The 144,179-nt window shown below is 40.6% G+C and overlaps 1 protein-coding gene across 1 annotated transcript; it reads left to right on the forward strand.

Moving 5' to 3' along the window:
- Positions 1-31,450: 31,450 nt before the first annotated feature.
- MFSD14B (major facilitator superfamily domain containing 14B) lies at positions 31,451-84,822 on the forward strand. Its single transcript, XM_074953124.1, has 12 exons — positions 31,451-31,795; positions 44,337-44,432; positions 56,448-56,510; positions 61,272-61,399; positions 62,497-62,611; positions 69,617-69,835; positions 71,092-71,205; positions 74,505-74,576; positions 76,202-76,314; positions 78,220-78,317; positions 80,342-80,496; positions 83,180-84,822. Exons 1-12 carry the CDS (start codon positions 31,649-31,651, stop codon positions 83,375-83,377), a joined length of 1,518 nt encoding a protein of 505 aa, XP_074809225.1. The 5' UTR covers positions 31,451-31,648; the 3' UTR covers positions 83,378-84,822.
- The last annotated feature ends 59,357 nt before the right edge of the window (positions 84,823-144,179 follow it).

Raw genomic sequence — 144,179 nt, forward strand, 5'->3', positions numbered from 1 at the left:
AATTCTCCTCAGCACAGCGGCTCTATGAAAAAAAACCCATCAGATCTGTCAACGTTTTTCACACGAGTGGCACACATGTCCTTGAGTCTCTGCAGGACTCTAGCTCTTTTTAAAATATAAGTTTTTTGGATTTTTTTTCCATTTCCACTCCCTGGATCTGGTGACTTGTGTGTGTGTCAATAGCCTAATTCATCTAGGAACAAAACCTCTGCTTCCCAAAGAATGGAATATTTGGAATTTTTTATCCACTTTCTCCATGCAGGTTCAACATCACTGGCTGGCACATTGGTCGGTAGCTAATGCTCTGTCCACTTTCTGTGCACCTGCTTTGGAGACAGAGTAGCAGCTGTGCAGTGCACACTCATTCCTGCATGGCTGGTACCAAGGTTTGTGAAGACTATGCAGGTGTGTGTAGGGTGGGAGTCTTGCTCTCTACAATCAAACACTTAGTGAATTATTGTTTCAAACTCTAAAATAGGTAAATATTCAGATGATATATCTGCCTTTTAAAAATATGGCAAGATTATGTTTTGGCAAAGAGACTATTTGTGGAGGTAGATGTCTAGTCCTAAAACTAGGGAAGAAACAGAACTTTGCTTCTGCAAATATCAGCAGGAGGGGAGGAGATATTTGAGGATTCTGAGATGAACACTTGTCCTTATCCTGATCAGAATTCATGCAGGTGAAAGGAGACACTGCTCAGGTGCTGGGATCCAGCCATATGGATCTGATTGCAGGATCAGGGCCTGAGAAGACAAGTGATACAGACAGACCGGAAGGGGGTGGGGAGGGAGAAGGAGACAGATAATATATTTAAGTTCTCTGACCATATTTACATCTCATTAGGGGATGAATCACAGAACATAAAATTACCACCTTTCAGCCAACCTATTCCTAATTCAAAATAAAGTACAGAGCAAATTATATTGGAGACTAGCAAACCGCAGACAGAAAACGTCACAGATTGTTCAGTCTGCTGGAGGTCTGACCATTTTCCTGTTTCACTATCACACAGACAAGTTGAAAGTCTATAGTCATACTAAGGCGGGGAGAGTGTGTGTTGAAGATAAAAGGAGAAAAAAACAGAGTGACCTCATGTAGAGGTCCTATTACAGAGCACAAAATCACTAGAAGGAGGTTAATGAGGCATTTTTAGAATAACTAACAGAAATATCCAAAACTTAAGACCTGGTAGTAATTGGGGACTTTAACTAACCAGGCATCTGTTGGAAAAGTAGTTCAGCAAAACGCAAAATGTCCAGTAAGTTATTGGAATGTGTTGGGGAAAATTTCTTGTTTCAGAAGGTGGAGGAATTACTGAGGGAGGGCAGCCATTTTAGATTGATTCTGACTAACAGGGAGGAATTGGTTGTGAATCTGGAGGAGTTGTGGGTGAAAGTGATCGTGAAGTGATAGATTTTATGATTCTAAGGAAAGGAAGGAGCAGCAGAATAAGGCTTCAAAAAAGGAGACTTTTACAAACTCAGAGAACTAGTAGGTAGTATTACATGGAAAAAAAATCTAAGGGAAACAAAGAAGTTCAGGAGAAATCAGTTTCTCAGAGACAATATTTAAGACACAACAGCTTACAATCCTGATGCAAAGGAAGGAGAGAAAAAATAGTTAGAGGCCAATATGGCTGCATCAAGAGCCCTTTAATTATTGGAAAATAAAAAAAATTCTATAAAAAGTGGAAACATGGACAAATTGCTAAGGATGAGCACAAAAGAGGCGCACAAGCACGTGGGGATAAAATCAAAAAGGCTAAGTCACAAAATGAGTTACATCTAGCAAGGAACATAAAAGGCAAGAAGAGGTTCTATAAATACATTAGGAGCAAGAGAAAGATTAAATCAAGTATAAGTCCACTACTTAGTGGGAAAGGAGAGCTAATAATGTATGACATCAAGAAGGCTGAAGGGTTTAAGGCCTGTTTTGCTTTAGTGTTCACTAAATAGGTTAATGGTGACACACAATTCATATTAACAACAAAGGAGAAGGAACATAAGCCAAAGTAGGGAAAGAACAGGTTAAAGAATATTTAGATGAGTTAAATGGATTCAAGTCAGCAAGGCTTGATGAATTTCATCCTAGGGTACTAAAGGAACTAGCAGAATCAATTTTGGAACCATTAGAGATTATCTCTGAAAATTCATGGAGGACAGGTGAGATCCCAAAGGACTGGAGAAAGGCACTATGTTTGCCTATCTTTAAAAAGGAGAACAAAGAGGACCTGGGGAATGATAACCCAGTCAGTCTAACTTTGATACCTAGAAAGATACTGGGATAAATTATTAAACAATTAATCTGTAAGCACCTAGAGAATAATAGGGTGATGACAAATCCATGTTGGCTATTACTTAAGAACAAATCATGCCAAACAAAACTAATTTGCTTCTTTGGCATGGTTACTGGCCTAGTGGATGGGGGAAGCAGTAACATGATAAATAATATCTTGATATTTAGTAAGGCTTTTGACATAGTCCCACTGTGGGGTCAACAAGGGGTCTGTTGTAGGTCTGGTATTATTCAATATTTTCATAAATGACTTGGATAATGTAGTGGAGAGTATTATAAAATTTGCAGATGACACCAAGATGGGATGGGTTTAAAGCACTTTGAAGGACAGGATTAGAATTCAAAATGAGCTTGATAATTTGGAGAAATGGTCTGAAATCAATAAGATAAAATTTGATAAAGACAAGTGCAAAGTAGTGCACTTAGGAAGAAAAAAATCAATGCACAGCTATGAAATGGGGAATAACTAGTTGGGCAGTAATACTGCAGAAAAGGATCTGGGGATTATAGTGGATCACAAATTGCATATAAGTCAACAATGTGATACAGTTGCAAAAAAGGCGAATATAATTCTGGGGTGTACTAACAGGAGTGTTGTATGTAGGACATGAAAGGTAATTGTCCCACCCTACTTAGCACTCGGCCAAAGCTGGAATGTCCAGTTTTGGGCGTCACATTTTAAGAAAGATGTGGATAAACTGGAAAGAGTCCAGAGGAAAGCAACAAAAATGACAAAAGGTTAAGAAAACCTGACCTATGAGGAAAGGTGAAAAAACTAGGCACGCTTAGTCAAGTGAACAGAAGAGTGAGAGGGGAATTGATTAGTCTTAAAATATGTTAAGGTTCTTATCAAGAGGACAGTGATCAATTGCTCTCCATGTCCACCGAAGGTAAGAGAAGAAGTAATGGGCTTAATCTGCTCCAAGGGAGAGTTAGGTTAGATATTAGGAAAAAATTTCTAACTATAAAAATAATTAAATATTGGAATAGGCTTCCAAGAGACATGGTGGAATCTCTGTCATTGGAGGTTTTTAAAAGCAGATGAGAAACTTCTGTCAGGGATGGTCTAGGTTTATTTAATCCTGCCTTAGCGCAAGGGGATGAACTTAATGACCTCTCCATGTGCCCTCCAGCCTTAAATTTATATGATTCTTTGCCAAAAAATTCCTTGACCTGGACAACCTTCTGCATAAGCTCTAAACTATTCCACCAGCTCCACTCCACATTGTTGTCTTCTTGGCATTGGTGAGCACAGTGCCATGTTACTGTACCTGAAAAATTTGTTCTCACACTTCTTACTTTATATGCAATAATCAGCTGTAGCTATTGGAAAGATTTTAATGCTACTTTTTTAGGGTACATCTACACCACAAATTTAGGTCGATTTTATAGAAATCTATTTTTAGAAATCGATTTTATACAGTCAATTGTGTATGTCCACACTAAGCGCATTAAGTCGGTGGAGTGCATCCTCACTACTGTGGCTAGTATCGACTTACGGAGCGGTGCACTGTGGGTAGCTATCTCACAGTTTCCACAGTCTCCGCCACCCGTTGGAATTCTGGGTTAAGCTCCCAATGCCTGATGGTTGTTGCAGGTGGTTTTGGGTACATGTCGTCAATCGCCCTTCCCTCCGTGAAAGCAATGGCAGACAATCGTTTCACGCCTTTTTTCCGTGCAGACACCATACCATGGCAAGCATGGAGCCCGCTCAGCTCAGCTCACCATCACTGCTGCTGTTGTGTCCTGGGTGCTGCTGTCAGCAGATGGTGCAGTATGACTGCTAACCGTCATCATCCACCACTTCCGCTGCAACTCTCCTATCCTGCTCTTGTAAATGAGCTCAGTCTCAATAGCAAATTTCTCCATGTTCTCGTCATCCACCGCTTCCGCTGCAACTCTGCTCTCCTGGTGCCATGAATCCACCTCGCATGTCCTCTCGTCATTCTGTATAAATATCTATTCTCGTGGCATCCGTCGTCATCCTCCGCTTCCACTGCAACTCTGCTCTCCTGCAGACGCCATACCACGGCAAGCATGGAGCCCACTCAGCTCACCACTGCTGTTGTGAGCATTGTAAACACCTCGTGCATTATCCTGGAGTATATGCAGAACTGGGCTAAGAGAAGCCAGCACGAGGACGATTTTGATGAGGACATGGACACAGACGTTCCTGAAAGCATGGGCTGTGGCAACTGGGACATCATGGAGGCGGTGGGGCTGGTTGATACAGTGGAACACCAATTCTGGGCCCGGCAAACAAGCACAGAGTGATGGGACCACATAGTCTTGCAGGTATGGGATGATTCACAGTGGCTGCAAAACTTTTGCATGCGTAAGGGCACTTTCATGGAACTCTGAGTAGCTTTCCCCTGCCCTGAAGCACAGGAATACCAAGACCAGAGCTGACCTGACAGCTGAGAAGCGAGTGGTGATAGCCCTGTGGAAGCTTGCTACGCCTGACTGCTACCGGTCAGTCAGGAATCAGTTTGGAGTGGGCAAATCTACTGTGGGGGCTGCTGTGATCCAAGTAGCCAATGCAATCATTGACGTTCTGTTATCAAGGGTAGTGAGTCTGGGAAACGTGCAGGTCATAATCGATGGCTTTGCTCCAATGGGTTTCCCTAACTGTGGTGGGGCAAGAGACGGAACGCATATCCCTAGCTTGGCACTGGACCACCTTGCCAACCAGTACGGAAATCACAAGGGGTACTTCTCAATGGTGCTGCAAGCACTGGTGGATCACAAGGGATGTTTCACAGACATTAACATGGGATGGCCGGGAAAGGTGCAGGACGCTCGCATCTTTAGGAACTCTGGGCTGTTTGAGCAGCTGCAAGAAGGGACTTACTTCCCAGACCAGAAAATTACCGTTGGGGATGTTGAAATGCCAATAGTTATCCTTGGGGACCCAGCCTACCCCTTGCTCCCATGGCTCATGAAGCTGTACACAGGCAGCCTGGACAGTAGTAAGGAGCAATTCAACTGTAGGCTGAGCAAGTGCAGAATGGTGGTAGAATGTGCCTTTGAACATTTAAAAGCTCGCTGGCGCTGTTTGCTGACTAGGTCAGACCTCAGCGCAACCAATATTCCCATTGTGATTGCTGCTTGTTGTGTGCTCTGTGAAAGTAAGGGGGAGACATTTATGGCGGGGTGGGAGGTTGAGGCAAATCGCCTGGTTTCCGATTTTGAGCAGCCAGACACCAGGAAGATTAGAAGAGCACAGCAAGGCACACTGCGCATCAGAGAGGCTTTGAAAACCAGTTTCATGACTGTCCAGGCTTTGGTGTGACAGTTGTGTGTATTTCTCCTTGCTGCAAACCTGCCCCCTTTGTTGATTTTAATTCCCTGTAAGCTAACCACCCTCCCCACTTAGAAATAAAGTAACTATTGTTTTGAAACCATGCATTCTTTCTTTATTAATTAAAAAAAAAAGGGGAGATAACTGACAAGGTAGCCCAGGTGGGGTGGGAGAGGAGGGAAGAACAAGGCCACATTGCTTATTGCAGCCACACTACAAATCAAACTGTTTGAATGACAGCCTTCTGTTGCTTGGGCCATTCTCTGGAGTGGAGTGGCTGGGTGCCCTGAGCCTTCCCTCCCCCACATTCTAGGGCATCTGGGTGGAGGAGGATATGGAACTTGGGGAGGAGGTCAGGCGGTTGTACAATGGATGCAGCGGGGGGCTGTGCTCTTGTTGGCTTTCCTGCAGCTGCACCAGATGCTTCATCACATCCGTTTGCTCCCCCATTAGCCTTAGCATCACCTCCTGCCTCTGCTCTTCGCGCTCCTGCCTCTGCTCTTCACATTCACTTAATGCTTTCCTCGCCTCTAACACTGAATGCCTCCATGCATTCAGCTCTGCCCTATCAGTGCGGGAGGACTGCATGAGCTCGGAAAACATGTCATTGCGAGGGCTTTTTTTTCGCCTTCTAATCTGCAATAACCTCAGCGACGGAGATGATAGGGGGAGGCTAGAAATATTTTCACCTGGGGAAGACAAAAAGGGAGAGTAAAATTTAAGATGATACATTTCTGAGAACAAAAGGGAGACTGTTTCACAGCGAATCAAGCAATTCACAGCAGACAGCACATGTGCTTTAGGTACAAGGTCGCATTTTGCCTTTTATATTGAGTGCCTGCCGGTATGGTGACACATCACACATGGCTGGGCAACAGAATTCGGTTTCCAGACAGCCATGGTAAGGCAAAGGGTAAGCGGGGTTTGCTTCTTATGCATAACGTATGGGAATGGTTTCAAATTGCAGCGCCATCCTTTCCCATAGCAAGCAATGGGTTGGGTTTCACATTTAAAAGGAGGGGCTGCGGTTTTTGGGTGGATGTGCAGCACACACCTCCCCCCACCCCACCGTATGGCTATTCTTCAGGATGAACGCTTTTAGCCAAGCACAAACAGCCCAGCATGAATGGGGTCCTTTTACTGTTCCCTTACAAAAATTCCCCTATTTCAACCAGGTGACCATATCACTCTCCTGAGGCTAACACAGAAAAATATAGACCGAATGTTGCTTGAATGAGGCCAAAACCCAGGACCAGTCGCTGCCATGCTTTGTGCTACAATGATTCCAGAATACCTTCAGAGTACCTCCAGGAGAGCTTCATGGAGATGTCCCTGGAGGATTCCCGCTCCATCCACAGACATGTGAACAGACTTTTCCAGTAGCTGTACTGACCGCGAATGCATCCCAATTCTTCAGGGCAAATCGAACATTAAACACTATTGCTTTTTAACCCTGTACTGTAGTTACAAATGCGCACTCACCAGAGGTGTATTCTCCAGCTTCAGGGTTGGGGATCCCGCCTGGGGCGGGTATTGGCTCCAGTGTGATGAAAAGGTCCTGGCTGCCAGGGAGCACAGATTCACTGCTTGCCTGTTGCGCATTCTCCTCCTCCTCCTCATCCACAAAATCCTCCTCCCTGTTGCGTGAGATTCCCCCCCTTGCAGGTGTCCACAGACAGTGGTGGGGTAGTGGTAGGGTCAAGGCTCAATCCAAAGCCCACTGAAGTCATTGTAAAGAATCCCATTGACTTCAATGAGACTTATATCAGGCCTTTAACTCACATATTAAACATTAGCATAAAGTGTACTTCCATGATCATGAGATGGTATACTCATCTTTTCAAATAATGATAAACTGTCTGAGACTGCACTTTTTATTTTCATTGTTTTGTATATTTACATCATGAATTTGGTTGGTACACACTTGTCTGTTACTTGTTCCTTTATTTCTGTTGCTACTTACTTGAAAAAAATAATAAAAAAGCTTATTTATCAAAAAAGCTAAAGCCTTTAAAAAATGTGTTATTTTTGCAGAATAGCAAAACAAAGCAAAATGAATAACAAGAGGGGTTGGTAAAAGTTTACCTCATTTATACGTCAGAAGCCGTACAGCATGTCTGCTGTGTTAAATCATTTGTATAGAGAGTACATATATCATAGGTCACATCTCTGTTACCAGCAACTTTTTATAGTATTACCAAACAATCTTAAACAGGTTTATTGTAATAATGTTTTTATAGACCAACTCAATAATATATTTTTGTAATTACTGAATTCTGCTCTTGATTTTTGAGGCAAATTACATAGTAATCACCTTCAGAAAGCTTTCCAAAATCTTGTGCAAATCTCCTAATGTGTGCAGGCAAATTAGGGTCACATACAAAGCAAACTGTGTGTGTTGCCCTAATGCGTATTCTGAAGTCAGGGATATCAGTATAGGCGAGGTGCTCGTGCACTTTTGTGTATAATATTTTGAAAATTTGGCCCTTACTTTTGACTATTATTTAATGTTTTTTACTTTCCAAAATAAATAAATCCAATGATCATACAGTACAAAGTGATATAGATCGTGTTTATATTCATGGCCTCTCCCTAAGCAATGTGAATATACACTGAAAACATGCATTAATCTTTGGGGGAAAATCCACTTCCCCCCCAAACCAAATATATAATGTACATTATGCAACATGTCTGGGAAAGTGACTTGTACATAAAACTTTAATGGCTACATTTTGCAAAGTTAATTTTTTTTTATGTATGAATGCTTAAAATTATAACTTTTAGAGGGTCTTGCCCCAGGTCTAGCTCAGTGCTTAAAAGTATGTTCCTTTGTGGAACTAGTTAGTCTGACTTGAAATGTAGTGCATCATGAACTAACATTTGGTATAGAATTAACCTTTCACTTGGAAAGCTTACGGCAGGGAATCTCACCCACTAATAACATTGCCTCAGAGGCTGAGGTAAGACGACATATGTCAATGAAGACCTGAAGAAGAGTTCTGTGTAAACTCATCTCTCTCAGAAGTTGGTCCAATAAAAGATATTTACTCACCCACCTCACCTCTCTAATACCTCAAAGAGGCATTCTTAAATGAGCTGTATTCTTTTTATTTCTCTACAGGGCATGGAAAAGTAAGCTCTGGAATTAGAGTAACAGCTACATAGCAATAAACAGAGTTAATCCATTGCCAACCATCTTTATTTAGTTAACTGACTATGAAACAACATCTATACAGAATTAGCTCAATTTTTGTGTGGGATTAGGTCTAATAAATATTTCTGCCAATAAAAAAAAGCCCAACAGATGCACTATAAATGCAGATTCTAAAGCAGATTTTGTTTTGGTTTCATCTTCTAAAACCTCTCATTCTAAGATAATTACAGCTCTCAATCTGCAGAAAGCATAGTCTTTTCCATACAAAAAGATAAGGATGCCATTTTTGAAGAAGGGTAAAGGTGTTAGGAGTTATATGTGGGGCGATCTTGATTATTAATACATTAAAATAATCATTGCAAGTTTTCATAATGAAAGCAGCATATTGTTTTAATTTGAATAATGGTCCCTTAGACTTGTCATTTCCTTAGTGAACGATAAATAGTACAAAATGTAATCTTATATTTCTACTCACTAAGGTTAAAGCTGTAGACTCCTGGAAGACATTCTTTAGCATCCTGGGTTGAACACCCTCCAAATAAATATATCTTCCCTCTTACTACACTGTAATGAAAAATAATGATTTTACAATTGGTTCATAAAACATATCCTGAATTATTAAAAGTGATTTATATAGAAAACCCATTACATTTCTTGATTCATTCCTGTTAGCAATGCACATATATAAACTGTATTTTGTATCCAGCTGCAATAAAATTTCATCTGGATTCCGGTTAAAGTTTTTACCTTCCCACTAATAGTATCTACGCTGTTTGTTTAGATTTACTAAAAGGTACAATGTCAAGTTGTTTAGGTCCACAGACTTTAAAACTATTATAGAAAAAGATGTCCTCCGATTCCAAGAATATAGTAAAAAGTTCTCCCCACTCCATCACTGAGTAACTAAAATATTCAGTGTTGTTTTGGCTTCATGATACATCTAAAAACGAAGTGTGTATATACCCCCTGCTATTCTGCAAAAGCTGTCCATTAGCAAATATTTCTAGAGCTTTGCACATTCCTGCTGATGCCATGACAAATAAGGAAATACATTTTATTTTCAAGTTTCTAAGAAAGCATTACAAAAATGAATTGTATTTTAACTGAGGAAAATACTTGGCAGTACCCTTTTACCCAAAAATGGAAACATGTCTATGTATTTAAACCAAATTCATCTATAAAATTAAAAACCAGGAAAGCAAAAGCACATTGTTGCAATAATTTGAAATTTAATTCATCATCACTGTTAAAATGGTATCTTTTAAAATGGTCTCTTTCTCAAATTTGCCTAATGTGAGCTTTTGTATTCTAGCCACAATTTCCTTCTATTTTTTTTTACATTGTATTAATATTAATGGAGAACTGAAAGTGGCAGCAAATAAATATCATATATCATCTTATTGACACCAGTGCTTCATAGCTAATGTTTTGAAGTGCTTTTGAGATATAATGCTTTGATAAAAGATGCTAATAAAGTGCAAATTATTTCTTTTTAGTCAGTGGTTATTTCTGCAGTGTTGGTTTTGCTAAAGAAGGATTTTGTGCTGCACTTTTTTCTACCTATTGCATACGCCCAACTGTTCTATGTAGGTTGTTCCAACTAAGCAGCACTTTTTGTAGACATACATGTCACTTATTGGCTTAAAGTATGGATACAACCTTATTATAATGATTCATTATCATTCCTGGAAAACAAGGCAGTATTTAACATCTAATGCATTCCAGTATCCCTAACAAATTTCACTTACATGAAGATGAATTAATGGATGTTATTATGAAAATCTAGATTTCTTGAGCCAAGAAGCTGGATAATTACAGTATTTCAGAACAGCAGGCTTAATTAACGTAAGCCAAATCACAAGTCTTTTGTATCTTGGACATCAGTGTCTATTTACCTTGCAGGAGCAGGCAAACTTAAAGAGTCCACTGTTATGGCCCACCTGGGGCCATGTTATGGAAGTTAGAGATTATAAATGTAAGCCTCAAGTAGAGACCATTTTAAAATAAAGTGAAGTCAGTTATTTTCTTCACAGCCAGACTCCCACTTGTCTCTTATCACTGAGGACTCCTTGCTATACAACTGTTTGTCTCTCAGGAATTCTGTCTGTTTGTAGTACTGTACGTGTCACATTAAGTGAGTTCTAACCAACAAAATAAAACATTTCTGAAAAGGCAAATTGTACTTGTTTACTACAAACTCCCAAATTGCAAGTATATTGTGATGACAAATAAATAAATACACCTAGACTGAAAGAATAAAGGAGGGAATGTGGTTCAAAAGAAGGTGCTCAGAGGCAAGTCTCCTAAACCCTATTCCTGACTCAGTCACAGATTTATCAAAACATTTAACAAGAGTGAGGCACAAGGACTCTTATCTGTAAAAAGGGGGATAATACTGATCTACTCCATCTGGACACTATGGTGCTAATAAGTGATGGTAACATAAACACCACCCTATACTGGAAAACTACTGACCGCTATTCCTACCTACATGCCTCCAGCTTTCACCCAGACCACACCACACGATCCATTGTCTACAGCCAAGCTCTACGATACAACCGCATTTGCTCCAACCCCTCAGACAGAGACAAACACCTACAAGATCTCTATCAAGCATTCTTACAACTACAATACCCACCTGCTGAAGTGACGAAACAGACTGACAGAGCCAGAAGAGTACCCAGAAGTCACCTACTACAGGACAGGCCCAACAAAGAAAATAACGAATGCCACTAGCCGTCACCTTCAGCCCCCAACTAAAACCTCTCCAACGCATCATCAAGGATCTACAACCTAACCTGAAGGACGACCCATCGCTCTCACAAATCTTGGGAGACAGGCCAGTCCTTGCCTACAGACAGTCCCCCAACCTGAAGCAAATACTCACCAGCAACCACACACCACATAACAGAACCACTAACCCAGGAACCTATCCTTGCAACAAAGCCCGTTGCCAACTGTGTCCATATATCTATTCAGGGGACACCGTCATAGGGCCTAATCACATCAGCCACACTATCAGAGGCTCGTTCACCTGCACATCTACCAATGTGATATATGCCATCATGTGCCAGCAATGCCCCTCTGCCATGTACATTGGTCAAACTGGACAGTCGCTACGTAAAAGAATAAATGGACACAAATGAGATGTCAAGAATTATAACATTCATAAACCAGTCGGAGAACACTTCAATCTCTCTGGTCACTCGATTTCTGACCTAAAAGTGGCAATTCTTCAACAAAAAGACTTCAGAAACAGACTCCAACGAGACGCTGCTGAATTGGAATTAATTTGCAAATTGGATACAATTAACTTAGCCTTGAATAGAGACTGGGAGTGGTTGAGTCATTACACAAAGTAAAATTATTTCCCCTTGTTTATTCCCTCCCCCCCCACACCACCGTTCCTCAGACGTTCTTGTTAACTGCTGGAAATGGCCCACCTTGATTATCACTACAAAGGGTTTTCTCCCTCCCCCCCCCACTCCTGCTGGTAATAGCTCATCTTAAGTGATCACTCTCCTTACAGTGTGCATGATAAACACCCATTTTTTCATGTTCTGTGTGTATATAAATCTCCTCACCGTATTTTCCACTGAATGCATCCGATGAAGTGAGCTGTAGCTCACAAAAGCTTATGCTCAAATAAATTGGTTAATCTCTAAGGTGCCACAAGTACTCCTTTTCTTTTTATGAATACAGACTAACACGGCTGCTACTCTGAAACCAATAAAAACAGTGTTCTGGATATCCGTCCCTTATTTTACAGAGATACTGTGTCCAAAATTTTTAAACTTGGTGCCTAAAACTAGGCTAAAAACAAAGGCCTTATCTTGAGCACCTACAGCTTTTCTTAAAGTCAAGGGAAGTGCAGATCACTTAAAAACCATTTTTTCCTGGGAACACAAGTGATGTCAATGGGAGCTGCAGTTGCTCAGCACCTCTGAAAATCAGGCCACTCTTATCAAGGAGCCTACCTTTAGGCACGCATGTTTGAAATTTTTTGCCTGTGTGTTAATTATTAAAGAAATATGGAATTCATAGTGTCTTGGTCAGTGCCTGCACTGAATGATTTCTCCTGTTGGGTGACCGGAGTATAGAGCTAGAAATAATGCTGCTCCCAGCAACATTCAATACACAGAATGAACTAAAGAGGTTGAGGTAAAGATGGAATTGCCGTATAAAGTGGTTTCCTAAAATGGTCATGTAGTGGCTGCTGCTGGCTACCCTGTAGGAGAAAATGCTACTATGCAATTGCCTTTCCCATAGCCTCTTTCTCAACCACATGAGATTTCTGCGGTTTGCTCCCATTCACACCAAATAGCAGAGGAGTACACTGGAACCCAAGTGATTGTTACCATTTAAAATTTATGATCTCAAAAAAATAATCTTTAAAAATGTCTGTATGCTACAAAATCTTTCATGCCTTTCTTCTCTAAGAACTCAACAGTAAGTCTGGCTATTCGTTAGCAATGGCACCTTTACAGGTTTTTAAAATGGCATTTATCTGTGATCAAATGAATCATCTACCAAAATCTCTTACATACTATTTAGGCTAAGATACTTGTGGCAGTGTGTAGCCACATGCCACAGTGAAAAGATGGATTGTCCATGTTGCGGTGTATAGCTACATGCAGTGAAGAAAGGCTCTGGCAGGAAGGAGGCATACTTACTTTCTAATTTGATAGTTATCAAATAGGAATGTGAAACACACATTTCTATGGGTGAATCTTGGGCACAACCATAAACTTGTGAATATCAAGGAATTTTTTGATGAACCTCTGAAGAAAAGCTACAGTCCAATCAAGCTGAAATTTGCCACAACAACTGCTAATCAAGCGTGGGAAATCTTTCACATCCTGCAGCTGTGGAATGCAGAATTAAGCAAACTTTCGTCTAAATAGGCTGGCCTGCAATAGTTGCAATCCACAACTTTTAGGCACTTGAACAATCCAGAATGTTACCGATATATTTACTTATGAGTAAATTCTTCTGTTGCCACTACTAGCTTTTATTATTTATTTTCATTTCTTTAATGGTGTATCCTTATTTAATTCTTCATGATTTTTTGCATCGCTTGATGCTATATCCAGTTTTGAATTCTGGGAGCTTTGTCTACAGAAAAAGACAGATGCTATAACAACCCATTTAGTTTTTTATTCTAATAATTGTTGAATGTGATCTCCAATTTTTAAGTTACCACCAGAATTCAGGCTTTTTAGTAATTCTCCTGAAATGGAAAGATTTGATTTTTCCTTACGTGATTTAATTTTTCAAAAGTTGCTGATTAGCATGTGGAGTAATACTACAAGGGTTCACTACTTAAATGAACAAAATGTTGTCCAAATAACAATGAGGAAGTGTGAGAGAATGACCTAAAGATTTATCAAACTATGGCAGGAAACGTTCTGAATTCTTTGCTTACCAAAGTGTATGACCTTCTCTGGCACAGGGAATATGTCCATCATGAGGTATCCTCTCCCAAGTCAAATCAGTAAGAGTAACTGTTGATAAATAAGGATATGTTGGATTATTAAAATCAGTATCATTCTATAAAACATAGTTAGATAAACACACTGGAAAATAAGTTTGAAAAGGAGTGTTATGCTTCAAATTCTTAATAAGATTCTCTCATAATGTGCATTTAGAACTAGTACACTTTTAAAAATAACTTCATAGACTTTCCTTATTCTTCCTGCAATCTTTTTATTTTTGTTTGAGAAAAAGATTGTACTGCTTCCTGTGAAACTGGTTCCCATTGTGAGTCATGGAGTGTCAACCAGCTGCAAGAAGAAAACTTTGACCTACTAGTCCCTTGCCCTTCCTCTTTGTCCTTCCAAGACAAACTCATTACCTTTGCAATATGTCTGGCTGCAAGAAGTATGTGTCTCAAGCTGAGAAACTTCACTCATGAATTTGGGCATTCTGTGCGCTAGTAATTTGGCAGCAGCATATTATACTAATATCACTGCTCCAGAAATACAAAGAAATAATTAATCACAACAGATCAGCAAATAGATTGTAAAATATATCTAAACAAGATATCTTGGTAACACTCTAAGTGAGGAGACGTTGGTTGATCATATTAAGTACATTCAAATCCGTGGAGAATTATGATTATGCAGCTTTTGTTTCAGTACATCTATTCAAACCTAGCAGAACAGGAAGAAAACCTGAAATAATTTGTAAACTATTGTTTAGCAATTTTAGTCTTGGTCTCACTGCTTTTTTCAGTAACCCTTCACTATTTCTATGGTGATAACACGTTATATGTATAACAAATAATCATCCTATCACAGTGAAATACGTGCAAAGCCAAAAAAGAGGAATAAACCTATGAGTATTTTGCCTGCCATAAAAGATGAATAATCTCTCACTTGTCAACATGTAGAAGTCATTGAAATATGTTTGCTGATCATCCTGGGGGAGAGAGACAGAGAGAGAAATTGAAGTTGATATATTTATTTTCAGGACATTAATAATGCCACCAAAGTAGGGAAAACCCTTTTAATTAAACAGTGACTGGTACAAGAATAATACACAGATTGTTACCAGGGAGCAGTGGGTGTAGTACTGAAATACATCACAGCACACAATAGATGGAATGCTTCTGCAACGATTCTTAAGTAAACATTTCTGAACTCAGAACGACAAACAGTAAAACTAGATTTGAAATAAAAATGTTGTCATTGAATACAGTTCTACCGCAAATTGCTCAGTGTTAACAGTTCAATAAATTATGGCAAGGATACCCAGCTATACTTACAAAGGTATTATAAATGGAACAGCCTCCAAATACAAATGCTATGTTGCCTGCCATTGTCAATGCATGTCCATGCCTAAAAATGAAACAGAACAATGGTGAATAACCTGAGTCGTTGACATGACTGTGCAATATTTTTTTCTTCTCTCAAGGCTGTTCATTATGACTATTTGCCATTTATATTGTGGTAACAACAAGAAATCTCAGCCATGTCAGGGCTTGATTGTGCTAGACACTGTACAAGAATCAGTGTCCCAAAGTGTTTATTGCCTAAATTACATACATGTCAGGGAAGGGAAGAGGAAGAGGATGGGCTATCAAATATTAGGATGGCAGTTCAGATAAGCACACGGCACAATTCATAGAGGATCAGTAGCAGGAATCACAGCTTGCCACCTGCCTACCCATTATCCAGTGCTAGTTTTCTGTATGCATAGCAGCAGAGGTGAGTTTTAAGGAGCAACCTGAAGGTGGAGGCTTTTCCTACACACAAGTAACAGTAAGGGAGAGAGCCTGAAATTGATTCTGGGAGATGCAAACTACTGAGGCTGTCCTCATTGGCAGAGTGAGGGCAGGGGTCAACCTCACAACAAAATAGTAGGATGGATAGGTGGAGTAAACTGCAGATGCCTTTGAAGTTTAGGGCAAAAAGTTTGTGCTAGATCAGTGGTGGGCAGCCTGTGGGCCACATGCAGCCTATCAGGGTAATTTGATTTCAGGCTGTGAGAAATTTTGCTGACGTTGACCGTCTGAAGGCACCACCCCCCGCAGCACCCAGTGGCCAGGAACAGAGAACCGCGGCTCCTGGGAGCTGTGGGGGGCTGTGCCTGCAGGCGGTCAACGTTAGTAAAATGTCTCATGGCCCATAATCAGATTACCCTGATGGGCCGCATGCAGCCTCTGCGCTGCAGGTTGCCCACCTCTGAGCTAGATGTTTAGAAACAAATACTGTGTGATTCTTTTAATAGTTTGAAGCCCACATCCCCAAGGTCTTCTGATACTCCTATGATTCTCTCATTTCTTGTCAGAAATGATTCTTTAGACACCTAGAGATTTCCTAATTTGGTAGCTCTCAAGGGAAGACAAAAGCCCTTCTCACACAGAAGCAGCATGTCTTCCATCCCCCTCTCCATCTCCACTTTAGGGGAGCATTGGTGTTCAATCTACCTCTTTCTTTTCTCCCCCATTGCAGATAATACTAGTGGTTGGCTTAGCACTTCCAGAAATATCTCCACAGGGCTTTGCTAGTGACATGAGAAGCTCTTTGTAATTTTTTCAGTCTTATTTAGTCACACCTAGATACAGCTTGCTCTTAGGACTGTTTTATTCCATGGGCTGTCTAATGTCAAGGAATAACTGAAACTAATACAAGCAAAGTTTCTCTGGTACTAAGCAATCCAGGAGAGAGCACTGTAAACAGAGAACCTGATTGTCAAAAATAGAAGAAAGCACATTCTGCTGCGTGACTGAAATATTGGCACTTCAAACACATGAAGCAGCACGGGCCACTGTAGCAGATGAGAAGTGGAAATAAAAAAATCCTTTAGATTATTATCACCAGTGTGTCCTTCTAGTTACCAAGCCCTGGGACATAGTTGTTTTCCAGAGATGAATTGTTCAAATATAAAGAATGTTCCAGCACAGCTTCAGCTGTGATTAAGTATCCAAGTACAAAGGTTAGAAAATTAATGACCAAACAAAAATATTTACAGAATTTCAGTAAATTAAAAAAAAAAAAAAATCACCAAGTGCCTGTGTGGTTAGGTTTATTAAATCAATAAATGACGTGACGGACCATTAGCGTCAAGAAAAGAATTAATTTTATATATTCTGTCCATAAACTCTTTCCCCGCCCCTCATTAAAGAAGCTCCTTTTTACAACACCCCTACTCATCTCCTACTTTTATCTAGACTTGATATAACCCATTAATATTTTTTCAAACAAATTAATGGTTGGTAGGGAGTGGTTCCCTCCCCAGTTTCTGCTGGAATAGCACTTGCCACTTTAAAAACTATAGGCCTACTCCTGTAAACACATTTGCACACACAGATCCTAAGGTGCATATGGATGTTTAAACTACTAAAATATACGCAAATTTTCAAATATATTAAGCACATCTGCTTAACACCATGAACTTTTTTAAATTTTAGGAGGTAAATAAAGTACTCTGATATCTATAATAGCAAAAAAAAAAAAAAGTTGAGAGTTTTCTTCAGTGAGTGATGGATAACTAAGGCACTCTGTCATAATGAGTGAAGTGAAATAATAATAATCAATCATCATCATCAGAATTACCTTGTGTATACAACCCTTATTTGGCAAGATCCCAAAGCACTTTACAAACCGCTTTTATAATACTTTTATAATACTAGCGCGGGGCGGGGCGGGGCGGGGGGGCGGGCAGGCAAACTACTGCCTGCAGACCGGATTCAACCTGCAAGCTGTTTTAAGGCAGCCCATGAGCTCCCGCTGTGGAGCGGGGTCAGGAGCCGGACCACATGGCTCGGCCCCACTCTGGCACTCTGGCTGGGGCGCTGGGTTGGGGGCCGCACCATGTGGCTTGGCCCCCCTCCAGCCAGGGCGCAGGGTCAGGGGCCATAGCATTGCCCCACTCTGGCGCTCTAGCTGGGGCGCAGGGTTGGGGGCCACACCATTCCGCTCCCAGAAGCCATGGCATGGCCCCGATTCGGCTCCTATGCGCTCCAATGGCCCCCTCCAGTGCACCAATGGGAGTTGCAGGGGCAGTGCCTGTGGATGGGACAGTGTGCAGAGCCGCCTGGCTGCGCCTCCGCGTAGGAGCCAGAGAAGGAACATGCCACTGCTTCCAGGAGCCGCTTGAGGTAAGCGCCGCTCAGAGCCTGCACCCCTGAGCCTTTCCTCATGCCCCAACCCCCTGTCCCAGCCTGGAGCACCCTCCTGCACCCCAAACCTCTCATCCGCAGCCCCACCCCAGAGCCTGCACCCCAAGCCAGAACCTGCACCCTTTCCCGCACCCCTGCCCCAGCCCTGACCCCCCTCCTTCCCTCTGAACCCTTCAGTCCCAGCCCAGAGCACAATCCTACAGCCCAAACTCCTCATCCCCAGCCCCACCTCAGAGCCCACACCCCCAACCAGAGCTTTCACCCCTCCCATACCTTAACCCCAATTTTGTGAGCATTCATGACCCGCCATACAATTTCTATTCCCCAATGTGGCCCTCGAGCCAAGAAGTTTGACAACCGCGCAAAAAATTTATTATGGGATCTTATGTAATCACAAGTGATCAGAATCTCAGTTTTATATTTCATCTGAAAGATATGTGATTTTTAATTAATGTTAAGCTATAAGGGCAGACAGACAATGTAAAACACTGTTTGAATAACAGCTGATTTTCTTATTCATAGGCCAAATTAGGTGCAACAACATGAACTAAATTCAACTCACACTTTTACTGTATAAAAGTAAAACAGAAAACACACTATTTGAAGGAGACTGGTAGACAATAGTACGTTATTACTTATGACATACCTAGGGCTTGGAGAGTCTCCAATTACCTCTTTTCTAATCCAATGTCCACTTGCTAATGCCATCTTTGAACTATTCAGAAAAATATATATAGTCAGCAAGAAAATTCCAAAATCTATGAATGTTCTTGATTTTGTACAGGTGTTTAAAAAGAACAGATTTAAAAGAAAACCAATAGCCAGTATTTCTTTATTAATCAGTTGTACGTAATATTTTGTGATACAGCATGGCCAGAGGGCAGCACGAGAGTGTTAGAAGGGAGCCTTATTCCCTGTAGACGGAAGAAAGTTTGCTATAGATTAATTAAAGCACCTGAAGCCAGTCACCTGATAAAACCCCCCTGCTTCAATCAGACAAGGGAAGGAGTTGAAGCAGAGTGGATTGGTGTTGGAGCAGAGAGCAGTTTGGAGAGAAGCAGAGGAGAGTTTGGAGAAGTGCTGTGGTGGGCTAAGAAAACCAAGACCCTAGGTAAAGTGACACCTGGTTTGTGCAGAGGGAGGGCAGGAAGCCCCACAAGCTGAAGGGCAGGAGAGGGAAGTAGCCTAGGGGAAGGAACAGGTTCAAGCAGTTTACCGCTATCCCTAGGGCTCCTGAGCTGGGACCTGGAGTAGAGTAGGACCTGGAGTAGGGCCTGGATCCCTCCTGCTCCACTTGCCCCACTAGTGTCCTAGAAGAGGGAGTTAATACCCCAGTTCAAAGGGGTGAGAAACGGTGCCCTGAACCCTCCCCAAAAAGAGAAAGAGCAAGACAAATCGAAGTAGTGCCGGCAATTTGCCACAATTTGTTAATGGTATTTCATATACTGCATAGCAGTTCTGATAGGTTTTCCAAGCTAAAAAGCTCTACTTGGCATGAGAAAAAGTTTAAATACTGACCATGAATGAGTCAGAAGTATACTCCTCTTTTGTTGTTCTTCTACTGATCAGCAGCTCCATATTTCACTCACCTGTTGTGCGTGTTTCTTGCACTCTTGCAGGAGATAATGACTGTTTCTGTAGGTTAAGTACGCTGCCAGAAATTAATCTCTGGTCTCATTTATTCAGCTCCAGTTCATTCTTTACCTACATTGATAGCAGTTGCTATGACACAAAGGTACACAGAGAGAGGTGCACACCTTACGTTATTTCTCTGATGCAGCATTATTTCCAGGTGACTGAAACACACTGCAGGTTAAAAAGATACTTTACAGGTGCTGCATTCATGAACCATCAGAGTTGCAGTCAGCAGCTGATTTTTTTAAATATTTGGTTAATTTAACAAAGACTATGCTTTTTGTTTATTATTAGAGTAATTAGTCTGAGGTACCTTATAAAACAGTGGACACCTGTCATGGTAAAATAAGTCTACTACCACCAAATCTTGAACTCCTGAAGAAAAGAGAAAAGATCTGGGCCTGTAAACAGAATTTCAGTATAAATGAAATTGTAATACATTGAAACTTTGAGACTTTCATTCTACTAAATTAGAAGCAGTTTCACTCGGTCCATGTTCATTGAAAATGAAGTGCACGGTACATTGGTTGCTGTTTTGATATGTGATTATGATTTTCACTGAAGTCATTCCAGACCACAAAATTAAAAATAAAATCCTGTTTCATTGTTCCTGTAGAAATTAATTCTCCAATATACACAACCATTCCATTGCTTTTCTATATGAAGGAGATTGGCAATTTGGGAGTTCTTTGATCGTTAAGCATGTTAGATAAATAATGATAATGGTAGAGAGACATCTCAGCTATGATAGATGTATTTAGAGATCAGAAAATGCAGGTAATTTGCATTGTTAAGGCTGCATACTGCTCTTGTTTCCCACAATTCATACTGAATTAGAGTTGTATGCACTGACTGCAGACGGAATGCTTAAGTGTCTTGCTGAAAATGGAGCTTTGACATTTCTCAGGTGGTATTAAATAAAATTATTTCTTTTTCCAGTGGGTCATCTTATTGGTAAAAATCACTACATTATAATCTTAGTGGGGGGTAGTTTTAATTCTCATGCATTTTTTTTTTTTTTACCTGTTTGCAGTTCTCTGTGTGAAAGATAAGACTTTCAGTTGTTTTCTTTTTTAAATATGTAAATAGACTAGTGATTTATCCCCAATTTAATTTAATTTCACTAAATTTAGGTGAGATAATGAACCTATTTTTTCATTATTCTTAAACACAAAAAAAGAGGAAATGACATTATTTATTATTTAGACTTAGTGGGCTCAGCATTTAAATATCAAAAACAACCTCCCTTATGTTCACATAATATCAAGATTATAATTTTAAACAATCACAAGTCAGGAAATACAAAAGTAAAGTTTCTCATAACAATCTTAATGCACCTACAATAGCTATTTTGCTTATCTTACTTTCCTATTTTATAGTGTTAGATGTTTATCTAAATTCCATCAACTAACATCCAGGCCATGCTCCAGTGAGATTCAACCAGCAGAGGAGGCCAAAGAACATACACATTTTTTCCTATTGTTGTTATTACTTGCATTGTGGTCCCCCCAATAATGGATCAGAATGTGTTAGGCGCTATATTACATACAATCAGTACTGGCTATGTACATAAATTGATCATTTTTGCTTTATGAGCACGTTCATCAGCACAGGGAGAAGGAAACAAATATTTCTTGCCCTGTGGAAGCAACTAAGATCACAGACCTCCTGCATTATATACTCAGATTACATAAATTTTGTTAAGCCCTAGGTGAGCAGATTTACATGAGGGTAGCATATATGTTTTCCTTGTTGAAGAAAAAAATGTATCCATTGCCTATGTTCACCTTGTTCTTCTTCTTGCAAGGTGGAAGAGAAAAGATGGATCTCTAATTCCAACTTCATTTTGCCGGGAGACTTTGTCCATTCCTTTTGGGTGAAGATGGGCCACAGCGATCCACATGTTCATCAGGTCCAGGCTGGATTATTGTAACTTGTTGCAGCTGGGTCTGAATACAGAAGCTGAGTACATCACTGCTTTGTTTCACTTCCTCTGTGGATTCTCAATCTGTGTTTTTTGCCAGTTCAGTACATCAGTGATATCATCTCCATCCATGGCCTGCCAAGACAGCTGTGCTCTAAGGCCGAACTGGGGGGAAATGGAGCTAGTGCTGTCCCAAGCGCCACCCACTTGGGACATTAAAGCAAGACATCACTTGCAGAAGATTGTATAGATTGTCTTAGTACTATTCTTTGCTTTTCTTGTGCACTTTGCTAAGCAACAATAGGAGTGAGACTGAGGGTGAAGGTGGGCTTTATGGCACCATAGTAAAAACTGAAAAATGTTTCATGACCATTTTATTAGATTTAACTCCTGTTTTAAAATCATCACACAAACGAAAGTTGGCTACTCAAGCCTTCTATGATGCACTACGTCTACATCCTTCTTGGTTTCTTGTTATAATTTTGCACAACTCTGTTAATGAACTTCTTGAATGCAATGCGTTCATCTTTAGAGGCTTCTCGTGTGTCCGGTACTTCCATTCCTTCAACTTATATGCTCATTAGTTCATTCACATGATCACGCAGAAGGAGTCTTCTTTCAGAACACAAAATTCTATTCAATGATGAAAAACAACACTGAACTGTAGCTGTTTTGGCTGGGAGTAGCAAGAGATGAATTCCTACTTCTTTCATCCCAGGAAACATAGCACAAAGATCGGGTCAAGCCACTAGTCAAATCTTCATTCATTCATTGTATGATATTCCACTCTGTGTTCAAATTCTCTAATGTGTCCTGATCACATGGCAGCCCCATCGCTGGTAGTGCCTCACTCCACTCAACTGTTAGTGTTTTATAGGACAGGCATCTGTAAAAGCTACGTAGAGGTTGAGTAGAATCTAGACGTCGCTGTTGTAGATTTTTAAGAATCAAGTCTGTGTACTTCTTCAGATGGCTTAACAACCACTTCTTGTCCTCTTCACTTAAGGATTCAATACAAATGCCTTCATTAGTCAACTTCTGGACTGAAGTCTTTGTTTCTTCCAGTACTTTTTCAGTGGATAGCTCTCTGATCCAAATGTAGCTTCTATTGCTGGACAAAGATCTACTACTGTTGTAGCAGATGCCTAGATGCCATTGTTTAATGACCCAAGTGGTTTCAACAGTAGACTTACGAGAGAGAGAATGGCAATAGTCTTCTCTGAACGTAGTAGCAAAAGTAATCCACCAGCCTCACTACTTAGACCCATCCCATGTTGGTAGATACTTTCCAAAGCCAGTAATAATGGCTGGAGTAATTTTAAGACAATAGCCAAGGATCGCTCATGAGAAAGCCAGAGGGTTTTCCCAGGTTAGATTAATATGAACTTCAGTCCCAGTGTATCTTTTACATTTTCCAAGATATACAGTCTTTTTGGACTCTTGCTGAAAGAAGAATATAATGAAGACATTAAATTTATAGCTTTAATGTCTTTTGAAGATTCTGCAGCTCATACTAGTGATAGTTGGAGTAGATGGCCTCTGCCGTGTGTATAGGAGAGATTAGGGTTACACTTTCCTCTGAGCAAAGCTTGTACTCTACCATGTCTTCCAGAGAAGTTCGCAGCTCCATCAAAATGCACAAGCAGCCATCTGTTTGGGGTTCAATTGACAAGCATTTAACTCTTCTAAGATGTGGGTTCTCACAGATGCAGCCGATGTGTCTTCTATAACTTGAACATCTAGAAATGCATCTAGTGGCCTACAACTGACATCAAAATAATGTACACAATGACTTAATACTTGATGCCCATTTGCATCGATGCATTCATCAGCCATGTGTGCAATTTTTTTGAATGTGGTAAGAGTTCTTTGTTGGATCATATTAAAGAAGTTCTGTATTAAAATCACAAATGAGTTTGATTCCCCATAGTTTAAATTCCAGGGTATTACTAATTAAGATGTCTCTTGGTTTTTGGTCTTTTATTTTTACTGTTTCTCTCCCTCTGTGTGAAACTTGCAAGCTGCTAATTGTGTTAGTACATTCTAAGACAGAGTCTGTTCTCAAAGCGACACTTTGTAACTGGAATCTACCCAACAGACTCAAGGATGGGAGAACCAAAGAACAAGATAACATCTGGCAGCATGGAGCCATCAGGAATGTGCCATCTGCGGATTGATTCAGCAACAGCATGATGAAGTAATTCCCATAGACTGGCATAGGAAGAAATTCCTAAAAAAAATGGACTCCAGAAACTGAGAACTTTGGGGTCTGATTCTGCAAACCAACTTCCAGGAGCATCAGATGAGCATCTGATGGGCCCTGCTCCCTCCTCATGTCCAGGCCACCTGGCCAGTGGCTTGGCACGAGCAACTCTAAGACTGGTAACTATGATAACAACCTTGCAGAACCTGTGTGTGTGTGTGTGTGTGTGTGTGAATGAGTGAATAAATATGAAATTGAACGGAATGTTATAGCGATAACTAACTGCTTACTATGATTCTTTCCGTATTCACAATAAATGTGGTATTTTGCCTTATTCCCTTTAATAAGATCCTGCTGGTTTTTATTTTATTGGTATAACACCTTCACTTTTTCAACTGTTGAGTCTTTCACTGTTGCACCACATGCTTCTAGCCAGTCAGTTAAGTTTCTTTCAGAAAGATAGTGAGCATTTGCTGGTCTTGTTCGGAACCAGTGTTCAACTACAGGATGAACAAGTGACAATGCACTTAACATTGGCCTCCAGTTTGTAGGGTGTGGTATCTCTTGCTTAAACAGAAAGTATGATGCCACGGCCATGTCTGTTCGCATGAACTGTATTGTGTCTCCAGCATTCCTAACAGCCACATTAAGTACTTCTAAAATGGGCTTGGAAAGTGGGCTTATAAGGCTTTCTGCATGTTGATGCAGTCCAGAGGCCTGGTGTTTTGCTGCCTTTTCACTTAGTTTGTCAGCATTGGCTTTGCTGAGCGGTCTGACAAACCAAGCTCCTCCACTTTTACCAATTATAGCATTGGAAAGCTTTCCTTTAAGTTTTTTTTTTTTTTTTTTTTTTGCAAGAGGTGCACCAGTAGCCATCTTTTGTAACTTCAATAAATAGGAACACTCTGACCGCCAAACATTGGGAACTGCCTTTAGATTTTGGAGACACTGTTTCTTCAGTTAGTAGCTGTATTTGTGCTTCGGGCTGGTCAGATGTAGATACGCCACTTGAACCTTCAGATGACATGTTGATATATTCTTGGTTCTTGATGTGTTCCTCACCTTAGTTAGTTTTAGAGGCTTTTGAGTGGAAAAATTGTATTGTTTTTTGTCTTTTCATTTTCACTTTGACCTGCAACATATAAAAGAGATATGAATAAATGTTTTGTTAGGATAATGCAAATTTAACATAAGGATAATGTAAAATACACCAACACAACAGTTTAGATTTCTAAAAAAATATAAATTTAATTTAAACTGACTTCTGAAAAGTAAGCCATCCTGGGATAAGAGGGAAGTCCTCTCATGGATCAGTAACTGGTTAAAAGATAGGAAACAAAGAGTAGGAATAAATTATCGTATTTCAGAATGGAGAGAGATAAATAGTGGTATCCCTGAAGGGTCAGTACTGGGACCATTACTATTCAACATATTCATAAATGACCTGGAAAAAATGGGTAAACAGTGAGGTGGCAAAATTTGCAGATGATACAAAACTATTCAAGATAGTTAAGTACAAAGCAGACTGCGAAGAGTTACAAAGGGATCTCACAAAACTGGGTGACTGGGCAACAAAATGGCAGATAAAATTCGATGTTGATAAATGCAAAGTAATGCACGTTGGAAAACATAATCTCAACTATACATACAAAATGATGGGGTCTAAATTAGCTGTTAACACTCAAGAAAGATGTTGGAGTCATTGTGAATGGTTCTCTGAAAATATCCACTCAATCAGCAGCAGCAGTCAACAAAGCAAACAGAACGTTGGGAATCATTAAGAAAGGGATAGATAATAAGACAGAAAATATCATATTGCCTTATATAAATCCATGGTCGAATCGTGGAAGTCAACGAATGGCTACGCAGGTGGTGTCGGAGAGAAGGCTTTGGATTCTTTGACCATGGGATGGTGTTCCATGAAGGAGGAGTGCTGGGCAGAGACGGGCTCCATCTTACGAAGAGAAGGAAGAGCATCTTTGCCAGCAGGCTGGCTAACCTAGTGAGGAGGGCTTTAAACTAGGTTCACCGGGGGAAGGAGACCAAAGCCCTGAGGTAAGTGGGAAAGCGGGATACCGGGAGGAAGCACAGGCAGGAATGTCTGCGAGGGGAGGGCTCCTGCCTCATACTGGGAATGAGGGGCGATCAACAGGTTATCTCAAGTGCTTATATACAAATGCACAAAGCCTTGGAAACAAGCAGGGAGAACTGGAGGTCCTGGTGATGTCAAGGAACTATGACGTGATTGGAATAACAGAGACTTGGTGGGATAACTCACATGACTGGAGTACAGTCATGGATGGTTATAAACTGTTCAGGAAGGACAGGCAGGGCAGAAAAGGTGGGGGAGTAGCACTGTATGTAAGGGAGCAGTATGACTGCTCAGAGCTCCGGTACGAAACTGTGGAAAAACCTGAGTGTCTCTGGATTAAGTTTAGAAGTGTGTGCAACAAGAGTGATGTAGTGGTGGGAGTCTGCTATAGACCACCGGACCAGGGGGATGAGGTGGATGAGGCTTTCTTCCGGCAACTCACGGAAGCTACTAGATCGCATGCCCTGATTCTCATGGGTGACTTTAATTTTCCTGATATCTGCTGGGAGAGCAATACAGCGGTGCATAGACAATCCAGGAAGTTTTTGGAAAGCGTAGGGGACAATTTCCTGGCGCAAGTGCTAGGGGAGCCAACTAGGGGGGGCGCTTTTCTTGACCTGCTGCTCACAAACCGGGTAGAATTAGTGGGGGAAGCAAAAGTGGATGGGAATCTGGGAGGCAGTGACCATGAGTTGGTTGAGTTCAGGATCCTGACGCAGGGAAGAAAGGTAAGCAGCAGGATACGGACCCTGGACTTCAGGAAAGCAGACTTCGACTCCCTCAGGGAACGGATGGCCAGGATCCCCTGGGGGACTAACATGAAGGGGAAGGGAGTCCAGGAGAGCTGGCTGTATTTCAAGGAATCCCTGTTGAGGTTACAGGGACAAACCATCCCGATGAGTCGAAAGAATAGTAAACATGGCAGGCGACCAGCTTGGTTTAATGGTGAAATCCTAGCGGATCTTAAACATAAAAAAGAAGCTTACAAGAAGTGGAAGGTTGGACATATGACCAGGGAAGAGTATAAAAATATTGCTCGGGCATGTAGGAAAGATATCAGGAGGGCCAAATCGCACCTGGAGCTGCAGCTAGCAAGAGATGTCAAGAGTAACAAAAAGGGTTTCTTCAGGTATGTTGGCAACAAGAAGAAAGCCAAGGAAAGTGTGGGCCCCTTACTGAATGAGGGAGGCAACCTAGTGACAGAGGATGTGGAAAAAGCTAATGTACTCAATGCTTTTTTTGCTTCTGTTTTCACTAACAAGGTCAGCTCCCAGACTGCTGCGCTGGGCATCACAAAATGGGGAAGAGATGGCCAGCCCTCTGTGGAGATAGAGGTGGTTAGGGACTATTTAGAAAAGCTGGACGTGCACAAGTCCATGGGGCCGGACGAGTTGCATCCGAGAGTGCTGAAGGAATTGGCGGCTGTGATTGCAGAGCCCTTGGCCATTATCTTTGAAAACACATGGCGAACGGGGGAAGTCCCGGATGACTGGAAAAAGGCTAATGTAGTGCCCATCTTTAAAAAAGGGAAGGAGGAGGATCCTGGGAACTACAGGCCAGTCAGCCTCACCTCAGTCCCTGGAAAAATCATGGAGCAGGTCCTCAAAGAATCAATCCTGAAGCACTTACATGAGAGGAAAGTGATCAGGAACAGTCAGCATGGATTCACCAAGGGAAGGTCATGCCTGACTAATCTAATCGCCTTTTATGATGAGATTACTGGTTCTGTGGATGAAGGGAAAGCAGTGGATGTATTGTTTCTTGACTTTAGCAAAGCTTTTGACACGGTCTCCCACAGTATTCTTGTCAGCAAGTTAAGGAAGTATGGGCTGGATGAATGCACTATAAGGTGGGTAGAAAGCTGGCTAGATTGTCGGGCTCAACGGGTAGTGATCAATGGCTCCATGTCTAGTTGGCAGCCGGTGTCAAGTGGAGTGCCCCAGGGGTCGGTCCTAGGGCCGGTTTTGTTCAATATCTTCATAAATGATCTGGAGGATGGTGTGGATTGCACTCTCAGCAAATTTGCGGATGATACTAAACTGGGAGGAGTGGTAGATACGCTGGAGGGGAGGGATAGGATACAGAAGGACCTAGACAGATTGGAGGATTGGGCCAAAAGAAATCTGATGAGGTTCAATAAGGATAAGTGCAGGGTCCTACACTTAGGACGGAAGAATCCAATGCACCGCTACAGGCTAGGGACCGAATGGCTAGGCAGCAGTTCTGCGGAAAAAGACCTAGGGGTGACAGTGGATGAGAAGCTGGATATGAGTCAGCAGTGTGCCCTTGTTGCCAAGAAGGCCAATGGCATTTTGGGATGTATAAGTAGGGGCATAGCGAGCAGATCGAGGGACGTGATCGTTCCCCTCTATTCGACACTGGTGAGGCCTCATCTGGAGTACTGTGTCCAGTTTTGGGCCCCACACTACAAGAAGGATGTGGATAAATTGGAGAGAGTCCAGCGAAGGGCAACAAAAATGATTAGGGGTCTAGAGCACATGACTTATGAGGAGAGGCGGAGGGAGCTGGGATTGTTTAGTCTGCAGAAGAGAAGAATGAGGGGGGATTTGATAGCTGCTTTCAACTACCTGAAAGGGGGTTCCAAAGAGGATGGCTCTAGACTGTTCTCAATGGTAGCAGATGACAGAACGAGGAGTAATGGTCTCAAGTTGCAATGGGGGAGGTTTAGATTGGATATTAGGAAAAACTTTTTCACTAAGAGGGTGGTGAAACACTGGAATGCGTTACCTAGGGAGGTGGTAGAATCTCCTTCCTTAGAGGTTTTTAAGGTCAGGCTTGACAAAGCCCTGGCTGGGATGATTTAACTGGGAATTGGTCCTGCTTCGAGCAGGGGGTTGGACTAGATGACCTTCTGGGGTCCCTTCCAACCCTGATATTCTATGATTCTATGGTACGTGCACACCTTGAATACTGTGTGCAGATCTGATCACCCCATCCCCAAAAAGGTATATTGGAATTGGAAAAGATACAGAGATGGGCAACTAAAATGATTAGGGGTATGAAACAGGAGGCGAGATTAAAATGACTGGGAATTTTCATCTTAGGAAAGAGACGACTAAGAGGGTATATGATAGAGGTCTATAAAAATCTTGACTAGTGTGAAAAAAGTGAATAAAGGAAATGTTATTTAATCCTTCACATAACACAAGAACTAGCAGTCACCCAATGAAATTAATAGGCAGCAGGTTTTAAAAAAAACAAAAAAAAGTACTTCTTCACACAACATAAAGTCAACCTGTGGAACTCTTTGCCAGGGGATGCTGCGAAGACCAAAACTATAACAGGATTAAAAAAAGAACTAGATAAAATTCCTGGAGAATAGGTCCATCAATGGCTATTAGCCAGGATGGGGAGAGATGCAACACCATGCTCTGCGTGTCCCTAGCCAGTTTGACAGAAGTTGGGAATGGGCAAAAGGGTTGGATCACTTGATGATTACCTGTTCTGTTCATTCCCTCTGAAGCACCTGGCCTTGACCACTGTCGGAAGACAGGATACTGGGCTAGATGGGCCATTGGTCTGACTCAGTATGGCCATTCTTATATAAAAACTAATTATAATAATAAAAATGTTTAGTGCAGAAACTCCCCAACATAATGGCCTCTCGAGATAGCAAAGATGTGAGATAATAACCTTGGCAAATAATGCATTTTAAAAATCTTGGCCTACTAGGAAACAAATGTATATCAGTTTCCATTCCCAGTCACAAATCTAGCATTCTGGAGCGAAGTCACTAAAATATAGTCCAACAAACAAATGTTTATTTAACGTGCCCCTCACTTTTCCCTCCACCACACTCCACTCACGGGTCTTGTCCTTGGTCAGTGGAGACTCAGAGGTCCTTTCACATGAGTTCACCTCCCAGGTGGGGGGCAAGAAGGCACCTTGCTTGTTCGTCCCACTGCTCACTGTTCGCTCTGCCCACTGTTGTTTGTTGTGCCACCGTTCACTCCACTGCTCTGTTGCCAATAGCCCTGCACAGTCACCTTCTGCTGCCACCTGCCACAGTGACCTTTGTGAGTAGGTCTCTTGAGGTTCCACTGGCTCTCAGTGATTGCAGCTGAGCTCTCAATGGGGGAACCTCACTGCTAGTGCAGGCTGGGCTGTATCTTCTACAGAAACACTGTGCCACAGCCCGTCTAAGCACTTAGACCTGATTATCAGTGATTTCAGCTGTAGTGGTCACTTAACAAAACAAAAGACTCTCTATGGAGCCTAATCAGCTCTGTCTTTAAACAGTGGCGAGGGGCAGATCAAATCGTACTTGTGACTCAGGCAGACCATCAAGCAAAACACCTGTCCCCACCCTCTCTCTTGATGCCCTCAATCAACATAGGCTAAGTACAGTTCTACTGTCCCTTACTCATACAATAAGAATAACAACATTCCATTAACCCCTCCGCCCCCCTCCACATTCAAGTGATTTGTAACCCAACCCGGGCCAAAATCTATCACTTGGGCAACACAGCTGTTTGCTGGATACCTAGGTAGAGTAAGTGTGAATGTAAATACAATCTGGTCCTGAAGCCTTTCCCCCAGCCCATCACTAGCTGTCAGGGAGGGCTCATTTAGACTTTGCTTACAAATCACAATTTGACATTATTAGGTTGGCCAACATCACCGAAACGAATGCACTGACATTGTCATAAAAAACCACAGCTGTATAAGGAAGCTGAGTCTATGTTCATACTTTTCAAATCTATTACACTTTTTCAGATGCACGTATTTTATCATACACTGCATATGCTTTTAAAGTGTGTATTAATGTTTCAATTTCAATTCAAATGTCCAAACAGTCACTAAACTGGCATGTAACTAGTTCACAAAACTGGGGGGGTTGGGGAAATCCGAGGAGGGGGAGGGAAAACACTGCCTGGGTCCTATTCCCGGCTCCGCTGCTGGCTGGGTGACCTTGGGCAATGGATGCTCCCCATCCTCAGGTGCCACCGCGAGCGGGCTGCCCGGCGCGGAGCTGGCTGGGCGCCCCGCTCTACGGCAACGCGAGGGTTAAACACTAACCATAAGGCGGGGGAGAGGAAAAGGCGCCGGCATCACGTGACCGGGCGGCTCTCTCACGCTGAGGATAGACCGGTGCTAGGACCCACCCACACGCCCCGCTCCGCTGCTTCGGCCCCGCCCTCCTCTGCCGCAGGCGGGAAGCGTAGCGGAGCGGGTCCGTGACGTAGTTTCCGGTGGGAGGGGCTCGGAGCGAAGCGGCTGTAGTCACGTGGTGGCGGGGGGCAGTCACTGTGGCCGGGGGCTACTGCTCCCTCCCTCTCCGCGGCTGAGCGGGAGCCCAGAGGCTGCAGATGAAGGTGCCGGTGGGAGGACGCCCCGAGCCTGCTCTGCCCCCGCCGCTCTGCCGTCCCGGCTGCACGGGGAGGATGGGAGCGAAATGAGCCCCGAGCCGGAGCCGCCGCCAGCCCCGGCCGGGGAGGCGGAGGCGCCAGCAGCGGCAGCAGCGGGGGAAGGCGGCGAGAAGCGGGGCATCTGCGTCATGCTGGTGAGGAGGATCGGCCTGAAAGCGGGCGGCGGCAGCGCGGTGAGTGCGGGGCGGGGGCGCTTGTGCTTGGGGCAGGTGGGTGAGACCCTGGCCGCTGCCCAGCCCGGCGCCGGCTCAGTTTCTCGAAGGCGGGCGAGGGAGGGGTGGTGCTCGCTGGCCGGGGGCTCGCGCCGCCTCTCCCGGGCCCGGGGACGCCGCCCTGGCTGCGGCCACTCCGGCGGTGACCCTGTGCCAGGGCGGCGGGACCGGGCGGCTGCTTGTGCCCCTGGCCGATCCGTTCTCCCCATAAGCGGGGCAGCCCTGTAGCGCGGAGGTTTCCAGCCTTACGTTGTTCATTGTGTTTCTGTTGTCTGCAGCCTGGGGGGATAAATAGCCGGTCCCTGCTTGGAGCCAGGGCAGGAGCCTGCTTGCTTCTCTTCGTGAGAACAGCAAATTGTCACTCGGGGCAACTTTCTATGTCTCTTACTCTTAGAAGTTGACTTTGGGAGGGACACAAAGGCGCTAACCGGAAACGATTTCAGTTTAATTTCTGTTCCGAAGTCCTAGAAGCTATCATCGGCAGTGGTACTGGTTAATTGCTCACCGCATGCGTAATTAAATAGCCCCCTGACCCACCGTGCATGGGGAAAATCCCGTTTGTGTTTAGGGTGTATTGGATAAACTCTTCTGAAGTTGGGAGTGTCTTTAACAGCTTCTTTTATAGTAGTTTCACTTCACTGTGAATGAACTTCCACATACCAAATGTAGGTTAAAATGTTCAGTTGGTTGGAGTAAAAACTCTGCTGAACTTGCTAATAACTTGTAGTGGGTTTTGCAGCTTCTTTTGTCAAGTGGACCATAATGTTATAAATAATTGGTGGTGAGTGAATTTGGTTTCAAACCTAATCTGTTGTACTGGCTGAAAAGTTGTAGGGAAGGCTTCTGCAGTTGTTCTGCTGCTCACCCCTAACGTCGGGTCACAGAACGTTGGTATGAGTTTCTATTACTGTGTTTCATATAAAGGAAGTTGCAGTTTGTGTGAGCCCTGGGTGGATGGTATATAAGGAATATTTTGTTTAAGTATATTTTGCCCTTAAAATTACTTCCTGTGTTTATCCGCCTATTCTTGGCATTTCTAATTGGTGGTAACTTCTCTCTGCCTCCTAGCAAGCTGAAGCCATAGGGCTATTATCTACTTTAAAGGATAGTGTCAACTTGAAATCCAGTCTATTTAAAAGTAGCTTCAGGTAATAGATCTGTTTCAAAAAAAATCTCCCAGCCCATTGTTGTTTCAGCCCTTGCCTGTTGTCTGTCTTTCTGAAACTGATTCAGCCTATGGCTATGTCTACATTAGAAATGCTACAGAGGCACCTCTGTAGTGTAGACACTTATTACAGGGATGGAAACGTTCTTCTGTTGATGTAATAGCTGCCACTGGAGAAGTTGATTTAAGTCATAGAAGAGTACTTCCATTGATCTAGTGGTGTCTGATCTGGTGCTTAGCTCAATTTAACTGCATTGTACAGGGTGTGAAATTTTTCCACACAGCTCATTTGGAATGGGAAGTAAACAATCAGGCAGCAGCAGAAACAAAAATAAAGCAAATACAGTACAGTACTGTGTTAAATGTAAACTACCAAAAAAAAAAAAAAAAAAGGAATGCTTGTTTAAAAAAATTGACAAAGTAAGGAAACTGTTTCTGTGCTTGTTTCATTTAAATTAAGATGGTTAAAAGCAGCATTAAGTCAATGTTGTTTGTAAACTTGAAAAAACAACCGAAACGTTTTGTTCAGAGTTATGAAGATTTCAGAGTTACGAGCAACCTCCATTACAGAGGCATTCATAACTCTGAGCTTCTACTGTATTTTGTTATGTCAGTTTAGCTCATCTCAGCTGAAAGCCATGTGATTGTCATATTGCTAGACCTCTGTATGATGAGAGTTTATTGAATGGGGTTATTCAAGCTAAAATAATAAGGACCAAGTCTTGTCTTTGTGGGTGTGTTTGCAAAGCTCCCTTTGAAGTTAGCAGGGATAGAGAATAAGATGGAGAATGTCTTATTGCCCTTATATAAATCTATGGTACGCTCACATCTTGAATACTGCATACAGATGTGGTCTCCTCATCTCAAAAAAGATATACTGGCATTAGGAAAGGTTCAGAGAAGGGCAACTAAAATGATTAGGGGTTTGGAATGGGTCCCATATGAGGAGAGATTAGAGACTAGGACTTTTCAGCTTGGAAAAGAGGAGACTAAGGGGGGATAAGATAGAGCAGTGGTTCCCAAACTTGTTCTGCCGAGGGATGTACTGGCCGCCACTTCCAGCAGCTCCCATTGGCCTGAAGCAGTGAACCGCGGCCACTGGGAGCCGCGATCAGCTGAACCTGTGGATGTGGCAGGTAAACACACCAGCCTGGCTCGCCAGGGGCTTTCCCCGCACAAGCAGCGGAACAAGTTTGGGAACCACTGTGATAGAGGTATATAAAATCATGGGTGGTGTGGAGAAAGTGAATAAGGAAAAGTTATTTACTTGTTCTCATAATATAAGAACTAGGGGCCACCAAATGGAATTAATAGGCAACAGGTTTAAAACAAATAAAAGGAAGTTCCTCTTCACACAGTCAACCTGTGGAACTCCTTGTCTGAGGAGGTTGTGAAGGCTAGGACTATAAGAGGGTTTAAAAGAGAACTGGATAAATTCATGGAGGTTAAGTCCATTAATGGCTATTAGCAAGGATGGGTAAGGAATGGTGTCCCTAGCCTCTGTTTGTCAGAGGGTGGAGATGGATGGCGGGAGAGAGATCACTTGATCATTAACTGTTAGGTTCACTCCCTCTGGGGCACCTGGCATTGGCCACTGTTGGTAGACAGGATACTGGGCTGGATGGACCTTTGGTCTGACCCAGTATGGCCGTTATGTTCTAAATACCTGAAAAAATCATTATTCATTTCAAGAATGTGCATATTTACACACGATGTAGAAGTTGCTTGTTTAAAGTACAGCATGGTTTCCTGATTTCTTACAGATTAATGCTCAGAGTGTCTGTTGCACTTTCAATTTTAAATTCAGTCTGGCAAATGAAAAATTGATCAGGATTTATTATTTGCTGAACAAATTGATGCTTTTTCACTTCATTCCCATTCCATAAAGCTCAGTGATGAGACATTACAAAACTGAAAGTGGATTTATTTAAAAAAAATTTTATGCTACTCATTCTCATTAGTAACTACTGAATTGTGGGAATCTCTACAGTTTTCACCATAGGTTGCTGTTTGTACGTGTGGAAGAACAGTGTTGTAGGTGGTGGTGTACTAAACCTGATCAGAATCATAGGCCAGTGCTGTCTAATATACAAGGTGACCAGTGGTGTGAAGACCGTCCCATTATTCCCTGCACATGTAGAATTGAGGACAAAGAAGTCAGGAAGATGGGATTTGGGGAGAGAGGGAATGAAGAGCAAAAAGACATTCTGACTGATCTCTTAAAGACAAAATACTTATTGCGTTAAAGAGAGCTGAATGTAAGTAAATGCTTTTGTAGTATTACTTCCATGTAAGCAACTGCTGTAGTTGCTACAAAGATGGATTGCAAAAGGGTGGGGAATCAGTCCATGTACACGAGGGAAGGTGGTCCAAGACTCATTTCTGTTAGGATATAGTTTTCACTATGAAAAGTTTGGGAATCTAAGCTCCTTGAAGATTTGATTAAATGTCTTAAAACAAGTGTTACCGAACATTGGAATTAAATTTTCTTTATTTCTACAGAATGAAACTTGTTACAAAACTTCTGTGTGAGTAAACCCAGCAAACTGATTTAACAGTTGTCTTTAATTTTGTCATTTTGTCATTGGTTAAAGATAAACTGTGAAGAATAACCAATCTTTTTGTACTGTTTTTGGTTCCTGTATGTTGTATATGGACTACTTCAAAAATGATCTTTAAGATCAGTCAGTATCTAATCTCTTTAACTTTTGTCTGTTGGTTATAGATTGACAGTTACTATACAGCTGGGTTCTTAAACTTGGTTCGCGGCTTATTCAGGGTAAATCCATGGCAGGCAGCAAGGTGCTTTGTTTACCTGAGCGTCCCCAGGTATAGCCGCTCGCAGCTCCCATTGGCCGCGGTTCGCTGTTCCTGGCCAAGGGGAGCTGTGGGAAGCGGCGTGGGCCGGGCCATCACTTCCCGCAGATCCAGTTGACTGGGAACGGCGAACCATTGCCAGTGGGAGCTGTGAGCGGCTGTACCTGTGGACGCTCAGGTGAACAAAGCGTCTCACGGCCCGCCCCGGGCTTACCCTGAGCAAGCCGCAAACCAAGTTTGGGAACCCTTGCTATACAGTAACTGGGTGTGAATTTTACTATACAACAATAATAAAAATTAACTGTGCACTCTGTTTTTTGTCATTCAGCTGTTCAGACTTGTTTTCTTTCTTCGCACCATTCTCTGTTCTTCAAAGGCTTTGGTGGAAAGGTAGATTTCATATTGGGCTCTGAAAATGTACAGACAGGGTCATTTTGAGCTCTTAGTGTTCTACAGTCTAGGACCCAACATCAGAAATGATGTTCCTCCAGTTCATGAAAGTTTTACTTTGGACACTTTTTCTGTGGTCCCACTCAGTGCAACTGTCTTAACGGGTGGCCTCTGAGGTAGTCTGGTCCAAAATCATTGATTATTAGTACTAGCACTGTGAATTGGACAACAAAGCGAATGGAGAATGTGGACAACTGGTGTGATGTGCGCTCTGTAGCTTGCTTCACCCTAGACAAACTGCCACATGTTGTACAAGCTGGAGTTTATTTATGCCAGCTGACCACCCTGTGAATAAAGCAATAAACGTCATAAAGCAGCACTCTGGGGTCATCTTTGTTTTGCTCTGCGGTTCTGTCCAAGTTTCTTATGTTGTGCATATTACAATGGTACTCAAGTTACTTTAAATTGCTTTCTGTCCAGTGGGAACGTCTATATCAATATGCCATTTAATTTGCAGTAATGACTACTCAGTACTTCACTACTGTTCATGAAAACAAACAGAGCATTTGATATCTGAGACTTCAGACTTGAGTTGCCACCTACCCACAATGTTTGTGGTATGCTGCCTAGGAACTATGTATGCTGAACAAGAGTTCCATTATATCTTAAGTCATTGGCAAAATAATTTGCCTGGAATAATTGAAACAACTCATGACTTGAAAAAGCATAATGTTATGATAGTGTGTAAATTACTAAATTTGATGTACTTTGTGTGATTTACAAATAATAGACATGAACCAATACCAACATGGAAAATTTACTTTCTAATGATAACGCAAAATAGATAAGTTCAGTGTAATTTGAAATACTGAATTAAAGGGGACTGGATGTCTTGCAGGTTCAGTAGCAGAACAGAGAGACTTTGATCTCTGGGTGGCTCGTAGACTACATGAAATCAGTGCCTCGTTGTCTCACTTGGGTTCTAAAATGCCTAAAGTGAAGAAACTGTCATCACAAGTTTTTCCCTTTCTGACAGTTTTCCAGAGATGTTGATGATTTGAAGAAGCATGGAAAAGTACTGTGTGCATCCCTACAGATAGTCCCTGGAAGTTAAGGTTGAGGCTTTTTAGGAGGGTCACATGGGGAAGCTTACATAGTTGTTGCCCATACTGTACCTGTTGTGGCTATGGAGCATCAGGACTAGTATCTTTTCGGGAGCAGAAAATTTTATTAAAATAATCCAGAAAAATCATCAGGATTTGAATTGTTATGACTGTGGCATTATCAGGCCATTGTAATATGTATTCAAGATCTTTTGACTGGCAGATTATACATCAGTAAATAAGGAGACAGAAAAACAATGTAATGTATTTTTTTAAGAGTAGAGAAAATGGCACTTGGGCACAAAAATAGACGTTACTGAAACAAAATATCATTTCACCTCATTTATTGTATTTCCTCTCTGATCATCCTACAAAATGACTTACTGCAAAGCTTAGCTTCTGAGGAAGCAAAAAGACTCAATGCAAATTATCTAATGCACACGTCACCAAATATATAGCAAGACTCAACTTTTTTTACCATCACTCTTCAGCCTCTTCTGTGTTCTGCATTTCAGAAGTGTCGAGTGGTAGGACATGTACAAACTTTTACGAAGGTATTGTCCCTTCCTTACAAAGTTTATAATCTAAAAAGATAAGTGCTCTACAAAGAATGGGGAAGAGAAATGCAGTTAATGTAGATTGAAATAGTATATATTTTTTCTTTTAATTAGCAGATTAAATTATTACCAGCCCTTCTTCCTAGCTGTGGATAATTGGCTGAATCCTTATAGGCATTTTAGTAGAAGTGGGCCTTCATCTCGATTTTAAATTAGGATATGTTAGTTTCTTTGTGGAACATAATCCCTTTTCTGATCCACATGTAAGGGCAGAGTGGAATAAGAAAATTCTGTTAAACTGAATCTCTCAGCTGAGAGAGATGCATTCATCGGTAATTAACTTCACAGCTATTTGGTTAGCTGAATCTACAAGTTCATCTCTTGAAACAGAAATAAATTGTAAGCTGAAGAGACGTAATAGCCATGGAGCAAGGGATGCTGGGGTTCGAAAGTGCAGCCAAACTGCTTGGCTCTGGGCTTAAGGAGCTTTTGGCAACTTTGCAGAAGCCTGGACTCCACTGGAGAAATCTGCAGAGGTTGTAAAGAGTACTGGATATTTCCTTTATTAAAATAAACTTTAAAAAAAGTAAGGGAATTTTAAGGTTGACAAGCCCCCCCCCCCTTTCTTTCTTGTTAGGGATGCAGAACTAAATATTCAAGAAATTTTCTCCTGTAGTATACACAGACGAGCTACAAATGTATCTTCTGTTTTGTTAAATGTGAACTAATGTTGTGTATGCTATGAAACAGGTAGTGTAACATGGCCGTTAGCCTGGGAGATCTCGACTTTAGGAATTTTGGTAATATTGCATTCATTCTAGTCTCTCTTCTTTTTAAAGCAACTGCATAGATAACTGTTGGTTCTGTACCATAATAGGTACATAGAAGTGTTAATAAAGCTTAGTTAGCTGAATAAACTGGATAAAGGCACATAAAATTAAAATCTTTAAAATGGTAGTATTTAGTGACACAAGCACAAGCTGGGGTGTTTTGATTTGTAAAAAAAAAAAAAAAGAAAGCATCTTGAAACTAAATACAGAGTAGGTGATTAGAGTGTTTGAAGTAGTGCTGTGAGTTGCTACTCTGCTGATTTGCAGCAGTATGAATACAGGAGAGGTGAGAGATCATTCATAAAGGTAAAAAGCTACACCTTAAAAATCCCTTAACTGTCAAATTTCTCACTTTATTTTCTTAACAGCACATTATCAGGTCACTTAATATAGACAAAAAGAAAAGGAGTACTAGTGGCACCTTAGAGACTAACCAGTTTATTTGAGCATAAGCTTTCGTGAGCTACAGCTTACTTCATCAGATGCATTGAGCTGTAGCTCACCAAAGCTTATGCTCAAATAAATTGGTTAGTCTCTAAGGTGCCATTAGTACTCCTTTTCTTTTTGCGAATACAGACTAACATGGCTGCTACTCTGAAACCTGTCATTAATATAGACAATGTGTTCTTTTGAAAGACATAACAAATAGTGCATGAATATAATGTCTACATCAATGGAAATATGTAACCATGCTTAGCTGGTACCAAATGTCTCAATACGTTCTATTATTGTTTGGGAAAGAATTCCCAGGAGAGGGAGGAAAAATACTAAAGTTCATGCAAATGTCAATTAAGATTCATAGACTAAACTCAGTTAATGTTTTTTCACTATTTAGTGGATTTGAGCGGCCAGTGTGGTGAAAATAAAATGGTTCTGGTTGAACTAAAAGCATCCAACATGGGGAAGGTGCACTGAAGGGGTACAGCACCTAGTACTCTGTGGTCATGATGGAACCCTTTTGCACTAACATAATACAAATGAAATATCTTTGGAAAGGGATATTTAAGGCTTTTGGCATGGGAAACATGAGAGACAGTTTTTTTTTCTTAGCTAGACAATTAGTTAAAATGTTTTTATTAGCTAGACAATTCAATTAAGATTAGTAAAATGGTTAACAATATTGTTGCTGAAATTTGCATTATTATTTTGCAAAGTTAAATTTAATGTGTGAAAATTGGTTGGAAAAGAGTTAATGGGTAAATGACAGGTTTCAGAGTAGCAGCCGTGTTAGTCTGTATTCATAAAGAAAAGGAGTACTTGTGGCACCTTAGAGACGAACCAATTTATTTGTGCATAAGCTTTTGTGATCTACAGCTCACTTCATCGGATACATTCAGTGGAAAATACAGCGAGGAGATTTATATACATAGAGAACATGAAACAATGGGTGTTACCATATGCACTGTAACCAGAGTGATCACTTAAGGTGAGCTATTACCAGCAGGAGGGGGGTGGGGGTTCTTGCCAACTGCTGGAAATGGCCCACCTTTTGTAGTGATGATCAAGGTGGGCCATTTCCAGCAGTTGACAAGAACGTCTGAGGAACAGTGGGGGAGGATTAAAGATGGGGAAATAGTTTTACTTTGTGTAATGACTCAACCACTCCCAGTCTCTATTCAAGCCTAAGTTAATTGTATCCAGTTTGCAAATTAATACCAATTCAGCAGTCTCTCGTTGGAGTCTGTTTTTGAAGTTTTTTTGTTGAAGAATTGCCACTTTTAGGTCTGTAATCGAGTGACCAGAGAGATTGTAGTGCTCTTCAACTGCTTTTTGAATGTTATAATTCTTGACGTCTGTTTTGTGTCTATTCTTTTGACCAATGTACATGGCAGAGGGGCATTGCTGGCACATGATGGCATATATCACATTGGTAGATGTGCAGGTGAATGAGCCTCTGATATTGTGGCTGATGTAATGGGTAAATGGTTGCTATGAAGCTGTCTGAGGAACAAATGCTGCCAAAAGGGGAGTCTGACACCAGTCTGTAACTTTGATCAGAGGAGTTAAATAAAGTGAAGCAGGTTATCACACTTATCCTGCTATAGTACTTTTTCAGGGAAATACTAAAAACGTAACCCTCAATAAAGGCTAAAAGTATGGTATTTGAAACACTAATAAAATGAGCTTTATCTTTTTCTTCTCCTACCTGTTCTTGTAATTACAAGTTGTGCTCTTCCTCTTATATTGTAGAAGTCTTAAGAAGCTAGATTTATCCTCTGTAAGAGTTCATTGGGAGTCTAGGGAACAGGTTTGTTCATGTTGAACGGCTATGTTCTGGTTGAAAATGTTTTTGAATGGCATTCTTGGAATGCAGTACTCAAGTCACAGGCAACACGTTAAAATGAATGTTTTGTGAATTTACTGTTCTGTCTTTCACAGAAATTTAACTTTGGGGAGGAGAGGGGGGAAGAACATAGAGAGGAAGAGATGTGTGGTGGAATGGAACTTTGTTTTTGTTTGATATTTTTAATATCTTGGTTAAGTTAGGATTTTTTAATTTTGCCCAACAATGCTGACTGGCTAATAAGTTTGGTCATTGGTTCATTGTTTGGTATTAATGAGAGAGGGGGATTTTGTGTGTTCATGTACTTTTCTTCTTCACTGATTTTGCAGCTGGGTGTTGAAAGATGGTTTGGTTTCTCTTTATCATAGCACTTGCCATACACTTTCTTAGTATATAAATTCCAGTAACTTATACAAGAAATATGAATTGTGGTATGGCAGGAAAATACTTTCTGAAATTTCTTCATGTCACTAGGAGCATTAAACTTGTTAACTCTTCAAAATGTTGTGACGGAGACAAGGAAAATAATCTACTCTATTATTTTCCATTAAGTATGGTTCAGGTGATTATCCAGATCACTTTGATTCTTCCAATGCCACACTTAAGTTCATGTGTTCTTCCTTATCTGCTGCTATAACTCCATGTTATGGTTTTCCTTTAAGATTTGGCGGTGAGGAGCCTATCCTTTATCTTCCAGTTTCAAGAATTCTGAAGCTGTTACATTTTAAACTGGTATCCATTTGTATTACTTACATTTGTCTCAGCCTACTTCTCATTTTTTAAACTGGGTTACACAAATTGTCTCATTGTGTTACAAGATACCAGAGCTGTATGTTTCACTTTTTTGAGTACTACTACGGTGCTTCTCCTTTCTGGGGAAGCTCTCCTTTTAGAGGTCATGTTAAACTCAATGTTCAGGGAAGTTCCTCTGAAGTATTGCAATTTTGAGTCCTGTAGGGAATTTCCAAGACACAGGGCTTGGAAGTATCTTGATTGTGACAAGAAAGAGCTGAAAACTTTCTCTTTTTGTGTAATGAAAATGCTTTGTGATGTGGCCTATTCTTTAAATATTTACAACTACTGTGTAAATTTTCAGTATAACCACTTGAATACCCTGTCCTGAAAACACCTGAGGCACGTGCTTAACTTTTCTACCATGAGTAGCCCTACTGATTTAAATGGAAAGGCTCATGGTGGTAAAGTTAAGCATATGCAGTAGTAATTGCAGGATTGGCGTTTAAGAGACGCTGGCTGTGAGTATAATGTTGTGGATTATGTATATAATCTATCAGTGTACCTTATTTCAAAGTTAGATGTCTGATTTTTGCCTGCATTAACCTGCTTTGACAGATACAGAACTTAATTTGTTGTGTATGTGTGCTTTTGGGAGAAGAGGTATGCAACAGCAAACAAATATTTAATAACATCTGATGGTCAGGTTAGCAATTACTGTAGATTTATACACTTGATGTCTACTCTAGGGAATTCTTTTAAAATCCCACTCATGACATGGTTCATCTGAACAGCATGTTTAAGTGAACTAACATGGTAATAAAAATGCCTTGTCATAGGCCCTGATTAAAGCACATTTACAATCAGATGGTTCCCCTGGTATATCAAAGCCATTGAGCAGAGGAGGAACAGCAAATCCATAACTATATTATGTGTTTTCATCATAAGTGCTCTGTAAACATGAGTTAATGAAGCCTTAAAACACCCCCTCTGTGGTAGGTACTTGAACTGTTTTACAGATGTTGTAGTTAAGGCAGGGGGCTACAGAGGGGAGGGAGTCCGTATCGGAGCCAGTAGAGCAACAAGTTCCTGGGTCTCTCATCCTTTGACATCTATTTCTCTCGACAGAGTTGTAAACCTTTTTATGGCCATATGATTAAAATTGGAGAACGTCTTAGTTGGAGCTTATTTAAAGATATGAGGTAAATTGTTCCAAGTTGAAAAATATATTGAAATAGTGAGCCAGGAAAAAACTCAAATCACATGTTCAAATCTGTTGAGATTGAGAACTTCAATGCAGTTATTCAAGATGGAATATACAGTAGTCTTTCTAATATGTAGCAAAGCACAGGTTGTAATTTAGTGCCTTTAATACCATGGAGCTAAATATACCAAACGGAAAACAATAGAGAAATTTAAAGGTCTACATACACCATGTCACGTTGGTGTTTATGATGAAATCAAATCAGCTGATAAAGATCGGTGTTGCTCATTTCTATGAACATATGCAGGACTTGAAAATCACCTACTTGCTATTCGTGGATGGACAGCTGTGCCTGTTGATTTAGGGTGCTGAAGCCATCAACTTCTGCAGAACTTAAGCTTTCATTTATTTTTGTCATGTTTCTGTCCATTAGGCATGTGATACTCTGCAGTGTTGCCTTTCTGATACTGAAGATAGACTACTGTAGTGCCTCTGCTGTTCAAACTAAGTAGCTTGTAAGAATGATTAGTTTCACTTGGGCAGAACACAAACTTCTGGACAGTGGTGAAACCGAAGGGAAAAATAAATTTAATTCTGCTGTTGCTTGGTAATCTACAAGCAGCAGAAGAGATGGGAGCTGGAGTTATTCACAGGAAGGACCCTCCAAAAAAGGAGACTGGAGGTGGGATAGAGTAGTAGAAACTTTTCTCCTGACACAGAGGAGGGTTAAGAGTGGGGAGATGTTTCTCCTAATCAGCTGGAGGTTGGGGAAGCAGGTCTTCAGATATGCTAGAGTAACTCCTGAGGAAGGTTCATGGGCAGTACTCTTAGACCAGTGGTTCTCAAACTATTTACCACTGTGGGTCACGTATACGGCCTACAATGTGTTATGTGGGCCGCATCCAATACTACCTGTATGGCCCTGATGATGTCATATGGGCTGCAGCCGTGCTGACTGGGCCACAAGTGGCCCATGGGCCGCAGGTTGAGAACCACTGTCTTAAGACAAATCTAAGAAGCCTCCCCCTTCTCTGAGTGCGGAAGCTTAGCTTCTTCCTAGGGCATTGCCCCTAGACCTCATTGTTGGATCTGCTCACTCCCCTCCACAAATCATTCATACTGTCTATAGCTGTTAGGTTTAGAAAGCTAAAGCAACATATCAAATGGGGAATGGCTGGTGGCTTCAGGTTAGGGCTTTAGTGGTCCTTTAGAGTGGTTGGAAGGGAAGGTTTTTTATGCTGATGTGATCAATTTCTCTTACCTTGGTTACTTGGCTCATTCAGATCACCTTTAAAGTGTTCGGGTATTTTAAATTGTAGGTCACCTTGAAAGCTTATTACTGTTTCAAAATGTTATGTAAATTGGGAAGTCACTTCAAAAGATATGCATTATTCATATTTAAATATCCTTTTATTTTTAGCAGCAAGGTATTGGTCGACCAAGTGTGTACCACGCTGTGGTGGTCATATTCCTGGAATTCTTTGCTTGGGGACTATTGACAACTCCCATGCTAAAAGTAAGTATTGACAATCTGTTTCTCTTTCCCTGTGGTAATGTCACAGCTCAGTTTGTTTACTTTGGACATACTGTTCATACTCTCTGGGGGCTCTGGTTTTAAATGAGTTTTTTTTATTCCCCAGTGTCTTAATAAAGCAATTTGAGGTCTCTGACTCTTTTTGCTTATATCAAGCCATTACAATTTGTACAGTTGGCATTCTGCTAAATGGGACCACAGCTGGATTGTGAGAGGGACTGCAAGTCCGATCTGCAATTCATTGGTAGAGCACCTACGGTGCTGTATCTTAAGTCAGTGTTGTCAAATCCTCATTTTTATAAGAACAAAAAGTATTTAAAAGAAAAAATTAACTGCAGAGGTTTTGTTTTATAATATAAAGACTATAACTAATTATGGGCAGTGAATATTATAATTTTTACTGAAATGTGGGTTGCTATATCAACATAAAATTAGCAGTAAAATTTATTAAAGGTCTTCATGTTAGAGTAGATTTTTACAGCTGCTTAAACCATTATAGAAGGCAGCTACGCTCCAGATGACTAGATCATTTAAAGGATTGGCAATAGGATATGGAGCCTTCTATCTTCAGGTTAGAGGTGTAAATTCTTTTCAAATCAAGACTGCCTAAGGGCTGGTCTACACTGAGGACTTATATTGGCATAACTACTGTCTCTGAGGGGTCTGAAAAACCCACACGCTGAGGTATGTGTTGTGGCTATTGTGACTTAACCCCTGCTGTAGACAGAGCTATGTTGATAGAACATTTCTTCCTGTGATCTAGCAACTGCCTCTCCTGGGGGTGGATTAATGACAGTGATTGGAGAACCCTTCTGTGACTGTAATGAGTGTCTACACTAAAGTGCTACAGCAGTGCAGCTGCAGCTCTGCTGCTGTAGTGTTTTAAGTGTAGACACGCTCTGAGTTATCAAACGGCGTCTTAATGATAAAGATATGCTAGTATCTCAGGCCATGGCTACACTTGCAGCTGTGAATTAAACCCGCCTTAGTAGAGCGCAGTCGGGAAAGCGCTGCAGTCTGTCCACACTGACAGCTGCAAGCACAGTGGCGTGGCCACATTTGCAGCACGTGCAGCGGTATTGGGAGCGGTGCATTGTGGGCAGCTATCCCACAGAGCACCTCTTCCCATTCTGGCGCTGTGGCTTCTGGGAAGGGGGTGGGGAGTGCGTGGCATTCTGGGTCCTGTCCCAATGCCCCATGATGCGTCTGTTCGCATCCCAGCAATTCCTTTGCTTCCATCCACATTTGGCGCCATCTTCCAACAGTTTTTGTACTGCGTGCTCTGTCTTCCCTTTCGGTCTGTGGGAATGGAGCCCGAACTGCTGAGGAGTATGCTGACGAGTCTCGCCAGCGCGTCACGTTTGGCAGTTGAGTTATTGCTTATGATCCAAAGTGAGAGTGAGGGCTCCGACGATGATATCAACTCAAGTAACTGAAACGATATGAGTTTGCTTGTGGCATTCACAGACATTCTCACCACTGTGGAATGCCGTTTTTGGGCTCGGGAAACAAGCACTGAGTGGTGGGATCACATTGTCATGCAAGTATGGGATGACGAGCAGTGGCTGCAGAACTTTCGGATGAGAAAAGCCACATGCATGGGACTGTGAGGAGCTCGCCCCCACCCTGCGGCGCAAGGACGTGAGATTGAGAGCTGCCCTGATGGTGGAGAAGCGAGTGGCTATTGCAATCTGGAAGCTGGCAACTCCAGACAGCTACCGATCTGTCGCTAACCAGTTTGGAGTGGGGAAGTCTGCCGTTGGAATCGTGTTGATGCAAGTTTGCAGAGCCATTAATCGCATCCTGCTCAGAAGAACCGTTGACTCCAGGTAACATGCATGACATTGTGGCTGGCTTTGCACAAATGGGTTTCCCTAACTGCGGAGGGGCGATAGATGGGACACATTTTCCAATTCTGGCACCAGCCCACCTAGCCTCCGAGTACGTTAATCGGAAGGGCTGTTTCTCTATGGTTCTCCAGGCGCTTGTGGATCATCATGAGCATTTCATTGACGTTAACACAGGCTGGCCTGGAAAGGTGCATGATGCACCATCTTTTGGAACACTGGCCTGTTCGGGAAGCTGCAAGCCGGGACTTTTTTCCCAGACCAGAAGATCACCGTAGGGGAAGTCGAAATATGTATTGTGATCGTTGGAGACCCCGCTTACCCTTATGCCGTGGCTCATGAAACCCTACACAGGAAGCCTTGACAGCAGCAAGGAGCGATTCAGCAACAGGCTATGCCGGTGCGGAATGACTGTGGAGTGCTTTTGGCCATTTAAAGGGTCGCTGGCTCTCTCTGTATGGGAAGCTGGACCTGGCCAATAACAGTACCCTAGCGGTTATATCAGCGTGCTGTAGCCTCCATAATGTTTGTGAAGGGAAGGGTGAAAGATTCACTCAGGCATGGAACTCGGAGGTTCAACACCTGGAGGCTGAATTTGAACAGCCAGAGAGCAGGGCTATTAAAGGGGTCCAGTGCGGGGCTGCAAGGATTAGGGATGCCTTGAGGGAGCAATTTGAGGCTGAAAGACAACAGTAATGTCTGGTGTGGTGCCCTGCATGGGAGTGAAGTGCAGTAGGAATCTGTGTTTGCTACGTACGATACACTAACGTGCAGTGCATGTTGCTTTCCTGGGCTAAGGTTTTTTTTATGTTATGCAGTAATAAAGAATGTTTTCAAAGCAAAAAATCAATTTATTGAAAAGAAACAACACAACTGCTTGGGAAACACAAAGGGCAAGGGGTTGGGGTGGGGTGGGGAAAGGTACAATCACAGATTTGCGTATGTCCTGTCTCGAGTGCTGTGCAATGCGTGCTGCACTTCAGGATGGCTATAGTGTATGGTGATGGGGGTTGAGTGCAGTGGGTAAGGGTCGTAGTTTTCAGGGCTGGGTGTTGAAGCTACAGGTGTTGGAGGCAGCTGGTGGCGGTAAGAACCCAGATGTTGGGGAAAGTGGTTTGGCGGTGACATGGTGGCACAAGGGAAAGAGTTTTGGGGCAAGGACTGTAGTGGGGGGCGGGCACGGTAGTGCTCTGCCTGCATGGCTATGAGTGCCTAGATCGAGTCCGCTTGGCGTTCCATGATGCTTATCAGCCTCTCTGTGCTTTGGTGCTGGCGATCCGCATTCTGCTGGCATACCCTCCTTTCACTCTCCTGCCACTCCTGCACTTTTTGATTTTTCATTAGTTGAATGCTGCATGACTTCTTTGCTTCTACATGGCACTTCCTGATTCTTTGCAGCCTCTCGGCCACTGATAACACAGATGGCTGAGATCTTAAGGTTGCATCTGTAAAGCAAAATGCAACACTTAACAGAGGCAGAATTGTTCACACCAGACAGAGCAATGATTCCCCCATACTCAAGGGCAAGCACAGTCTACACAATAGCATAATTTGCCTGTCCCAAAGCGAGCGTACGTAACCCATGGGAGCCCCAAAATGGTGAGTAAGCACAGGGTTAAGCGTGACTGATCGTTTCATGGCTGTACTGTCCTCTGGGTGTGTGTGCCTTGGAGAGAGCCAACAGCAGCACGGGGCCCCTAGAGAATCATAGAATATCGGTGTTGGAAGGGACCTCAGGAGGTCATCTAGTCCAACCCCCTGCTCAAAGCAGGACCAATCCCCAAATAAATCATCCGAGCCAGGGCTTTGTCAAGCCTGACCTTAAAAATATCTAAGGAAGGAGATTCCACCACCTCCCTAGGTAACGCATTCCAGTGTTTCACCACCCTTCAAGTGAAAAAGGTTTCCCTAATATCCAACCTAAACCTCCCCCACTGCAACTTGAGACCATTACTCCTCATTCTGTCATCAGCTACCATTGAGAACAGTCTAGATCCATCCTCTTTGGAAGCCCCTTTCAGGCAGTTGAAAGCAGCTATCAAATCCCCCCTCATTCTTCTCTTCCGCAGACTAAACAATCGCAGTTCCTTCAGCCTCTCCTCATAAGTCATGTGTTCCAGTCCCCTAATCATTTTTGTTGCCCTTCGCTGGACTCTCTCCAATTTTTCCACATCCTTCTTGTAGCGTGGGGCCCAAAACTGGACACAGTATTCCAGGTGAGGCCTCACCAATGTGTAATAGAGGGGAACGATCACGTCCCTCGATCTGCTGGCAATGCCCTTACTTATACATCCCAAAATGCCATTGGCCTTCTTGCCAACAAGGGCACACTGTTGACTCATATCCAGCTTCTCGTCCACTGTAACCCCTAGGTCCTTTTCTGCAGAACTGCTGCCTAGCCATTCGGTCCCTAGTCTGTAGCGGTGCATGGGATTCTTCCATCCTAAGCGCAGGACTCTGCACTTGTCCTTGTTGAACCTCATCAGATTTCTTTTGGCCCAATCCTCTAATTTGTCTAGGGCCCTTTGTATCCTGTTCCTACCCTCTCCTCCCAGTTTAGTGTCATCTGCAAACTTGCTGAGGGTGCAATCCACACCATCCTCCAGATCATTTATGAAGATATTGAACAAAACCGGCTCCAGGACCGACCCTCGGGGCACTCCACTTGTTACCGGCTGCCAACTAGACATGGAGCCATTGATCACTAACCGTTGATCCCGACAATCTAGCCAGCTTTCTATCCACCTTATAGTCCATTCATCCAGCCCATACTTCTTTAACTTGCTGGCAAGAATACTGGGGCAGACCGTGTCAAAAGCTTTGCTAAAGTCAGGGAACAACACGTCCACTGCTTTCTCCTCATCCACAGAACCAGTTATCTCGTCATAGAAGGCAATTAGATTAGTCAGGCATGACTTGCCCTTGGTGAATCCATGCTGACTGTTCCTGATCACTTTCCTCTTCTCTAAATGCTTCAGAATTGATTCCTTGAGGACCTGCTCCATGATTTTTCCAGGGACTGAGGTGAGGCTGACTGGCCTGTAGTTCCCAGGATCTTCCTCCTTCCCTTTTTTAAAGATGGGCACTACATTAGCCTTTTTCCAGTTGTCCGGGACCTCCCCCGATCGTGTTGGATCATATTAAAGAAGTTCTGTATTAAAATCACAAATGATTTTGATTCCCCATAGTTTAAATTCCAAGGTATTACTAATTAAGAGGTCTCTTGGTTTCTGGTACTGTTTCTCTCCCTCTATGTGTTAAACTTGCAAGCTGCTAATTGTGTTAGTACATTCTAAGACAGAGTCTGTTCGCAAAGCAATTCACAGAGAGAGAGACTCAAAGCAATACTCTAACAACAGAAACAGCACCCAGAGACTCCCCGCCCTTTTGTTGTATTAACAATTGTGATTAAAATAGAGATAGAGGATGTATGTGGACGGATGCTTGGTGTGGATAATAACTGAATGATCAGGGAGGTGCTAGCCTAAGAATCCAGTGTCCATCGGCTGAAGAAGGCGTCAAGTGGAAATAAACAGAGGACCCCCGGAGGGCAGACTGGAATCTACCCAACAGCCTCAAGAATGGGAGAACCAAAGAACAAGATAACGTCTGGCAGCATGGAGCCGTCAGGTATGTGCTATCTGCTGACTGATTCAGCAACAGCATGATGAAGCAATTCCCATAGACTGGCATAGGAAGAAATTCCTATAAAAATGGACTCTGGAAAGTGAGAACTTTGGGGTCTGATTCTGCAAACCAACTTCCAGGAGCATCAGATGAGCATCTGACAAGGCTCTGCTCCCTCCTCATGTCCAGGCCACCTGGCCAGTGGCTTGGCATGAGCAACTCTAAGGCTGGTAACTATGATAACCTTGCAGAACCTGTGCGTGTGTGTATGAATGAATGAATGTGTGAATAAATATGAGATTGAATGGAATGTTATAGCTATAACTGCTTACTGTGATTCTTTCTGTATTCACAATAAATGTGGTATTTTGCCTTTTCCTCTTTAATAAGATCCTGCTGGTTTTTATTTTATTGGTATAACAATGGCCATGAGTTTTCAAAGATAATGACCAATGGCTCTGCAATCACATCTGCCAACTCCTTTAGCACTCTCGGATGCAACGCATCCGGCCCCATGGACTTGTGCTCATCCAGCTTTTCTCAATAGTCCCGAACCACTTCTTTCTCCACAGAGGGCTGGTCACCTCCTCCCCATGCTGTGCTGCCCAGTGCAGCCATCTGGGAGCTGACCTTGTTTGTGAAGACAGAGGCAAAAAAAGCATTGAGTACATTAGCTTTTTCCACATCCTCTGTCACTAGGTTGCCTCCCTCATTCAGTCAGGGGCCCACCCTTTCCTTGACTTTCTTCTTGTTGCTAACATACCTGAAGAAACCCTTCTTGTTACTCTTAACATCTCTTGCTAGCTGCAACTCCAGGTGTGATTTGGCCTTCCTGATTTCACTCCTGCATGCCCGAGCAATATTTTTATACTCTTCTCTGGTCATTTGTCCAATCTTCCACTTCTTGTAAACTTCTCTTTTTTGTCTTTAAGATCAGCAAGGATTTCACTGTTAAGCCAAACTGGTCGCCTGCCATATTTATTATTCTTTCTACACATCGGGATGGTTTGTCCCTGTAATCTCAATAAGGATTCTTTAAAATACAGCCAGCTCTCTTGGACTCCTTTCCCCGTCATGTTGTTCTCCCAGGGGATCCTGCCCATCAGTTTCCTGAGCTTGTCAAAGTCTGCTTTTCTGAAGTCCAGTGTCTGTATTCTGCTGCTCTCCTTTCTTCCCTGCATCAGGATCCTGAACTCGACCATCTCATGGTCACTGTCTCCCAGGTTCCCATCCACTTTTGCTTCCCCTACTAATTCTTCCTGGTTTGTGAGCAGCAGGTCAAGAAGAGCTCTGCCCCTAGTTGGTTCCTCCAGCACTTGCGCCAGGAAATTGTCCCCTATACTTTCCAAAAACTTCGTGGATTGTCTGTGCACTGCTGTATTGCTCTCCCAGCAGATATCAGGGTGATTGAAGTCTCCCATAAGAACCAGAGCCTGCGATCTAGTAACTTCCGTTAGTTGCCAGAAGAAAGCCTCGTCCACCTTATCCCCCTGATCTGGTGGTCTATAGCAGACCCTTACCACGACATCACCCTTGTTGCTCACGCTTCTAAACTTAATCCAGAGACACTCAGGTTTTTTTGCAGTTTCATACTGGAGCTCTGAGCAGAGCTCAGAGCGGAGCTCTGCTCTTACATACAATGCAACTCCCCCACCTTTTCTGCCCTGCCTGTCCTTCCTGAATAGTTTATAATCATCCATGACAGTACTCCAGTCATGTGAGTTATCCCACCAAGTCTCTGTTCTTCCAGTCACATCATAATTCCTTGACTGTGCCAGGACTTTCAGTTCTCCCTGCTTCTTTCCCAGGCTTCTTGCATTTGTGTATAGGCACTTGAGATAACTTGCTGTTTGTCCTTCTTTCTTAGTATGAGGCAGGAGCCCTCCCCTTTCACGCTCTCCTGCTCGTGATTCCTCCCGATATCCCACGTCCCCACTTACCTTAGGGCTTTGGTCTCCTTCCCCCGGTGAACCTAATTTAAAGCCCTCCCCACATTAGACTGAACACTGTCCCCACATTTTCCACAGGAGGTTCGTCCTGGAAGATATCTCGCTGCAGAGGGTGACCTGGGAAGCAAGGGAGGGTCTTCTGCTGCAATGTGGCTTCCACCCTGGCCCATATGCAGCTTGCGTGTGTGCAGCACTGGTCCTCCCGCCCCTCACGCACAGTGGCGCGGACAAGTTAGCCTTACTGGGACAAGGAACACAGTGGCTCTACTGAAAAACCTGCGCAAGCACATTGCCCAAGTTCTGGCTGAGACCTTTGAAGAGATCACTGAAGCCGATTACTGCGATATGAGAGAGCACATCAACGCCCTATTCCGCATCTAGGCATGCATGCAGCCCTAACCCTCCTCGCCCCAAGAGCCTGCATGAAATAACTTCCTTCCCAAAATAAAAGCCGCTTACTGGGAACCTCCTCTGGTGTTTGTCCTTCCCCAAGCGCTGGCCGCCACGACTGGCTGCCTTCCTCCTGGCTTGAGAACAGCTCCTGGCTGCATGCATCTAGGGGTTCCGGGGTGTCATCCTCTGCCGGAGCACCCTTGCTCCCGCTTTGCTGCTGCTCCTCCTCCTGCCTTGTTGAACTGGGCTCTGAAATGTCCATGGTGGTACTCGGCATGGAGGTGGGGTCGCCCCCAAGTATCGCGTCCAGCTCTTTGTAAAAACGGCAGGTCAAGGGGGCAGCACCGGAGCGGCGGTTTGCCTCTCGGGCTTTGCGGTAGGCATTCCGCAGCTCCTTCACTTTAAGCCTGTACTGCAGTGCATCCCGGTCATGGCCCCTTTCCATCATGTCCCTTGATATCTGCTCGAAGGTAACGTAATTCCTGCAGCTGGAGCGCAGTTGGGACTGGACAGCTTCCTCGCCCCAAACACTGATGAGGTCCAGCACCTCGCCATTGCTCCATACTGGGGATCGCTTGGTGCATGGAGGCCTGGTCACCTGGGAAGATTTGCTGAGAGCACTCCATGCCTGGCTGAGCAAATAGGAAGGGGATTTTCAAAATTCCCAGAGAATTTAAAGGGTGGGTGTGACAGTTGGTCACTTGAGGGCAGGGCAGTAGAGTTCAAAGTGATGACCAGAGTGGCTAAAACAAGCATTGTGGGACACTTCTGGAGGCTGATCACAGTGCAATAACAGACCAGGGCATCCAGCGGTGGTGCCACAAATGTTATTCCACTCAGCGAGATGGAGTACAGCAGTGCTGTAGCCGTGGAGACAGAGCGCTCTACGTACCTTGCCAGTGTGGACGGGTAGTGAGGTAGTGTGCCCAGGGCTCCTTTATTGCAATGTAACTCGCAAGTGTACCAAGCCCTCAGTCTTGTTTCTCATTTAAGTGTCCATATAACATCTTGGTCATCTTTCAACAGATTCAAGAGTCAAAGAGGCATGAAAACCAACACTACTTTATTCCCTAGGAGTGTCCCCTCCAGAATGGTGGTGTATATTGTCATGACAATGAAGTTAAGCTTTTTATCTGATACCTTTTGCTACATAGGCTCTTTAGATAGAGGGCTTAGGTTTCCAGTCCTGTTAGGCTCAATGCTGTTCACCAGCACTAAATTCACCTTTAATGGTATTAACAACAAAAAGCTACCTACGTCTGGAAGGGACATCAAGTCCAGCCCCCTGTGCTGAGGTGGGACCAAGTAAACCTAGACCATCCCTAACACCTGTTTGTCTTGTCACTTTTTAAAAACCTCCAATGATGGGGATTCCACAACCTCCTTTGGAACCCTATTCCAGAGTTTAACTCCCTTTGTAGTTAGTTTTTTCCTAATAGCTAACCTAAAATTCCCTTGCTGTAGATAAAGCCCATTACTTCTTGTCCTTCCTTCAGTGCACATGGATAATAATTGATCACAGTCCTCTTTATAACAGCCCTTAACATATTTAAAGACTGTTATCATGGCCCCCCTCAGTTTTCTTTTCTCAAGGCTAAACATGTCCAGTTTTTTAATCCTCTTCTCATGGTTCAGGTTTTCTAAGTCTTTTCTTATGTTTGTTGCTCTCCACTGGACTCTCTCCAGTTTGTCCACATCTTTCCTAAAGTGTGGTGCCCAGAACTGGACTCCAGCTGAGGCCTGATTGAGGCTGAGTAGAGTGGGACAGTTACCTCCCATGTTTTGCAACACTCCTATTAATACATCCCAGAATGTTATCCTTTTTCCCAATTGCGCATTGTTGACTCCTATTGTGATCCACTACAACCCCCAGATCCCTTTTTGCAGTACAACTAACTGGTGATCCCCCATTTTGTAGCTGTGCATTTGATGTTTCTTTCCGAGTTACAGACAAATGCAAGCATTATATCAAATTTCATCTTGTTAAAGTCAGACCAATTCTCCAATTTTTCAAGGTCAGTTTGAATTCTAATTCTGTACTCCAAAGTGCTTGCAACCCCTCCCAATTTGAGGTCATCTGCAGATTTTATAAGAATACTCTCCACTCCATTATTCAAGTCATTTATGAAAATATTGAATATTCCAGACCCAGGACAGACCCCTACAGGATGGCATTAGGTATGCCCTCCCAATGTTGCAGCAAACCATAACTGCTTGTTGAGTGTGGTCTTTCAACTGGTTGTGCACCCACCTTTTAGTAATTTCATCTAGATCGCATTTCCCTAGTTTGTTTTCTAGAATGTCATGTGGGTCTGTCAGAAGCCTTACTAGAATGAAGATAAATCATGTCTACAACCTCCCCACTAGGCCAATAATTCTGTCAGTGAAAGAGATTGGTTTGGCATGATTTGTTCCTGACAGATCTATGCTAGCTACTCTTTATAATCTTATTCTCCTCTAGATACCTATGAATTGATTGTTTAATAATTTCTTCCAGTATCTTTCCAGATATCGGAGTTAGGCTGACTAGTTATAATTCTCTGGGTCCTCTTTTTTCTTTTTTTTCCTAAAGATAGCTACTTTGTACCTCCAGTCCCCTCAGACCTCAACCATCGTCCATGAGTTGTTAGAAAGAATCACATAGATTTAGTAAAATCAGAGTGTTTTTTAAACATCTAATTTACTTTCTACGGTTTTCTACCAAAACCAACTAAATATAAGAAAGAAAAAAGTAGTTGATACCGAAGTCTGGGACTTCCATCGGAGTGGTGATTGCTTCACAGGAAAAAAAAAACTTGAGATACTCTGTTTAAAGATAATTGATTTCTACTTTTGCTGGGCTTCTTCCTTTATTTTTATGACGAGAGACATGCAAGAAGTTAGGATCTTTTTAAAAGCTGCTCTGCTGTCCCTCTTCTCCACCTGGAGTCCTAATTTTCTGTTTGTGATTTAAAAGATTAATTAAAAGCAGAAGCTGATGAAAAGTTGATTTAAATAGCCCCTGGTAATAAAAGAGGATGACACATGAAAAACATAATCCTATCAGCAGAATTATCTCTAGAAAGAAAGCTATTAATGTGGCATAAACTGTGGCATAATGCTGTTTTTTGGTATGTGTTCAATATACATATAAATAACTTTTATGGATGTTGCCAACCCTGGTATAGAAATATACGGATGCATTTTATTTGAGATTTTGTGAAGAGCTTTGAAAATTATGCCGGTTTAAACAAGTGACATCCAGTTCTCTTCCTAACACTAATCCATAAAACTTTTGTATGCACTTGTCCCCTTCTAATAGACAAAGCTAAGTTATAGAAATTGATAAAATGCCTCATGGGTAATATTCTAGCAAGTTTGTTTACATCTAATTAGAGTTTACTGGACTAGTTCAAGAGCATGCATATGATTGATCAATGTGCTTTAATCAGGGCCTGTAACAAAAATCCACTTGGTATGTAAAGAATGATTGATTTATGCATAATTGTATTAGTAACCTTAGATGTCCCCCACCTTCCCCCCCCGAGCAACAGCTTCTATCTGCATAACTGTTAGAGACCCAACAGGCTCTTTACTCATCGCTGTATAGTTGGCTGTACAAATTGTAGATCTTTTTTTTTCCACTAAGTTACTAACTTTTCAACATCCTTTCAAATAGTTTGTCATCCTGCTAATAATAATTATAATCAAATTAGACTGAAAATGGTGTTTACCTAATATAGCAGTGCTTGAACCAGTTATTCGGGTATAATTGTACTACAGTATCTTGGTGTAACTATACTGGTATACTAGTATGAACCCCTACTGGACACAATGATTCCAGGATAAGAGTGGCTTTTTTCCTCTGGTGTAGTTTAAATCTCTTCCCATGAGCTAAATAGAAGAAAAACACTTTTATCCTGGAATAAGTGTCTGCTCAAGGATTATATTAGTATAAATATATTAGCTTAAATTCATCTTATCTTAAATCAGTATAATTTACTCCTGTACACAAACCCTAAGAGTTCTGCTGTGAGTCTGATAGGTGAACTTTTAACAAGGCTTGGTGAAGTTGTGTTTGTATTTGTACCCTCCTTATCAGTGAGAAGAAAAATGATGACAAAAATGTAATCAATCCTCTTTTCCCTTCTTTTGTTTCTTAATTCACACAACCTAAATTTTAACATGTTCTTTCTCTTTAGGTCTTACATGAAACATTTCCTCAGCATACATTTCTAATGAATGGTCTTATTCAGGGTGTTAAGGTAAGACTCTTAGACAGTTGAACATAATCTTTTTGTGCTCATGAGTTACAAAGATGTCCATGTTTCAGTCACCTTTTTCACTTCATTTTTAATCGTAACGTCTAGAATGCTTGGAATTGAAATAGTGTTATACCAATAAATTAAAAACCAGCAGGATCTTATTAAAGGGAAAAAGGCAAAATACCACATTTATTGTGAATACAGAAAGAATCACAGTAAGCAGTTAGTTATAGTTATAACATTCCATTCAATCTCATATTTATTCACACATTCATTCATACACACACTCACACACACACACACAGGTTCTGCAAGGTTCTTAGCATAGCTACCAGCCTTAGAGTTGCTCATGCCAAGCCACTGGCCAGGTGGCCTGGACATGAGGAGGGAGCAGGGCCTTGTCAGATGCTCATCTGATGCTCCTGGAAGTTGGTTTGCAGAATCAGACCCCAAAGTTCTCACTTTTTAAGAGTCTATTTTTATAGGAATTTCTTCCTATGCCAGTCTATGGGAATTGCTTCATCATGCTGTTGCTGAATCAATCAGCAGATAGCACATTCCTGACGGCTCCAAGAAGTTATCTTGTTCTTTGGTTCTCCCATTCTTGAGGCTGTTGGGTGGATTCCAGTCTGCCCTCCGGGGGTCCTCTGGTTATTTCCACTTGACGCCTTCTTCAGCCGATGGACACTGGATTCTTAGGCTGGCACCTCCCTGATCATTCAGTTGTTATCCACACCAAGCATCCGTCCACATACATCCTCTATCTCTATTTTAATCACAATTGTTAATACAACAAAAGGGCGGGGAGTCTCTGGGTGCTGTTTCTGTTGTTAGAGTATTGCTTTGAGTCTCTGTGAATTGCTTTGAGAACAGACTCTGTCTTAGAATGTACTAACACAATTAGCAGCTTGCAAGTTTCACACACAGAGGGAGAGAAACAGTACCAAAACCCAAGAGACCTCTTAGTAATACCCTGGAATTTAAACTATGGGGAATCAAACTCATTTGTGATTTTAATACAGAACTTCTTTAATATGATCCAACAATAGATGTCTAAACCAGTTTTTTTCCTCATCCATAAGTATTTTTTACAAGCTTATGCATCAGTTCGAAGGCGTTGGCGTTTGTTTTCGATTAACATTTGAAGCATTTTCTGGAAACTTAAATACCTTTATTTTGCAAACAGAGGTCATATGTTGAACAACTGTGACAAGATCCATTTTCTTAATATTTACAATCTTCGTATCTATGCTCTTATTTTTCAAATCCTGAATTAGTAAACAGTGCTAGTACGTGACTGATATTCCCATTTCTCCCCCCTAATTCTCCCTCTTTCTCAGGTATACCAGCATCTCATTTTTTTTTTTAAAGAAATGTACATAAGAATGGCCATACTGGGTCAGACCAATGGTCCATCTAGCCCAATATCCTGTTTTCTGACAAAAAGAAAGGGAGTATTTGTGGCACCTTAGAGACTAAGGTGGCTCACGAAAGCTTATGCTCAAATAAATTGGTTAGTCTCTAAGGTGCCACAAGTACTCCCTTTCTTTTTGCGAATACAGACTAACACGGCTGTTACTCTGAAACCTGTTTTCTGAGAGTGGCCAATGCCAGATGATTCCGAGGGAATGAACAGAACAGGGCAATTGAGTGATCTGTCCCTTCTTGTACACTCCGAGCTTCTGGTAGTCAGAGGCTTAGGGATACCCAAAGCATGGGGTTGAGTCCCTGGCCATCTTGGGTAATAGCCAGGGCCCTACCAAATTCATGGTCCATTTTGATCAATTTCACAGTCCTAGGATTTTTAAAATTTTAAATTTTCTTGATTTCAGATATTTAAATCTGAAATATCAGTGTTGTAACTGTAGGAGTCCTGAACCAAAAAGGGGCTCTGTGTGGGGTGTTGCAAGGTTATTGTAAGGGGGTGGTGGTATTGTCACCCTTACTTCTGCGCTTTCGTCCCGTCCCCCGCCCACCCATGAAATCTGTGTAGTATAGTTTAAAAGTACACAAGACCAGATTTCACAGGGAAGACCAGATTTCACGGTCCATGACGTGTTTTTCACGCCCATGAATTTGGTAGGGCCCTACTAATAGCCATTGATGGACCTGTCGTTCATGGATGAATCTAATTCTTGATGTAGAAGGCGGCAATAGGACTTTCTGTCTCTAGATTTGAGCATGCAATTTTTTGCTTGTTCTTTTCGAAGGCTGAAATTTTTAGTTTTCTATTTGTAAACACTGACTTCTCACATCCCATGTTTTTGAATTGATGGAATTCGGTCTTGGGATGCATCAGGAGAGGTATTTCCAGTAGAGATAAGGAGGTTTTAGTACCGTTATACAAGGCACTGGTGAGACCTCACCTGGAATACTGTGTGCAGTTCTGGTCTCCCATGTTTAAGAAGGATGAATTCAAACTGGAACAGGTACAGAGAGGGCTACTAGGGAGATCTGAGGAATGGAAAACTTGTTTTATGAAAGGAGACTCAAGGAGCTTGGCTTGTTTAGCCTAACTAAAAGAAGGTTGAGGGGAGATATGATTGCTCTCTATAAATATATCGGAGGGATAAATACCAGAGAGGGAGAGGAATTATTTAAGCTCAATACCAATGTGGACACAAGAACAAATGCATATAAACTGGTCATTGGGAAGTTTAGACTTGAAATTAGACGAAGGTTTCTAACCATCAGAGGAATGAAGTTTTGGAATAGCCTTCCAAGGGAAGCAGTGGGGGCAAAAGACCTATCTGGCTTCAAGATTAGACTTGATAAGTTTATGGAGGAGATGGTATGATGGGATAACATGATTTTGGCAATTAATTGATCTTTAAATATTCATGGTAAATAGGCCTAATGGCCCGTGATGGGATGTTAGTTGGGGTGGGATCTGAGTTACCCAGGAAAGAATTTTCTGTAGTATCTGACTGGTGAATCTTGCCCATATGCTCAGGGTTTAGCTGATCGCCATATTTGGGGTCGGGAAGGAATTTTCCTCCAGAGCAGATTGGAAGAGGCCCTGGAGGTTTTTCGCCCTCCTCTGTACAATGGGTCACTTGCTGGAGGATTCTGTGCTCCTTGAAGTCTTTAATTTGAGGACTTCAATAGCTCAGACAAAGGTGAGAGGTTTTTCGCAGGAGTGGGTGGGTAAGATTCTGTGGCCTGCATTGTGCAGGAGGTCGGACTAGATGATTGTAATGGTCCCTTCTGACCTTAATATCTGTGAATTGTAGACTTATTAAAGCATTATCCGAGTGCATTAGGCTTTCTGCCATTAAGATATAATTAATTGAATCACGCTTGGACCTGAAAGCACTGACATTCTACCCTTTGTTTAAAAAAGACCCGGAAAAACAATACAAACATAATTCTGTAAATAACACACACTACTACAGAAAACATCAAGGAGCAAAATACAAATTGGCCATGATTCAAAAAGTAAACCCACCACCTCTGTCCTGTGACATCTCAAAGAAACCAAAAGAAGAAATTCGTCCTGTGTGGTTTTTATAGTGAAATGAAACTCTTTTGAATAAGAACTAAATGAAAACTGACAGGTTTCAGAGTGGTAGCCGTGTTAGTCTGTATCAGCAAAAACAATGAGGAGTCCTTGTGGCACCTTAGAGACTAACAAATTTATTTGGGCATAAGTTTTCATGGGCTAAAACCCACTTCATCAGATGCATGGAGTGGAACATATACAGTAGGGAGGTATAAATTAATTTGCAAACTGGACACAATCAAATTAGGCTTGAATAAAGCCTATGAAAACTAATTTCCCCCTGCTGATACTCTCACCTTCTTGTCAACTGTTTGAAATGGGCCACCTTATTTACATTGGCCTCATTAGCACTACAAAAGTGATTTCCACCCCTTCTTGTCAACTGTTGAGAATAGCCCACTTCCACCTTAATTGAATTGGCTTGTTAGCACTGACCCCCCACTTGGTAAGGCAACTCCCATCTTTTCATATGCTGTGTATTTTTATACTTTCCTACTCTGTTCTACTCCATAAATCTGATGAAGTGGGTTTTAGCCCACGAAAACTTATGCCCAGATAAATTAGTTAATCTCTAAGGTGTCCTCGTTTTTAAACGAAAACTGTTGTTCTTAGTTCCTGTGCTTTCTCTCTACTCCAGAATCTTTCCCCCAAATTAAATAACATTAGAAGAAGAAAATGAACCATTTTAAGTACTGTAGTTTTTTTTGTATAGCACATCAAGAGTTTATTGATGCAAAGCTGCTAGTCCTGTGACTGTACATTTGAAGCCTTTGTCAAGAATTTGATGATTTATCCAATTGTGGATAAAATGAAGGAATCCTAGCTAGAATATCAGTTAATCTGAAATAGCTGAGGGGTTTAAGCACATAGCAAATAATAAACGTTGGTACAAAACCAGGGGAAGGGTTGTTCCATTGCCTAACCAGTTCCATGCAATAGAAAAGGAAACCTAGGCCAACCTTGTTATAGTGGCACAAAGAATTGAATAATTGAATTGGGTAGAAAGTTAGTGGAAGAATATAGTTTTATAAGTGTCTTGTAGCTTTATTTTTATGTAGGTTTTTAGTTGAAGGTTTTTATCCCTGTCTTATAAATTAAATAAAACCTAAAACACTTGATCATTAGCTCTGAAGTTTCCTTATCCTACAACAACTATGAATCAAATCACACATTAAATCAGTTCAATTTAAATTGTAGTTTAAAAAAAAACTTTTTATGCCTCAAAATGCATTTACAAATCACCTTTTCTTCTCTTACAGGGTTTTTTATCCTTTATGAGTGCTCCATTAATAGGTGCTCTATCTGATGTGTGGGGAAGAAAGTCTTTTCTTCTTGTTACAGTTTTCTTCACTTGTGTCCCAATTCCATTAATGAGGATAAGTCCATGGTAAGTGGTACAGCAGGGGGCCGGCAATTGAGTTTGCCACAGCAGATTGGTGTTTGAAAAGTAAGGATAATTAGGCAAGAAGAAAATGATTTACTTCTCAAGATGTGATTAAATCATCCTGACACTTCTTTGTTCATGTTCTAAACATTGATTTTGTGTGTAGGGGTGTTAAAGAAGCAATGTTTCCTGTAAACTGATTTAGTGACTCTGTTCACACAAACAAAAGTCTAGCAGTAATTGCTAAAAATGCTTAGAATGCATTAAATGACTGCACTACACAATTTTCAACACTAAGCTCTACTACATTTTTTCTTTCTGAAATCTTTACAGGGATGCACTAATAACCAATATACTAAATATACTTTACAAGCCAAATGAATGTCTCATGGTAGCAATTCTAAATGGGTGAATAACAGTGTGAAGTATAAAATCTTTGGCGTTTGATTGTAGAGCTCTGAAATTTTAACTGTATTGCCTTGTTTTCCCTTTCCCTTTACTTATTTCCCTTTACCTTTATTTGCTGTATTTTGGGGAGGCAAAGCTATTAAGGGAACTTTCTACACCTGCTGACTTAGAGCCTGTAATCATGCTCTTGATTTTGATTTTTTAATACATGGGGATTAACTACCAGTAACGCACTGAAAGGTGACTCCAGAGTAACATTTTTTTGCAGAAAAACTTTTCCACTTTAGAGCAACTGTGGATTAAGTTTTCACAGTTCTACTTGACAACTGAAATTCATCATAGCCTATATTGCTTTTTTCCTTGACAGTTTTATAATTTTATGGGAATCATTATCCTTCATTAGTGGTCAGTGAGAAATTGGGAATTTCTTTTCATAATTCTCTAGAAAAAGAAAATGCTGCTGTTTTCATTAGATCAATGTACTTTGATGTTTGACAGCTTCATTGATACAGATTTTACTATATATATTGTTAATCTACAGGCTGGTTAACATTATGTATACCTGTATTTTAAATTATATATAAAGTTGTTCTAGACTAAATATTAACAAATATTTTCATGGCATAAACAGTGTGTTTTTGTAGTAGAAGATAAATTGGGGGTATTTTCTAATTCTCCTTTTGACTTTTTAGGTGGTACTTTGCTATGATTTCAGTATCTGGAATCTTTTCAGTTACCTTCTCTGTAATATTTGCCTATGTAGCTGACATAACACAAGAACATGAGAGAAGTACTGCCTATGGACTGGTAAGATGTATATAAAAAATGTAAATTCTTGTACACTAAAGCATTATCAGTAGAGCTGTTTAGGGCACAGTTTTCTAACCTGTGGCCCTTGAGGCTCTAAATTCTGGCCCTTGAGGGAGATTGTATCAAGAAGAAAACTTGTTTAATTATATGTTAAAATGTGTTTCTTGATCCATATCGTCTGACGTTAAAATTGAAATATTTGAATCAGCCTTTTTACTACAGGTAGAAGAGTGGTACAGTGGTTAGACTAGCGTAGACTTGGAAGATCTCTGTTCAAGTCCTTGCGACTTCCTTAGTGGCTTTGGGCAAGTCAATTAGCCTCTTTGCCCCTTTTGTAGAAAGAGGATAATACTTGTCTCACAGGGGTGTTGTGAGGATGAATCTATTAAAGGTTGTGAGGCGCTCAGATACTACAGTAAAGGGGTTATGTATGTATATGACTTGTAGGTAAATAGTCGATAGGAAGCACTGCTTCTCCTAGGAGCATCTCTAAACAATTTTTGTCCCTTCTCTGATGCTCAGCAACACATCTGCTAGCTGCCTGCTACACTGTGGGGGCGGGATGGGTTGGTAGCTCTGATTTCCATTGCTTGTTTTATCTGCCAGCGGAGATACCTCATAGAAGAGCAGGATCAGAGCTTTCTTGGCTTTGCCTGAACCTAGGGATTGCCTAGCAAAGGGTGGCTCCTCACATGGTCATGTTGGAACTGGCAACCCAGGAGAGGGGCAAAAGAAGATGAGAACCAACACAGCTTTGTAGTAATCTGTCCTAGACCAGGTTAGAGCAGCTCTCTCTACTCTTAACCTTAAACTGCACTAACTTGCAACAAATGGCTTTGGACCCAGCTCTGTGAAATACTGAGGACGTGATTGGTCCCCTGTGACTTTAAGTGTATTTAGACATACAGACCACCTAGGTACAGCTCATGAAACCAGAACACCTGAATGGAAAGAGTTTTAAGTCTTACACAAAGCTAACGCTTGAAAGGTTAACATTGACTCTGAATTTCTTGGCAATTGTTTTTACTAAGTACAACATTCTTAGAAGGATTTTTACCCTTTAAGTACTGACGTGACTGCTCAAACTTAACTTTGCCTTAATGAAGCTTTTTCTGGGAACTGTACAAAAAGAATTTAATGCATGCACTTGCTGTGTAAAAATTATCTAAGCCACATGTCTGCAGTGAACTTTGCAAGTTAACATAACCATGGGGTATCTGTATTAATTCTGTAAAATAAGTTGATTTTTTTTGTTTCTGTAAACTTAATTCTTACTGTTTGCATCGTGTAGTGACATAATTGTCTTTTCTATTTTTAACCTGGACTAACCATGTTTATCCTCTTCCCTGGTGTAAAGGGAGCTTTAGCATCCAAGTGTAGGTTTCCTCTTATGCATTTAGGCAAGTGCCTATGCCAAGCATCTTCAGCCTGATCCAGCTTTCAGTGGGCCCGTTCCTAGTGGCTTGGGCAGGAACATGACCAATTTCCTCCCCTCATTTCTTTGTGGTGCTGCCAGTGTCTTTCATTGAGATTCCCAATAAGTATTTTGCTCAGGATAACATCATGTGCCACTTGAGCCAATGGGTGAGTTTTGCCTTTTTGGGAAGGAAGGAAGGAAAGGTGCTTTGATTCAGTCCCCCTTGTGAAATGAGACCTGTTTATTTTGGAGTTGGACAAGAGTATAGATCAAGAGCTTAATGACATGACACTGCTACAGCTGCAGTCAACGGATGGACTCAAGTCAAATCTCCTCTCTTTTTTTAAAAAAGAGAGAGCGAATGCTGACCAGGTGATCTTTCTGAGGGTCCTCTGATTCTGGAACTTGCTCCTGCCTTGGTCTTAAATAGCCTGAGTTTGATTACTTTCTTTAAATGCTGTAAAAGCTACTTGTTTGAGGTTTTGTTGGAGGATAGGTGGCTCCTCTAGAGTTTTACCATTTTTGTCTGCTGGTTGTGGTAAATTTTCGCTTATGTTTGATTGCTGTCTGGCAAAGCCACAGATTTATCAGAAATGTTCTAGTCATTTTAGCTATTAGCATAACCTTAATGATTAAATGAAGAAAATTCCCCTGTCGTCCTCCACATTTGTTCAGGAAAAACTGCATGTATTTAAAAAAAAAAAAAAGTTTTGGAATGGAGGTGGTGCAGGGTAAGTTCAGAGTCTTTTTTGACTAATTGAGCTGACATGGAATTCAAGAGTATAAGTAGATACAGAAATGCCACTTCCATAGACAGCATAATTGTTTTCCCTATCAATTAGCTGCTTCGAGCTATTGAGTCTGTTTTTGGAGGCAGCACTGCCCTTTCTCCCAGACAATGCTAGTATGAAGCCTACAAGAAGTAGAAGATTGACCAAATGACTAGGGAAGAGTATAAAAGCAGGAGTGAAATCAGGAAGGCCAAATCACACTTGGAGTTGCAGCTAGCAAGAGATGTTAAGAGTAACAAAAAGGGTTTCTTCAGGTATGTTAGCAACAAGAAGAAAGTCAAGGAAAGGGTGGGCCCCTTACTGAATGAGGGAGGCAACCTAGTGACAGAGGATGTGGAAAAAGCTAATGTACTCAATGCTTTTTTTGCCTCTCTTCACAAACAAGGTCAGCTCCCAGATGGCTGCACTGGGCAGCACAGCATGGGGAGGAGGTGACCAGCCCTCTGTGAAGAAAGAAGTGGTTCGGGACTATTTAGAAAAGCTGGATGAGCACAAGTCCATGGGGCCGGATGCGCTGCATCCGAGAGTGCTAAAGGAGTTGGCAGATGTGATTGCAGAGCCATTGGTCATTATCTTTGAAAACTCATGGCGATCGGGGGAAGTCCCGGACAACTGGAAAAAGGCTACTGTAGTGCTCATCTTTAAAAAAGGGAAGGAGGAGGATCCTGGGAACTACAGGCCGGTCAGCCTCACCTCAGTCCCTGGAAAAATCATGGAGCGGGTCCTCAAGGAATCAATCCTGAAGCACTTAGAGGAGAGGAAAATGATCAGGAACAGTCAGCATGGATTCACCAAGGGCAAGTCATGCCTGACTAATCTAGTTGGCTTCTATGACGAGAACTGGCTCTGTGGATGAGGGGAAATCAGTGGACGTGTTGTACCTTGACTTCAGCAAAGCTTTTGACACGGTCTCCCGCAGTATTCTTGCCAGCAAGTTAAAGAAGTATGGGCTGGATGAATGGACTATAAGGTGGATAGAAAGTTGGCTAGATTGTCGGGCTCAACGGGTAGTGATCAATGGCTCCATGTCTAGTTGGCAGCCGGTATCAAGTGGAGTGCCCCGAGGGTCGGTCCTGGGACCGGTTTTGTTCAATATCTTCATAAATGATCTGGAGGATGGTGTGGATTGCACCCTCAGCAAGTTTGCAGATGACACTAAACTGGGAGGAGGGGGTAGGGATAGGATACAGAGGGCCCTAGACAAATTAGAGGATTGGGCCAAAAGAAATCTGATGAGGTTCAACAAGGACAAGTGCAGAGTCCTGCGCTTAGGACGGAAGAATCCCATGCACCGCTACAGACTAGGGACCGAATGGCTCGGCAGCAGTTCTGCAGAAAAGGACCTAGGGGTTACAGTGGACGAGAAGCTGGATATGAGTCAACAGTGTGCCCTTGTTGGCAAGAAGGCCAATGGCATTTTGGGATGTATAAGTAAGGGCATTGCCAGCAGATCGAGGGACGTGATCGTTCCCCTCTATTACACATTTGTGAGGCCTCACCTGGAATACTGTGTCCAGTTTGGGGCCCCACGCTACAAGAAGGATGTGGAAAAATTGGAAAGCATCCAGTGGAGGGCAACAAAATGATTTATGAGGAGAGGCTGAGGGAACTGGGATTGTTTAGTCTGCGGAAGAGAAGAATGAGGGGGGATTTGATAGCTGCTTTCAACTGCCTGAAAGGGGCTTCCAAAGAGGATGGATCTAGACTGTTCTCAATAGTAGCTGATGACAGAACAAGGAGTAAAGATCTCAAGTTGCAGTGGGGGAGGTTTAGGTTGGATATTAGGAAAAACTTTTTCACTAGGAGGGTGGTGAAACACTGGAATGCGCTACCTATGGAGGTGGTGGAATCTCCTTTCTTAGATATTTTTAACGTCAGGCTTGACAAAGCCCTGGCTTTGATTTATTTGGGGATTGGTCCTGCTTTGAGCAGGGGGTTGGACTAGATGACCTCCTGAGGTCTCTTCCAACCCTGATATTCTATGATGATCAGTTAAAAAAAAAATCCACATTGATGTGATGCAGCACCTTGTAACATGTCTGTCTGTGACCAAATGGAATGGTTTGACTGGGAGACTGACATTTTATCCCCCAAAATAATGGATGTTTCCTTAATCTTTTCAAACGAATCATTTCCCTATTCTCTTTCTTTTGATAGGGAACCTCTTCTGAGGGCACATCATCAAACAATCCCTCTCTTGTCTGACTAACAATGTATAACTCTTTTAAAATTGAAAGTGAACATCAGCTGCTGCATAATGACAGGTTTCAGAGTAACAGCCGTGTTAGTCTGTATTCGCAAAAAGAAAAGGAGTACTTGTGGCACCTTAGAGACTAACCAATTTATTTGAGCATGAGCTTTCGTGAGCTACAGCTCATGCTCAGATAAATTGGTTAGTCTCTAAGGTGCCACAAGTACTCCTTTTCTATCAGCTGCTGCTTAACTCTTTGACAACAGTAACTCATCGGAGCAGAGATGTACAGGTGCTAAGCACCTATTTCCTGTTGCTTCATTAATGCATTGGCATTAGGAAACTCTCTTGAATAATAATAGTATACTTCTGCTTCTGAAAAATAGTAACTTCCTTAAAAATGTCACAAGTACTTTGGCACACAGTTTGAAGAAAGTAGGAGTCATAGCAAAGTAAGTTCTGATGTTCATTAGTTTGGACATTGAGTCAGTGACTGACTTGAGCAGAAAATTCAACTGTATAGATAAATTGTTAGTTTCGTGAATTGAATGCAAACAGTTGGAGCTTGATATATTTGGCAAGTAGACACCTATTTTCAATTATTTACGTCTCTGAATTATATGTGCTCTTAAAGATGGGTTTAGGTCTTGTAGCTGTTGGCCACAAGTGTGGTCATCATCTTTCTCAAATAACAAGGAGCCTCCTAGTACTTCATTTGTGATAGCCTTCTCTAGTCAACTAGAATTTGAACTATTTTAGTACTTGGAAGCAGATACTTTGTACCAGTTGAATCTGAGTAGAGAAAATTTGTCTGATTTCCTTCAAAGCTACACCAATGTACGTAGATACTTGCATAGCTGAAGATCAGAGGTGTGGAGTAATGGGCCTTCAAACGTAATCATTTCTCCCTTTATCCCTACACTAAAAGGGTCTGTTTCAGGGTTAATATTAGTTCAGGACTCTAGTTCATGGCATGTTGTACCATATTCTCTTACTTTTCAGCTGTTAAAAGATCAGCTAGAAAGACCAGATGGGAAGTCCCCAGGAATAAAAATGGTCAAGTGTCCATCTGGCAGTGATGGGAAGAGGAGACTTAGCTGTAAAGTCAGCACAGGTGTAGTGAAAGACAGAAAATAATAGATTAGAAAGTTGATGGTTCTTTCCTGGCTCATTTTATTAATCATAGTTGAAAAGGACTACTACTGTTAAATTGTGCAAATGTATGTGACATAGCTAAAAGTCAGGGATCATTTCCCTTTCTTAGGCCTTCAAAAAAATAAAATAAAATAAAACCTTCTTAGAATTCCTCAATACAAATTTCTAGAAAGGAATAGAATCTAAGATGTGATCAGTTGTTCCAGTAAGGATCATGCCTTTTCCTAATCAATCTTATTACTGTACATAAGTGTGGTAAGTTCTGTTTTTTATGGTTCTGTGGCCTCAGAATATGTAAAATTAAGTTTCTAGCCTTATGGTTATAACTATAACAATTCTAAATATAACGACTATGCGTTGTCTTCCTGAGTGCCCAGCTCTCAAAACTTCCAGCTCTTCATCTTCCCTCTCCACCAGCTATTACAGTTATGTTAAATTCAGTTATACAGTGCCTCATTTTCAGTATGCTCTAGAATTTGTATTAACCCAACACAAGGTATTAGTTGTATTCATTTTCATATTTTATTGAAGGAAAACGTCAATTTTTGAGCTTTCTTGTACCTGCCAAAGAACTACCAGTTTGCCACTGAAATAAAGGGGTTTTGCTGTGAGTTCAGCTTGCCGCAGAGTAAGCAGCATGGTGTTAAATACCATAACTTGTAACTTTTAATCAGAAGAAATCCCTTAATTGGCATAAGAAAAATACAACTTTTATTGTAATCATAGTGTAAGCCTAAAATCATGAACTTGGTTAATTGAGGATTTGAATCAGATATATACGCTACTGCGTGTTTAAGTTAGGATGTGCCTGCACGAGAGAAATTGGTACCCATATTTTAGCACTTCATGGTTCAGATGCACCAGCGCTATCAGCCATGAACAGATTTTCATAAAACGATGAAAGTACCTGAGCCCTGTTTGTAGTAGTGCTCACAGTGATGCACTTGTAGTCCTGCTGCACAAAGACAAGTGTATACAAGTAGTATACTTGAGTGTAGACAAGGCGTTGTTGCATAACATATTCTGGTATCACAATTATCCCAAAATGTGGGTGCTTGATTTCAAAAAGTTTAAAGCAGTTGAAGTTGTGCATATTGACTAGGGCTGGCTGAATTTTTTTCCATTGGGAAATTGGGTTTTCAGTTAAATTTGAACTTTTGTGGAAACTGTCTGCCTTCCTTGAAACTTTTTTTGTTTTTGTTTGTCCATTGGAAAACTGAATTTTTGGATGAAAATCAAAGTTTTTTCAACTGAAAACTTACCAGGTTTTGGTTGTAGAAAATGGAGATTTTCTTTTTTTTTTTCTATCCATTTTCTGGGCCAGCTGTAATCTTTTTTTTAAATGGAGTACCTGTATTTTCAAAACCATTTAAAATAGCTATATTAATCTTAATTGTATGCTGTAGTAGTGAAACCAATTTAACTTATAAAATTGTTTTTATGCTTAGGTTTCTGCCACCTTTGCAGCAAGTTTGGTAACTAGTCCTGCCATTGGAGCATACCTGTCCGCGAGCAAAGGAGATAACCTTGTAGTACTAGTGGCCACAGTGGTAGCTGTCCTGGATATCTGTTTCATTCTATTAGCTGTACCAGAATCTCTGCCTGAAAAAATGAGACCTGCTTCATGGGGAGCCCCTATATCCTGGGAACAAGCAGATCCCTTTGCAGTAAGATATACATTTTTATAAATACTTTAAATTATTCCTGATGTTTAAAAATACTTAATAATTACTTTAATTTTATTGGTAAATTAGTCATTTAACTAATACACATTTAATCTTACAATTGCAAAAGAGTTCTAACTATAATGAAAATAACCATGTTGGATATTTATGCATTTGGAAGCTGTTACATATACTTGTAGTATGGTAGAGGTCTGGAGGTAGAAAATCTTAGGGAAACACTCCACCCCCTCGACTCATTTAACACATTGTTATGGAAAGGAAAGTGTTTGAATTCTTATGTTGCTGTGTACTCACTTTAAAAAATTGAGGTAAGCTTTTTACACAAATTGTATGCTTTTTGCTTTCATAAGGATGCTGACTTCTGTAGGTGAATGCATTCCCAGATGTTTTAAAAAGTGAATTGTTCTTAATGAAATCATCCTGGTGGGAGTTGCTCTAAAGAAACTGCATTATAAATGTTGGGAGATGAGTGATATGCTTGGAAAAACTGCAGCAAGGGGACTTGATTTTCACAATTTATTAATAGTTTTTCAAAATATGATACAGTATTATCAGAAATGAGCAAGTATAAGAAATATACAAGAAATAAAAATACTTTTGTGATATGGCAAGCTGAACCTACAGAATAGTAAAAGTAGGATTTGTGCAGCTCACCAGCAGTAGTTCCTTTAATAGGGTTCGAGTAATTAATACAGCGAGTCATTGTGTGTGTGTGTGTGTGTGTGTGTATGTTTAACTGGCTTTAAGGTTTGACAGTCTGACTTGGCATCGAAATTTAATGGACAACATGGATGGATAAGACTATTTATATTAGGCTATATGAAAAGCTAATAATGGAAATATCTTAATATTTTAATTTAAGGAAAATCTTTTTAATTTACATTAACTATTTCCTTGCCAATCCCTTCCCCAGCCATTGCAATATTATACTAGTGCAGGAGGACAAAGTGACTCTAACTAGCCTGCTCCTGTTGTCCATGGTGAATAAAGTGTAAAGTAAGCAAACAATGAGAATCAAGTTAAAATTCTTTCGTGAGATGTTAGACAAGTAAGGAAACTTGCTTTTAAATAACTTTTACTGTAATAGTGACCCTTTCACTGTTCCATAGAATTAATCTCAAGTGAATGAAGTAATGGAAAATTTAATGGAACTACTGTTTTTATCCCTTTTTACAAGGAGCTTTCAGAGTAGTTCAGTTTGGCTCATGTTTTGTTTTCTTCTCTTCTCTTTGTAATAGTCCTTGAAGAAAGTTGGGAAAGATTCTACAGTCCTCCTGATCTGTATCACAGTATTTCTGTCCTACTTGCCGGAGGCTGGCCAGTATTCTAGCTTTTTTCTCTATTTGCGACAGGTGAGTAGCTGTTGGTCACTGAAGAATGCATGTAATGTTTTCAGAGTCTGTCAAGCTACACTTCAATCAGGATTGCCAGAGTCCTATTTCTAAATTTATATTCCATTTGGGGAACTATGCCTTTCAAGTACCATATGTACATGAAGTATGAAACCATTGTACTTCGTATACAACAATTACAAGGTTTCCTTGAGGGAACGTATTATTGTAAAACTATTGCTAAAACTTTTTGTAGGTTTTAATGATCTAAAGACTTTTTTTCCCCCTTCTCAAGTGCATGACTTAATTCTGAAGTGGTTCTGGAAAGGTCTTATTGAAGTCTAGTTTTAATTAAATATTGAACCAGTGCTTACAATCCAGTATATTTAATAGCATTATATGTATTGCTTCTAGAATAGCACTGGTTTTAATGAAAACAAGCTAAATTTGTGCTAGAATTGCTCCTCCTTCATTGCTTTTCCCCTCCCCTCTGAGTAATAAAAGATCCTCTTCTTAAAGTGCATTTATGTTCCTAATGTTTTGCATAGCTGCTAGAGGATGGCTGAATATTCTAGCCTGCCTTTCAGTATAAGTTTACTTTTCAGTAGAGAAACAGCAAGAACAGAGATTTTCTTTTAAAGCTGAAAGCACTGAAAATATGAGATCATCATCGTTGGACTAGGTGAGGCAGGGAAATGGTGATTAATAACCTTTTTGTAGCACAATGACTTTTTATAGTGCATTACAGATAAGAGTTCACAACTCAATTATATGCTTAAGAATCATCAGTCTGTTTCTTTCGAGTGTGCTTTCTTCCATAAATCTGAAATCTTAAACATGCAACATCAATTCCATGGGTTTTCCTAATCATGTCCATTTATATGAATGCGAAGCACCATTTCTGTAAAGTGAATGTACTTGTGTGCATTTATAAGCAGTTTGTTAAATGTTCTTGCATTTGATAGACAACAGGGTAGAGAAATTACTGATACTTCTATGCTGAGTGGAGGACTAAATAGCATTGAAGTGGTGGTCAGTGATGGAAAGTGAGGTAAAATGAAATTTTAAGTCAGAGAGGTGTGAGAGAGTGTGTGTAATACATAGGAAGAAAGGTGGAGGAAGTGGTATTAAATGGAGATGACAAAGGGAGTAATTAAGTGAGAATGGTGGGCAGATGATGGGTAAGGCTGCGATTTAGTCAAGGAGGTCATGGAATCCATGACTTCCAAAGACCTCTGTGACTTCAGCCAACGCCGGCTGGGAGCTGCAGGGTCCCCTGGCGCCTGCGGAGGCAGGGAGTTGCAGGGTACCCCAGCAGCTCCCGGCCACTGCGGGTGGCAGGGGAGAGTGCCGTAGCTCCCCCGCCGCTCCCGGTCACCACGGGTGGCAAGGGGGACCCTCACCGTTCCTCATTGCTGCTTGTGGTGGGGGGACCCTGCAGCAGAGGGAATTCCTGCTGCTCCCTGCCCCTACTGGCAGAAAGGGGGACCTGGCAGCAGCGGGGAATCCCTGCTGCCGTGAGTGCCAGCGGCTTGGGGGAATCCCCGCTACTCATGGCTGCCCCAGGTGGCAGGGGGGATTCCCACTGCTCCCGTGCACTGCTGGTGGCAGGGGGACTCTGCAGCTCCCAGCCGCAGCGGGGGGACCGTGGAGCTCCCCCAGGTTCCCAGCCTACCCATTTTGTCTTGGTTATTTTTAGTAAAAGTCAGGGACAGCTCACAGCTTCTGTGAATTTTTCATTATTTCCCATGACCTGTCCCTGACTTTTAGTAAAAATATCCGTGACAAAAACTTAGCCTTCATGATGGGGCAAGGTGTGGAGGCAACACAAAATGCCCTAGAGGACAGAACTGTACAGAGGCGGAGGAAGCAGCAAGAGGATCCATTCAGGGTAACAGAGGAGCAGTTGGCAAATTAGGAAGAGAATCAAGTCACAGAAATCATGGAAAAGATCGTCTCAAGACGTGCTTCACTCATTATCTTAAATGAACTAAGTGACTCTTGAAACTTGGAGAAGTCATTATTGCCTTTCAGTGGGGGAATTGCCATGGTGGGAAGGATAAAGCCAGATTTGATTGAAGACGGAGCTGGAGGAGAAATTGGTAAGGAAGTGGAAATAGTCTGCTCAGGAGCTTGGATATAGAGGGACTGAAATGGAGATGATAGAAGTGGGGTCAAGTGAGGATTTCTTTAAGATAAGAGGAAGCAGCAGTACTTGGAGGCAGAGGGGAAGCAGACTGAGGACAGGTAATAAGAGTCAGAGGTGGTAAGGATTTTAGGAGGCAGGATGGATGGAGTTGAGTTGGTAATAGGGTTTTGCCACAGGTTTAAAATTCTGCCCAGGATTGTGGTGACCAAATTCTAAATGTGAAATTACTTTGACCTATGTGAGATGAGTTAGTGGTCTCAGTTGATTTGCTAGTAAACAAGAGTGCTCATGCTGTAAAAACAGTCATCACAAATGGCACTAATTGGCAGTCTCATTAGAAAGATGAATAACTCGATTGTGTGTCTCAGCACATAGATGTGATTTCTAGTTGTGAGGAGCTCAAGTTGCGACATGTGGCTAGAGCAGGGGTGGGCAAACTTTTTGGCCTGAGGGCCACATTGGGGTTGCAAAAATGTATGGAGGGCTGGGTAGTGAAGGCTGTGCCTCCCCAAACAACCTGGCTCCCTCCCCCTATCTGCTCCCTCCCACTTCCCGCCCCCCTCTAAACTCCTGACCCATCCAACCCACCCTGTTCCTTGTCCCCTGACCGCCCCCCCCTCCCGTCCCCTGCCTTCCCTGACCACTATCCACACCCCCACCCCCTGCCCCAGAACCTCCGTCCCATCCAACTGCCCCCTGTCGCCTGACTGCCCCCCCGGGACCTCCCAGCACTCCGTCCCCACGCCCCCCTTACCATGCTGGAGCCAGCCATGCTGCTGCACTGCCAGACAGGAGTGGCGGGCCAGAGCACTGGTGGCGTGGTGCACTGACGCTGCGGGGGAGGGGCTGGGAGTTCAGGGGCTGGGCAGGATAGTTCCACGGGCCGGAGTTTGCCCACCTCTGGGCTAGAGCTTCGTTTCCAGAGCTATCAATACCCCTTATGAGAATAAATTCACACAAAACCAAATCATAACATTTTACTGTCCTTTATGGTTTTGTGTTGATTAAATGGCATACACTGTGCTAAAATTAAGGAAGATGTTTAACTGTTGTATCTTTACAAATATCTGTGAATTAGTTCTTACATGGAACTGCTTTAACTAATTATCTGTAACTAGCGTTTGTTTTACTATATTATTTTTATAATATATACTGTATTATCTTCCTTCAGATTATAGGTTTTGGTCCTGCTACGATAGCAGCATTCATAGCTGTGGTAGGAATTCTATCTATAATAGCTCAGGTAAGTGTTATCCTAATAGCTTTTTTAGAAATTCTGTTGACTCTTTGGATATACAAAGAAGAATAATTAAGGGATTTCAGTGTGCATATATAATCACATCTGTCTGAGTTCTGATAATGAACCTCTTTTACAAAACATTAAATGACTCCAACCTAATACAGTACGTTTCTTGAACATTTTTCCCCAAAGTTGTATGAGTATAACCAATCAAATGAATGCTACTGATGTGTCATTTTTTGACGTGTTGCAATTAGGTATAGATAAGATCCTTTCGAGTCTCAGAGTAGATTTTGTTCAGTAAAGGAAGATCTTGTTCATTCAGATTCCTTCTGAGAGACTGCCTCTCTCCATGACTTCCAGTAACAACTGTGTTCCTCAGGAGCAGTGGAACTGAGTTTCAGAAGTGTGAGATGTGCAAGCTCACTAAAATGTGATTCTTTCAACAGCTGGACCAAGATTTTGGCCCTCATTTCAGCAAGAGATTAATGGCAACTAACCTAACTGCTTTCAAAACACAATACAAAATTTATTTCTTGACTGCTTTCTCACAGTTTAACAACAAAAAATTCAAATAATGAGGAGGATATAGAAATGGATTCCTTTATTTGTAAAATGCACATCAGCTAAATATAGATGGGTAAACTTGGCCCCTTAAAATGTTGATCTCTGAAAGTTGCGACTCTGGACATGCACAAAGATTACTCACGTGGCATATGATTTAGTTCTAACTTTGCTACTGAAATATTTTCATGATGTCTACCAATACAGTTAAATATGGGGACAATGAATGAAAATAAAGACTAACAGCAGAATGATATGATACGTGAGGAAGTGTGGTGTATTACAGAAATAAGGATATGATTTGCTTCCCTCTTACTGTGATGGGGTGTTGTATGTAAGATGGTTCTCCAGCAGTGTCTTGGATATTTTCTACTGTCCGGCACAATGCCCTGTGGCAGTGCGTGCCTTGCAGAGAGCTCCATCAGGAAGTACCTGTCTCCTGGTTTGGATCAGTGGGCTTCCCTTCCCACAGGGACCACCAGTGGGCCTTCACTGGCTGTAGCCTCTGAGGATCCTGTGCCCCGTAGTTGGACCCTGCTCCATAGGAAGTGAGGAAGAGAACTGAGAGGTAGGACAGGAGAAGGCACAGAATGAAATGCAGTCCTTCATTCTGCATACAGGAGAAAAAAATGGGATTTAACACTGGATTCCAGTGAGCAAATCAGCCATCTTTGATTCTTGAAAACCATCTTGAAATAAGCGTCTGCTCTAAAGTCAGCCTGTTCTCAAATTTCCTGGGATGGCTGACACATCCTATTGTGAGACTTACTAAAACTGAACTCTAATTTGAGGAAATGATGGGGAAAAACCTCTGTGTGTTAATATCTGTGTATTCCAGAAAACCAGAGCATCACTGTTCTGCATTCAATACTTAACATTGGATCAAGTCAGGTGTCTGTGTTTGGATTATTAAATACAAAAATGTCATCAGTCAGAGTTCAGTTAATTGAATGTAAACAGCAATAGTGGAGCTTCTCTTGGATTGTTTCCTGTAAAAGTGGAAGCTGTATTAAAGATCTCAAGTTTAAAATGCTTCTCAGCTGAGTCATTCCTTATTTTTACAGACCGTGTTCCTCAGTATCCTGATGAGGTCAATAGGGAACAAGAATACAGTCCTCCTTGGCCTTGGCTTCCAAATGCTCCAGCTGACCTGGTATGGTTTTGGATCTCAGCCTTGGTAAGCACACGTCTCCTGAGCTGCACAAATTTCATGGGGCTTTAAAGTAATTTTTTTCAAAATCTCCCACTACTTTGAACATTAACATTTTCTTTCAGAACATGATACTTATCCTTCAGGTACGTTACATTGGTTAGTTGTATAACTTGGCCATTAATTTTTAAGTTGCACGTGGCTTTTTCCTAGAGTTATGGCTTAGGTCCTCATTTTAAAGCACAGTTTTTAGTCTGAGGCTAGCTGTATCGCTTAACAATTAAGACAAAAGCAAATGCATCCACAAGGGCAAAAAAAAGTTTGTGGTGATTATATTTTATATATATGCATATATTTATTTATTCTGAAATTAGTCTTTAGAGTAGCTTTCATGACCTGTCTCTCCAAAGCAAGCAACAAGAGATAACAGATGACTAGTCTGTTAGATGATTGATCAGTGTACTTATTCGTTTAAGCCTTGTTTAGATGCATGTAGCAACTAGTCATGTACAGCAAGGACTTGAATTTATTAATCCTTTTGATTATTAATTTGCATCTTACTCTTCAACAAACATCCAGGATGTGCTAGTCATCCTAATAGTTAATTTTCTTACCATATCAGCCCATTTAAGGTGTTCTTACAATTTAGTCCTCTGATACCAGTTACCAGTTCTGGACGTTTGCAGCTGTGGGCTGCCAGGTTGATCTCTGCCCATCTTTCCCTTTTATAGAAAGTATTGAGGGTTTTTGGAGTATTGTTTCAGGAAAAGTTTGGTCTGTTTTACTTTGATAAACTTGCTGCTGAAGTTGGATACCAGCAAGACTGTTCAGTCTGGCTTGCCCAACTAATCGGTTTCAGCACACAAACTTATTATGGAGCACAGGCTACTTGCTATTCTCATCAGGTTGCTTTTGTCTATCAGTTATCCACCCTCTTCTACTATGTTGGATGTATGTAGTGACAGAGTATTTTTTAAAGCTTTAGGTGCTGCGTAGAGCCCCTTCATAACTTCCTTCCAAACAGCTCTCCCAGTGAGGGCCACTGAGGCAAAAGCTCTTTCCTTTTTGGAGTACAAACCTCTTCTGTGCGATAGTGAAGAATGCCTCACCAACTTTTTCACCATAGCTCTCCACAGCAATTGAGATGAGCTAGAGAGCAGCTTTACCTAGAGTAGTAGCAGCTAAACAGAGATCTTAGGCTCTATGCAAAAACATTGGGTGAATTCTGGAATTGGGTTTGATGGTGAAGCAGAAGAACAGGAAGACAAGCTGTTCAAAAGCCACACTAGGAAATGCCAGGTTTCAGAGCTGTAGCTCACGAAAGTTTATGCTCAAATAAATTTTAGTCTCTAAGGTGCCACAAGTACTAGAAAATGCGTATTCCCCTATTAATATGTGCTCTGCCCTGCATATTGAATATCTCCTCAGACTCTGTTCAGTTAACTTGGGGGATATTAAATAAAATCAATCAGGATGGGATTGAATAAAACCTAGCTATTTCCAAGGAGCCTGGCAGAACCTGGCATGCACCTATCCATGCAGTAAATTCACTGAAATTGCTCCTTGGTATGAGCTTTTCTAACGGAGGACAAGGCAGCATCAACAATATTTTGCTCACCTCTCATCTTAGCTTGGGTTGAATAAAATCAATTAATTTCAATGAGCTCAGTGTAACTCAGAAAAACAAATAGGAGAGGCTCTGAGGTTGTTTAACAAATTGTAAGAGAAGAAAATTACTAAATTGGAAATGCGTAGCCATTACAAAAATTACATCTTTGGGTACTTAATAGTGAATGGTTTAGTGACAATTTTAAGCACAGACCCTAATTGAGGAACCTGAAAATGTTTGTTATATTCTTGCTTGTTTGGGGAAAACCTTTTGTACCTAAAAGTATTTATATTTTGAACAAAATATGTATTTAATCAACACAGGATGATGTGGGCAGCAGGAGCTGTAGCAGCCATGTCAAGTATTACGTTTCCAGCGATCAGTGCTCTAGTTTCGCGAAATGCAGAGCCAGATCAACAGGGTAAGTTAAGTAAATTCATCTTGGTGCTCCTGAAAAATTCTTTCTTTAAAACCATAATACCTATCTAGCTGTGCTCTTCAAATAAGATGACAAAGGAGGTAATTAGTTTTGTCAGTAGGAATGAAAGTTTGTCTCTGGGTATTGCGGAGAGAGATGGATGCACATCAGGCATACTTGCCTTTCATTATTTCCTAAAAAGCATTGCTCTGGTCAGTGCAGTCATCTCTTTACATAGTTGCCTTTAAAGATGCTCGAAAATAAAAGTAAGTTGCTACAGTAACTTCCATGGTTTTTCCTCTCCACTTGTTTTTTAAAAGCATTCTATGACTTTGAACAACCAGCACTAGTGTAACAGTACTATCTTTCTCTTAGCAGCTGAGATTTTCCCATTGTCTGATTTATATACCTTATATACATAAGAAACATTTTCTTTTTGCTCCTTGCCAGGAAAAGAGGGTGGTCCAATTTGTTCTAAGTTTCTTTCAAAAGTATAAAAGAAAAACTTCATCACGTCTCTCTAGGGAAGCAGAAATAATGAAGACATGGTAGAAGGGGTGGCGTATATGCATGCATGGTTATTCCAAATCATAAGTTGGAGAAAGAGGTAAAAATATGAGCTGGTAAAATATGAGCTGTATTCTATAGTGCCGTGGTGCATTAAAGGCAAATGTAACTATCAAATCCCTGACCTGATGGGTTTCCAGTCTAAAGTTAGAACAAAGAAATGAGGACAGTAAGATAGAAAGTAAAGAGAAGATACAGCCTTAAGAGGCAGTCTTCTGTTGGGAAAGGTGATATTTGTACACATTTGATGGTAGTGTTCTGTAGGCTTAACACAGTTTACAGTGATTACATTCTAAGAGTGAACAAAGTTTCAAATGAGTATTGTCCTTGTTGGGTTGTTATATTGTAGAAGGAATAGTTTTTTCAAGCAGTAAACAATTGAAAGTAGCAGGGACGAGGTAGGGGGAAATACAGCTGTGCACTGTTGATTCAAAGCCACCTAGGAAGCTGTACATGAAAGGATTTATGTAATTCCAGAGTGACATTATGCCACCTAGTGGAGAGGAAACAGTCATTGTAATTACACATAGCTCCCGCAAAACTGAACAGAAATTAAACAAAACTGAGTGACTTTCACTCACTAAAGCCAAAAGGATTCTTCCCTACTTTCTTTTTGTTCCAGCGGTTCATGGGAATCACACTTTCCCTGATTTTATACTACCTGTGTCAGTAAAAATGGTCTCCGCTTAATTTAAAAATAGTTCACACCAATCTGAAGATCTGTTTTGTTCATGTCTGTCTGTTTAGTTTGTAAGCTCGTCAAGACAGATGGGCTTCTTTTGTCTTATACAGCATCACCTCGTACACAGGCAGTGCTTAATAATGACACTTGTTTATGTAAGTTAGTATCTATCAGCAGCTGCCACAAATGTGGGTAAACCTTTATTAACTCAGTACTTTGAACTTCCGGAGCTACCTCTGAGTTGGAGCAGGAATAAAATTTATCTGAGGAGGACCAGACAAGGGCAGGATGTTACTGATGGGGAACAAAATGTTAGCTTGACGGGGGTGTTTTGCAGGTAGAAATTTACCTGTTTGTTTATAACCAAGGCTAACTATCTTTTAGCTAAGGCAAATACCATCTTAAGCCTCTTTTGTTTAGTATAGGTGTGGAGAGAAGTTGAGTTAGGGAGAGCATGGAGGCTGAGCTCACGCATTATAGCTGGGAAATTTTGATAACTTCTAATTCAGACCCCTCAGTTTCAAAATTGAAAATGTTGCTAGCAGCACATTAATATATTGAGCAAACTGTGCCCATGTGGAAGCTAACTAAAATCCAGCTAACCTTCCTTGAAGGCATTTATTAAAACCCTCTCATGTGAAAGGTAAGGTTAGTCTATTACATGATAGAATTAAACAGTAATTAAGAGAAGTTTTGTGTGGTTGTACCATATATAAAAATAAGGGATGGCTAATGAAAAGGCTGCCATCTTCACTACCGTTAACTTTTCCTTTCACAGGTGTTGTCCAGGGAATAATAACCGGAATCAGAGGTCTGTGTAATGGCCTTGGACCAGCTCTCTATGGCTTTATATTCTTTCTCTTCCATGTGGAACTCAATGAATTGGCACCTGTCCAGAGTTCTGATAACACCATGCAGGATCCTAGTGATGAGGTAAATCCATGGCCAGCTTCCATTGTTTTTTCAGTCACAAATATCAAATTTGCATGACTAAAATACCTTGAACTCCTGGTATTTGTTCCTATGCTTTAGTTTTATTCTTAATTACGTAAGAGACACTTTAAAGAGAGAAGTAAATAACAGATGTTAGAGCCAAAGCAATAGCTTTGGTTTTTAGTTATTATAGTGGAGCTCATAATAATCTTTTGACATAAGAATAAACTTTATGTGTAGCTATGATTTTCGATGCAATAATATGTCTGATTTATTGTTGATGGGGAGGTTAAAAGATTTGGTTTATTTAATTACAGCCAGTTACCTCATTAACATGACAGTACAGGTTTGATTATGCAAGTATGAAAAGGCATATAGTTTTTATAGTGATCATAACAAGAGAAGCATTCTCTGGCCCACAAGTTTTTAAATACAGGCTTTCTAGAAAAATATGCTTCAATAGACTTGCACCTTCTCTTTGACATTTTGTATGAATACCTTGCAACCCCTTTTTTTATTCCCTCCAGTAATACTAAGAAGTTGCTTCTGAAATGCCTTTGTCTTTCCCTTGGTCCATCTTGTAAAGTTTAAGCTTCTTGTTGTTGCCTATGTCCCCACCTACCTCATGGTTTTTATTGCCCCTTCACTCTTTTATCAAAACTTTGTTTAGCTGTTTCACCTGTCCTTTGCTGCTCTCTCTTGGCCGTCTGTGCTATCTTCTACCCTGACCCATTCAGCCCTCACTCTTTCTTTCAAGTCTTGCCTGAAAACCCTGTTTTTCCAAGAGGCCTAATGATCTCTGTGCACTTGAAATCAAATTTTTAACAGTAGATTGATGTATTAAGATCTTACATTAGTAAGAATTCATTTCCTTTACAGAATATTCCACATTCCATTCACTAGTATATCATACATAAAACTAAGCTACACTTGTCAGAAGACATTTTAAAAGTGCATTTTGTTGCAGAATTTTCAGTATTTTAAAATCATGTTTGCTTCCAATTATTAGTGATGATGAGCAAGGTTCCAGTTAAGTGGAGCTTCTTTCATTCTGAAGATTCTTTTCACAAAGCAGAATATAACTTTAGGATTCTGCATGTGTGCCACTGGTCTCAGTGACCATTTCCTCATTGTACTGAGAAACCTGAAATATTCTTCTGTGTGTAAAAAGGGTTCTAATTCCAGGAAAAAGTTGCCTTTTCAGTAACAATCAAAAAAATTTGTGGTTGCTTTCTCTACTGGGACTCCAGTTAGTCACGTTCTATGACAAATTTGGTTTTCCAATATCATTTGTGGTTTTTTCCATCCAAGACAGAGTTGCTCTTGTGTTAAAATACTGTCTTCCCAGTGCTTGAACTTTTCTTTATCACCTGTATGTGTGTGGTATGATGCTTAGCCCTATCAAATCTTCTGTCAAGGTTATTAATCCTGGAAGTTAAGATTGCCTTTCCAGGGAAGTCAGCTGAAGCCTGTGATCAGTCTTAAGGAGAAGCTTACATTTGCACAATAAAATGTATCTGCAACTCTTTGGAGGTTTTGGAAACTTGCAAAGATGGTGCCAGCCTGAGAACCCACTGAAACTTGGATGACTGCAATGGTTTTTAGCCTCCCACTTTGCAGATAAAGAATAGAAAGAAGATAATTTGAATCAACATATCCCCACAGTAATGAACTTCTCTTCAGTTTGCACTACTGATAGGGTTAATTGTGGCGTAAATGTATGCCTGCTATTCAAATTCGTACTCAATTCTTAAAACTGATTTATGATGTGAAACTTGGTGCTCTTCATTCTTTATCCCTCCCCTTAAAATTGTTAGTTGCACTGAAATAGATTTGAACCCTAAGAGGACCTTCCCCGAGGGGTAAATACAGACTGCTGAACATGCCGATGCCTACACCTGGTAGATCAAAGACTAACATGGGGCTACTCAAATGACATGAATACATGCAAGCATGGTGAAGTGCAGGCCATGCAGCACATGCTCGTTGCCGACTCCTTGTTCGACAGGACAGAGTAGTTTGAAGATTTCTCTCCTTTGCTGTTTTTTAAAAGGGTAAACTAAGAAAACCAAAAATGTGCCCCCTTGAATTCTATATGGTGGTTTCTTTTCTTCTTGACTTGAGCTTAAAATCACATCCTCATTTCCCTGTCTTTGCTGGAAGACCTGGTCAGGATCTTTGGAGGGTCCCCCTTGCTGGAGGCAAGAGAACTGACGCTCAGGTGACGTCTTAACGTGACACTGTTTAGGCTGAGAGAGATCTGACGCTTCTGTTCGTTACAAAAATAAAAAAAAGGGTGGGCTTAATACAGTATTTTTACAATAGCTTTAGCATCTTTATACATCATAAAGAAACAATAAAATCAAAAACATGTTTTAATCTTGTTTTTAGTTAACTGCTTCAGGGGAATGCTTTCAGTCATAGCTATTTGGTGAACTTGACATGAATTCACAAATAGTTTTCAGTTGAATGAAACTTTTTATTCAGGGCGTGAAGTATCCACTGAAAATTTCAGCCAGCTCTGGTTGTAATGCACATACAAATTGAGCATGCAGTTAGATATACATTTAGTAAACAGCTTTTTAAAATTGTTGTCCTATTGCCTCCTGTTTCAGTGGTGTAATATTTTAATCAAGTAGATATGTCAGTTTCATATTTTTCTGATTTGCCTGTTTTGTTGCAGAGAGCTATCATCCCTGGCCCACCTTTCCTGTTTGGAGCATGTGCAGTTCTTCTAGCTTTTCTGGTTGCCTTATTCATTCCTGAGCACAGTAAAGCCAGCTGTACCAGGAAGCATAGCATCAGCAGTGCCCAGAGCAACAACCCAGATCGTGGCAGCGATGACGACATTGAACCATTGTTGCAAGACAGCAGTGTCTGAGAGCTAGCTTTGAAAAAGGAGGCTGCAAATCAAAACGCATGCACTGAGCTGTGAACCCAGAAAACAGGACAGAATGCAGTGAGCCTTTGGTCTCTTAATGGAGGATAGAGCCATGTGCAAGTGAAGGCCACATGTTGTTGTGGATATTGGTGTCCACTTAGGGTTCATACTATCAAAATTTACTGTGGTGTTTAGTTTTGTGTACTAAGGCAAGGTAAGGTTTGAGTCCTTTTTTCCCCCCTGTACCTGATATGTAACTGCAAATGCCATCTCAAGCCCTGATGTTGGATTGAAAACCTAAATGCACAAACCTTGCAGAGAGCAAACTTTAATAAAATACTTTGAACATTCAGTTCCCAAAGTCACTATAAACAAAATAAGCAGGTTTGAGGCAGACTACAGTTCCTGCCAAAATAGTTAAAGGTTAAGTTTTGCATTTTAAGCCTTTTCTTTGGATGTATGGCCCTGTGTAAACCTCCTTGGTTCCTCGCAAACCTATCTACATAGTTTTAGTATCTGAAATATTGCGGATGGTTAAAGGTCATATTAAAATTCCTGAACCCATATTCTCAAATATTTGTATCTCATACTAATACAAAATCCGGTAGACTCCTTAGGGTGTTGATAAAACTAAACAATTACTTTTTACAGATGAGGGATCACGTAAAACTTGCCTATGAGAGAAGGACATATTCAGGTCTTAAACCCACATTCCAGAACGGTGTCTGACCTGAAGTGGCTAAAAAGAAAATCCAGTTGGCACCTGTGAGCATTGATAGCATCACCACTCTGCTAGTAGAAAATTTTAATGATTGACTGTATAGCACCACAAATGTAGACGTTCTTCGTTTGTGTGAGGGCTAGTTAACTGGATGCTGAGGCGGCTTACATCAAGACTTGTGTGTATTTATTGCATTTTGTCACTCTGATCTGCCGTATTAAAATAACTCTTCCCACTAATTTCACCCCTGCCTTAACTGCTACTTAGTGTGCATTTATTCTCATTTAGCCTTCATATCAATGTGTCTCACCTGATGAATCTCAAGGAAATATGCATATTAAGTTCTTTTCTAAAAGATGCTTTAAAGAAGTTGTGTCTACAAAGTGTTACGCTAATTTTTAGACATTTTATGAAAAATTATACAGATTTATATGTATTTTGTTGCAGTGTAAATGAACCATTAAACAAAACCTGAGTTTAACAAAGTACTCCTATGAATGTTTTGTACGTATGAAATATATGTAGATATTTGTAAGGAGTTCTAATTTTTTCCAGATGGGGGTGCTGTGTAAATCCTGTATTTATAAATGCAATGAGGGTACTGACAGATATACAGTTTTTATAAAGGATTGTGTATTGACTGAACAAATTTTAAAAAATTATATATTTTGAAACTTGTTCCACCTTGAGCAGAGATAACAGACCTTTTGTACTATGCAGTTTGGTTTTTAAGTTAAGCTTCCGTAATAAATCTGCAACTTATATTTCCTAGGTTTCATGTGTTAAGTGTGTGTTCTTGCAGTTATTTATTACTTCCATTTCATTTTCCCTACTTCAGATTGAAGATGATTTACCATTCAAATTATATTATATTAGTGGCTCAATACCCCAGTAAAGTTTCAGGTCCCCATAGTGTTATGTTTGAACATACAAGTAATAAGACACTCTGTATATCAGAAAGCTCACAATATAGGTTTGACAAGGATCTGGGAAGAGTAGGGAGGGAAGGACAGATAACAGTGAAATATTAATCTTATGCGTTTTGAGTTGTCAAATACTTAGAAGAAGGTGCCTATTCCTACTTGGAATCCACAGCTAGGAACCCTCTTCTAGGGCTTGGCTACACTTGTAATTTATAGTGCTCTAACTTGCTGGCTCAGTGGGGTGAAAAATCACCCCCCGAGCGCAGCAAGTCAGAGCGCTTTAAAGCGCTAGTGTAAACAGGCTCCGAGCACTGGGAGCTCTCTCCCAGCGCTTGTGCACAACCACACTCGCGTGGTTCAAAGCGCTGCCGCGGGAGCGTTCCCGCAACAGCGCTTTGAAGTTTCCAGTGTAGCCATGCCCTTGGAGTCAGTAGTCTTAGGCACCTTGCAAGAAGGGACTTTGAACAGCAGCAGCACCACTCAATTCCACTGGGAATTTTGATTCCTCGCTCTGCCTGATGCAGAGAAGAAATTCGAACAATAGGACTTCTTGCCAATCTCAGTAGTAAAGTTAAGCATGTGCATAAGCATTTGTAGGATCTGAGCATTAGCTTGTAATGAATTCTTTGGAAACTCTCCTGTGCCTCCCCCACTCCTTAACTTTATATTAGTCAGTGTTGATATACTTACCCCATTTAATAAAACGGTGTTTACACACACAGCTAGGAAGAAGAATTATCTGTCTTTACTACTTTCTGAAGTGAGTACTGTACTTTCATTCTTCTCCCAGTTCCTTTTAGTATCCTTTCCACATTTGTGTTGCAGAGTTTGGAATGTGTTCACTGAAGTAAATTTTTTCATTGCATGCAATATTTTTCCAGTAATTATAGTCATAAAAATACATATGATCAATCCCCTTGACAGCAGCCCTGTGAAAAACCTGCATTAGCAACTAAAATAATAGGAAATCCTGATTTCTGCTAACATAGTGTTAAACCTGCACACCACAGTCTGAGGAATACTTCAAGGCATCAGTGTCTCTCTAAAAAGATTGTAGCACCCGTTAGTAAGCAGAATTGGTCAGAAGAGAAAATCCTAGCAGAGGAATTGGTACGTCCATCTGCAAAACCTAGTTTGCCAATTTTGGTTGGACCTATTCCTGGAGGTTTCATCACATGACAATCTTTAATTAAAGATTAATCTTTTAATTCCTGGAGACTCCAGGACAATCCTGGAAGGTTGGCAACCCGAACAAAACCCAGCATGTTGTTCGAGTTAGACCAGGGGTTCTCAAACCTCATTGTGCTGCAACCCCCTTCTGACGACAAAAATTACTACATGACCCCAGGAGGGGAGACCAAAGCCTCAGCACACTGGAACCCAGTGGTCCAGGATGGGGGGCCAAAGCCCCACTACCTTGTGTGTGGTGGGAGGGGGGCGGGGCAAAACTGAAGCCCAAGGGCTTCAGCCCCAGGCAGGGGACCTGTAACCTAAGCCCTGCCACCCAGGGATGAAGCCCACAGGCTTTGACCCCAGGTGGAGGGGCTCGGGCTTCAGCTTCGGCCCTGAGCCCCAGCAAGTCTAAGCCACTCCTGACAACTGCACTAAAATGGCATCGTGACCCACTTTGGGGTACCAACGTACAGTTTGAGAACCACTGAGTTTGCCTATGCCTCAAGGCATAGTCTATTTTGTTAGAAAGTCACACATTTCTTTGGACGTTAAAGTCTGGAATTTTCTTCCTTTTTCTTTGAGGAGGGATGTTAAGGTTCCTTCCCCACTCTGAACTCTAGGGTATAGATGTGGGGACCTGCATGAAAACCCCCTAAGCTTATTTTTACCAGCTTAGGTTAAAACTTCCCCAAGGTACAAACTATTTTACCTTTTGTCCTTGGACTTTATTGCTGCTACCACCAAGCATCTAACAGATATATAACAGGGAAAGAGCCTGCTTGGAAACGTCTTTCCTCCCCAAACTCTACACCCCCTTTCCTGGGGAAGGCTTGATAAAAATCCTCACCAATTTGCATAGGTGAACACAGACCCAAACCCTTGGATCTTAAGAATAATGAAAAAAGCAATCAGGTTCTTAAAAGAAGAATTTTAATAGAAGAAAAAGTAAAAGAATCACCTCTGTAAAATCAGGATGGTAAATACCTTACAGGGTAATCAGATTCAAAACATAGAGAATCCCTCTAGGCAAAACCTTAAGTTACAAAAAGACACAAAAACAGGAATATACATTCCATTCAGCACAACTATTTTATTAGATTCTGTTTTGTTTAAATGGCTAACACATATCTAGCTAGATTACTTACTAAGTTCTAAGACTCCATTCCTTTTCTGTTCCCGGCAAAAGCATCACACAGAGAGAACCCTTTGTTTCTCCCCCCCCCTCCAGCTTTGAAACTATCTTGTCTCCTCACTGGTCATTTTGGTCAGGTACCAGTGAGGTTATCCTACCTTCTTAACCGTTTACAGGTGAAAGGATTTTTCCTCTGGCCAGGAGGGATTTAAAGGTGTTTACCCTTCCCTTTATATTTATGACAAGGGACTATGCCCTTATTGTGCTACAACACTGTAAACTTTCTTTGTCTCAATAATCCTACTCGTGCACGTGTGCACACATACACACGCTGAAAGGCAGCCTTCGAGAGCGGGAACTTTAGGGAACAATAATGGTGCATTTATGTTTGTCTTTGAAGGTTCTAGTTGCAAAATCTGAAATGAGTTAGTTTCATTAAATCATGTATCTAGTTCAAGGAAACTATTAGCCCACAGAGTGCCATACATTCTATATCCTCAGTCTCTCTTACCTAATAGCCTTATTAAGCTTGTATTGTTTCCTATCTGCATGAGCATGGGTGACATTTACATTTCATTGAACAAAACAAAACCCTCTTTTTAAATGATGGTTGTGTTTTCAGTATGAATATACTTTCCACGGAAGATTATGATAACTAGCACAGAATGTCTTTCTTTTTATAATAAAGAACCAAATCAGCCCTCACCCACTGTAACAGAGTAACACTAGCAGGGCTATGTCTACACTACACGGTAGGAGTGTGATTCCCAGCTTGCACAAACACACTTGTGTTAGCTCTCATACAACACACTTAAAACAGTGTAGTCATGGTAGCATGAGCAGCGGCAGTATGCGTGAGAGCGGCAGCATGTGTGAGCAGCCCTCCGTGTGTACCAACAGGGTTTGCATGGGTTTGTACTCAGGGCGAATAGCCCATGCTGCTGCTGATGTTGCCCTTCCTACCACAGCTACACTGTTGTTTTTAGCACACTAGCTTAGATAAGAGTTAGCGTGAATATGTCTATTTGAGCTGGGAATGACATGCCTGGACCCTACCTCTTAGTATAGATGTACCCTAGGTGTAAAGGTAGAATTTGCCCTTTAAAAAAAAAAGTCCTATGACCAAGTTATGACTTCTGTCACATTATAGGCAAGCTTTTTCTACATTTTGTGTGGATTGCAGGTTGGTCTCTGATGATTTGCTTTCTTTATATTAATTTTGTAGCAGGTGGCATATCCTGCTGTACAATGTTTAGGCCCTGAACTGGCAAACACTGATGTAGGTACTTAACTTTACTATAGCAAGAAGTCCTATTGTAATCAATAGGGCTAATCTCAGAAGTAAAGTTAAACATGTGCATAAGCATTTGTAGGATCTGAGCATTAGCTTGTAATGAATTCTTTGGAAACTCTCCTGTGCCTCCCCCACTCCTTAACTTTATATTAGTCAGTGTTGATATACTTACCCCATTTAATAAAATGGTGTTTACACACACAGCTAGGAAGAAGAATTATCTGTCTTTACTACTTTCTGAAGTGAGTACTGTACTTTCATTCTTCTCCCAGTTCCTTTTAGTATCCTTTCCACATTTGTGTTGTGTTGCAGAGTTTGGAATGTGTTCACTGAAGTAAATTTTTTCATTGCATGCAATATTTTTCCAGTAATTATAGTCATAAAAATACATATTAAAACCACAGGAGTAAGATTTTATGGCCCAGTAATGGGACTGGTAATGAAATAATTAATGTTAATCAAACAATAACAAATTTTGTTGCATTCTATAAATTTGGTGGTTTTATGTTTTTGAAATACACCAGTGCTCTTGAATTGGAAAACTTAAAAAGAAGTGCAAAGTTCAGGGTACCAAACTATTTAACAACATGTCCATTAAATGTTACCACTATATAGATTTTAGCTTATGGCAAATATGCTGCAGAATGATGCTTATAATTTCTTTTACTGTCATCATCTTAAACAACAAAGTCAAAGCTTTTATTACTTTTCAAAAATATTGAAACTGCTAGATTTGAGTTGTGTTTTGAAGTCAACTGACCACTAGCTGGCAATGTTATACAGCTCTTTTTGTTACAGAGTCATTACATAATACATAATGGTTTGACTCAAGACCTTTAATTTTAAAAATAGAAAAAAATTAGATTTCTGTGGGGCTGGGCACTTTTGAATATTTCACTTCTAAGGCTCTTGGGTAGCTTAACAAGTAAATGAAAGTGCTGTGAATAGAAATACAGCGTTCCAAAACAACACTTGTTTATGGGATTATTTTTATGGTTTTCTTTTTTTCCCTGTGCTTGGGTTTTAACATATGTTTTATGTATAGTCTACCTACATCTAATCCATTTAAAATGAAGCTGCTATAGCTATAAACATTTTACTTGCCTGTCATCTCGATCATATCAAGCACCCTTTTGGAATCCTTGCTCTAGTTTCTCCCTCTCCACTGCATCAACTTCAAGTTTCTTGTCTTCATCTTCAAGGCTTTTAATAACTGCCCCTTCCTCCCTATCCATTATTGTTTATGATTTCCTATTGCATCCGCCCCCATTTCTTTATGCTTGCAATCGGATAACAGCTAAGGGGATGGAGAGTGTGGATTTCAGACATTTAATTCTTTTTAAAAATCAAATGGTTTTGTACTGAGTATTGGAAATGCGCACGAGCTATGATCATATACTATCACTCTTATCCTTCAGATACTCTTCACCTCCCATTGTTTATAGTGTTCTCTTGTTACATGTTGTGTTAAATCAGGCCCCCATCGTGTGAGTGGGTGAAGTCTGTGTCTGTATGAGCTTCACTGAAGTGGTTAGAATATATTATTTTTAATTATAGAGAAAAGTTTTTAAGTTGCATGAGAATGGAAAATCAACCTAAATATTTGGGACTAAAATGTTGCCTGTGTTGTTTTGACAAAATCCCAGTATTTCAGAAAGTCAGGGTTACGTGAAAACAAAAGGTTTTAATAATAACTGTTCTATAACATTAAAGATCCCTAAAACTTTTTTTTAAAGTTATTTTCCCCATTTATTTACTTTGCACCTTTGATAGCACTTTGTATTTAGTCAGTTTCACTATTTCCTCTCCCCTCTTTAGACAAGGATCTTTCACACAATAACAGTACAAGAAAAACAGGAAAACGTGATTGTAAAACCAACAGATTTTTCAGGGGCCAGGTACAGTACCTGATACTACTTTTCACTCATTTTTGAAATTGACTGTGTTTCAAGCTAACAGTGACCCTTTAATTATAACAAGTTCTGGGAGGCATTCATCATATTGTACTTGTATGCATGCCCTCAGGAATGTCAGGAGGAACTAAAAGCAGCTGTGGATATGGCTAAAGCAAGCTATTCCTCTCTGGATGAATCTCTAGTTGAAAACATTGCCATATGTTGGAGTGAATGCCCACAACTTCACAATGAAAGTTGTGAATACCCACAACTTTTGTTTAGCTGTATCATGCTTTTATCTAACAAAAAATAAAAATAGTATTCAGTCGACAGTTTACTTACTGGAGTTGGGCCATCAGTCCAAGGCTAACAAAATGTGGAGTGTTGGAAAGTAAATTGGATAAATGTATACCACAGTCCCAAATAGGTTTTCTGTGGTATTACTATATGCTTGCTAGTCTTAAATATGAAAGATCTCTCGATTATGTGGTATGTTTTGAGATTAATTTGATGTTTCTGTTCTTTTATCTGAAACATACTTTTTTCTGGATGAGTTGGATTGTTTGTTTTTAGAAACATTAATATGCAGGATATTGTTTTGTGTATCTGTGTGCTGGATCAAGTTCTAGCCAACGGCCATGATAAACAAAGAGGACAAGCTGGAACTCGAGTTGTGTGGAAGCCTGTTTGTGTCTGTAGTTGTTTTCTTTAACAAAAGCCTTCTGTTTAAGATGGTCTGTGAGTCCATATGTCAAAGTAGAAAAGCATGTTTGTTGAGGAAATGTGTGTGAGTATTGTAATGCAGAAATGGACTTAATCATTGTAACTGCAAGACATTATTCTGACAATATATCCAGCCCATCAGAATAGTACTGAAGTAAAGAAAAGCCATCTATGTCTAACAGTTGTATCTTGACTTCCATGGAGGTCTTGTCAGCATTTTAAGGGAAATTATACTGTAGTGTAAATCAAAACCTGAGGATCTCTCCCTCCCTCCCCCCAACACGAATAACTCATTTAATTGTCCTAAAAATAAATTTTAATGTAAAATATTTTTTTGCTGAAGGTGAGAAAAACTCAAATTTCCATCCTGAAGAACACAAATCAAGCCAAACAATGTTATGGCAGCTTATGTTATGGCAGCAAAATGCTGAGCGGGGTGAAGCTGGGGACAAAATTTATAGCACTAGAAAATGGCAGGTTTATCCCTCTTCTGATTGTCACATTGTAATTTATGGCTACAAATTGGCTCAATTTCTAGCTACTGCAACAGGCAATGGAGATAATTGAGTCATAAACTATAGCAGATAAGATTTTGACCACTGCCATATCCCAAAGGTCCCTCTTTCTCTGATATGCTGGCTTGTAGGACTAAGAGGGGAAGGGTTTTCTAAGAATCAATGTGCTTTGACATGTTATCGGTATGAACTGCTCATGCGATGGATTTCAGCAGGATCTACATGGTCACCTTTGGCTAAGAGCTGGACCACATGACACAATAGAAATGATGAAGTTGTGATGATGAGTCAGAGCTACTGTTTTGGCACCCGGCAACATGTCATATACCAGAATAAAAATAGCTTTTTATGCACCTGCGGCAGTATTATTTGGGCAGAATAGAATTTCTTCAGTTTTCCAATAATGTGATAATTGTTCTTCTGAAGGAGTATCAAAATCAGAAGAAACCTTAATATCTCCCACTCTCAAAGGAGCCCTTAGCATTAGCCTGCTTGTATTTTCACAGTGTCTTCTGTCTCCAGAACTCTACTTGTAATCATTTGTACTAACCAAGTTTGTTAAAGGTGTGTTAATTTTTTTTGTCCAGAAACCCTTCAAAACTCCAGGATTTGTAATAGTTTATAAATATTATGAAGTCTTTCAATCTACAGAAAATGCACTTGCTTCTTTAGAGTCAAAAAGCACAATTGGTGTGTATACAAACACACACGCACAGATGGAGACATTTACACAGATGTGGGAGGAACACTTAAAATCCAGCATGCAAGCACCTTCAGTGCTGTGCTCCTCTAGAAATCATAGAAGGAATATTTCATAAATAGTAGCTGTGACACTTCTATGTTTGCTATGTAGAGTGCAGGACTAGTCGTGTGTGCTCTTCAGGTGGGCTTGTCAATCCTGTACTGTGCCTGACTGCACTTGATCAAGATGCTGGGGTTGGTTTCTTTCTTTTTCTTTCTTTCTTTCTTTCTTTGCTGGACTTAAAACATATTTACATATGGCAAAAGGGAAAAGTAGTCTTTTAATTTCCTGTTCTGAACCTGAAAATGCAAGCCTTGATGTTGGAAAATGAAATTCTTTTGGCCTCAGGTTAGCAACCTACCGGCTACTAAATTATTGAATTTTTTTATTACTTTTCTTCAAATCTACCTGGTATGTTATTTTGTTTTATTTTTACAGCCTCCCAAAAGCTGTGTATTATTTCTTTAGTTTGCATTCCTGGGTACTGTACATTGCATTCTGGATCACACTTGCGGTTTTACATTCCAAGCAGCAAGACTCATTCTCTTTTTTTTTTCACTCTTCATACAATGCATCAGATTATAGGTCCAGGATTGCATCATGTTAATGACAGAGGTGTTTTGAGTATAGCTGATTCATTCTGTTCTTAGTAAGAGTGTTGGCACAGACCCTCATTTCCTAAATGCTGAGCCTATTTTTAACCTTTTTTGTCTTATTTCATTATTAGCCCTGAGACTTGAAACCGAACAAACTATTAGATGGTTATATTGTAAAACACTATTTTAATACTACCAATTAAATCTAGTTCATTTTGATGCTGCATCAAAGTTATATTTAGGGCTTCAAAATATATTTCCCTAATTCATCTAGACTAAAAATTGAGCGTATTGAGGAATATCACGTATGCCCTGGGGTAGGATCTTGAAAGGGCAGGAGTCAGGGGTTTTTCTACCGAGAGCTTGCATCTTTGGGACTGCAATACATTCTGTGCTGTAGCACATCCATGGGATCCCTTGGGACAGGACAGGAGACCTTGCTGTTGTGTTGCTTTCATTATCTTTTTTATTTAGTTTTTTTTTTAATTGGATTAAAATAGTCAGCGAACTTTAGAATTGTGGTTTTAGAAAAGTATGCTATTATTATTATCATCTTTAAAACCATTTAAAGCTTGCTTCTGAGCACAGTGAGGCAAATTGTCCTTGGCTGGTACCTAGAGCCACCCCTGTGCTGTTAGTCTGCTGTGAATGCAAGACATACACTACAATTACCTAAAGGCTGTTGCTAGTGTAAGTGAGATTTTTCAAAGTGCTCAGCTTCTACTTGACTCTGCTCCCATTGAAGTCAATGGTAAAATGACCATTAACTTTCGTCAATCCTCTGTGTTTCTGAAAATCCCACTGTTAGTATTTGTACACTTGTGTTTTTAAGCCTGGAACATTTCATGGCCGATTTTTTTCAAAAGTTGGGCCCTAAATTGGCCTGGAATAAATGCAGACATATATTCATCAGTAACTATGCACAGAACAGCCACATCAATTACTCCGATTACCCACACAAACATAAGTTTGGTGTAAACAATTATGTTGGTGGGTGTGATTTGGTATCTGTGGTTTCAAAATATGGTCCCATTTGTATAGAAGGTTATAATAATAATAATTAATAATAATACTTAGCACTTGCATAGTATTTTTCATCCAAGGATCTCAAGTGCTGTACAAAGGAAAGAAAATATCAACATCTCTATTTGAGAGCCCAAGAAAATGAAACACAGAGAGGTGAAATGACTTGCCAAGGTCACACAACAGTGTCAGTGACAGAGCCAGGAATAGAACCTAGGTGGCTTGACTCCCAGATGAGTGACCTTTTCATTGAACCATCCTGTTACCCAGGCTGGAGTGTGAACAAAGGTAGTATCTTGCTTTGAAGATAATCGGTGGTGGTGGTAGTGTAGGGAAAGCTTTTTCCTCAGGTTAATGGACCTCAGATTTCCAGAGTTATTTCTTGATGTGGGAATTATGAGCGTTTTAGAACATTTGCCCCACAAGATGTATCTTTCTTTATCTCATGCACATGTGGGCCACACAATGAACTCACTAATGCTAGCAAAGTATTAAAAGGGAACAAGGTAAACTTCAGCTTGAAATACAGCTGTAAGTAACTTTGCTGATTTCTCTGTACATAGCATTTTGTTTCTGGAATACAAGAAATTTCATCTTCTGCATTTTGTATTTTGTTTTAACAGTAACTGCTTATTGTGCATCCAGCAGTAATTCTTTTGATCCTGTTGTAGGAATTTGTGATAGTTTGGGGCAAAATGAATCCTTGGCAATATTGTCATATCCATTTGTGCCAATTTGGAATGCAGATGACTTTAAAAAAAAAAAAGCCTTATATAGGGATCAAATTCATCCCTTGTGTCACTTCACTGAAGTCAGGGATGAATTTGTCTCACTGTGCTGCAAAGTTTTAAAGGTAAGCATGCTCATAAAAGCATGTCCCTTTTCCTTAGTGATTTGATGTTGTGACCTTTTATGTAGTGAAAAGGGTATTCAAGACATCTTCAGTAAAGAAGGATCTTTTGTCAGTATTTCCAAGAAATGCAATGTTGCTTCTGCAGAGTGGATTTTGTGCTAGCATTGGCATGGTATTGCTGAAGGAATATCAATCTTTAGGAACAGAGAGGCTGTGAGAACTCGGTTTGCCTACGTTTAGGTAAACTCTATTCAACCAGGGTATCGTAAAAGTTTTGGAGAAGCAGTTATTCCTAGGGTTTCTGGTCTGTCTGGGATCCCTGTGGAGACCCAAGGTAAGTTTGACTGAAGTAACAATGCATCAGAATAAAAAAATTTCAGCTCTCTAATAACAAAAGTAAAATTAATTCTATTGAGCATTATGGGGGAGATATCTACCAAATGTTCTTGGGCTGAATTTTAATACCTTCTGCAAATTTCAGTGGCTCATTGTATTTGCCTTCTTTAGGCTGCCAGACTAGAATTTTCTATTAAGTTATTCTTTGTACCATCACAGATACAGGCTATAGAATATCAGGAAGTAGAAAGAGCTAGTTTTATTTCCTTCATGTATCCGAGAAAATTATATCTTGATATCTACACTGACAGCGAGACAGTTGGGTTTATGTCAGGTACAATGTGACCGTCTTCCTCACTGATAGACACCTCATACATAGTCGTTTGTAAAGGCATCAACTGTGTTTCACTCTTTCTTATTCCTCTCTTCCTTATTCCTGAACAATATAATATATATATGAGAATAAATCTTACACTGAACCGCCAATCTGCTCTGTCCGGACCATCTTCCAGAATTGCAGTGTATTTCTTCTTGATCATTTTTGTCTGACTTCTAGTGCAATAGGCTTACAGTAGCTAACACACAAACCAAAAGCAGTGCACGAAAATATGTTTCTTTGGATGGCTGTGATATCTTTAGTTCATGCAGGGGACCCATAGAAATCTAAGGAGAGATTCACTGGTTGGCTCTGAGGGCACAATGTAGCCAGAAACACAGTTTAACTGGAATGTACTGGTGAATCTTGTCTGTAAATTTATCTCCTTGAAGGTAAATCAGACCACGATCCTGTGAAGTGTTTAACATGCTTAATTCCTTTGGAAGTGCTGCTCTCATTAAAGTCAATAAAAATTTTGCGATTGACATGAAGAGTAGTGAGACAAGCCCAGAAGTCTTTGGGAGTTAATAACTCTGAACAAACTGTCATATTGAGTCCATATTTATCACTTTGTAAATCTTGTAGGTTTATTAGTAATAATAAAGCCAGTTAGATAGATAGGTAAAAATGTTGCAAGGCCTTAAAATTACATATTTTCTTTCAACTAAGGCTAAGGAATGCTTCTTTATTACAGATGGGTGATTTTTCTCCCCACAGCAAATACTTTATTCCACACCCAAAATATTTTTGGTTGTATGAAACTATTTGTGTAGTAAGGTCAAATTTGGCAAATAGTTTTGGCTGGAAAAAAAAGGAAGTTTTGTTTTAAATGTCAAAACAGTTTGTTTCAATGTTTTCAACTTTTCATTTTGAAATGACATTTCATTTAGGAATTTAGCTAAATTTTAAAAAAATATGTAGAAAAGGTAAACAACCAGAAACATAACAAAATGAAATAGAAAAAAAAAACTTTTTTTGGTTGAACAAAAAATTGTTTTGTTTGAACCAAAATATTTTTTTCAGTTATTTTTGGTTAGGCCACCAAACTGAAAAATCAATTATTTGAATGATTGGTTCTCTTGGATCTCACATCACTCTCATTGAAGAGGGTAGTAACCAGGCCAAAACTTCAGAGGAAGGGAAGAAGAGCAATCATTTCACTGCAACAAATACTGAAAATATGAAAGCAAACAGCCAGGCAGTGGTCTCGTTTTCTTTCTGTAATAGACACATCTATCTGACATCCTGGCAGTACACTCCCCTTGAATTTGACCAAACTATTACATGTGACACAATGAAAAGTGTAATATTTACCCTTTGCTTTCAATTTGACCTATATTTTATCATTATTCCTTTCCTTTTCCTTTTTTGGATAGATCAGATGTCTTATGGACGTGAACGTCTCTCAGCTGAAATAGCCTTCCTAAGATACAAGTTGAACACAAATTTCCTGAAAGGACTATCTGGCCTGAAAAATAAACACCACTCATTTGAATCTGATCCCACAAATAAAAATGTAAAAAGTTTCCTTGCACAGTTTTTCTGGAGTGCTTTTCCAATACTGTCTGCTACATATTATAGCATGGCTAGTGGAAATTTAACAATCCGTCAAGACTCCTTTATAGCAAGGAATGAGTTCTAGGCTCTTTATTATACAAATTTCAGTAGAATAACATAATTTTCTAGCCAATGGACTGTGTTTGTTCTGCCACTTGCTAAAGTTCCCTCTCTATTTTTCAAAACTTTTAAGAACTTTTCAACTGATTTGATTTTTAACTGAATTTAGTGCTTTGTGTAAATTACCAAATGAGAAGTAAAGTCCTTGCTCCACGGAGCAAGAATGAGTTATGGTACAAGAGCAGAACATTTTTCATGAAGTTCCTCACATTTTAAGGGTTTTGACAAGAGACTTAGGTATAGAATCATAGAACTGGAAAGGACCTCGAGAGGTCATCTAGTCCAGTCCCCTACACTCAAGGCAGGACTAAGTATTATCTAGACCATCCCTGATAGTTGTTTGTCCAACCCGCTCTTAAAAATCCCCAATAATGGAGATTCCACAGCCTCCCTAAGCAATTTATCCCACTGCTTAACCACCCTGACAGTTAGAAATTTTTTCCTAATGTCCAGCCTAAAGTGCCCTTGATGCAATTTAAGCCCATGGCTTCTTGTCCTATCCTCAGAGGTTAAGAAGAACCATTTTTCTCCCTCCTCCTTCTTACAACTTTTTATGTACTTGAAAACTGTTATCATATCCCCTCTGAGTCTTCTCTTCTCCAGACTAAACAATCCCAATTTTTTTCAATCTTCCCTCATAGATCATATTTTCCAGGCCTTTAATCATTTTTGTTACTTTTCTCTGGACTTTCTCCAATTTGTCCACATCTTTCCTGAAATGTGGTACCCAGAACTGAACACAATACTCCAGCTGAGGCCGAATCAGCGCGGCGTAGAAGAATTACTTCTCGTGGCTTGCTTACCACACTCCTGCTAATCCAGCTCAGAATGATGTTTGCTTTTTTTGCAACCGCGTTACACCAGGATATGCCCCCCAAACATATTGTGTGCCCGCCTAATTATATCTGTATACTTAACCAAGGCAGGGCTCCTCTGTGGGTCGGCCTGTACTATAACACCGCATAAATGAGGAAGGCAGCCTCCCAATTTATTTATTTATTTTAATGTTCTAGGCACCCTTGGCCTATTGGGCAGTTTGCTATTTTGCTTGCCTTGCCCATGTGTACTGTCTGTCACACCTCCCTGTGCACCAGGGATAATATATGCACGTATTCGCCTCTCAGGATTTTATATTTAGTTGTACTGAGTAGGTGAACTACCTTTGGGACAGCCACCCCGGCCTAACTATACTCAGGACTGCATGGCGGAAGTTCCACAGAGCCCTGCTCCCTCAGAGACCCCCCGGGAGTCTCTACTCTGTCCCATGCGATTACATGCCCTGATGGCCGATGAGTCCCCATACGCCCAGGGGCTTCGTTTCCAACACGGGCATCACTACCTGTGCCGGGGGGGCCTGCCCCTGTCCTGCTGCCCAAAGTTGAGCCCAGGGCTGGGCCTGCCCTGTGAACCTGTGCAGACCCCACACACCTAGCTGCCTGAAGCTGCTGTAGGAAATGCAAATTAGCATGCAGCAGCTGTGTAATACTATCAGGGCCCGCACTGAAGGTGCGGCTTCTGGACCTTCCACTCCTGGGCCCAGAGTATTTCAGAGTATTTACTACCCCAATCAGCTGACTCCTGTCCCCCTCAGGTGAAGTCACTGAGTGACTGGTTGAGCACAGTCCTTGCATCTGGCAGTGGCCCCGGCAACTGCCACCCCTTGCCAGGCTGGAAGGCCAGATACCACCTCTGCCACCCATGCCCCTCAACCTCTGTGGTTCAGGTCACACTCACCCCCAGGGATCAGCATTACCGCTGTCCCTTGTGTTTGGTGGAAGAGAACAGCCTGGTTATGGGTGACCTCGTGCCCTTTGGAAGCGCTGTAATGCTGTGGAGACAACCTCAGAAACGACTTCACGTACCATTTGCTGCACAACTCCACTGACTATCCCATTAATGCACACAGCCTGCCCACGTGGGTGCTTCCTTTCGGTCATTTCCCTTCCTCATTCCATGAGGCTGCTCTGGGTTATGCCTTGGGTTATTAAACACACCACCCTTGGCCCCCCTTTTGCCCCTGCTGCACTAGTGTCTGCCTGGGGTCCCCTTCCAGCCCTTGGTCTCCATTGGGACTGCCTTGCGCTGCAAGCTGCTGGTACATGAAACAGTTAACTTACCTTGCCTGCCCCCCTTCAGCAAAGCACATTGGTTGATTGTTTCAGACACTGACTAGCCTCGCTTGCAAATTCACCCTCCCTGGTTGCAGCTTCTAGCCTGCCTGGGGATGGAAGTACCTGGGGCAGGGGACGCTAGTTCCCCTTCTTTCCACTGTCCCCGTTCTGTGTAATTTGCCTGTGCCTGCCCTTCCCTGTCTCTGCGACTGTGGGAGGGTAACAGCCCCCCCATTTGCCCGAGTTTACCTTTGTCAGTGCCCCTGGAGCCATTCTGCTTCCAATGCTGTTTGCTGCTTTTTTCCGTGCCCCTGGAACCATGCTGTTTGTTTGCTGCTTTTCTGGAGCCATGCTGTCTTGGAGCCATGCTGCTTCCACGGGGTGCTGCAGCAAGCCATGGAGCCCCAGCCTGTTTTGTTCTGCTGCCCCGCCTGTTCTGAATAAAGAAGGGAGGGGCCAGGCCTTTTTAAACCCCACATTCCTATGTGGTGAGTCATTTACCATGCTGACTGCTCTTTCCAGCAGCTTTATGTCTTCCCTCCTCCCCCAAGCCAGAAAGTATTGCCTTCTTCTCCCAGCCAGCCAGCCAAACTCCTCCCTACTTAAGTGCAGAGTGGCGAGTTGAGGCCTAATCAGCGTGGAATAGAGCAGAAGAATTTGCCACAGTCTCTGCAAATCCATTCTGGGATCTGGGTAGAGGCATCCATGGTTAGGTTCTCTGTCCGGATACAGGCGCAGGTGGAGGAGATAGGAGCAGTGCTGGCACTGGCGATGCTGCCCTTCCTAACCATAACAATTTTATACATCTCCATCCTACAAACTCCCTCTCTCAAACTCCCCTGTTTGCTAATGGATGACATAAAGAAGGCTGAAGGGTTTAAGGCCTGTTTTGCTTTAGTCTTCACTAAATAGGTTAATGGTGACACACAATTCATATTAACAACAAAGGGAAAGGGACATAAACCAAAGGAGGGAAAGAACAGATTAAAGGATTAAAGAACAGATTAAAGGATATTTAATGGATTCAAGTCAGCAAGGCCTGATGAATTTCATCCTAGGGTACTAAAGAAACTAGAAGAATCAATTTTTGAACCATTAGAGATTATTTCTGAAAACTAATGGAGGACAGGTGAGATCCCAGAGGACTGGAGAAAGGTACTATGTTTGTTCTCCTTTTTAAAGATAGGCAAAGAGGACCTGAGGAATTATAAACTAGTCAGTCTAACTTTGATACCTAGAAAGATATCTAGGTATGGGAGGGACTCAAGAAATCCATCTCTATAGAGGTATTTGTGGCACCTTAGAGACTAACCAATTTATTTGAGCATAAGCTTTCGTGAGCTCCAGCTCACTTCATCGGATTCCACAGTATGCATCCGATGAAGTGAGCTGTAGCTCACGAAAGCGTATGCTCAAATAAATTGGTTAGTCTCTAAGGTGCGACAAGTACTCCTTTTCTTTTTGCGAATACAGACTAACACGGCTGTTACTCTGAAACATCTCTATAGGGGTTCCTCTCCATTCCCAAGAAGGAGCAGATGCTCTCATCTAAGGGTCCTTGGGAAGGAGAGGAAGGAGAGAAAAACCCAGCCATGGGACCCCATCTCCTGACTGAGGGACAAAGGAGAGAGGAGATCTTACATACAGCCAAACAAGACACCACTCGAAATCCTGCTGCCAGATTTCCTCTTTACCTCTTCCAGTCCCTTCTACCTCTCCTCTTCATCTCCACAGATCCACACTCTCCCTCAGCCCCTGGTTTCTCTTTGGCCTAGCTTCAGCTGCCCTTTTCAGGTGTGACTTAGTGTCTTTAACCATTTTTCCTTCCTGATGTTTTGGGCATTAATGACCAAATGAGGGGTACCTTTGTTTTTTTGGAGTGACTGGAAAGTGAGGCCCCTGCCCTCCTCCAATTCAATAGGCACCCTGAAACTTTCTGCTCATTAGTTTATCCTATTTTGCTTACAATCACTTTTCATGCTTCTTTTTGTCTTCACTGAAAAGTACATCTGAAAAAACCTACAGGACAGCTACAGATGTTGTCCATCCTTTTTCAGCAGTTTGGGTGTGAAACCTCTGGTCTTCTGTCCTTTGGCAGATTGTGTGAATATTCAAACTCCTTCTGCATGTCTTGTTTGATGCATGAATGTGAGTGCTCCTTAGTTTGTATCTTCTTTTGTGACTTCAGTCATAGTCTGCCAGACTTCCAGAATATTCCCGATTCCCAGCCAAGTCTTTGATATGCACCAAATTACACTTCCCACACATGTTATACTATAATACACAGGATGATCACTACACAGCTGACAGTGATAGCTCTCCAATCTCATCTCAGTAAATCCAGTTATCACACCTGGATTTCTCTAGCTCCATTTGTATTTCTTCTGCTCTGTTGACACTTTAGCAGAAATGTACACTGCAGAATATGTTGCCACGGTCCACCACAAAGGCAATTTTTCTATGCTTGTGATTTTTGTCATATACAGTACTCATGAATTGAGATTGCAGCTTATCATTTTCCCTGTGAAGCACTGTTTATGGCCACCACCCACAATAACTATTACTGGTAGATGAGATTAGGAGTATTTCTGGTGTGCATCCTATTCTTTTCTTACATGTGGAACTGTGATAGCATAAGGACATACAAAAGCAAGTTTCCTTTCTCTTCATCTACATGACATACTCAAGAGGGAGATGCACATATATGGTAAGAAGCTATAGTATTAAACACAGGCTGATTCAACTTTTCACACTAGCTCAAACTTTCAGAACTGTGCACAATTAGTGTAATCATATCCTCCTCAATTGTGCTAAATGCGCACACAAATTATGTATGCATTTTTTGCTAGAGCTGTCAATTAATTGCAGTTAACTCATGCGATTAACTCAAAAAAAATTAACTGTGATTTAAAAAGTTAATCACCATTAATTGCACTGTTAAACAACAGAATACCAATTGAAATTTGTTAAATATTTTTGGATTTTTTTCTACATTTTCAAATATATTGATTTCTGTTTCAACACAGAATACAAAGTGTACAGTGCTCACTTTATATTATTTTTGATTACAAATGTTTGCACTGTAAAAACGATAAACAAGAAATAGTATTATTCAGTTCACCTCATATAAGTACTGTAGTGCAATCTCTTTATCGTGAAAGTGTAACTTACAAATGTAGATTTTTTTTGTTACACAACTGCACTCAAAAACAAAACAATGTAAAACTTTAGAGCCTACAAGTCCATTCAGTCCTACTTCTTGTTCAGCTAATCGCTAAGACAAAGAAGTTTGTTTACATTTACGGGAGATACTGCTGACTGCTTCTTCTTTACAATGTCACCTGAAAATGAGAACAGGTGTTCACATGGCACTTTTGTAGCCAGTGTTGCAAGGTACTTACATGCCAGATTTGCTAAACATTCGTATGCCCCTTCATGCTTTGGCCACCATTCCAGAGGATATGCTTCCATGCTGACGATACCCATTAATTAAATTTGTGACTGAACTCCTTGGGGGAAAACTGTATGTCTCCTGTTCTGTTTTACCCACATTCTGCCATATATTTCATGTTATAGCAGTCTCGGATGATGACCCAGCACATGTTCATTTTAAGAACATTTTCACAGCAGATTTGATAAAATGCAAAGAAGATACCAACATGAAATTTCTAAAAATAGCTACAGCACTCAACCCAAGGTTTAAGAATCTGAAGTGCCTTCCAAAATCTGAGAGGGACAAGGTGTGGAGCATGCTTTCAGAAGTCTTAAAAGAGCAACACTTAGATACGGAAACTACAAAACCCGAATCACCAAAAAAGAAAATCAACCTTCTGCTAGTGGCATCTGATGCAGATGATGAAAATGAACATGTGTCGATCTGCACTGCTTTGGATCGTTATCGAGCAGAACCTTTCATCAGCATGGACGCATGTCTTCTGGAATGGTGGTTGAAGCATGAAGGGACATATGAATCTTTAGCATACTTGGCATGTAAATATCTTGCGTCGCTAGCTACAACAGTGCCATGTTGAACGCCTGTTCTCACTTTCAGGTGACATTGTAACAACATTCTTGTGACAAACAAGAAGCAGACAGCATTATCTCCTGCTAATTGTAACAAAACTTATTTGTCTGAGAGATTGGCTGAAGTTGTACTGAGTGGACTTGTAGGCTCTAAAGTTATACATTGTTTTATTTTTGAATGCAGTTATTTTCTGTACATAAGTCAACATTTGTAAGTTCAACTTTCATGATAAAGAGATTGCACTACAGTATTTGTATTAGGTGAATTGATATATACTATTTCTTTTGTTTTTTACTGTGCAAATATTTGTAAACAAAACTAAATATAAAGTGAGCACTGTACACTTTGTATTCTATGTTGTAATTGAAATCAATATATTTGAAAATGTAGAAAACATTCAAAAATATTTAAATAAATGGTATTCTATTATTGTTTAACAGCGTGATTAATCGCAATTAATTTTTTTAATTGCTGACAGCCCTAATTTTTTGCACATGCCGTTGTCTATACCCAGTTCAGAACATCTGGGTGTGTCTAATATATGCAGTGATTTTTGCCTTATATAAAGCAGATTTTAGAGGACCATGTTTTATTAATTTTATTTCCAGAGAATGAACAATTGTATAGTTCCCTGTGAGATTTGCAAACTTGAAAAGGAGTACAAAAACATTCTATAAAATCTATTCATGGGACAAAGCAGCAAAAGGCATTCAATCATCAGTGTAGAAGAAACTCAATCCAATAAATACCAAGGATCTTCTGTCCAGTACAAAACAATAAAGAGAAATGCTCCAAAATCTCTCCTAGATGCTGTTTCCAACCCACACACTGCTCCACACTTAGTTTACCATCTTCAGATACTTTTAACTGCCATGCTTTAATCCCCGCTTCAGCAAAGTGCTTAAACATGTACATAACCTTAAGCATGTTAGAACACCCTGTGGGACTCCTTTAAAGTTACCAAAATAAATATCCTGTTGAATTGGGACCTTGCTTACAAAAGTTCTAAAATACCAGGAAGTAATTTGCTGAGCTGGCACGGTGGCAACTGTTATTTGGTTAGATAGTTTTAGTATTTTCATGGGGGTTTGTCGGCCAAGGGGTGGACAGATAGGGAGAGTAGCGTTGTCCAGTTAGCAGTCTACCATCCAAAGACGAGATTTGCTGGATGTAAATCCCATACTAGTTTGTGGTTGTTCATGACCACGGGCTTCAGTAAATGAGTTTTTAAAAAGGATTTGGCTTTATAGCGGAGAGGGGGAGAGAGTAGATCTTTGGACTCTTGGTTGTTCGTCTGTACTGATGGTCCTTCTGAAGTGAACTATGAGAATCCAAACCGAAAGAAGCATTTGTGATGTCCATCATGGTGGTGTTTTGCGGGAACACGGTGTCACAACAACGTGTGCTGGGCTGAGTCACGTTGACTAACAGGAGGTGGCACAGAAAATTACCATGCATGAAGAATATCAGCTAGTTGGCTGCTATCAATATTACAGTAATGAAGTCAAGTTTAATTGTTAATTGGAACAAATCATCTCAATACGTTGGCATAATTGTATTAGTTTTGGATAATTTGTCAGAGAAGGACTTTGAGTGGTGTATGGCCCAAATTAAGCCTTGGTGTAAGCAGGCACAACACCAGAGGAGCACTGACTGCTTATGCTAGGCTTGACTTTGACCGTCCATCTATAACTCAAAAGTATCTATTTATATATTTTAAGTTTAACACAGAGAAAACTGATTTTGAGTTAAACTTACTGTATATAAAATCTATGTAAAATACCTTTGTTATACATAAAAAGACATCATGCTGGAGATAAGACTGAAAAACTTCTCTTTGTGATGCAAAACAATACAGTGAAGACAGAAAATTTTGTTCTCATTTTTGTTTGCCAAAATTGCTGCCTTTCTCTGTTGATTTGGCCTCATCAGATATGAAGAACAATCAAGTGCAACCCTGCTGCTGAATGAGATCCTTTCTATAGAGAGATGTCTTCAGCTTCTTTAAGACAGCCAGGATTTGTGAAATGGAGGACAATTAAGTACAAAATAAAGATGTGAAAAAGTAAAGTGCCATTCTTCTCTGAAAAGAGACATGCTGAGGCCCCATATTTAATATGTCTTAGTGATTTTTTTCCATATCAAATACTCTCAATTTACAAATATAATTTTTTTCCCTAACTCCTAGCCCTGAACAGTCATCCTAGGTTCTGAGAGACAAGGTTGTTTCTTTCTGCCTTGCACATTGCCACCGTTAATATAGTTTCTCCCTACATTCTTCAGGTTATGCCCCCAGTGACATCTGAGCAACTCTCTGGTCTTTAATAGGGTGTACAGGTGCAATTAATTGAATTTAGTGAACACATCTGTTGATGGTGCTCCAAAAAATTTAAGACCCTAGCTGTCTTGCACTTAAGTTTAACTCTAACAGGAGTAAAGTGTTCGTCACCAAAGTCAGTATGTATGACTTGACATGGGGACATTTTTTACACAGGCACCTCTTTGAGTTGTCCGAAATGTAGATCAGATCTGTTCTGGGAGATTTGATTTGCAAGAACAGTGTTAGTTTAAATAATTTTCACATTCAAATTAGTTTTGTTACTAACAAGCCCTGGAAGGCTTACACTCACAGTTGGTTTGCATATCAAAGTATGTCTGTCTGTATGGAGCTTGTTACTGTGTGGTGGTGCAGCTTTTACAGTGGGTGCCATTTCTTTACTTCCTCATTTCCATGCACAGCTGATAGTGCTATCATGCTAGTACCTTGATGTCTAGACTCTTTTCCTTACATAAAGGAACGATGTTCAGCAGATGAACTTCTACTACAGTGTTCTTGTTTGACTGTCTTGCATTTGTGATACATAGAAATCAAACAGAGTCATTTAAACGGCTTGCATGTTTTTTTCTTGTCTTTGTCTTAAATTTTCTCTCCCCAAATTCCCTCCTCAGTAAATGCTTTTTGAACTCTCCAATACCATGCCTTATTTCTGATCCCCTATACCCTCACTCAAATGCTCAACTCTCTGAGGGTCTAGACCCAAGCCCGTCTCCAATTTGCTCCTTCCTACAACCAGTTTCTGCTCTACAACCAAAGAAAAATGACGTAGGCCAAAAATTTCATGTACTTCAAATTTCCATCTGGCCACGGATCCCTGATTATACTACAGATTTCTCTGAGAGCATGTCGCACAAGATGTCTTCTGTGTTTTATTCTTCAATTTAAATTTGTTTTTAATGATTACTCCTGATAGTGAGCAGACCCTAAGTTTTTTATGCACCTCCTTACAGCACTTCCTGGTTTGTTCATTGGTCAGAACCAAAGGCACTAAAAAATCATGAGGCACAGTATGTATGCATGAGGCAAAACCTGGAAATTAGAGCTAATTGGGAATTTTTAGAAGAATCCCTTTTGTCATTGAAAAATGCTGATTTGTTGAAACTGAAACGGTTTCCAAAACAGAGTTTGGTTTGATGGATTCCCTGACTCAAAAAATGTTGAGAGAAAAAGTTTTAACATTTTGAAAATGAAAAATATCAGGTTTTTTTTTATTGAAAACAACTCTGTTTCAAAAATTAAGCTAATTAGACTGAAAAGAAGGTTAAAAAATGCTCAAAATTGACATGAAATATTTTGATAGACCCAAAGTGGGGGGAAAATAATTTTTTGATTTGCAAATATTTTCAAGCTTTCTCTTTTGTTCCATCCTAAAATGGGAAAATATTTTGAACTCTTGAAAATATTCACAGAACAGAAAAACCACTTCCTATCCAGCTCTACTGGAAATCTTTTGAGAGTGTCTAATCTTGTGAAATTTCTGTTCATGTTTGGGAAGTTCAGTTGCTCATCTGACATTTTCCATGGTAGTGTGAACTGTACTTCTAACCCATATTTGATTTGTTCATCTTTACCTTTAATGCATTATGGTCTAAAATGACATGTACTTCTGCTCTAGATGTTGCTGAATAAGTCAGATTCTAAATGTCTCGTATCCTGAAGGATTCTTAATTGCTATTGTTGCACAATATTTTGCATATGAATTGTTATATAACTGAAATGATCTCCTTTATTAAATTTGGATTAATGGTTAATTACCTCCTTTATTAAATTTGGATTAGTGGTTAATTAATGCTAATTTAGGGAGATACTGAATGTAATTGGCTGATCTGGGCAGGACTGTAATGAAATAAATGTCTGCAGTTACATTTACTCTTTGTTGCTTGGATTCTAGCTTGAGTTCTCATGTAATGTAGTAGAACTCACTTGGTATACATATTTCTTCCAGGAAGAATAGTTTGTGATATGTATGAGGCATGAACTGAATTATTTGAGGAATTAAAACAGTGACATAAAAAGCCTTAAACTTGTACTCTCCATATATAGGCATAACTCAGATTTTCTGAAGTACCTCAGTGACTTTCAATGGATTTGTGCTCCAAAGTAAGTTAGGACTTTTGAAAATCCCACCCTGGGTCTTTAATGGCTAAATTTTCAGGGAATGATAGTTTAAAGTCAATGGGAGTTTTCTCTGTGTGGGGCCAGATTCTACCTAACGGTGGGAAGATTCTTTGAATATGGTAAAATACTCCATTCTTTGAATCTCTTCCCCTTGAATACCATTTCTCAGCCTTGTGCTTCAAGTTCAAACTGCTTGGCCTCCCCTTTGACGCCCTGTTCCTGTTCATATATCTGCTTCCTCTCTAAACTTACCTCCTAATCACTATTTTTATATCCTTCTCTGAATCCAGTCATCAGTCTTCTTCCAGGTGTCTTTTATCCATTAACAATATGCCTCTTTTCATGTGCCGAATGTCCACCCTCACAAATTTTAAATCCTTTCTTAAAATGCGCTTCTGCATAGTATTTCAGCGACAATCTCTGCAAGGTTCAAATGTACCTCAATCTTCTACCAGCACCTGATGTACTTACTATGGTCTGAATTCAGCAAAGCACATAAGTATGTTCTTAACTTTACCGAGTAATCCCATCTCTTTTCAGGAAAGCACTTCAACCGTGCAGAGCAAAGTGAGAAGGGGGCTAAAGATACTGGGACAAAAATCCTGACAGTCATTATTATCTGATGTTCATGAAGGACAGACAAAACCTTGAATTGTAGGGTATCATCTGAAATACATCTCCACAGTCAGCTACATTTATGACAGTATTTCCTTTTATTGCCTTCTCAAGGGATTTCAGCAATAATACAGAAAAGCTACTGTGAAGCTATATAAGAAATTTTACCTGAGATACAGGACCTCCGGGCCAGATTTCTAAAGGTATTTAGGGTGCTTAAATATACAGATTTAAATGATTTTGCTTATAAAAATTCCACTGGGTGTCTGTCTGCATCTTTAGGTGCCTAAATATCTTTACAAATCTGTCCCTCAATCCTTAGGTATGGTTAAATAATGAAATATGTGTTGCTTCAGATTCAGATTTACTTCCTTTCCTACCTCAAACAGATCTTGTGTTTTACCACCCATTATTACTATATTCTGTGCACTGAAAGTGTTGAATCATTTTGCACAGTGGGGCCCTGATCTTGTTTGGGATCACAAAGTGTTACAATTTGTAATACAAATAAATAATAATAATAATAATAAATAACATACAAATGTTTAAGGTATTTGCGGTTCAACAATGTTTTGTACTTGTTTTTCTGACATTTTAGTATGAAAGGGGTAAAAACCCATGGTATATTCATTTCTTGGTCTACGGTACATTCTGTTTCTTGTTTTCTGTTGCCCTGAGCTGAGTGTTTTAATAACCTCTCTGAAACAGACAATATTTCTGTATCTCTCTACATTGCTCCTGAAGGGTAAAAATCCTGACAAGTTGAAATTACAATTTGGTATCAATATTTCCTATGTTGATTCAAAATATCCAACTGCCAGGACAGTAAATTAAGTAGATTGGCAGGTAGAATGAGTTAGTTCATTGATAGGCTTTAAAATGCGATATTTAACTCTCCGATTACCACTGTTAATATAACACTTCATGGTATTTGGAATTTCTTTTAAACTACTTGTAAAGGTGGGAGGATATTTGACGCTATAATGCTTTTCTGGATTCTTTCTCAGCCATTTCCTCTTCTGTTGATCTGGCCTGCTGCTTCCCAGGATTGAATGGCATTTGAGTAAGATGCTAAAGCAAAAGCTTTCATGTACACTGGACACATAACAGAATGTGATCCCTTGTTACAGAGTGGTGGCTGCTGCATAGTCTTTCCTTTTGATTATCATCACAGATGTGTCAAGCCATCCAGAAATAATGGAGTTGGTTGGCAATCTCTTCTTTTCCTCTGTATTCAAACAATGCAGAGAGCAGAGTTTAGTCTTTGTGTTCCAGCTTCTGAAAATTTAAAATAAATGCGGACTGTATGCATCTGCTCTACTGTCTTTTAGCAGCTGCATTATTTCACACTGGGAAGTGATAGGCTAGTGTCTTGATGTAATCCAACAGAACATCATGGCCCCCAAAGTAAAGAGCATCATTCTTTCAGTTAGAGATTTGAAGCTGGTACTGACCTAGACTGTGCAGATTGTTTGATGTTGGTTGATGACCTGGCTATCTCTAGAAAGCAGGTAGGTTTTGATATGTGAGTAGTGACTTTAGGTGCTTTGCTCTATGAAGTGCACATCTCTATTTATCGCATCAGTACTCTTACCTATATATGTTCAAGATTGGTTTCTCTCTTTGTATAGAAACCAATGTGTTGGGTACAAAGTTCACATATATTTAAAAGGGCTGAAAGTTGGCAGAATGACAGCACTTTGCAGGCCCTTGTTTTAAAAGACCTGAGGGACCATTTCCTGCTTGCACTCCAGTGCAAAGGAATATATTACCTGTGAATTTGAAACCATCCTTAAACGTAATTTTGTCTCAAGTAAACAGTAGCCATATCAGAAGAAAACTGATGGCCACCCTTTTATATCTCTCTATAATAAATCTACACGTTGAGTGAGTAATACAAGAATAGTTCACTCCTTTAATTGGCAACAAATATTATAAAACATACAGTTCATTGGGTCTTGTCTGAGCAAGGTGATTTATGCGTATTGTCTGCTGCTACAGATTCTATCAGTGAAGGGTGCTAAAGATTTTCACAGATGACACTTCTGCTTATGTAAATGTTGATATATTAATATGTAATAAATATATTACATTTGCATTTGAAAACAGCAACACACAAGGGGGTGTTTGTCCAGCTTCAATCAACAAACAGATCCACAAATAAATGTTGAGGTGAGCTTGCCACTTGGTTCTTATCTCATTCTCTCCACTTGTGCAGACATCTCAGAACAGCGTCCACTATATAGCATGAGATTTTCATGAGGCTTAGATGAGCAATTTACCTTGACTGAATGTATGATTTGGGTAATTGGACATTCAAATATCCAGAATTGGTTATCTGTATATTTAATTTCATGTGACAATTAGGAGTGATATTGTATATGCATTTTGCATGCACAGTTGCAGACTTATTACTTTTCAAAATCTGGCCCTATGTGTACTGCAATCCTGATTTTACTGTACATCAAGCAAAACTTTGTAAAACACACACAAAAACCAAAACCTAGAGAGGACTCCAAATCTATTTAACATCCTCACAACTATTCAAGTTTTTCTTTTGCTGAGTTGCTTTTGCCTCTCTTCTTGTAATTCCCAACTTGTTACTAAAAGAAAAGCTAGAGAGTGACAGATCAGCAACTTTTAAAGTACAGGTGTTCATACTACTACAAAAAAAAGTTACTCATAAGTACATAATGTTTGCTCGAGTTCATCCCAGGATACATGTAGCACAAATCTTGAGAACCACTATCCTATCCCTCACAATCACCGAGCTTCTGATAATATTTACGTGTAGAAGGAAGTTTCTGCATCTCAGTTGACTTCACTGATGACACTTACAGAGGAAGGCTGGCTCAGTGGTTTGCCTGGGAGTTTTGGAGACCCAAGTTCACTCCCCTGTTCTGTCACAGACTTCCTGTGTGTCATTTGATCTCTGTGTGCCTCAGTTTCCCATCTGCAAAATGGGGATAACAACACTTCCCTACCTCACAGGAGTGTAGTAAGGATACATACATTGAAGATTGAGAGGTGCTCAGATACTACAGTAATGGGAGGGGCATATAAATACTTTAGATAAAATAAATATTTCTGAATTTAAACCAGTATAAATGAGATTAAAATCTGGCTATTAGCTCTGGTGGTGGAAACAGCTTTTAGAATTAAGAGGCAGGTACATATTATGGGCTCTGGGATGGGTGCCTAGGCCCACCTTCTCAGCTGAGGGGGAGGAACAACTGAGCCCAGTTGACAAAGGATTAACAACAAATGAGAAAACGGACAGGAGTGAGGGTCACAGGGCCAAAAGAATGGATCCAGGGGAGATTAAGAGGCATGTAGTGGTCAGATGCATGGTTCTTCTATCAACCCCTACTTTCTTGGCTCCCATGTTCATGGACTGGGTTAAATATTTCTACCCTGTCCTCAGGGATTAGATGCCATGGTGAAAATGAGAAATAATTCTGTCATCCGTTCCCAAATGCACAGACAAAACAGCATCCTGAGCCTGTCTGTGTGAGGCCAGCAGGAGACGGTTATTAAAAGAAAGAGAACTTCAGCAAGGAAGTGGATAGGAGCCCACCTTTTGATAGGGCCTCTCAGCATAAATATAATACAAGATCCTTATATTGTACATTCAGTCATGCGTGTTGGTTCAAAAATTTAAAGACAATGTGAAAAAATAGTTGACAGCCAATCCAGCATGCAGTGTTCATTTGGTTACTGAGTACTTGTGAATTTTATATGCTAATGTCTTAGATGTGCTAGATTTAATTAGCTGCTTCTTTTGTGGTTTGTTTTTTGTGCTGCCACTTAAGTGTAGTACCGTATGCTTTAACTTGCAGAATCTGGACTGATATTCAACACTGACTGATGTGCTAGGATGCTGGCCAAAAATTAAGAGAAGCAGATGGAGCTGTTTCCCCCCTCCACCTCTGTGAGGGACTCCTGGTGCTGATGAGGGTATTTTCTAGTATCATGGCTGCCAGGATGGTCTAGATGCAGTTTGTTTAATTCTCTCCTGGCTTTTTGTTTTTGCTAGAACTTTGTAGGATGTACCACATCTGCATAGCAGCCAAAGGCTACTGAATGCTTTGTGCGATCTTTGCAGCACACATACTACAGAGCAATACTTGGAACAGATTGCAGGATAACTTCTTTCAAAACTCCTGATGGCCACTATGACAACAATTAGCAAATTTAGGAAAATCGGAGCTTAAACTGAGGATTTCGGCTGTAGTTTTAAAAAATGACGAGCATTTAATTAAGCTTCTAAACCCTTATTTAGGTGCCAAAGGATGGATTTGAAAACTGAATTTGGGCACCCATTTTTGAAAATCTTAGCCTACATTTCCTAATAGGCATTATTAGTATAAGAATATAGCAACATCCCATAAAGCTGCTTCAGTAGCAAAGTGAGTGAGGTATTTCTACTAAACCCCATTTTAGCCATTGCATCCCACAGTAAATTAAGATACAGACACTCAATTTGCATAATCCAGGAAGCAGGTTCGGGCTTTGCACACATACTTGTGCACAGAAATAAACATTTTTCTGAGTGCTCCTGAGCATCTGCACTTTGGACCCAAGAAGAAGTTTCATAGTTTCTTCAAATGAACATAGGTAGTACGAGATGGCAAAACTCCCCTCCCACTGAGGCAAAATGGTACATCTTTTGTATGTTTTCACAGAGAAATGTCACCCTTTTTTTACAGCAAAAAAGGTTTTGCAAAAAAATCCATTTTTTTTACCTTGCTAACTGGCTCTTAGATATGCAAAATAATCACAGGTGAGGAGGATAATATGTTGCACTTCATTGTTGACTCAGAAAAATGCAATTTATTTTTTACTACTCATGCTGGTGAAAATTTAAAGCTATGTTGTTTTTTTTAACCCCCCCCCCCCAGTTTAGTGCTTAATTTTCATTTCAGCTGCATTTGTCTGCTGTCCTGACATTATAATCTGCCTTGGGCCATGTGATGGGATGGACTAGGCCCAGAGGCCCCCAGTGGGAGACCTCACAGTACTGCTATACCTGTCCCAGGAAAGGAGCAGTAAAGAGGTCCTCCAAGTGGGCTAGAATAGCTGCAGGGAGCAGCCAATCAGGGCCCAGCAGGCCGTATAAAAGGAGCTGCAGGGCTAGAGTGAGATTAGTCTGCTGTCAGAGACTGGGGAAGTAAGAGGTGTTCTTGGCTGTTTGCAGGGTCGGTACAGGCAAAAGCAGGTAGTTACTGGCAGGGACTGGGGGCGTGAGGAAGGAGCTTCTGGCTGGCTGCTGGGGCTCAACTAGGATGGGCTATGGGGAAGTGGCCCAGGGAAACATAAGCAGCAATTAGTAAAGGGATGCAGCACAAGGCTGCTATACTTCAGGGATCTCCCTACCCCCTCCCCAGCCACTGGGGGGAAGTGGCCATGCCCTAAGGAAGGGAATTAGAACTCTGACTCCCTTGGGAATTTTTCTATCTTTATTAACAAACTTTGATAAATAAAACTGTAAAAAAGATATTTACTACTCTGTAGGGAGCTAGACTCTTGGCCTCTGTTGCAGAGAGGTGCAGATAGCTAACCCCCTCACCTATCACTGTAGCTTGCTTTGGTGCTGCAGTGGCCTATCATTTGCCATAAAAACTTCCCCACCTGGTGGACTTTCCACTGGTGTGACCATGATCCAGGATATGCACTTGTGGAACTTAGTGCAGACTCTGTAGAAACCTAGTCCCACATCTCTGAAGAAGTTATTCTGGATTACAATGTACAAAAATGTGCATTTGTAAAATTATCTCAAGGGTATTTATCCAAGATGTTGGTTTCAGGTTGTGTGAGAGATCATATTGGTTCCATGAACATTTGTTGTCACATATTTCCTATGTACTCACATAGTAATAGTCAAATCACTTGTACAATGCAATCAATTGCGGCAGCTAAATTCATTTCAGCATCAGACAAGAGATTGTTCCTAACATATATAATGCAGCACTTAGAGGCCACACGTTTGTGGCCCTAGGATATATTTAAATAGATTCATGATAATATGAAGGCTAACATGAATGTTTATGCAGGTATATGTATGCGTGTGTGTATAATATTTGTTTCTGGTTTTAGATTTAATCTGATAAAATTCAGGATAGCTATATGGAAGCAAAATATTGAGAATAGATTTTTTTAAAAAGCCTGTAAATCCCAAATACCAGAAATTTACCATTTTGGCCATGTTGAAAATTGTTTGCAGGAATAGTGGACCCTAATGCTCTCCTAAATTCTCACTTATCCCAGAAGAGTGGAACTTAAGAGGGAAGGCAGTATTTTTATATAATTTAAAGGAAAACACTCAGAACAATTTTGACTTGAAGTATATTCCATGACCAAGGTTTTCAAAAATAGATGTCTATGCTTACGCTCTTAAATTCATATTTAGGCACCTAAATAAGTAGCCTGATTTTTCAAATATTCTGAACACCTTGAAGCTCCTAGCAATTTCAGTGCGAGTTGTTGGTAGTCAGAAAATAAGCCCACATGCTAGATTCCAGTAACTAAAGTATTGAGAATAATCATAATATATAGTTTAAACAGTGGTCTCAAACTTTGATCAGTAGCCCACTTGCTGATGGTCCATATAGATGTTGATGCTGGATCTCCTCTTTGCTTCCATTTGCTAAATCTCATCAGAAGCTAAAAATACATTAAATGTTCCTGATATTACATTTCCATGTAAGCACTTACTGTAGTTGGTCTGGAGATGTTGATCGCTCATGAGAGAGAAGATGTTAAGTCAGTGGTGAATGGTCGAGGAGGTGGTCCCTGCAACACTCTATTAAGATATGTTCCACAGCATGAAAAGTTTGAGAGAATCAACTAAACATAGAGCCACACAAATTCTGGTGAGAGGAAAATTAAGGGCTCCACACTCCCCTATATATCCTAAGCATAAGGCAGCCTGTGCCCATAGGAGGGAGATGGAGTTCCCCTGTGGCTTGCCCCTCTTTTACCCTAACCCCTTCATAGGAGCTCTAATGGGGGTTCCAGCTTCAAAAACCTGGAGGCTGCAGGCTGGACAGCTTGGCTGGATTTCTCTAGCTTCTTTGTTTTCCCAGACTGTAGGGCAATGTTAATACAGTCTAAGTGCTCCCTCTTCTTTGCTGTGGAATCTCCTTTTAGGGATTTCAGGAGCAGCTATTCTGGTGAAGCCTCTGGTAGCATGGCTTCTCCAGGAGTTTTACTTATAAAGTTGGGCTGGAGCCAATGCGTCTGGACTGCAGTGTGGAGACAAACAATATCCATGCTAATGCTCCTTGACTCCTATGGATCCCGGGAGATCCACAAGTTAAGGAGCAGGGTTGGGGCAAAGAGGTTATTACCATGTTAGTGCATACAAGGCCCTTAGTACTTTCTCCACAGCTCCAAGATAATCCTCAGTCAGCTTCCTCCAAACTAAATGTTTATACTGTATGTGAGCAAATCCTTTCTTGAACCTTGGTCTGATTTAAACAATGGGCAGTTGGCATTAGCAATTGTGGGACATCTTATAACATTTCCCTTGTGGAGACAAACAGAGAGAGCTGCAGGTGCTCCTCACATCCCAGGATCAGGACTAAACCTAACTAAATATAAAATGGATAAATTACAAGATGCTAAAACATGTTTGCAAGCCAGAGCCTTAAATCAATATGGAATAAGCACTAGAGATTTTACCTGTTAATATTAGTGAAGGTTACTACACCAAACAAATTTAACTTCGCTATAAAGGATTGTACCTTACAGGAGGGCAGTTATCACCAAAAATATGAATCGTGTGATCACAAATGTTACCCTTGTTTATCTTGTAGTGTGGTGGTTGAACAATCTTAAACAGGTAGGAAATATGACATGGAGGACAATGATGTAAATTAAAATAACCCAACAGAAAACACAAAATGAAAACTGCAAATTTGACATTTAAAAGGACATTTCTTTGTTCTCTTCTCACTACACACAGTATTCAACATATAAAGATATAATTACTACTTGAAGTTATAAGGATCTTACATGCACCGAGTATGTTCAATGCAAAACTAAAGAATGTTACAGGCTAGAGTTCTGTAAGCACAAGTCCCCAGTTCCGTTTCCCAGATGTACACATTGCAATGTAAAATCACAGAACAATGCTAAAAATTTTTAAGGGCATTTGGCCACAACTCGTGCAAGACTGGTGCAGAGCTACCCCACTCCAGGAAAAGCGTAGGAGGAATTGTGACTCAGTTGTGACTTCCCCCTACTGGGGAATAATTTGCTACAATCCCTACTTGGTGTAACATACCTCCCCCTCTTTGTGCCAGTGCACCATGGGGGGATGAGGGAGGTGGAGCTAGGCTCAGCCTACTTCTCCTCTCAGCTGGGATCCTGTTCTCCCCCCATGCCTGAAGTGTGGAGAGAGGTGCTCTCAGATGATGTAAAAGGCAGGGAGAAGGCAGCCCAGAGCCTAGCTCCACCACACCAACTCTCACTACCTCTGCTTGAGCTAGCTCACTAAAGATAGCAGTGTTGCCACTGTGGCATGGGTGGTGGCTCAGGCTAGCCACTGAACTCAGACCCAGGGTAGGGGAAGATTAGACTCAGGTGACTACCCTTGGCTGGTGCCCATGCTGCAGTGTCCACACTGTTGGTTTTAGTACTCTGGCTCAAGCAAAACTAGCATGTGTCTGTCTATGCTGCAAGCCTTGCAGAGCAGGTAAACATATCCACAATAGCATCCACTTCAGCAATGGAACCCTACAAACAACAATATACAAGAAACCCATGGCTTACCACACCTACTTTCAGAGACCCAGTAACCACCGCAAACACACAAAGAAATCTGTTATCTACAGCCAGCCACTCAGATACCATAGAATTTGCTCCACATAGAAAGTCTGGGATATACGCCTTAACACACTGAAAACTGCCTTCACCAAACAAGACACTCTACCAAAAAAGACCGCCTTTTGTACCTCCTGTTCTGCCCTTCTGCTTCTGGTACAGGGGGCAGGCCTGGCCTGGCTCCACCCTCTGGGGGCGGAGAGTGGTTCCTCCATATCAGCATTGGAGGGAGGCCTCTCCAACTCACTACAGTAAATATCAAAATTAATTTTTTGACCTGACCTGATTATTTTTTTTTCCCTCCAGATTATCAGTCTGTGAAAACTTTGAAGGTTTCAACTTTTCTTCCGAGTTCAGGACATGAAAAAAATTCAAAATCTCGCACAGGGCAGGGAAAATGTTTCCCCCACCCAGTTCTACTTGTTAGTTCCTATACAGCCTATACATAAGCAAGCGGTACACAGAAAACAAGCCTTTCAATGGGAATAAAACCAATAAGATACCTGTGTAGCAATGCTTAGTTAAAATTTGTGCTGAGCAATTCTTGGGAAAGGATTTTCTCTTTTTCTTGATCATTGATTCTAAGTGTGTATTTTTTCAAATGTAATTCAAAGTCAGTTCCCTGAAGTAGTTGTGCCCAGTCCTCCCTTCTCTTCTTTGTAACCTTGTCTTTGCTTCTATTTTTTTGTTCCCAGAAAAATGTGGACTCTTACATCATATATTACTGCAGTTGTAACTGCCTCCTGGTTCAGAAGAGTTCCTTCTCAGTTCAATAGGGCAGCAGTTATTTCTTTGCTAAAAAGTCTTCCCTTTACACATGAAGTCTACTAATCACTGGCCTTCTGTCCAATCTCCCCTTCTTGGCAAAAGTGTGTTAAAAGATTATGGCTGAAGAGCTGTAATTTTATTTTTGAAAAATAAAACCTCTTGTATGAGAAGTTTCAGTCAAGCCTTAGGCTGAGTCACAGTCCTTAAGGCAGCAGTGGTTGAATCTTGACTGGGATCTATTTTAGTTTGGATAGAGTGGATGGTGCTTTTGATTGGGTGTGTGGGAGTGGTTCCTCTAACCCACCTACAACTTTAAGTAAGTAGTGTCTGGCACTACATCATCCTTGCTTTTCATCCTATTCATTAAATCTCATTTCGTAGGCTCTGGGTTCTTTTAGGGTGGAGGAGGAAGGATAGAAAGAAAACATTTTTCTCCATGTGGGGCCTCTCCAACTAGAGCAGTGTGTTGGGGTCCTTGCTGGTTAGCCTAACCCACTCAGGAGCATACATTAGGGTTCAGACAGTGAAGCTTTGGCATTAGTTTCATGAAGCTACATCTATTCCTTCTCTACTCTTTTCACCCCAATCTCATAGATGATCACTTCTCACTGTCTTGGTGTGATAAGGTGTATTACTCATTTGGGTCCTGTGAGATCCCTGTGTGGCTGAGGCTTGAAAATGCTAGAGTGGCTCCAGCCCAACCCTCTCTTTCTATCTTGGCTCTTCAGGGGTATAGAAACAGACATGGAAGGGTGTGGAAGCACATGCAGCTGGTCTCAATAACCTATTATCCCCAGCTGTTGGGTGTAAAAGGAGAAGGGAGCAAGAAGTGGTAAGCTGGTATGCCAGGCTCAAGGTAAGGGGAGAAATTCTCTTTTGAGAGCCATGGATAAACCTGTCAGAGGGCAGGGCAGTTATTGGAACTATTATTGCACTGTGGGAAAGGGAAGGACATGAGTGTGCATGCCTGCTTTTATACCTCCCAAGAAGAAAGACTTTTTGATTATTGGGTATGGGCTACTCACACTATGGGGGTAGGATGTTCCCCAATATGACACAGGATAGTGTTGACTCTTCATTAGGAAATTCTCATCATTCTCATCCATGCTTAGGTGAATAGAGAAGTGGGCTATGTGCCTCTATAGGGTATATCTTCATTACTCATTGGGGAAACCCAGGCTGCTTACCCAGCCCTGAGTGAGGAAAAGGCAAGGGATTATAGTTTGGCAAAGACTGACATTTGGAACAGCTTGAGCTAATGGAAAAAACCTATCTGCACCAATTCCAGACTAAGACCTATGTCCTTGGAGCCCATCCCAACAAATATAGAATGTTTCCATTCACTAGTGAACACACAAATACATGGACATCACTGTACTTCAATATTTCCCCCAGAATGTCCAGAAGTGGACACATCACTCTGGCCAGCCACTTTAAATGGTGCTGTGAAAAGGGCAGAGGCTTCCTTAAGTTGGACATTCAAGTCTGAAAACAGGCATGTGAAGTACTGGGAGAAGGGAAGAGAGCTGTCTTGAAGCATAGGGAAGGAATTGTGGAGTTCCAGGGATGAACAACTCCTCTGGCAGACAAAGGAATTTTTGTGAGGCCAAGGATCTGGCCACTGGTCTTTCATAGCCAAGCCCATTCAGGGCTTTGAAACTAATCTGAGAGACTAACTTTCACTGTGATTCCCTTTGTGGTAGCTACATTGAAGTTTGAATTTGGTGGTGTCAGGGTGTTTTCAAAGGAGGAACCCGATGGTGGAATTTACAACTAATGATTGAGGTCAAGTTGATCCCAATTCTTACCTCTTTTAGGACACAGCAAGATGAGTTGAGAAATGGCCTTGGCTGCATGCTGTAGAAAATAAACTGGCTAGATCTGATTCTCTTTTAAAGTAAACTGATTTAATCTATATATGTAGGGAGGGAGAGGTATTCATCCTCTTCAATATACTCCTACATTTACATAATGCACCAGATGCTACAGCAGTGGTCCCCAAACTTTTGACCATTGCACCCCCTCTACTCCTGTCTGTGCTCTGCCCATTCCCCAGAGCAGGACCCTGGCTGGGGGCGTGGGGCCTGCAGACAGAGATAAGGGGGTGGAGGCTGGGGCCCCATCTGGGGCTGGGAGCAGGAATGGAGCTGCAGCTGGGTGCCAGCAGCCGGACCCATGGCCAGGTGCAGCTCCACTCCTGGCCCTGGCCCTGCCCCCAGCCTTGGCCCTGGGCAGGGAACAGAGCCACAGCCAAGGCTGGGGGTGGGGCCGGGAGCAGAGCCATGGTGAGGCTGGGGATGGGGCCAGGTTTGAGGCTGGGGATGCAGCTGCTGGTGGGACCAGAGCAGAGGTGGGGGTGGGGAGGGGTTGGGTGGTGCTCCCTTCCCACCCCTGTGGGGCTGTCCTGGGCCCCATTGTGCCCCCAGAGGTTCCTCTGCATCCCCTTTGTGGGGCACACCTCACAGTTTGGGGATCACTGTGCTACAGGAATTGGCATTTCAGAAATGTGTACAATAGTAATAATAATGAAGATGCTGCTACACTTATCTCTTCTACTTGTTAAAACATGTTATCTGCAGTGTCAAAATAATTATACATCAAACCTAACAACAAAAACCTTCCACTTTCTAGCCGGTTTTAATGAATCTAAAGTGAAGATAGAAACTCTTTACTTATTTATCAATTTCTGTAAGTAAGTTTCTGGGCATCACGGGATATACACTCATCTTTCATGTGACTTTCTAGTTGAAAAGATAATAGAAGGATTTTCATTTAATTGTGTTTTACATCCACAATGCAGAAGGACCTTACAGCTTAATGCTAGGGTTCATAAATTCTGATTAATGTTAATACTGAGACCCCAGATGCCCATGCTAAAAATAATAATGGAGATAACTTTTTGATAATTTTCTTAAGCGTAAGGAATATCAACCTTCAAGAGACAGTTTAGAACAAAATCAATATCACAAAAGGCATCAAATCTGGTTGTTACTAGTATAATCAAAGGAATAGCTTTTTAGATTTTGCATTTAGATTCTCCAGATCTTGCTACTGTAACAAGTTGTTATCTCTTAATTTTCAGCTCTTATAGCAGTTCATAACCAACTACTATGGTTATCTCATTAGTCAGGGAAAGTATAATGAATGCTTCTGGTCTCCAGAAGGAATGTTGAAATTTTTTATTATTAATATCTTCAGGGACTTTGAAAATGTTTCCAAGAGTCCTAGCTGAAAGTTATAAGAGGAATTTCTGAAGTTGAGTTATCTACTATTAAAATTCTACTTGGAAAGATAGTTAAAATTTTTCCAACAAAATGTTTTTCTATTGGAAACTGTCAATTCATCAAAATTGAAATGTTCCACAGGAAAGTGTTGATTTCAACATTTTGTTGAGGAGAAAATTGAAATGAAGCATTTAGGTAAGACATGTTTTGACCTTATTGGAATGGAATTCTTCAATTTTTCATTTTGAAAAGGCTGTGAAATTTTATTATATTTTATATTATACCAATTACACTACCAATTATGAATCAGAATACCAAATACCAATCACCAAAGCAATTAAAGTACCAATTATGAAACTAATTACCAGTTAGAATACCAATTTTAATGATTGTTACCAATGACCGGCTAGAATACCAATGCTCTAGATTACAGAATATGTTTGCTTCTCTGACCAACCTGGTTGTCAGACAGGTACAATAAAAGTCACTATACACATAAGGCAAATAAAGCTATCAAGTGGGGGAGAAGACAGCATGGCATCTACACCCCAGCAGGAGTTAGAAACTTTATCTGAGCTATAAAGACTGGGGGGGTCTGTGCCTCAAATGATAAGTAATTAAATCAACTGTATAAAATATTATATGATACACTTTTTAAACACAATTGATGCCTTTTCTGTAGGCTAATGACATTGGTGATTATTATAATTGTGAAAAGTGTGTTTATACCAGATGAAGAAATAGGGATACTTAATGATATTATGCTTTAAAGTCTGTGACCAAACACAGAGAGAAATAGGTTCCCTCACAGACAGGAGGGAAGGCAGTTACCTACCTATCTCCAATGAAATTAAGCAAGGTATGATGAAAATGAATGGAAATTCCATTTACATACAAATCAGCAGGGGGGTGGGAAGCCCACAGGAAGGGAAGGACAGCATGAGGTCATCCTGAGTCTGGGGACAAAACAGTAATTTTGGGAAAATATAAGTAAAGAGGAGAAGCTTTCATGGTATTCATCACTGGACAGACACAAGGGACCAGAGTTCTTGGAAGCTGGGAAAGATGAGTATTTCAGTCAAAGTCTCTGGGAATGAAAGGTTGGTAAGAAACCTACAATGAACAAAAACTGTAGCTTGTTAAGTTAGGTCTTACCCATTGTCAAGTATATTTTACCTTTGTAACTCTTTCTAACTTTTATTCTTTCTACTTGGTATCCCCTAACCTTTGTCCTTTTTGTTTTGTTTTTACAGTAAACCATCTCAGTGCTGTAGGGCATATTGAAGGGAAGGGCATATTTAGCCCAGTTAAGTTAATAAGCTGTGGTGTACTTTCGTCTCTTTAAAGAGGCAAACAAAGCTCATTATTTCTCCGAGTGTTCCAGGAGAGGGCTGTATGCTTCAGGGCCACATGGGTTTGGGAAAATTCAGGACTGGGAGTGTGTTGGGTTCACCTCTGCATAAGGTAACTGGGTAATGTGTTGTAGGCAGGCTACTGGGGTCAGAGCGCATAACCAGTGCTTCAGAGCACATAACCAGTGCTTCAGAGCACAGACACTCAGGGTACTGCATACTTGTATGCTGGCTGGAAGCACCCTGACAAGAGAACCACAGCAGCAGAGCATTTTGAGTCACTCAGATTACAGGGCAGGCAGTGACAGAACCCCTCACTTGTCTGGATTGCACCCCAGAATGTGACTATTGAGGGGAGGGTTTCCATCTCTCACCAAAAAATCCACTCTGAACCTGTGAAACCTCGATGGATTCCAGTGAAAACACATTTTATTGAAAAAATTCCTGACCAGTTTTAGTCAGCATGCCACTCAACAACTTTGTGGCTCTTTAGGGATATAATTTAATGATGAAATGGATCCCCTCTCTGAAAAGTGAAGTAGGGTTGTTCTACAGCAATATTAATTTGGCTGGCTATCTAAACAAAAAAATAATGTGTGATGTTCCCCGCTGGTGTTATCTGGACCAGTGATCTGCTAGGTCACTCTAATCCTTGACTCTGAGAGCCAGCCTTACCCTGCTCTGCTGTGAGAACCTCCACTCCTGGGCTATTCACACACAGCTTCGGGCATGTAACCTGCTCCTTAGATTGTGCAACCAAGTGACAGTAGCCAATATCTCCAGTCCCGGACACAACCCTAGGAACCTCTGTCTTGCAGTGTCCAGTTATACCTGCTGTACGCTGTAAGTTTATATGAGTTCATCAATTTAACAAAGAAATTGATATGTACCAGGCTTGTTATCCCAAGGGGCGTCTCTGACACACTTCAAACCAAATGCACTGCTTCAGGTAGAATAAACTAATTTATAAACTATAAAGATAGATTTTAAATTATTATAAGTCAAAGCACAAGAAGTCAGATTTGGTCAAATGAAATAAAAGCAAAACATATTCTAAGTTGCTCTTAACACTTTCAATGTCCTTACAAACTTGAATGCTTCTCACCACAGGCTGGCTGATTGCTCTTCAGCCAGGCTCTCCCCTTTGACCAGCGCTTCAGTCACTTGGTGCTGGTGGTGTCTGTAGATGTAGGTGGAAGAGAGAGAGAACAAGCATGGCAAAGGTCTCTCCCTTTTTTCATGTTCTTTCTGCCCTCTTGGCTTTGCGCTCCCCCCTTCAGAGTCAGGTGAGCATTACCTCATTGCAGTTCCAAACTGACGAAAGGAAGGGAGGTGATTCCCTCGAGAGTCTAACAGATTCTTTTGTTGTTGCCTAGGCCAGTGTCCTTTGTTCCTGTGAGGCTGGGCTGGGTTTGTCCCATACATGCCCTGATGAGGTGTGAACTGCCTCTCTGTTCTTGGAGAGTTTTTGCCTGGGCTTGCTTTAAGCCATGAGGATGCATTTTCAGCCTCATAATTATATACATGAAATTGTAACCATTACTATAACATCACTATAACAACCATGTTCAGTGCATCATGAGCCTTCCGAAGAAACCCAACATGACAAGCTTTGCATTGGATACCACGCAATCATTTTTTATAAAGACGAACATGGGGGTGTAGGGTGTTCTCCCGAGGTACAGAGCATCACAGAAGGGTATACCATGTATGGTATCACTGATCAGGGCAACTGCCACTGTATTTCCTCCCCCTTGGTCCCTTGAGGCACCCACTCTAGGCTCCCAGCTTCTCAGTTTTCTCCTCTCTTGCATGAGACATGTGTCTCTATCTCTCCTGATTGATTTTTCCAGGCTGCACGGTTCCCTACCTACACTGTGATATCCCCAGAAAGCCAGAGTCTTCACTTGGCTTTCTTACTGAAGGCTTATGAACAATATGATTACCAGCAGTTATATGTTACGACACAGCTTTTTATAAGCAAGTACATGTATTCTCAAGGTGAAAGTTTTACAGGGAAAGTGTGTGTGTGTGGGGAAAAAAAGTTCCCATACACATCCTAAAAGCTTACCAGAGGTAACTCATTATCTTGTGGAGCCTCAGTAGGTCGAAGTCCTTCCAGGAAGGATTGGGGCGCCCCTTCGACAGACGGTCCAATCCATTTTCTGGATCATAAAGGTAGTCTGAGATAGTTTATTGTTGGTCCCTGGAGAATCCAGCGTGAACCAGTATATGCAAGCCCCTCCAGGTGATGGTACCTCTCTGGAGATGTTACAACTTAAGTGAATTTGCCTGATCACCCCTCTGATTAATTCCCACCCCCCAACTCTGTTCTTAGTTCCTGGAGGAGCTGTGGTCACCCTCCCATATAGAATTACAGTCTCTTGCCCACAACGATATGTAAACTTAATATAGTGATATCTGCCAAAGATATTGCAGGAAATTGCCATATCTGTCACAAATGGCATTTAGCAGAGTTAAGGGGTTAGCACATCAACACTTTGGAAAAAGGATCTCAGATTGACAACACCGAGTTAGTAATTTTTAAATGATTTATACGAAAGTTTGAAACAAGTTTAGTCCACGAACTATTTCAGTCTTAGAAATCTGTAGTTGCTTGAATGCCACTTTCTCCACAAAGGATAGAGATAACGTGGGCTCTAACTGTAAAGGAGAGCATGGAAGGAGTTTTGTGATGCACCACTGCTAGTCTAAAAGTATTTTGTCTGAAAGGACGTTTAATATTTACTTTGTACAAAAATTCTTTCCTCATAATAAAGACCTTCTGCACGTAGATGCTTACTGATGATAGCTGAAGAAAGGAAAGCTGTTAAGAGAAATTATATGAGAAACACTTAGGGCTTGTCTACATTACCTGCAGGATTGACGGGCAGCGATCTAGTCTAGATGCAGTAAATTGACCGCCGAGCGCTCTCCCATTGACTCCGGTACTCCACCAGAGCGAGAGGCACAAGCAGAGTCGACGGGGGAGCATCAGCTTTTGACTCACCACAGTGAGTAGATCTAAGTACGTCAACTTCAGCTACGTTATTCACGTAGCTGAAGTTGCATAACTTAGATCGATTCCCCCCACCCAGTGTAGACTAGGCCTTAGTCTTGATGGACTCAACTAGAATAATATTCTGGAAATACCTGTGTAGATATAATTGTTTATCTTGCACATTGCAGATTCTAAGAACTTAACCTCTTATGGCTTCCTAAATTCCCATTTTCTGAAAGCTCCTGTGTGGCTCATCTGGGCAAAGTTTTATAAATTAATATTTACTTGCAGGGTACATACTTTGTTGCTTTTGCAGGCCAAGCTCAGTGTACATACCAGGGGCTCCTTGATTTTTTCCCCCTCTTACCCTGCACTCCTGCAAGCTCCTTATATGGCACCCTCCCATCTCTGTCTATTTCAGGAACTCCCTGCACCCCCTAACATCCTCCCTTGGATGCAGCATTGAAAAGTTCTCCTGTTACATCGAAACAAACAAAGAAATGCCATCAAGTTGAGGGAGGACCTTGCTTTGCTTGGCTAATTAATTATTGCAACAGCCCCCCCCCAAAAAACAAAACAGAAAAACCAACTGAGTAGTAAAAGGAAATAGTAAATAGATATGACCAGTGAGGGGGGAAATAACCTCTTTAGAATAAGGTACAATGTGTAATCTGAAAACTAATGTCAATGTCCACTTTCTAACTGAAGTCACTGGCTGAATCTGATTTGCCCTTTGTACTGTTGTTTTGCCAGGGCTCTCACTGAAACAAGACAGCTATATCTCATTGAGATTTTCCTGGCTGATTGTTATAAGTGATAATAAAGAAAAGGAACACTTTCTTCTTCTCAATTTTCCTATTCATTATTGATTTTGCAGAATTCAGAATATGCTGAGAGTTGTCACAGAAATTCCACCTAAGGGGGTTAACCCAGATTGAATGGCATACCCAAAAATGTGAGCTAAAGATATTAGGTATTTTCTTTATTAAAAGAAGAATTTGAAATCCATTCCTACCTGAAAATTATAAAGTGATCTATGTGAAAGAAGTCTCAGTTCAATTACTAATGGTTAATGTGTCCTCAACACAAAAGTCATTCCCACAAATTGTACTAATTTGCACTTTTTACATAGGCCAGGAATTGAAGGGGGATGAAATTTGAACCATTCTTTTAGTCATGGAAGTAATTCTTTTAGGTCTGAGCTGAGGCAATGTGGCTAAACTTGGTTAGTGTCTATTTTGTGAATCGGTACAGGAATTCAATCTTTCACATTTCAGGGGCATGCTTTGGTCACTTGAAACTTTTTTCTGCTTAAAAATTGGAAGTTTCTAACCCTTTTAGGGGGAATTTGTAATTTCGCTGTTTAGCCATTGTATTGGACCCCAAATCGCTCAACTATTTCTGTATAGGGGAATTGGAGACACCAACTATGTCAACACTGGGGGGAAAAAAAGGCACGGGGTGCATTTAAAACTGACTTTATTATAACCAGTGAACCATGAACTAGTTAAAACCTTCCTTGATTCAGAAGCACAGTATTTGTGTCGGGGTCTAACTGACCCCATGTGTATAAAATGAAAATAGATAGTCACAGCAACAATATAAAAGGCACAAACACAGAAAAGTGGCAGTAAATGGTCTGCTACTGTGAACAAATGGAGCGAATAGGTGGCACATGTTCTGAACCTACTAAGTTTTTACACATCGCACATTTTTGATGCATTTTTCTGTCTTGTTCTCTGGAGCAGATGTAACATCTTTCCTGTTTCTTAGGCTATGGATAAGTACCCAGCACACTAGATGTTGCTTCCCTAGAAGCCTGAGGCAATATTCCTTTCCTGTACCAGTGGTTTCATCATTTCTGTACCCGGATCCCTGAGAAACACCCGTCTCTTACACAAAAATTTATTATGCCATGTACGGTTCAACAAAAGCCAAACCATGTATGCATTCAGACATGCAATGTGCATGTTCAATGCAACAGTGTGTCTTTGCCACAGCAAAGACTTGCTAGAAAATGCATCTGTCAGTTGCGTCTTGTCCAGAAACTCTTCCTACCAAGTGTAGGCTTCCCAGCAAATCAGTTTTACAGTGTTGTCTACAAGGACACTGAATTTGCTGGACAATTGTGATGATATATGAGGCAAATGTTATCTGGCATCGCACAGAACCCCCGGCCTTTTTTGTGCATTTTTTTGAAAAACAAAACCCACTGAAAGTATGATGCTAGAAACAATGCTGAAGGCTTCATATAATCCTATATCTGCCTCAAAATAAAAACAATCTGATGCTGGAATACCTGCTTAATTGATTTGGGGTCTAACTGACCCCATTACCTGTAGAGTGACATTTTTTGCTACACAAAAACCACAAGTAGTATGAAAAAACAATGTGGAAAGAATGACCTCATCCTAGTCTGAAAATACTTAATGTATGAAGAGGCACATATTTGGCATGAATATTTTTATTGACATTTTTGTGCGCATTGGGGTCAGTTAGACCACAAAACATTAGGAGAATTAGGAAACAGTGATTGTATCCTGGCCATACAAGTCACAAGTTATAGGAAAAGTTTGGATTTTTATGTATACTTTGAGTTTTAAATATGTTTTTAAAGGAAAAATGCACAAGGGAATGGGAAATGGTAGCACAGGTTCATTACCACTATTATTCTCGCCATTGGATCGCTGTACAGTATAGCTGTAACACACAAGGTTACTCGTGTCAGATATGGTTGAAGTTGTTATGATGACTCACATATATAAATATAATTTTAAAAAGTTTAACCTTAGCACAAAAAACTGTTGAGTTCGATATAGTATGTTAGGATAAGCCCTTTTGAACTGCAACTGCAGGCGGCTTTTAGGATTGTGTTCTGAACCATTAGGCAGAAACAGCTGGATTTGTTTCATGCTTGGCAAATCTATTTCAAACAGAGATAAAGGGCTAATATAAATCTGAGTAGCTGCTGGAACTTCAACAGAGAGTTTGACCTGAATTTTAATTGTCATAACATTGGATGTTTATGTCAAAGGTTTGATAAGCTTACTTAGTTTTCTAGGCAATCCTGTGGAAAGAAAACGTTGAGTTTTGTAGATAGTCATTTCAGGGTAAGGTACTGACTATTTGTGAACCTGATTTTCATTTTAACATTTATACATTGAATCTAGCCTGGACTTGGCAATAAATGCATTGGAACAAGCAGAGAGGTTAGAAATTGTAGGATTGTCTGATATGTTCTTAAGGCAGCTATTATGTTTGGTCAACACGGGGAGCGAGTGTGTGTATGTGATGGATATGGAGGTGTGGGGAAGGGGAGAGAGAGAGAGAGTGTGTGTGTGAGAGAGAGATGGGAGGCAGGAAAGCATAAAAAGTGTATGTGTGTGAGAGAGAGAGAGAGAGATCCTGAACTGAATTTTCTTTGAATGCATTCATAGTTTAAGATTGGGATTTTTCAAAAGTCCTCGGTGTTGACCTAACTGCACCCACTGGAGTCAACAGTAAAACACTTACTTCACTGGGAGCAGAGTTAGACCGATGCTGGGTGGTTTTGAAAATACCATTGCAAATGTTCCAAAAGTACTTCCCCCCCATGTCAATCAGGAACTTTAAATCTGTTATGTTTCCAAATGAATATATATTCATACATGAGGGAGACAGCTTAGACTTTCCCTTGCTTGTGCCATAGCAACAGACCCTCTTTAATGTCACACATTTGCCTGGAGAATACTATTACACTAGAAGGATAAGAATTTGCAGTAGGCCATGTTCCCCTTTGCTGTAAAGAATCTAAATGAACTTCAATGTTCTCTAGTTTGCACTTCAGTTGGTTGGAGTCGGATTCCTTTCTGTTTTTACAAAATTATTTACACAAGTTCATTTTAAACTAGATTGAAAATGGATTGTTTAGGTCAACCAGTATTAAGGCTATACAGTTAATAACTTTGGCGCATAGTATAAGATTACATCAGGTAATAATAGTTTCTTCAGTTATTTGTAGGATTTTTTCCCTGGTAGTTTAGTCTATTTCCAATCATACTGAGTATTACTGATAGTGAGGTCATGAGTCAGCTACTTTATAGTACTTATCTGAAAGAGAGAATTTTTGTTGACCTCTTATGCTTAAATGCATGAAAAAGGCTATTCAGAAACTCTACGATTCTTTCCTTTAATTACACTAATATTCTTGTTTCTTTTAGTTATCTGTTCCCACACGTGACTCATCTGCCCAGTGGGTCAACATTTCTGGGAGACTGGATGAGTAATATGGAAGTCTTTAGGAGACCAGGTTGAATTACTGGAACAAGTACTATCTATAGTTTATAAGAAAACTTTCTACTGTTGTAGTGTTCTTCACTAGAGGATTTAGTAAGGGAAGGCAAACTAGACAGATCAAATTAGATTGCCAAGATTAAAAACAAATGAATCACTTGTATGAATAAGAATGGCATCTGCAGTTATGCTCACTAGGTAAAATAGGAACTATCTATTCTTTTACCACTGATTTGTTTCTGAGGAGTGGAAATAATTTCTCTCTCATTTATAACTTTGCAAAATTAGTTGCAATGTTGGTGGTTTTACATTCCTTTAATTATCTGACACTGGCTGTGGATGGAGACAGGATACTGGACTAGACGAATGAAGAAAAAATTCTTAGGCCAGACTTTCATAAATGGGTGCCCAAAGATAAGCTTAAATCCATGTTTAGACATCTAATGAATGGCCAGTTTTTCAAAAGTACTGAATATCCCACAACTCCCACAGACTTCGTGTTTCAGTGGGAGTTGCTGGATGATCAGTACTCTGGAAAATCAGACTGCATCTTTAGGTGTGTAAACATACACTCAGGTGGCGAATGGGAGAGAACTGGAGCTTTCTTAGTTTTGGATAAGCCTATGAATTTTTAGATGCAAATTCCAAGTTAACCTGCAATCCATCTTTAGAAGCTTGCCCATCTCCAGAAAGCCTCTTCCACAGGTTAGGGTGGGGTGACTATGAATGAAGAGAGAAGAAGGGCTAGAGAGAATGCTGGCTCATTAATATACAAGGAGAGTAGACAAAGTATCTGGTGAGACTAAAATATCTGAGCTACAGAATTTCTCTTTTAAAATCCATTTTAACAAGAGAAATAAAGGAGAAGTGTGTGGCTGATTAGGAAGCAATGAAGACCTTGTCGATATATTGATAAAATGCAGGTAAGGGAATTCTTGGAAAAATTACATTTATACAAATCAGCAGGACTGAAATGATGTATGTTCCAGGGAGAGAGTTAGCTAATGATCTTACTGAGCCACTGGCAATTATTTTTGAAAAGTCATGGAGATTGGGGAGGTATCAAAGGCCTGGAAAAACAGCACGTATGGTATTGATCTTTAAGGGGGAAAAAAAGTGCTCCTCTCAGTTATCAACTGACAAGTCTAACTTCTGTCCCTAGTAACATTCAACAAATATTAAGGGATAACAGATTCATTAACAATAAAGAGCACTGATTTTTCTGAAGATCAAATTAAGCCAGATAAACTTGATTTCTTTTTTGATCAAATTGTAGAATTAGTGAATGAGGCAAATGAAGTAAATGTAATATGTTTAACTTTAGTGAAACATTTGATTCAATGTCTGTCTTATTTGAATCATTAATTCCAGTTGGCTTGGAAAGGAGCACTGTCATATGGACTGAAAATTAGTGGAAGAACTGTAGAAAAAGCAAGATGTATACTGAAATGGCTAGAAGTAGATACAGGTATGTCTGGTACTGTGCTGCAGAGGTTGGTGTTAAGTGTGGTTTTAGTCAACATACCATATCTTGGGGAAACCGGTGAGGACGGGGGGTAAAGAATACACTAAATATGCTTATGACACTAAATTGACAGGTGTGACTCAGCAGCGTAATCTAACAAGTCCCTGTAAGTTTGTAACAGATTCCACAACCTGGGGTTCACCCCACCCGCAGCATCTAGTTATCTGGCCTTCTTACAGCAACTCTCTTGTAATTCTTCCCCTGAGCACCTGAGCAAGCAGAAGGGATATTGAAACTGGAGATAACCCTTGTGCCCTGGGGACCTGGCAATACCTCTGCATCCTATCATAGTTGCATCTTTGAAGACAGGAAAATAATTGAAAGAGGCTAACCCTCTGCTTTGCCTGCCTAAGGAATGAGTTAGGGGACTACGGTTTGCTCCAGACCCAGTAGGTCAATGACAGCCTTTTCATTCACTGCAAATAGGCGTTGTATCAGGCCCTTGATAATGTTGCTCACCTTGATCTCAAGGACGATGTCAACAATTATAATTTGTATTAATGGGTCTTCATGTGACTCCATAGACAAATTCAGGAAGAACAACTGTCAGGGTTCCTTCCCCACTCTGAACTCTAGGGTACAGATGTGGGGACCCGCATGAAAGACCCCCTAAACTTATTCTTACCAGCTTAGGTTAAAAACTTCCCCAAGGTACAAACTTTGCCTTGTCCTTGAACAGTATGCTGCCACCACCAAGCATTTTAAACAAAGAACAGGGAAAGAGACCACATGGAGACATCTTCCCCCCAAATATCCCCCCCCAAGCCCTACACACCCCTTTTCCTGGGGAGGCTTGAGAATAATATCCTAACCAATTGGTTACAAAATCATTAAAGACCCAAACCCCTGGATCTCGGAACAATGGAAAAATCAGTCAGGTTCTTAAAAGAAGGATATTATTAAAAAGAAAAAAAGAAAGGTAATAATCATCTCTGTAAAATCAGGATTTCCACTTTATATAAAAAAATTAAGTATTCACTGGGAAAGAGACAGACAGACTCTATAGCTCAGTAGCTAGGGCACTCGCTTAGGAGGTAGGAAACTCAGGTCCAAGTCCTTACTCCAATACACATTTAATTATGCATACAAAGTGGAAAATCTCCAACAGGAGAGATTGAGAGGAATGCATGCGCTCTGGTTTTGTGGTAGGGGTCGTGAGTAAGCCTTCCTCTCATTGTGCAACACATATATAAGTTGTCCAGACTTGCAGCTCTTGAGCCTGAAGTGCATGGCTGCTTCCAAGGTGTTGCCGATGGGGAATATGGCACCCCAAAAGAATAAGGAATGGTTGCTGTAACATCTCGCACTCTCACCAGCTCTCCACTGGGGTGAGGGTGTAAGCCTACTGTGCTGGTAGATTTGTCTACCCTAGAGAAATCCTCTAGCCTCTCATGATGGGTCTCTTCTCCTAACTTTTATGATTTGGTAGTATCAAGAAATTTGTTAATCAAAGGGAAGAAAGACAAAACCAAGGTAGAGAAGCAAAGAAGGGAAGAGCAACATAAAGTCTCAAGGTAGGTAGAAAAGAAGCTGATTAGGGAAATGAGCCTGGAAAATAAGATCAACAAGAAACATAAATGACAGAGAAAACACAAGAAAAAAGGTGTGGTCTTAAAAAGGAATTGAGGACAAAGAGAGATCAGGGGAAAAGAAGAAAAGACTAGACAATTGCTGAGGAATAAAATTAGAAATAATAGCAGACTCAAATGGATTTAATGTTCCAGACACAAGTATGCATGTGCTTAAAAAAAAAAAAAAAAGACATTCTACAAAATAGTGAAAATCTTTTGAAGAAGCGAAATTGTTCAGAGTTTTTAATTAGGAAATCTATTATAAGCAATAAATTCTACCTATCAATGAGTTTAACAAACAGGGTACACACAGTTACAAAATCATATTTGGTAACATACATGTTATTGTATTTCATATACATGCAAGCAAGAAGAACTCATTTCAAAATGCACGCAATCCCAGAAAGATGTTTGAGTTTGTCAGATCCAAGGGCAGAGGCTATCTACTTAACCCAAATATATCCCAAACAATTTGGATTAGAAACTTGGCTAGAAATCTTGTGAGAACTGATATTTACAGAGGAGGCTTTTGCTTACCACAGTGATGAGGGCCACATAAGAACCTAGACAAATAGAGCAGATAGGCTTTTGAATTGTTATCTGAGCAGAACCTTCAAAACTTCTGAAGATATTAAAAAAACCTGATTCCCTCCCCAGGTATTTTTATCTCTCAGGAGCTGTGATATGGTATCCAAATGTATTAATATATATATATTTTTTAAAAAGTATGTGGTCATATAATAAAAGTCTGTGTCATAGTGTCGAGTAGTAAAGAGAGAAGAGAAGTGCATGCATACAGGTAACATTAATTCTGCCATTTACTAACTTTTGAGTGCTTGATTTTGCGACTTAAATAATGATCTTTTAATGTTTTGTGTGTGTATCACATAATATATTTGCCGAGTTATATTCAAATTGGTTTGTGCTGTAAAAGAGAAAAGCATAATTACAATAAGTTTAAGAACTAATGATACAGGCAGAAGTCATCAGAGATCAGTTAATAATCATAATAGTTAAATCTGGGTATGTCATTATGTTTAGAGTTAGTGATACAGATAATTTTTATTTATATTTGTGTGTCCCTTGCCATGAAGTCTGGCATTATAAATTAAAAACAAACAACATGATTGGCTGAATGGTCAGGATCAAATCTTCTCTCTTTACTACTCTAACCCAATCCATTTTAAGAAAAACCTCACCAATGGTGATCAAAGTCAAACAAGTGCTTGTGCTCTGAACATCAGCACACTTGAGTTATGGAAACTTATTCCAGAGAGAATGAGAGATTATTACTAAATTATATCTCTCAGTAGAGATGATAGTAATAAAATCTCTTCCCCAAATTCTAACCTTCTGAAATCTGCATCAGATTCATAAGCGTTTCAGACAGTTACAATATGTAGTGAAAGGAATCTGTCTCCACAATTTGACGTGAGGTGGAACGGAAAAAATGGTGCAGCCCTAGACTCTAGTGTCTTTGGTGCGCTAACTAAGTCCCAGACACACATTTCTCACTTGAGCCAGCCCAATATCATCTACCATTTCCTAAACACTACCCTCTGCAAGCTCCATGCACATAACTAGAGGACATTATCTATCTCATTGTGCACTGTTCCTGGCTTGGAATGATTGGAAAATCTTAGATTCATAGACTCCAAGGCCAGAAGGGACCACTGTGATCATCTAGTCTGACCTCCTGTATAACACAGGCCATAGAACTTCTCCAAAATAGTCCCAAGGGCATATTTTGATTTAAAAATTCAGTGATGCAGAATCTGTCACAAACCTTGCTAAATTGTTCCAATCATTAATTACCTCACTGTCAAAAATGTATTCCTTATTTCCAGTCTGAATTTGTATAGCTTCAACTTCCAGCCATTGGCTCATCTTAAACCTTTCGCTGCTAGAGAAGTGAGTTGGAATTATCAGAGATTGGCTCAAGCTGCCAGATTTGGAATTACAGTCAGATTTTTATATGATTTTGGAGATATTCAAAATCTCGATCTGCATTTTGTGACTTGTTTTAATTCAGGGTAGAGGTTCTTTCCCCACCTATTTTTAGTTGGGTCCTTCCGTCTTCATCTCTTGATTCATTTGGTTGTACAGAGGAGAAAAAAAGATAGGAATCTTAAAAAAAAAAAAAAAAAAAAAAAAAAGCCCAACCAACCAAAGAAAATGAGTTTGGTTTGAGTTTTGAGCAAAGTTCAGGTAAATTATTCTTATAGCTGTTACCAGTTCACAGGTGCCTAAAAGGAATGCTTCATGACTGGTGAATTAAAAACTTCATGCTACCTATGTATTCTCTTTAACTACATTTTGCCTTTGTGTAAACTAGACAACTAGTTGACCCACTGTAGCAGTTCTTTGTTAGGTGTAGTAAATTAGCAACTATTGAAAGGGGCTGCCAAGTTCATGGCAAAAATTAAATTATTCAAGTCTTCCCAATAGCAACTTAAAATGAGAATATCCTGATAACCCAGAGGTCGATCAATCATGCAGAAAAACTGCCTCATTCTGCCAAAGGAAATTAGGTGAGACAAAGTCTCACCGCCTTGTCAAAATGCCTTTGTCAAAGGCAATACCAGAGAAGAGAGTATACATGAAAACTCCGACACTCAGGACACTGTGTTTGTGTCTGCTTTTTTAATGGAACCTATCAGTTTATCACCTTGTCTTTCTATCCAACATAGTAAATTACACTAAATAACATTGTCAGAACACTTTGTGTTTGATATTGACTGCAATAATATTTTGCTCAATATCAAATTAATATCAAAAAGTGCTATCATTTTTGGTGGGTGTATCTGGGTCAGTTCCTAGTTTAAAAAAATCCTGTACTAGTTCCCAATCTTACTATGTTCACTGCATGGGGATTACACTCATTTAAAGTGAAAGATGCGGGAACAAAAAGACCTCAGACCAAACAAAAAAGCACAGTATGGAATAGTGTCTGGTTTTGTGTGAATGTGTTTTTTTTTCTTTAAAACAAACAAAACTTTATGAAAAGAAATTTTTGCACAGTAACAAAGACAATGGGACAAATGAGAGAAACCATCAAAAACAAAGGAAAAACAGCTTACCTCTTTGGCCTTGACTTGAGCATAGATACTCATTGCGCTCTTGGGGAAAGTTTAAGTATGAGGTATCAGCAGTGGTTTTCTCACCTTTGCACTTGCTGGACCATTTTTGTAAGAGATTTTTCCCATAGTCCCACCTCCTTCCAAATTCAAACCCATCATTTGTTGTCTTTCAAAATGTTTCACTCTTTGCAGCACCAGAAAGGGCTTCACAGGCCACTGAGGGTCAACTGACCATAGATTGACAAACACTGCTCTAGGGAAAGCAGTGACCACACCATAGAAATTCTCTCTGTCTGTCTCTCTCTCTCTTGCATATGGCATCTGCAGAGCAACATTCTATAGATGCAAATGTAGGTGCATAATCCATTTGTGGATATCCTCCATTTCACCTTTGAATCTATATTTGGGGCACTGGGTTATGATGTGTTAGATGGTCTGGATGTTCTCACCACAGTTACACAAAGGGGAATCTTTGATTTTTCCACTTTTGTATCAAATCGCTTCATTGTCCATGGTTTGTTTGGACATGGTTCATTGTGGTCCAAAGCTTGTATGGTAGGTTGAAACTGCGAGGGCAGCTTGTTGGTCAATGATAATGTGCTTGTTTGGAATGGTAGATGAAGTCCAGACACTTTGCCATTCCCTGGCTGGATCCAAAGACATGAGGTGATTGCACGTGGTCCATGGTGGTTTTTGTGATTTCAAAAAGAAAAGAAATACTTGTGGCACCTTAGAGACTAACAAATTTATTTGAGCATAAGCATCCGATGAAGTGAGCTGTAGCTCATGAAAGCTTATGCTCAAATAAATTTGTTAGTCTCTAAGGTGCCACAAGTCCTCCTTTTCTTTTTGCGAATGCAGACTAACACAGCTGCTACTCTGAAACCTGTCTTTGTGATTTCAGGCATTGTTGGGGTACATTGTCCATAGGCTGCCAGATGGGAAGTTCTGGATAGTCTTTGTTGAGTTTAAGTTCTTGTGCTTGACGGATAGCTGGTGGTTCCATGTTTGCTAATACAGAAAGTCATGGTAGAGGCATTAATTTTGAAGTTCTTGTGATGATTCATATGCTCTTATTCAGCTGCCTATCCACAAGTTGGATATGGCAACTTCTTGTCCATACCAGTGCACTAGGGTATACCAGGGTCAAGGACAATGTCTGTAGCAGCAGGGCAGTTTATCCCACAGCTAACTTTTGGATAATGATGACGTGAGTCTTTGCTTTACAGAATACTTTCTTGCTTGATGATCATGAAAGGTGAGTGTGTGGTCAAGAATGATATCAAGATATGTTGGCTTGGGGGAATAATGCCAAGTTTCATTGAAAATCAACAATTGAAGTGTTTGGTGCAATTCTGTTGTCAAGGTGGAAAGTAGAGACTACTAATTTGCTTGGATTTGGTCTGAGCCACTACATTTGGAAGTACTCTTCCATGATCTTAAGGTCAGATGTAAGGGTCCCTTTGAGTTGTTTAAAGCTATGGGCCTGAGTTGACAGTGCCAAATCATCAGCATATGCAAACTTCTGCACTATTGTTTCAGACATATTGCTCATGTATACATTGAAAGAGTGTCGGAGCAAGTACAGATCCTTGTGGTAGTCCATTAGTCAAAGTGCGTGGTTTGTTGGTTTTGGCCTCCAAGGTGTATGTGCATCCTTTGGCCACTAAACATAGTGTTCAGTAGCCAGAGAATCTGCATGAAGGGGATCACTTTGGCCAATATCAGTAGCAGTCCATCCTCCCTACCGCTGGCAAATTGATTAAAGTGGTACTGGTCTTGAGTTTTTGTTGGAATCTTGTCTAGATGTTTGTAGTTAGGGACAGGACTTGGTGAGAGATCAGAAACCAGTTTTCTCTTTGGGTAGGCTGGAATCCACAGTGGTCTTGATTCAGTTCAGAAACATATGCTCCATCACCTTGCAGGCAGTGCTGAAGAGGGAGATTGGTCATCTGCAGGTTTTCGAGGCTTTAGGAGTACAATGACATAGGCTTCTCTCCACATGCTGCGGATTTCATTGGTCTCCAGAATGCTGGTGAAAAATGATGCATCATCCATCTCTGTGCCAGTGGACCTAGGTTATATAGGAACTCAGGATAGATGCCATCTTTACCCGCTGCTTTTCCCAGTTTTGTGGCTGCAATGGCTGCATCAATCTCCTTACTTACGAATGGACCAGACCACTGGGACAATGGAGCAGATATGGACATCATCTGCTGGAGCTGATGCTGGACTTTCTGTGATACTGTTTGTCCACTGGCTGTTTTGATATCCACAACAGTTTAATGGTGATGGCATTGGATTTCTCCTGCAGCCTAGTGGCATGTGTGGGATTTGCAGCCCCCAGGTTCCAGTCCCATCTTCCTGAGTGTGTGAAGTTGACCCCTTCCACACATTCAAGCCACCGTTTTCACTGTGGTGCATCCACTGATGTCAGGAGGGCTTTTCAATTTCTGGGTCTCTACACTGATTGTATTTGTGGAAGAGCTCTTGGCTCTCTCTAGTCCTGTAAGGAGCGTACAACAACCTGTGTACTTGCAGTGGAGACTAGGAGCTCCTAATAGAAATGATAGGACATTGCTAATTTAATGTAAGATTATGGTGGAAAATGACACTATAAATGTCTCCTTCCTTATTCAACACAGTTTACTGGCTTTCCTGGAGCTGTAATTAATTGGGTTCATTTTGATTATTGATTAACAAGACATCAGATGGTCAATCTTAAATCAGTTTATTAATCAGAGATTAGGCATCTAAGATTAAACAGCCCAAACAGAAAAGTAATGCATACCGATCCAGAGTAACAGTCTGTTACTCACCCCATTATCCAATCAGTGGATATCCAATCATTAACAAATGTCAATTTATTATCCGCTTCTTACAAATTCCACTAGGCCTCAAATTTCCAGCCAAGAGAGAGCCTAACAACTTGACCTCTATTTAACAATAGAACATCTACAAAACAAGAGTCTCAACCAATCATTTCATTTTGAACATTTTACATTATGCTGATGTGACATCTGTGGTCAACACTCCTTTGAGACCTGCAAGACTTCAGTTATGTTCCCCTCATGCTTCTTTTCTTGAGATGTCAATTACAACTTATAGCCAATTACATTTTACCTGGCAAGCAAATTTTGTAGTTAAAAACCAGTTTAATATTTTGCTCTTGGAAGCAATATACTTTTACGTGGTGAATTTTCATCATCTCCATTTAGCACAGATTCACAAAGTTCTATGAGTACTCAGTATATTTGACAAACGATTCTTTTAACTTAACCATGAGGGACAATGAGAATGCTAGGCCTATTTGGCAACAGAGCAGATTCTGAACTCACAATGTCATAGCTTCATTGAATTGAGTAGAATTTTTCATAATTTAAATTGGTGTGAGGGAACCTGGTAAGTATCTACTTACTTTATTGGTACAAACAACAAACGATTTCATTGGTATTCATTTTTGTTTCTCCATCACTGTTGGATGTAATGACAGATATTAGGACAGGATGCTGTGGAACAAATGATCACTGGGGTGGAGTGAGGAACTCAAACCCTTCCAAAGTTTATAGTCTCCTCTGCCATGTAACGAAACCAAACAACTTCCAAGAACTAAAATTGTATCCACCCCTTCCCTGGTATCAAAAGTCCCAACTCCCTCTTCCCAGCTGCCAAAGGTTCTTGCTTTGCTCCTTGATAATGCCTACAATTCAGATATTCATTTTATTACAAAAGCCTGAATGTTTCTTTACAAAAACTGATGATTTGAGAACAGTGTAAAGTAAATTTAAATTTAATATAATATAAAATAAACAAATAAGAATATGATCCTGACAGGACTGGAGAAGAAGAGGGACCATGCCATATAATATTGAGTGCATAATTTACCTTTAATGTGCCACCAAAACTATGAGTCCTTGCCTATAGTTACTGAGTAATGCACGTTATTCACAACTATAACTGTGTTAACTCTAATGGAACCATGCTAATTACACTGTCAGTTTCATAACACACACAACTGCTCTACTATTTTCTCAAAGACAGTGTGATTCCCTTTAAATCAAGGTTGAGATCATGAGTGGTACAGCAAAGGAGAGCTCACACTTCATTTATGGTACTAGACCATGTTTACCCCAATCTTTTTTTTTCTTTCTTTTTTTTTTTTTTTAAAAAAGCAGATTAATTTAGCTAGTTTCTTAGTATTTATGCTCATAAATAGCACATTCTTTATGCCAGAATTGTCCTCCCTCTGTGACACCCTTTAAGGAATTAGCTGTTTAAAGTTGCTCTTGCTTCTCTTATAGATAGGAGAGAACAAGATGCAGGAAAGATGAAATTTCCACCCATCCTCATTGTTACCCCAGTTCTCAAAGGTTACTAAAACTAACAATAAAGGAAGGAGAAACCGTAGCCCTTTGAGAGACTTTCTTTCAAGATCCATCAAAAACAAGAGTAAAAAACAAAAATAAAAAATAGCATTCTCTAGTTCCAACCTATAGAAATAGTCTACAGAATTTAAGAAGGTTGATGTCAAGAGGGTTCCATAGACATTAAATAGATTTCTAGAGAAACTATTCCAAAAACTATAGAATTTAATAGAAAATGATATTGCTCTAATAGAATTTTTAAACCAAACTATAAAGTAGAGAATTATAGCCTTGCGATAGAATTCTATAAGCTGTTTAAACATTCTATGGAAAGAATTTTGTATTACATTTTGTATTACATTTTATAGTACTTTTTTCTAAGTTCCGGGAAAGTTATGATACCATTTGTTCTATCCAGCTTTTTTTATAATTGTGCCCATTGCTGAAGCATCTAAGCACCAGTACTAAACAAGTTTGGAGAAAAACAAGCCACCCCACACAAGGTAATTAATCATTTTTTCTTGTACCATACAGTAATCAGCTTGCATCATGAAGCACTGGACTTGATTAGGATGTTTAAAAAAGAAAAATAGAACAAACTGTCATTGTGCCTTGAACTTCCTTCTGAATCTTTCAGAGGTCACTCAGAAATTAACTCAAGTCAAAAAATATGTGAACACTGGATATTTACTATCCCCAGAATGGGGCAGAAATAGTAAAGAAAAGTACTGTCTGCTTCTAGTTAGGTAGATACGTATTTGCCTGATGACAATACCCACAGGTCCAGTAGGTAGGTCTTAGTTGACAGATTCCATAAAACAGTTGACAAAGACATCATATTACATATTGGTGTTTATATGAACAATTTTCCTGTGACAAATTCATTTTGACAAGGCATTAAATTTTGAAATCCAGGTGTCGGAAAAGGTCCTTTATTGTGAAATGAGAAATGGGTTGTAGTGACTGGCCCATTGTGCTAAAATTATTATGGACAGGAGTTTTGCCTTTTAGAGTAGGATAAGTTATGAAGTCATTCAAAGTTATATAAGTAGGCTGTCCATTTGATTTGCACAGGAATCTGAATGAACCAAACTGTCTCTGTATTCAGATAAACCTGAATATCTTGGTAACTGATTTTTTTTATCAGACTTTTTCTCAGGGAGCTGTTGACGTTTCTGAAATATTAGGATCTGATGGTTTTGTGGTATAGCCACTATCTATCTAGGACCAGAAGCACCATGAGTATTTTAGACCTAGTGTTATTTTGGCTCTAGGGGAGAAAGCAAGCATGCAAATAAATACAAATATTCAAATATGTACCTTCATTTAAAAATATCAAATGTCAGATATCTCATTAGGAGTGTGTATTAAATGTATTGTCAAATGCATGCAGTATGAAGATGCACATTCCCAATAATAACATGATTCAGAAAGAATATCAAGGGAAGTGGTACAAACTGTCCGAATGAACGACATCTGGAGCATGTGACATAGCCAGAGGCAACTCCAGAATTGTGATGAATGGTGTCTCTGAAGTCTGTCAAGGAGCCAGATGTCTTTTCTGAAACTGTATCTTCAAAACTTTGTCATCTGCATCTCTAGATGACCAGCCATAGGGTCTGAGTAGGATGTGAAAAATGTTAACAGTAATTCATAAATACACTAACATTTAAAATAATGAATCTACCCTAAACCTGTAATAATAGTATTTTACACTTCTTTACTACTTTCTATCTAATGATCCCAAAGCACTTCAAAAACATTTAGCCTGTAAAACAGGTAAATATTGTCGACCTCATTTTACAGCTGGGAGAGAGGTAGGGTTACTACCACTGGAAATACAAAAAACCCAGCTCCCCACCCCCAGCCCAAGGCAAGCCAACTGCAGCCCCAAAAACAAGGCAAATTTGCAGCTCCCACCCTTCAGCGTCCACTTACAGTGACTCAAACCCTCTCTCGCACATACAGGCGTGTTGGTGGGTAGACAGCTACTGTATTTTCAATGGGTTTGATCCGCTATCACTTAAACTGTGGAAGTGGGAACACTGCAGCATCTTTAGCTGAACACAGAAACTTTTAACACTAGATATCCCACTATATTGTGATAATAATGCAAATCTTTAGACAGACATAAACCCCCCCAGCAGATTAAATTATTTTTCTGGCAACTGGCAAATCCATAAAAAACCTGGCCAGGCCGGTCAATACCACCTGGATGGTAAACCTAGGAAGGATGGGGGAAGATAGATTAGGGCCCAAGCTTCCAAACTCTACAATTAGGCATATAAATTCACATGTCTCATAGATCCTACATTGCTTAGCACCTCTGAAAATCAGACACTCATTAAGCAGCCTATATGTGGATTTAGATGCTAAGGTCACATAATGAGGTTACATTAAAAGTTGTACTAATTTGGTTAAAGATTTATTAGTTGATGATTATAAAATACTTTGAAAGCTAGAAAGCACTACATAACTACTTATTATTTATTAAGACTGGTGGTTTGTCATGGCAAAAATCATTTTAGTTAAAAGCTATGCATGCGGCTATTTATTTCTCATTAGAAAAGTGTTAAATAACTGTCATTAATAGTTCCAAAGCATATAGGATAGGACCTTCCCCCAATTTTCAATGTATATGCAATAAATAGGTACAGCTGAAGGAGAGTTAAAGATAGTAAGCTTTCAACCTTCACTAAAAATGTGATTGTTTCGTGGTTTCATGATAGACCCTCAAAGCCTTATTAATTAAGTTATTTTATATCGTTTTAAAATATACTGTTGGGGAAATTCAGCTAGAGGACAAGACCAGTCTTGGTCTTTTTATAAAGGTTATTTTTTTTACTTAAATTACTTCCATATTTGTGATTTAAAAATGTGATTTGTGATATAAAACTTTCCCCATTAGTTGCTATTTGCAGACAGATGTTCTTCTCTTACCGATAATGGACCTAGGTTCAAAGGAAAGGCAAATTTTGCTTCCTCTACCTGCTGAACTTCAAAGCAAGTCTCAGCCTGTCCCCCTCTGTGGACCTTCATCTAATCTATAGCTTTGAGTGTGCATTGAAGGTGAAGGCTCTGCACACAGTCTTCTATCTCTGGACAAAGTGCAGTAGTTGCTAAACAACTTGCAAAGCTTTTAAATGGACAGGGAGGGACTAGCAACTTTTGGCTGATGTCTGTGATCCTCTATAAGGGTGGCAAGGAAGAGCCACTTCCAGCCTCCTTCAGAGGCAAAGAGGAGAAGCTGCTATCACTGATCTTCTGCGATTTTCAGGCAGCCATCCTGAGAGTTCATGAAGATGTGCAAGATGTTGGTTTGGATTCCAGAACCCCCATTCTTTAACACTGGATGTTGGGGAGCTGGAGAAATAATTTTTTCTTCCTGTGGCAGGGTGGACAAGGTCCAGAGACCCCCTGCGGGAAGCCTCAGGGTCCTGCATCACCCTGCCCCAGAATACACCAGTGAGAAGTCCTCCAGGCAGCCTAGAATGGCTGCGGAAGAGTGGCCAATCATAGGGGCTGCTGAAGTGACTAATCTGGGGTCAGAAGAGCCTTATATAAGACAAGCAGTAGAGCAGAGAAGTTCAGTGGCTGGGTGGAGCTCAAGGAGGGAAGACTGGGTGACTGGCTG

The sequence above is a fragment of the Natator depressus genome, chromosome 5 (assembly GCF_965152275.1).
Source record: "Natator depressus isolate rNatDep1 chromosome 5, rNatDep2.hap1, whole genome shotgun sequence".
Lineage (NCBI taxonomy): Eukaryota > Metazoa > Chordata > Testudines > Cheloniidae > Natator > Natator depressus.

Excerpts from the sequence above, each read along its gene's own strand:
- MFSD14B (XM_074953124.1), top strand. The coding sequence starts at position 31,649 with ATGAGCCCCGAGCCGGAGCCGCCGCCAGCCCCGGCCGGGGAGGCGGAG. Across the intron at positions 44,433-56,447 it reads TGACAACTCCCATGCTAAAA|GTCTTACATGAAACATTTCC; the intron begins GTAAGTATTGAC and ends CTTTCTCTTTAG. Across the intron at positions 78,318-80,341 it reads TGCAGAGCCAGATCAACAGG|GTGTTGTCCAGGGAATAATA; the intron begins GTAAGTTAAGTA and ends TTCCTTTCACAG.